The sequence below is a fragment of the Paramormyrops kingsleyae genome, chromosome 12, assembly GCF_048594095.1.
Source record: "Paramormyrops kingsleyae isolate MSU_618 chromosome 12, PKINGS_0.4, whole genome shotgun sequence".
In the NCBI taxonomy this organism is placed as follows: domain Eukaryota; kingdom Metazoa; phylum Chordata; class Actinopteri; order Osteoglossiformes; family Mormyridae; genus Paramormyrops; species Paramormyrops kingsleyae.
This window is the reverse complement of record NC_132808.1, coordinates 27,291,844-27,436,022: the sequence shown is the minus strand read 5'-3', so window position 1 is coordinate 27,436,022 and position 144,179 is coordinate 27,291,844. Positions and strand designations below refer to the sequence as shown.

At 47.7% G+C, this 144,179-nt stretch overlaps 4 protein-coding genes and 1 long non-coding RNA gene across 12 annotated transcripts; 4 read left to right on the top strand and 1 right to left on the bottom strand.

Annotated features, from left to right (window-relative positions):
- The first annotated feature begins 13,457 nt into the window (after positions 1 to 13,457).
- Positions 13,458 to 23,905, top strand: LOC111832936 (endothelin receptor type B-like). Its single transcript, XM_072697834.1, has 9 exons — positions 13,458 to 13,558; positions 14,213 to 14,692; positions 16,035 to 16,162; positions 18,340 to 18,538; positions 19,606 to 19,758; positions 20,465 to 20,598; positions 21,104 to 21,212; positions 21,757 to 21,892; positions 22,149 to 23,905. The coding sequence occupies exons 2-8, from the start codon at positions 14,252 to 14,254 to the stop codon at positions 21,889 to 21,891; spliced, it is 1,299 nt and encodes a 432-aa protein (XP_072553935.1). The 5' UTR covers positions 13,458 to 13,558; positions 14,213 to 14,251; the 3' UTR covers position 21,892; positions 22,149 to 23,905.
- A 1,356-nt stretch (positions 23,906 to 25,261) lies between these two features.
- On the top strand, positions 25,262 to 29,950 carry LOC111833338 (transmembrane protein 184C-like). The gene is made up of 10 exons (XM_023791522.2): positions 25,262 to 25,621; positions 25,806 to 25,936; positions 26,076 to 26,112; positions 26,228 to 26,433; positions 26,826 to 26,900; positions 27,467 to 27,560; positions 27,731 to 27,843; positions 27,943 to 28,042; positions 28,305 to 28,476; positions 28,652 to 29,950. Exons 1-10 carry the CDS (start codon positions 25,505 to 25,507, stop codon positions 28,933 to 28,935), a joined length of 1,329 nt encoding a protein of 442 aa, XP_023647290.1. The 5' UTR covers positions 25,262 to 25,504; the 3' UTR covers positions 28,936 to 29,950.
- Positions 29,951 to 31,498: 1,548 nt separating this feature from the next.
- Positions 31,499 to 59,136, top strand: LOC111833380 (rho GTPase-activating protein 10-like). 3 transcript variants are annotated; one of them, XM_072697831.1, is made up of 23 exons: positions 31,499 to 32,169; positions 38,237 to 38,332; positions 39,673 to 39,734; positions 40,767 to 40,838; positions 40,978 to 41,079; positions 41,552 to 41,656; positions 41,889 to 41,993; positions 42,383 to 42,512; positions 42,603 to 42,709; positions 42,848 to 42,942; positions 43,474 to 43,555; positions 43,726 to 43,765; positions 44,069 to 44,137; positions 44,449 to 44,523; positions 44,777 to 44,864; positions 45,596 to 45,654; positions 47,984 to 48,089; positions 48,341 to 48,500; positions 50,880 to 51,000; positions 51,863 to 51,977; positions 56,442 to 56,525; positions 57,459 to 57,538; positions 58,235 to 59,136. In XM_072697831.1, exons 1-23 carry the CDS (start codon positions 32,016 to 32,018, stop codon positions 58,321 to 58,323), a joined length of 2,196 nt encoding a protein of 731 aa, XP_072553932.1. In that variant the 5' UTR covers positions 31,499 to 32,015; the 3' UTR covers positions 58,324 to 59,136. The 3 variants fall into 3 exon arrangements, with proteins under 3 accessions (XP_072553932.1, XP_072553934.1, XP_072553933.1); XM_072697832.1 differs by lacking the exon at positions 56,442 to 56,525 and having other exon boundaries at positions 31,505 to 32,169; XM_072697833.1 differs by lacking the exons at positions 56,442 to 56,525; positions 57,459 to 57,538 and having other exon boundaries at positions 31,504 to 32,169.
- Positions 59,137 to 61,842: 2,706 nt separating this feature from the next.
- LOC111833165 (mineralocorticoid receptor-like) lies at positions 61,843 to 130,677 on the bottom strand. 5 transcript variants are annotated; one of them, XM_023791143.2, is made up of 9 exons: positions 130,541 to 130,677; positions 127,125 to 128,864; positions 79,318 to 79,448; positions 73,322 to 73,438; positions 71,633 to 71,938; positions 70,803 to 70,947; positions 68,462 to 68,592; positions 64,684 to 64,841; positions 61,843 to 64,300 (listed from the first exon to the last, which is right to left on the bottom strand). In XM_023791143.2, exons 1-9 carry the CDS (start codon positions 130,552 to 130,554, stop codon positions 64,145 to 64,147), a joined length of 2,898 nt encoding a protein of 965 aa, XP_023646911.1. In that variant the 5' UTR covers positions 130,555 to 130,677; the 3' UTR covers positions 61,843 to 64,144. The 5 variants fall into 5 exon arrangements, with proteins under 5 accessions (XP_023646911.1, XP_023646919.1, XP_023646927.1 ...); XM_023791151.2 differs by having other exon boundaries at positions 71,633 to 71,935; XM_023791159.2 differs by lacking the exon at positions 130,541 to 130,677 and adding an exon at positions 129,204 to 129,319.
- LOC111833191 (uncharacterized) lies at positions 129,752 to 139,751 on the top strand. 2 transcript variants are annotated; one of them, XR_011981840.1, is made up of 4 exons: positions 129,752 to 130,243; positions 130,632 to 133,138; positions 138,488 to 138,875; positions 139,360 to 139,751. It is a non-coding gene; the product is annotated as an uncharacterized lncRNA (long non-coding RNA). The 2 variants fall into 2 exon arrangements; XR_011981841.1 differs by having other exon boundaries at positions 130,632 to 132,143; positions 139,360 to 139,747.
- Positions 139,752 to 144,179: the final 4,428 nt, after the last annotated feature.

The following is a 144,179-nucleotide window of genomic DNA, read 5'->3' as shown; positions in this document are numbered from 1 at the left end:
ATGATGTTTGTTGCACGTTATTTGCAGTGAGTACTATATACAGTGTATACTCACTGTAAAGAGTACACACAGCAAACAGTGTACACTGTAAATAATATACACAGCATATACAGTGTATACTGCAAGCCCCCCCCCCCCCCCCCCAATTAACCAAAGAGACGTAACTTAAACCAGCGTCCTGACTTTGGTGTCCTTTTCTCACGCGCTTATTATCTGACAGTTTAATTAGCAACACAGAAATAAAAAGGATCATTAAAAAACGAAAAGGTTTCGGTCAGATTTCCAGTCTGCAATGTAATAAAGTAATTGCACAAATTTCACAGCGATAAACAGAAAAAAAGCCAAAGAGATTTAATAACATTTTAATGATAATTTTTTAATGATAAAATTCCATTCTCAACATTAAGTCACTGTTCAAATCAAACACAGCCACATGAGTAAAACATCAGACCTAGGAAAAATGTTTAAAAAGATCAGAGGGAACAAATAAACCCAAAATGGAAGTGAAGTAGCCGCACATAAACCACACGGTTCGTAAAAACTGAAGCGTTGGTCCGTCACGGAGCAGGGGCCCGTGCCAACTGCCGATTCCATCGTTTGGTCTCATTCTGCTTCAGCAGAAATGTAACAAAAGGGCGTAGATTTGTGTATGGACTACTGTACGAGGGCATGTCCCTACCGATACCTCGGGAGTACTCAGTGTGTTTGGTGGGGGGCTGATTCGGTCCGTACCAAGGCTTAAACCAAACCCAGCACTTTAAGTAACTCGTAAAATTGACCAGTTTAACATTTTTTTTTATCTATTTTTTTTTAGCAACTAGTAGTGGGTGGGCTGCTTGTCAAGAGTGTGTTTTAGAGATAAACCTGACTTAAAATTGCAGACGAGTCCGCATACCGACAGACACCGGAGGTTAATGTTAGCGGCAGTTTAATGTATGTTTTTTCTTTGATGTCATGACAATACCAAAACTCCCACGGCACCGTAGTCCTTTCCTCTTCTAGCGAAGACATTTTTCAAATATATGATCTTGTTTCACCTAAGAAAATGTTTGTTTTTGCCTTTAACTGGAATTGCAGTCCCTCCCGGAGAACAGCAGTTAAAATAAGAAATAATCAGTCACTTTTCTTTAGCATTTTATAATTAATACTTTGGTCTTTGTTTTATTTTTTTTAATGCGACGCTTTCGCGGGCGCCGGCCGCTTTACTGCACCGCCTGCATGACCGCAGATGCCTTCTCAGTGATACATGTGCTTACTTTGGACCTCGCTTTCCTATTGCACCACAGCTCCGAACGGGCAGTTTTTCCGGATCCATGCACTCCCCGGCCTCCCCCGCCGCATACGCTGCCTCCTAAGACGCGCTCCCGGCCGCCTCGTACCGTGGGAAAAAACGCGCTTTAATCTCTGCGCTAGCTTTAACGCGACTGTGACATTAACGCAAACAACTGATTTTTATATGAGGCAGAGTTCACAGACAAACAGCGTGTGATTAGCGTCGAATGCGCGGTGTATTGATACTTGTTATTGTTAATTGATGAAAATCATGAAAAAAATAGTCAACTCGATCAAAAATAGTCAATTCAACGTCTGACACGCTATCAAAAACAAGTACCCTGAATAACTGTTAAGGTAGCAAACTAATGCTTAAGTAGCATGCTAAAATCCATTAGTTGAGGCCCAAGTCCAAACTAAACAGGTCAGGGTGAAAGTCACAAGTGTTGTTTTTAAGCAGGAAAGGAGCCCATATTCCGGAGCCGCTTATCGGAACACTCCCGCCTGACTGCAAACAGAGATCTGCACAGGCACTAATGACACAAGCTGTGTCTGCTTTCATCTCTGTTTCTCTTTTCCTTCTTTCTCTGCATGCCAGGAACGAGTGAAACACAAGGGCAGCCCAGTGCCTCCTTAACCTCAGTGCAGATAGCTGGCAGAGTTACTGAAAGTGTGGTCAGCTCCCCTCAGGCAGGTTTGCCCTAAACGTACTCTTTGTTCCATCCATCCATCCATCCATCCATCCATCCATCTGTCCTAGTTAGAGTCACAGGTACTGTTCCTTATTGCAGTGGAAAAAGGTTTTTCTTACCAATCACTCGGAAGCAGGGGCATTGCAAGGTTTTCTGGGCCCCTGATAAAATGTCACTTTGAGCCCCCTTGAAAAATTCTGCTGAAAGGAAGGGGGGCCATCAGTCCGAGGCCGAGAAAAACATACCGCCCCCAACTGGGCCCCTGCCTCATGCCCCTGTGTTTGCTGGGATGCGATCCAGACTCACTGTGACCTGTGACTGGACGAGCAGTTATGGATTGTGGATGGATGGATACGCTGCATTGTTGAAATGAAGTCTGCGAGATTAACTGAAATAAACTCTGAGATGTTTGAACTGCTGGGAGTATCAGTGTTGCTCGTCTTGTGGTCAGGGCCTGTTATCCCCAGCTGAATGAAGAAATGTGATATAATGTGACTCAGCTCTGCCCCACAGGACCGCAGACGACGTCACTCATGTGGCGTAATTTCAGTCTGCTGACACATTCTGCCAAGAGGACTTCCTGAATTTGGTGCTCGTTTGCATGAGAAAACCGAAAAAATAAGGTCAGCACTGGGAACTGTGGGAAAACTTTCAGCCATAACTATGATTAAGTGACAGGCATTTGCCAGCATAATGGATGCGCTGATACTGCAGCCAGTCTCTCTGGAAGCTCCCTGTGTTACTTCTCCTCAGTTAAATATTTCAGGTTTACAGGTAATATGATTTTTCAAAACCCCAAAGATCTCAAGGAACTCCTGAAACACCCAGTATCTATATTGACTGAGTCTCTTTCACCTAGAAGTAGACTCTGATAAGATACGTATCTGTGTTTATGCACAATCAATATGTCCTTCCTGACCACATCTCTCTCAGTAGCAAAAAGTCTTTGCGATCACATCACGGTCCATTTAGCTGGGAGGCCGCTGGGAGCGGTGGTCACGCACGCTCTGCTCAGAGCAGAGTGAGCGTCAGTCTGAGAACCAAAGCAGAGCCAAAGCCTTTGCAGCTCATGCTGGGCTAGTGCAAGATCTCACTGCAGATACAGGGTCTGACGTCTGGTCACCAGGGAACCTGCCACCTGGCCAACCCACTTTCCATAAATGTACGGGAATCTCCGATTTAATAGTGCTGGAAATGATGAAGTAGCGCCAGGCCTTATGCTTTGAAAGATGACGGAGTCGTTCATGGTCTAACTATGGGTTCGTCAAAGGAATCCGCGTCGTAGCGACGGCAGCTCAGTGCAGCAGGACAAAAAGTGCGGGGTAGAATCTGCCAGCGTCTTGCATCAGGGAACAAGGAGCGGCATCGTACTGTCAGTGCTGCTGTAGAGCGCAGATACAATCACAATTTGCCGAAAGTACGTGCGGAACTGGGGAATACTGCCCTGTAAATCCGAGGGGCACCGCATTTAAGCGATAAAGACCAAGTTTCAAAGCGGCGTGTAAACAAAGTAGCAAAGGGCTGGGAAAAGCTCTCAGTTGTAGCTCCTTGGGAAGTATAACAGTGTCAGGCGGAGCAGCCAGCTTTAAGCTTAAAGTTTATTGTTTAAGGAGCTTTCACTGGAATATTTACACGCATATGCACATGTATTATGTATAATGATCTAAGTTTTTAAAATGTATGTTTTGTCTTTAAGTGTGACTCATCTCAGAAAATCAGATGAAATGTACGAGCCGCTTGTTGTTATATTGGAATTTTAATTTTTTTTCTAAATTTCCTTCATTTTTGTAAATTTTTTTGGAGCTCAAGTCATTTGTTTTTCTTAATTTTAGCTGAAGGGTTTCTCTTCCCAGAAGGACAAGAGAACAGTTTTATTAAATGGTTTGGTTAAAATTGCACACAGATCTTTTTCACTGATATATACACACAGAGTTCAAACACCAAAATCGAAGTCACTCTTTTCCGGGAGTCCTCATCTTCCTGCTATGATGTTTGTGTTGACATTAGATCCAGTGCAGCTTATTTTTTTACTTTAAAATCGTAGTTACAGGAATCATTTAAAAGCAAAGATTAAGCTCTGAACCTTTACTCCATATTCAGCACCCAGACTGAGCAGAGAATGAACAAGATAACATTTCTGGGATCTTCGCTGAGCCATGCAGCCAACCTGCTGACAAAGGCAAAAGACTGATATTAAAAAGAACTAGATGGAGAACCTGCAGTTAAAAAAACATAAAATTCAAATTTGCTTTAACATACTTTATAAAAGATTTCAAAACCTTTTAGGAGTTCTCTGTGTGGGATTTATTGGTGCTGCAGAGAATTACTCTTTCCAAATCAACAGCGCTAACATCACAGCACTAACATCACAGCACTAACATCACAGCACTAACATCACAGCGCCAGTTCCACTGACATAGGGTTTTAATTAGCGTTATAAAACACAGAGCACTTTCTTTATTGTTGTTTGCATGCACTCCATTTGATCACCGTTGGCTTAAAGCGATGCATCCGAAAGATTTACATCTGAGTGCTGGTAGATTGTGGAAAAACAGTTATCTAACCAAAAACTCTTAATTGGCTTCTTATACCAGAAGATTCAAAGAAACCTGGTACATTTTTAATTGAACTGAGGGATTTTTTTGCCTCGTTAATATTCTGTCAAATTAGCCTCTCTCTTTTTATTGCTGTTTTAATGCTGTTTTAAATAAGGCAATGAAATATAAGATATTTTGTGGTTTATGAATCACTGAATGTATTGCTTTTGTCACGGCATCATGGGTATTTCCACGGCACCGTGGACACGTGTGTGTGAGGATGGAGGAAACATCTGGTCCTAGGACCCTGAAGATCTAAGGTCCTGACCATAACTGTTCTCTCTAGTTGACCTCTTGGTGCATGATGACCCTGGAGACCAGCCCAGAAGGTCAGAGAGGACACCTCCAACGCTGGCATCACTGTGATTACTTAACTGAGGTTCCTGTTTGGACAAGAAATAAATCATTCGTAACATAACTTGTGTGTCTTGCATGAATTGTCTTGAAACTGAGAAGTTCATCATGTTTGATAACAGTCCTGCAGTTTGTTTAATATTGACTGTAATATTCAGACAAAGGTTTGTATGAAACCTTTGCAAATTAGGTCTTCCAATTCCCAGGCCCAGACTTATTACTGGGTCTTGTGTAGGCTACAAAACATGCATATTTTCTACATTGATTGTCTGTTTCTATGGGGATTTGCAACTCATATAAACAGGAAAGCTTCAAAAATGCAAAACTGGTGAGAAATTATTTGATTGTATATTTTTAGCTGAATGTAGGATAAATCAGGATACATTACTGTTACTAACTCACAGTAATACCTGCTAATTCTGACATAATTCTGCCTTTTTTCTAGGGAATATTGCGGGCATGTACCGTGGGGTTAGGTGTTTTTCTAGCTGTGGAAGTAAGCATCTTGAAAACATCCTCACTATCTTTCCAAGTGCCTTCACATAACAGAAGCATTAAACCAGAGATGGATGTCTATGGCCCAGCTGAGAGTGCTGATTGTGTGCGGCAGTTCCTCTGCACAACAGAATTGTTCCCAGATGGGCTTCACTCAATGGCCCTTGACTTAGTATGTTATTCCATGGAAGTAGGTTTTACCAACGGTAGGTTTTACGGGATCAGCAGTGGGTTTTACAACATCCTGGGGAACAGCGGAGGGTTTTATGGGATCCCAGGGATCAGTGGCAGGTTGTATGGGATCCCAGGGATCAGTGGCAGGTTGTATGGGATCCCAGGTATCAGCGGCGGGTTTAACAAGATCCTGGGGAGCAGTGGCTGGTTTTGTGGAATCCCAGGGATTAGTGACTGGTTTTACTGGATCCTGGGAGGCAGCGGCAGGTTTTGCCAGATCCTAGGGACCAGTGGCAGGTTTTATGGGTTCAAAGTGAGCAGCGGCAGATTTTACAAAATCCCAGGGATCAGCAGCAGGATTTACTGGATCCTGTGAAGCAGCAGCAGGTTTTGCCAGTCCCCAGGGACCAATGGCAGGTTATACAGGATCCTGGGGAGGAACAGAAAGTTTTACAGGATCCTGGGGAGCAGCTGCAAGTTTAACAGGATCCCAGGGAGCAACAGGTTCTACCAGGTCCTGGGGGACCAGCGGCAGGTTTTACCAGATTCCAGGGAGCAGCGGCAGGTTTTAGTTTTACAGGATCTCGGGGAGCAGCTGCAGGTTTTATGGGAAGTCTGACAGTCAGTCAGTGACTGTTTTCATTTCACCTTTTGGCAAATTTGCACGGTGAAATTCCGCTGAGATAGGAGCCAAAAGCTGTCAAACGGGTCGATGTCTTTTCATACTTTGAGTCGGGCTGAATTCTGTACAGGCCCTTGAGGTCCTGCAATACGCTGTGATATACTAGTAAACTGTACTTAGTTTTCTGTGTGACATATAAATTAAATTGACTTAATATAGGACTAGGTGGCACATAACAGCAATTCTAATCTATATGCTGGTCATTGATAAATAATAACACTGTTGCTGCTATTACAGAGTTATACTAGAACACTAGACAGGTGACATTTCAAAGAGGCTGTAATTGTTATTAAAGGCTGCAGCAGAGCAGTCACTCCTGTTTACAATGACTTTGTTTTTCTCAAATCTGTCAAAACCTGTATCAGGCCATGTGACTGAAGACTCTGCCCACCTGAACTCCTCCCACTTTCAGGGGCCTGTACGCCCAGACTAGCTCTGCTGGATGAGGACAGTCTGTACCGTGCTGCAGTGCCGGGCTGTCGTCTGCGATAACTGCATCCGGCACCCTCCACCCGCTACAGCTGATAACCGTACCACTCTCAACACCATAATACTGAATTTCCTGACCAGTCACACTGAGATACAGGCGGTCCCCCGGTTAGGCATGAGATCCATTCCCTACATCTGTCTTTGAGTCAAATTAGTACATAATGACAATAATAATGATAATAATACAGTAATAATAAAAGTAACTGCATACGGTAATATACCTCGAGCGACAAACTGCTGACAGTGTTTTCGCAAGCTTCACAAAATAATGTGTACGTACGCAAGTGCGTTATAACTATATTATATTTAATAGGCTTTACAGCAGTTCGTAGGTAAGTAGGACTTGTCCGTATGTCGCATGTTCTTAACTTTGTGACTCCCTGTATTTAACATCCTCTGTTATCATACCTTCTATTGAGCACAAAGGAGACTGACATTGAGTTGTCGCTTTGATGGATTCTTTAAATGCTTATGACTTCACACTGAGCCATTGTCGCATAGCTGAAATGCAATCGCATTGTAACTGAAATGAATGTGAGTGAAACAGCACCGTGTCGTCACAGCTCGGGCTGGGGGGGCTCCGCTTCCTGGCTCGGTGTCTGTGATCCGCAGTGGAGGCCCCCACTCGCTGTGACCCAGCACTGCAGAAGAGGTTATGGGACATGTAAAGTCGCAGAGTGATGAATGTGGTATTTTCAGAACGCCTGGCTCTGAATCCACAGATAGCGGCTGCGTGTGAGGTCTTCTACGTCCAGGAAACAAGAATCACACTATTAGCAGTTAAGCTCTGCATCCTCTCTGCCGTTTACAGGCTCCTCATGTTCCATCGGCAGCCTTTGTCCCATTTTACAGACATTAAACGATAAATCAAACAAACTACAAAGGATATAGACTGTAATGAACAAAATATAATTGGACAGATTAATTATATGTGCAGTGTGTTTTCCTGGCCTGCTGCTTCCCTGCTCTGAGAAAGTCACTTTGCCAGCTGTTAGTCAGGTCCTCATTTTACTAAGGGACAAGAGTCTCACCTAGGAAACATGTGGCATGTATGTATTTAGGGTTTGTGTGCGGTGGGAGGCGACAACTCAACAGACATGCTCCCGCACGTCCAGCAAATACGTTAGCTGGATATTTTGTACGATGGCTATTGTGTAAACATTACCGAATACTTTACATCATCCTGAGGACAAAACTGTCATTGGACACATCAAAGATTTCTGTCATGTTGGTGAGACGACTTCCGCACAGTAGGTCCATCCTTGCCAGCTGTTCTGTGCCTTCATTAGAGGCGCAGTGTGCTGTTATGACACTGGATGCATCGGGAAAATCTATCAGGACTCCATGCGTAGCATCTGAGGGATCAAAGCTCATGCTTCGTAGGGTTAAAACAGCTGTAAACAAACCAGGAGCAGAAGTGGCGTACTCGTGAAAACAGGAGCATGGCAAACGAGTTCCCCGGCTTCCCGGGCGACTGGAATCTGATCTGTGAATGCGGGAAATCCCTTAATACAATAAGCGCATAATTATACAGCAGTTAGGGCCCAGTCAGCGCTCCCGCTGGAGTCTTTGTCAGATGGGATTATTTTCCCTTTCAGACAAACGTTCTCTTTCCTGTCCTTGGCGTTTCAATGCTCTGCTCTAATGAAACCTTAATCGGCAGGAAAAAACACAATGATGTTTTTATTTTCTTTAAAAGACAGCATGTCAGCAGAGTCTGTTAGCATGAGGCTAGTGAGCTCTCAGACTCCTTTAAAACAGGGCGCTGCTTTTTATTGTAACCGCCTTACTGTTTAATGCATGGTATCATATGTCGACTGGGAGGGTAGAAACTCACCACAGAGAATTGCTTCAGTGCTTGGGATTCTCTCTAAATACACAGATGAGAAAAGGGAACCTGTTCATCTGGCTATTAAACTCTTCCTTATGAGTAGCTGGGTAATAAAGCCATTTAATGTCTCTGTGTTAATCGCTTCAAAGAGATATTGAAGCCTTGCTGGTTAATAGTAAAAATAGCGAGATCCCTCAGATTATGGGACAATGAAAGGGAGGAGATGGATGTAAAGAGTGCATGTTGGGAAAGTGTGCTGGAGACCAATAGTAATCTTTTTTTCAGTCAGAGGGTGGTTAAATTGGGAGTTACAGCTAAGGCTGGAATAGGATTAAGAACTGCCTCTCTTCTATTGCCCACAGAGGACAAGGCAGGAGGGAGCAGGATCCCCATGACAAATTTTGCTGGCCCACAACCCCATCGGCAAACTGATGGAGATGGTTGGCGTGTGGGACCCGTGGCTGATGGACATGGTTGCCGTGTGGCACCCGTGGCTGATGGACATGGTTGCCGTGTGGCACCCGTGGCTGATGGAGATGGTTGGCGTGTGGGACCCGTTTCTGATGGAGATGGTTGGCGTGTGGGACCCGTGGCTGATGGAGATGGTTGGCGTGTGGGACCCGTGGCTGATGGAGATGGTTGGCGTGTGGGACCCGTGGCTGATGGAGATGGTTGGCGTGTGGGACCCGTGACTGATGGAGATGGTTGGCGTGTGGGACCCGTGGCTGATGGAGATGGTTGGCGTGTGGGACCCGTGACTGATGGAGATGGTTGGCGTGTGGGACCCGTGGCTGATGGAGATGGTTGGCGTGTGGGACCCGTGGCTGATGGAGATGGTTGGCGTGTGGGACCCATGGCTGATGGAGATGGTTGGCGTGTGGGACCCGTGGCTGATGGAGATGGTTGGCGTGTGGGACCCGTGGCTGATGGAGATGGTTGGCGTGTGGGACTCGTGGCTGATGGAGATGGTTGGCGTGTGGGACCCGTGGCTGATGGAGATGGTTGGTGTGTGGGACCCATGGCTGCTAGCTAATCAAGCAGCCGTTCGGCACCACTGCTGCACTTACACCCTCACTTGGGCAGAGGAAGATGTACTGGTCCATGTTATCTCCCAGCCTCATGTGACACCCATGTGGTTCTGATCACCATGCCAAATTCACCTCAGTGCAAGTTTGCTCAAGTCCTCAGAAGGTCTCCACCTTTAATGTGTCACTAGAAAATGCATTTCCTATAAAGCACTGCAAGAAATGAGGCCGCTGCCAGATAGACCCATCTTAATAAAAGAAACATGAGAGACAGGCCAGTGAATGCGGGTTCACAGCTTTGTACATGATGCCTATTGCCAGCACAAAGTTCAGAGCACTGTAAATATGCAGAGCTGATGTGCAGCCAACTGTGCTTTGCCTGTAAACATGCACAATTCACCCACTATACCACATGAGTACCGTAGGGTACACTCACTTGCTAGGGCACCCTCACTCATTAGGGTACACACACTTGCTAGGGTACCCTCAGTCGCTAGGGCACCCTCACTCGTTAGGGTACACTCACTCGTTAGGGTACACTCACTCGTTAGGGTACACACACTTGCTAGGGTACCCTCACTCGTTAGGGTACATTCAGTCGCTAGGGCACCCTCACTCGTTAGGGTACACTCACTTGCTAGGGTACCCTCAGTCGTTAGGGCACCCTCATTCGTTAGGGTCCACTCACTCGTTAGGGTACACACACTTGCTAGGGTACCCTCACTCGTTAGGGTACATTCAGTCGCTAGGGCACCCTCACTCGTTAGGGTACACTCACTCGTTACGGTACACACACTTGCTAGGGTACCCTCACTCGTTAGGGTACACTCAGTCACTAGGCTACCCTCACTTGTTAGGGTACACTCACTCACTGGGGTACTCCCACTAGTTGGGGTACACTCACTCATTAGGGTACATTCACTTGCTAGGATACCCTCGCTCGTTGGGGTACTCTCACTCACTAGGGTACCCTCTCCCATTGGGGTACACTCACTCATTAGGGTACACTCACTCGTTACGGTACACACACTTGCTAGGGTACCCTCACTCGTTAGGGTACACTCAGTCACTAGGCTACCCTCACTGGTTAGGGTACACTCACTCACTGGGGTACTCCCACTAGTTGGAGTACACTCACTCATTAGGGTACATTCACTTGCTAGGATACCCTCGCTCGTTGGGGTACTCTCACTCACTAGGGTACCCTCACCCATTGGGGTACACTCACTCATTAGGGTACACTCACTCGCTAGGGTACTTTCACTCATTGGGGTACACATTGAAATTAATTTTAGTTAACATTTTATTCTTAATCACTGTATTTCACATTATTTTAGTGAAATAAAAGTCTAAACCATATTAAAAATACTGGCACTAGGAATTTCACATGTGACCCATATGTGACTGCACATGGAAGGCTAAAGCACACTGCTGACTCCATTCACAGTTAATAAGAAGAACTATCATGTAGGCCCTGAATTAACCAATCCCTCTGCCTTCTGTGATATTGCACAGAAGTGCTGCTTTTTCTGGTATGGGATTGAACTGGCATCTCCCTGCATATTTTCAGCAGTGGTCTTTATGGACTCTCCTCTCATTTCTTCACCATCATGGTCTGTTTGCCGGGTCATTTTTCCCAGAAAAGCAGATTTGCTTATGAAGTTTGACTGAACGCAAATATCACTGTGAACCTGTAAACAGGCAAACAATCAGGACATGTTTCTTCCTGAAGTCTCTCGTTCGCAGTCAGCGTACAAAAGCTCACGTTTCTCCGCCGTAATGAAGACAAAAGACCGCTCCCGTCATTCTCGTCGGAAGCCCCGGTTCAGGACTTGCCGTGGTCTCGCAGAGAACCAGCATGTCCCCAGAGTCCAAGGGGATGGCAGATGTCATCCGGGCGTGTGCGGGATTTGGCAGGATGCCGGCTCAAACTTCAGAGGGAATGCCATTAATTTGTGATGAGGACCGGCGACAGTGCAGGAACATGAAAGGGGGCACCGCGGAGCAGGTCAAGGGCTCACCGCTTACAAGCTTCATTATTAACGAACTCTAACGACCCCTTAAAAGGAAAACAAGGCACTTCTAGAGAAATGTACAGATCATGGACAGTTCCTCTTAATTACCCGATCCACACTTCAGCATTAGGGCCCTTTCATTGTAATTAAACATTTTCTTAATCACCTTCGTCAAATGCATCTTTCAGAAAAACAGTTTCACAAACGGGTGAAGTAGCTATACCTATCATGCACTTTTATTCAAAGCAATGCACAATTGAGAAAGCAGGGTCAATTGGGGTTAAGGGCATTTCTCAGGGGCCCAATAATGACATCATTCTGCTGACTTTGGGATTTGAACCAGCAACCTTCTGATCATAGGTAAAGTGCCATAACCCATTGGTCCATACCACACTCAGTTGCAGCTGGCCTAAGATAAAACTGTTTTATGTTGCTTGCTTTATATTTTAATTAATTCATGGGGGGTGGTGATGTCACTGGGCTCCACTGAAATCGCCAAAGTGACGATGGCCCCCCATGACCCAGTGTCCCTCTAGTGGCTGCCGCTTGGGTGAATCTTGGCCAGGAATCTCCCCCTTCGCTAACGCACACAGCTGCCCTCTTGCATTCCTGTACACAAGCTAAATGCTTTCTGGCCCCAAGCTGTGGACAGTGAGGGACAGAACCAACAAAGCCGTCTGTGTCTTTCAAAAACATGTAACAGGCCTTCAGGTAATGATCAATAAATAAAGCTGATTCATCCGTCCATTTGTTGTCCATAATCTTGCATGCAATGCAGATATCAATCCACATATCACTGGAGTACAGCAGGGGATATTTGGTCCCCACAATGTAATGCATACCTAGACCATATGCGCACACACACACACACACACACACTGAGCATGAGCAGGAACTTCAATTTGGTGCATCATCGTCATATCTAAGTCCCTGTACATTATACTCCCTTATTTACATCCGATTTCTGCACTTATTTCTGCACTTATATCATACTGCACAAACACCTATTAACACCATTTTCAGGTCGCTAGTCGTTTCATTAATATTATAGCCAATGTTTAACCACAATAAGCTATAAGAAAACACGCAGATCTTCATCATCACTTTCAGTGCTGCCCTTCCTGCGAAACCAGACACCAACCAGCCAGATCACTGACAAACAGCAAACTGCTCCTCTTGGCACACAGGTTAATGCCACACACACACACACACACGCACAGACACACACACACACACACACACACACACACATGCACACAGGGTAGACGAGGAACAATTGTTGTGTTTTTTACATTTTCATTTCTATAAACTGTAGAAAAAATACACAATGGAATTTATCCTTTCAAAGTAAAGGGAAGCAGTGGTGAGTTGAGGAATCGATGTTATGCGGGATGATTACTATATCACTTGCAATAAGTGACCCTGTTCAACAATTGTGCAAAACAGTGTAGTATTATAGTAAATAATACTTAACAATGCCCTCTGATTATGTGTGAGGGTTCGGGTTAGGGTAGGACACGACAGCTTGTGATAGTGTGGTATTGATTTGGTTCCATGACAGTAGTGCATAGAACTTTATTCAACGTATTCATAACTGCCAGTTAGCATCCATTTATTTAGGAAGATAGCCATGTTCAGGTGGGAGAGTGGGACAGGGAGAGATAGGGAATGAGTGAGGTAGAGAGAGAGACAGAGAGAGAGAGCGGGACAGGGAGAGAGAGAGCGGATGAGTGAGGTGGGGAGAGGGAGGGAGGGAGAGAGAGAGAGAGAGAGAGAGAGAGAGAGAGAGAGCGAGCGAGAGTAAGGCAGAAGAGGACAGAGGGGGGAAATCAAAGCGCCCCACAGCAGGCGAGCTAGCGGGTCATGTGATCGCAGCCAGGCGTCCCGGGCACGAGCCGACGGTTTCCACGAGAGACGCGACTTTCTGTGACGGTAGGTGCGCGTCTTTATTTATTTATGAAACGTTAACATATTATCACCTAATTGTCGCTAAACTAAGACCTTCACTGATCCGCTATATTCTACATGCACAACGTATCCCCTGATACATATCAGTTAAACAGAGAGAAGTATCCAAAATATTAATATACTTTTTAAGTCTCTTTTTTGCTTATTTATTCTGCCTTGAGTGCTGAAAGCAGACATTACGCTCTTTCAGTAGAAACTGTACCTTTACGTGTCCCGGTCCCAGTAATCAATGGGCTTTTAACGCATTTTCTGGAGATGCGATTTCCCCGTCTTGACACACCCGTCTGCGCCCGTTTCACTAATAAGTTATAACCCATATACAGTGTTTTTATGTCATTTTTGCTTTTGTTTAAACCTTTATTTATGAAATGTTATAGCCTACTCTCAGGGGGGAATAGCACAGAATACAGCATTTCTGCCTTCCATTGGTAAAGCAGTCAATGGTAAATCTCCTGAGCCCTGGATTTTGATTTAATCAAAAAGAATTGTTCGTCATTTAAAGTTTGTATTCTTCTGATGCTTCTTACTTCTCACTACAGACTAAGTATTGGACAGCACAGTAATTCTGCTGTCCCGTGATGGTGTAAATGACTGTGGTTTGTCTGCCTTGTCACCCAGACTGGCTGCTTGGAAGACCACCCTCAGCACTCAGCCAACATGGGACTTGCCAGACTCTGTGTACTTTTGGTCCTTTTTATGACGAGGGGAAGCTATCAGACAAACAGCACAGGTGACTCCGCAGACCGGGGCATCCCTGCCTCTTTGCCCTTACTGGGTCCCTACGGCACCGGCTCCCCCTGGCTGGGGGGCTTCCCCGATGCCCCCCGCAGGCTGGAGGACTCCAACGGCTCGGTGCGGACCTCACCGGGCCCCCCCCCTCCGTGCACCGCACCGACATCAATCAGCCACTGCTTCAAGTACATCAACACCATGTTCTCCTGCTTGGTGTTCGTGGTGGGCATCGTGGGCAATACCACCTTGCTGAGGATTATCTACCAGAACAAGTGCATGAGGAACGGACCCAATGCCCTGATCGCAAACCTGGCTCTGGGGGATCTCATCTACATCTCCATCAACATCCCCATCAACGTGTACAAGGTGAGAAGCCAATCTGCCCAGGGCCGCTGAGCGGCGTCAGGCCGGGACAGGCGGGCCTGCAGGCGTCCCCATTGCCCAGTAATTCCATGTGGGTTCAAGACCCGGTCAGTTGCTCTCTCGCGTTACTGCTCTCGGTGTGAGTTATGTTCAGCTGGTGTCTTTCCTACCCATTTCTATGTGAAGATGGATGAATGAAAATTGGCTCGTACGAGATATGTTGTTTTGCTGTTGAACCATGTAAGAATAACAGTTTGAGCTCTCGGGTTGTAGCCTTTCCCATGAAATTCTCCGCAGATTAAAATCAGAGCTGGGTGACATCCTAGAAGGGGTCATATATGCACATTTATCCAACACTTTTATCCAACGAGACTTACAGTAGGAGGAATTTATATACAACCCCAGGGATTTGAACCCATGACTTTCATATTATTAGCACTATGTTCTACTTCATGAGCTAGGAAGGCCAGACCAACGCAGAGCACACATGCAGAGGGGCAGCTTAGAGCACGTTCTATGAAAGCGTGACGTCTTTATACCATGGAAAGTGTGAGTCACAGGAGAAAAGCAGTACAGGCACAGAGAGAAACTGCACATGAATAGAGAGGTAGGAACTGACCCCATCACCCTGGAGGTGTGAGGCTATAGTGCTGCCCCTAATAATAATAATAATAATTATTATAATTATGATGATAATCGTGATGATGATAATTATGGCGATAGCAGAGAGTTGTTATAATGTGTTATAATGTGTAGCAGTGCAGCTCTTTGGCGCTGAAGATGCCAGCGCTATCTGCCTCGGTCTGTGCACCTCCTTTCCGGACAGAGACGTTCCGTAACCCGAGATGTCTTGGCGAGGGGCAGTAGTGCGCTAACCGCTAACCGCTAACCGCCAGCGCTCGTCCATAATCCCAGACCGGCCCTTATGGAGCGACAGCTGACTAGCGCTAGCTAAGATAGCGGCGGGGAATGCGCTGTGCGGGGCTCTCAGAGAGCAGTTCACCGCCTCGCCACCAGTCCCACCTTCGACTTCACTGCATTTATTTCTCCAAAGTTTAATTTTAACGCCTGCTCTCAAATTACGTAAGGCTCCAGGAAAGACGGCATCCCTCTCGGTCTGGGAAACTTTGGACAATTCCGCAGGAAGTTACTGAACGCTAAAACTTAAAGTTAAGTTTTGGGACATAATAGCAAGCAGTGTATTCATGCAGAAAAAGACCAGTCACAAACATCAAAGGATCATTTACACGGTGCTCACTAATATTACTGCTGAGTGTCACACATGGGATACTGGCAGGACACCATGTTTGCTTTGCGATTCTGACGCTGACGTCGGACCCTGCAGCTCCTGGCGATGAGGTGGCCCTTCAGCGAGCAGCCGTTCGGCCTCTTCCTCTGCAAGCTGGTCCCCTTCCTGCAGAAGGCGTCTGTGGGCATCACCGTGCTCAACCTCTGCGCCCTCAGCGTTGACAGGTAAGTCCCAGAGATCTCCGCTGTCCCCTCAGCAGGCAGGCCGACAGCCTGCATCCCGGGTTCGCGGACAGCAAGTAGCTGGTGTGTTTGTTAGGATTCCAGGGAAATGAGGCTGGTTACACCCAAAAGCAGCAAGCAGGAACGCTAATGAGGACACTACTGTACAGCAATGCATTACAATCTATTTATTTAACAAACGTGTTTATCCAAAGCGATGCTTATTTTGAGTAAACAGCATCAGTCAGAGAGCGATTGTGAATTAAGGGTCTTTCTCAAGAGCCCAGCAAGGAAATCACTCCGGCATCCCTGGGATTTGAACCAGCAACCATCTAATCTAATCACACACTGTCACTCAGGACCGCATCATACATTACAAAGTTACATATTAAAGATGGGATGCTTGACTCCTAAAGCACATATACAAACAAGAGGGGGAAAAAAATGACACTTTATTTAACACCAGACTGTTAAGTAACTTGCTTACCAGCAGTTCATGGGTTCCGGCTCCGCCTAGGCGTCCACAGCTAACCCCACGTTCATGTTTGCACATGTATCGCTAAGCTGATACACAGATAGCATAATTAGATGACATCATTCTTTCTGACTTGTGTTTTATTGAAGATCTGCATTAGTCATTATTGTGGCAGTCAAGGCCCCGGGCACATTTGGAGGCACAAAGGATCTTTTCAGGCTCAGGGGTAAAAAACGTGCCGCTGTCATCGCCCCCCGTGCCCCAGCCCGCGACCCCCCCGAAGGCACCATGGGTCACTGTGGGGGGTGGGTTCTGCAGAGACCCAGAAAATAAGGAGAAGCTCTGAATGCTGAAGAAAGCTTTAGGCTAAAGCCACATTTGGTCTCTGGCCTTTGCCCTGGTGTCATGGTGGGGGGGAGGTACCCCCGGATCGGGTTTACGGATGTGTCTTTAAGCAGAACAGCATGCTTGGTGGTGACTGGGACAAATGTTTCCAGGAAAGATTAATTAGTGCTTTCCTTAAAACTCAAGAGGAAACAGCAGGTGTGTCAGATGCATTCATTTAGCGCTACACTCACACTAGAGCTGTGCTGCCTGGCAGGAGCCAAGAAGAGCTGCTTCACTAACACTGGAGCTGTGCTGCCAGGCAGGAGCCAAGAAGAGCTGCTTCACTAACACTGGAGCTGTGCTGCCAGGCAGGAGCCAAGAAGAGCTGCTTCACTAACACTGGTCTCTCAGGCCCCGTTAAAATACTTACGAATAAAAGCGTGTAAGTGTCAACCAGGAAAGTACGTAAAGAGGAACTCGCTGATGAGTAGATTAACACTTCTATGCTTCTGTGAGAGTGTTATTGGAGCATTGTAATCGCTGCTCATTTTAATTTTTCTGACTCAGGGGTTATGCTGACTAGTTCAAACATTTTGTAAAAGACATGGTACCACCCTTTCATTCAGATTCATTCATCCAAAAACGATTCTGAACATAAGCCTTCATCATAACTTTGTTTCCTGTCTAATGGTGTGCTCGGCTACAGAGAAGGTATTGTGTGGATTAGTTATTAAATTGCTGCAATGATACATAAAACACCTCAATTTGCTTTATCTGTAGAGTAACAATGTAACTAACAGAATTTAAAAAATCAGCACCGTAAGAAAGGACTCTCTGTGTGATAATGCATTTTCCAAAGCTTCCTATTTAAATACTTTATTGGCAGGTTACACTCAGTTACTCTCAGGGTGGTGTTGGGGGGGGGGGGTTCTGGCCTGAAATCTGAGTGCAGAATTGGCCTAAACCTGAAGGAGGCACCAGTCTGCCCCGTCCCACAGATGATCCCGGTCCCACACGACTCAGGTTCTCCCCAGAAAGTCTGAAGGCGGGGGCGGATTACGGCCGGGAGCGTTTAGGCGGCACGCAGTCCCACGGGATGCAGCTCGACTTACGCTGCTGCCACTGTGAAGTTCAGAAGCTCATGAAGCTCCTGAACTGACCCTCTGAGGTCCTTCCAGAACATATGCAGACCATTAGCCAGCCCCATAGAAAGAGGCCCTCACCAGCTCCGTCGAAGATTAACAACAATCAAGTCTTGAAAATAAGCAACATGGTTCTGGGAGCTACCAACATTAGCATAGAGGGGTGCTGCTTATGTACAGGTTTTGCTGATGTAAATACTACAGTATATGTGTTTATGTCCCCTGGCCGGGTACAGGTTCAGGGCAGTAGTCTCCTGGAGCCGGGTCCAGGGGGTGGGGATCCCCCTGGTGACAGCCATCGAAATCGTCTCCATTTGGATCCTGTCCATCGTCCTGGCCGTCCCCGAAGCCGTCGTCTTCGACATGGTCAGCTTCAGCTACAAAAACGTCACCATGAGGACCTGCATGCTCAAGCCGCAGACCCCCTTCATGATGGTACGGCCTGGCGATGTAACGTTCCTGATACAAAACAGACACAGAGCTTTTCTTATGGATACAAAAGTCTACAACAAGCTAACTAACTAATTTTATGCTGTATGTTAGTGTAACATTGTGGAATTTATCAGTATGATAAATGATATTAATCACCATTTATTAGTATTTATTACTCATAGTTACAGTACCTAACAGTATTTATTACTCATAGTTACAGTGCCTATCAGTATGTATTACTCATAGTTACAGTGCCTAACTCTTCAGAGTGTGAGATTAAGTTGTGGATATTAAGGTATAGCTGCATTTATTGACATATATCAATTAGATTTTTTTGAAGAAAATTGAAAAAGTGTAACTTCCAAACAAAGGCTGCTTGGGTATGTATGAGGAATCACTGGGACTGTGAACATCTGAGAAACAGCATTCCCAAAAAAGGGGATTAATGCCCTTCCAGGGGCGTTAAAGGGCTGAAACTTTGGTCCACATGTAACTTCAAAAGATAAATAAATTCAAGCCACACATATCAATCAATACTTTTTTGGCTGGCAGGTCACATGAGTCAAAGAAGTTGTAAATTTACACTAGTAAGTGAATGAAATAAAGAAATACCAACCAATATATAACAATATGCGTTATGTGCATTAAAAGGCAGAATGGATAAATTAGCTGTCATTATTCATTTAAGGCTGATTACTTCATAATTATTTGTAAAGCTGTAAACAATGAGGAAGTGATGTATGTGTTTGGAGGGCGGTTTTGGCGCCGGCGAGTCACAGTGGGCACCGGCAGGCCAGCAGATGTTAACTGCCTGTGGGCAAAGTGCCATTTTCGGGCACCCAGCACATTTTAAATAGAGCCATATGTCCTCGGGCTCCCTTATCTGTAGGGTCGCCCAGAACCAGACTGACACTGCAGCCAGAATGTTGTCTCAGAGCAGCTGGTGGGTATCAGCTTCTCAGCTGTGGTTCCCATTGCTTCCTCGCACGGAGAGTGCGATGGCGGTACCCCGGTGCCGCATGCTTTCCTTAACGCCTCTTCCCCCCCATTGTGCCCCGCTCTCGCTCCAGTTCTACACCAACGTCAAGGACTGGTGGCTGTTTGGCTTTTACTTCTGCATGCCGCTGGCCTGCACCGCCGCCTTCTACTCGCTCATGACCTGCGAGATGCTGCATCGCCGTAACGGGGACCTCCGGATCGCCCTCACTGAGCATCTGAAGCAGGTGGGGCACTGTGGTCCACCCTAAGCCTAACCCTAAGCCTAACCCCTATTCTCAGAAAGCAGAAGGGATTTCTCACCGGACGCCTTCTGACTCAGCTCTCAGTCAGTCACTTAGCACAAGCGCAGACTCACTGATGACGGGGAACTCCTGGCTCCATTGAGAAGGTTCAGCACATTGTCATGCTTAAGCAATAATGTATCAGAGCACAAGCGTTGTTTTACTGCAAGTTTATTATGTCACTATGTCAGCCTGTGTCGATGTTCTGTCCAGTCATTAGCTGTATCTCTATTAAAACTTTGTGTACATTATAAGTGAAGGTTAAACTGAAAATAGGGTGTGTTTCCATTTCTGGCTGCCACGTGAGTAATACTTGCTATTTATAATCCTGTGAGACCGACATCCATGTCTTGTACTTCAGCATGACGCGTGCTTACCGTGGTTAGAACCTCTAGAAGGACTTGACATAATATCCAATACGTATCTACTAATTCACAAGTTTTGTTTCCATGGCAATTTTGCAAGGTACTTCTGAGTTTCCACAAAAGTACCTCAAGTGGGTTTTTTTTGACAGTGTTTGTTTTTTTTCTTTAAAGTTGAGTGTTTCCTTTAACGGTTTTTCAGTTTGCATCTTCAAAATGTTCAAAATCTAGGTCAAGAGAGACTCCGTTCTTGTCTGACTGCTGTCTCCCCCTCCTCATTGTTCCAGAGGAAAGAAGTGGCTAAAGCTGTCTTCTGTCTGGTGCTCATCTTTGCGCTCTGCTGGTTCCCTCTGCATCTCAGTCGGATACTCAAAAAGATGGTGTACACGCAGAATGACAGAGGAAGATGCGACCTCCTCAAGTAAGCCCCGCCCCCATCCTCCCTGGGTCTTAATGTCATGCAAGCCCCGCCCCCATCCTCCCTGGGTCTTAATGTCATGTAAGCCCCGCCCCCATCCCCCCTGGGTCTTAATGTCATGTAAGCCCCGCCCCCATCCCCCCTGGGTCTTAATGTCATGTAAGCCCCGCCCCCATCCTCCCTGGGTCTTAATGTCATGTAAGCCCCGCCCCCATCCTCCCTGGGTCTTGATGTCATGTAAGCCTCACCCACATCCTCCCTGGGTCTTAATGCACTTCGGGTTAGTGAGCGGTTATACCTGTTGTACGGGACAGATGAATTAATCATCTGACGCTTCCTGTAAATCTGGTATTAGTGAATAAAAAGTGGAAAATCACAGGACATACCTGTTAAAAGAATAGTTTTCTTTAATGCCAACTTAAACATTTGTCATCTCACACACATACCAATGACTACAGGGTGAGAATTTCCAAAGAATGCATGAACACAAGACTGACTTTTGCTTCAGGTTCCTGCTGGTGCTTGACTATTTGAGTAAAAATCTGGCAACTATCAACTCCTGCATAAACCCCATCATCCTGTATTTTGTGAGCAAGAAATTCAAGAACTGCTTCAAGGTAGGCTTGAATCTGGATTCCTTACAAGTGTTGGTTGTTCCCCTGTGCTTGTGTGACATTACAGTTCTTCCAAAGTGATTCTGATGTCACTCGCTCCGCAAGGTCATGTGATGTCCATCTGCAGAGAGATTACGGTGACGCAGCCCTGCCAGGGAGCCCTTAGTTCAGAGCTTAACACTCAGCGTCTTGCTGATTTGAAGCCACGGTTTTCCAAAGTCTGGAAATACTTATTATTGTTCTGGGAAACAGGAAATGAGTGTCAGTTTCTTACATGAAACCTGCCCTGTGCAGAGTGAGCGATCTCAGCCTCTCAGCCTGCCGTTAACCAGCTAAGGCCCCGCAGGACACACCACTCAGGCTTTGCTGAGGGGGGGTCATCCAGTCTGAGGCCGTCAGCTGTGGCGCTCTATGTATGTTAATATTCTCCTTTGCCCCCCATTCCCCTCCCACTCACTCCCTGTTCCTCCCTCTCCTGCTTCCTGCCCCTCCCTCTCTCATTGCCCTCCCCCTCCCCCCTTCCGGCCCCTCCCTCACCACCCCCCAGTCCTGCCTCTGCTGCTGCTGCCACCCAGGCTCACTGATGAACAGCATGATGCCCCTGAACGGCACCAGTGTGCAGTACAAGATGCCGGAGATCCACCATGCCGACCACAGCCTGCGTAAAGACAGTGACATCTGAGGTCACGCCCCCCCCCTCCACCAGCCAATCACGGACCTCCGTCTTTCCCGTCAGTGTGCCGTGTGCAAATAGGATGTTGGAAGTCCACCATGCCGACCACAGCCTGCGTAAAGACAGTAACATCTGAGGCCACGCCCCCTCCCCCTCCACCAGCCAATCTCGGACCTCCGTCTTTCCCATCAGTGTACCGTGTGCAAATAGGATGTTGGAGATCCACCACGCCGACCACAGCCTGCGTAAAGACAGTGACATCTGAGGCCACGCCCCCCTCTCCACCAGCCAATCACGGACCTCTGTCTTTCCCGTCAGTGTGCCGTGTGCAAAGAGTAAGCCATGGATTCATCACAGCCATACTTAAGCAGTATGGGGTCAGCGCATATCATACTGCAGGATTCCATTGCATTTCAGTGTGGCACAGCCGCATGGAAGACGGCAGCATCAGCATGCCTCACACACCTCTGGACCGAGTAAACTCGGCACTAAGGCACTGGCAGATTGACTCCCCTGGAGGACATGGGTGCTGTTACCCTGCCAGGAGGCCTGCACAGGAGGCCTGCCAGGAGGCCTGCACAGGAGGCCTGCCAGGAGGCCTGCACAGGACGTGGCTAAGTGCCAGGCCCGAAGGATTTCGATCCGGAAGCTTCTAATCACTTTACCGGTACCCCTGGTTGCTGTGGTCATGATAGCAGCACCGCCAAACATGCCAACTCTCTGCACTTCTCACCGGACATCAGCCAGGGTCAGAGGTCACTAAGTAGATGATTGTGAGAAAATGGGAAAAAGGCATTTTTTTAAATGTATGCAAATGCAAGGTACGTTCATGCACAAAAAGCCTCAGTTATTACATAGTGTGTGATGGGGACTGCTCCCTGAGTTCAGGGTCAGCGTGTGTAACACAATACTAGTGAGTTAAGCTGCAGTATTATCTTAGTTATACAATGTTAAATGCTGATATTTGGTGAAATTCATGCACCCATGAGTGTAATCCAGGAATGCCAAAAAACCCCCCGAAAATGTCATGTGAGTGGCTGCAGGTGAAAATCATTTAATTGATACAGAAAATATTTCCTGTTACCTTGCAATTGCCTTCCAGCCGAGAGACTTCTGCTTTTGCTGCAGGTCCGGGAGGTTTGAACCAGGCAGTACATAACTAACTGGTTAATCCGTTACGTAACACTTCACCACTGTATTATTTGTACTGTCTCAAGTTGCTAGAAAAATGAAGAAGACTCAAAATAATTTTTGGTGAACTTTACGTCCGTGTAGGATTGTCAATCTAAACGTCACTTCCCTTTAAAAGATCACATTTATCCCATAAAAACCACAAACACAAAATCAGTGGATTTGTAAACTAAAAATATCAATTACTGTATAATAGTTCAGGAGCGCATGTAGGCCTATTATAATTTGGAATAGTAAAAGGAGATGTACGTTTTGAATATGCCATTATATATATATTTTTCCTGTTGTCACTATTTAAACTTTTTTATTCTTGTTATTTACAGATACTTTAAGTATCACCAGTGAGATTGCATCCCTTCGTTCTTACACGCAGCTGTATTGCATTGAGGAATGCGTTATTACTGCAAATAATACCTGCTTTATGCGACGATGTGATCAGTGCGCGTATGTATATTCGCTAATATCAATGTTTATCCCGTAACGTCAACATTCACCCGTACGTGACGCTTCCGCAGCTTTACTGTGTTTTACAGCGTTTCCCGGCCGGATCGTAGGCGCTGCCTCGCTCATGCTTTCGCCCATTTCCGTCACTTTGTACTTTTATATTTGCTGAGCTGAGAGCTGCCTTTACTCAAGCTATATTGAACTTCGATCATTTCAGGTCGCAGTAATGTTTCTGTATTCTGTATGAGTGAAGTGGTTTATTAATATTTTTACCCTGACTGTGCATATAATTGCTGCCTTAATACACAATGTCCAACGTTTCATTCCGTGTGTAAACTGTATCTTTGATAAAAAAAAAAAGTATAATAAACAAACAAGTTTCTGTGTACATTGCCGTATGTATATAGTTATTTAAAGTACACTAAAACCTGAATTTCAAATGTATATTGTTCCGTGTTAACGTCAGTGACTCATTAGCCTACATTGCGTCAGAATCGCGGAGGGGAGTATTTCATATATAAACTTTTGAAGCAACATTGCTGTAACATTTATAATATTAGGATGGCACTATATGGAGTATTTCTGACTCCTGTTCAGTCCAGTGAATCTATTCAAACTCTCCTCCACGCGTATATCCCTCTTCTTCATAATGTAAAACTTAATGAACTCTTAATTGAACCATCCGGCATACCAATATTCCGAAAACACGACTTTTACGTTATCTCCAACTTCGCTGTTAAAACAAACATATTGGAAGTTATTGGTGTACCACCGTTTTATTTCCTTGGGCTGCGCACTTAAGAAGTCTGGTGTTGGAAATGGAAAGTTAATTAAGAAGCAACACATCACAGATGCTCTCAGTCATGCCTACAGCGTGGATGAAAGCAGTCCGCCCTCCCGCATGACTGCGAGTCAAAGCGGGCAGCAGCGGGGCGAGCGGGCCGCGTCTCTGCCGGACACGTGTGAGCGTTTCCCACACGCAGCGCTGATTCTCATCGCTATCAAATCTCTACCAGCTATAAAAGTGGGTGCTTTTTTCCGTCCCACGAATGTAAGTTTGATCAGTAGCGAGTCGCACAAAACACACTGGAAAATGTACTATATTGCTTGTAGTGGATACTATAAAATCTATTTTATCTTCTAAACTTTTAATGCGCGCGCTGCTTGCCTGTTTTATTATGAATGTCATTAGGTGCCGTCGTTGTTTCTTGAATATCTATCAGCCTATCGGCAGCTACATTATATTACATCACATTATTGCCATTAAACTTGTCATTTGAATTTAGTACTAAAGAGGCGAAAAATAGATTTATAATGACACCTAGTGGTGATACTGACATGTTTTTAAACATCTTATTAACGTAACTGCTGATCACACGTTTTTAGTTAACTCATTTGCTAGAATAAAACTTGTCCCATCACGAATTAAAATTGAGAAAGTAGCAAAATAGTATGAGACTGCATTGAAATACACAATGAATTAGACTCTATGAACATGGCAATGCTTTAAATACAGCATTGCACAATGAGTCATACACTGAAAAGAAAAAAAATCATAAAATAGCATCGTTTACTGTAATAAATATAGATAAGACGTGAATAATTTAGGTATAATCATACACATACACCCGTCCTCTTGGTTACGCGACACTGCAAAACATGTCCTTAAATTGGCAACAGAACTATCCAATAAGGGTGTCTCCGTTCGCGTCATCGGACTGGTCACCGTCCAATCGGAGCTCGGGAGGTGGGTGGTACCTCCGTGATTCAGCATGTCTGCTTGTACAGGAATAGCTGGGAATTAAGCCTCTGCCAGCATAACCCTGTTATCACGCCAGGGCCTTTTTAAAACGATGTCTCACCCCGTGTAATAAGGTGGGCTTTGTTTTCGGTTACCTGCCCGTCTGGCCGCCTAGGGAAGAGGCGGCTGTGTGTGATTGCGAGGCCGGCGTTGCAGTCAGGACGTCCCGAAGGGGCCCCGGCCGGCATGCCGTGCACCTGCAGGAACTGGAGGAGGTGGATCCGGCCGCTGGTGGTGTGCCTGTACGTGCTGCTGCTGCTGGTGGTGCTGCCCTTTTGCGTGTGGGAGCTGCAGGAATCCGGGGTGAGTCGGGCAGCCTTTGCCTTTGTGTGTTTGATTGCATGCATGTTTATTTTAATGGGACTGAATTTTACGCTCCGGTGTGTTTAACGCCATTGAGCGCCCGCCGTCCTTTAAATTGCGGGTTTTTTTGCACATCACCTCCAGCCTGTTTGGTGGTTTAAGATCCATTGTATTAACCCTTTAGGTTGGTACCCACAACAAAGCATGGTTTATCGCCGGGATATTTGTGTTCATGACCATTCCCATCTCGCTATGGGGCATACTGCAGCACCTCGTTCATTACACACAGCCCGAATTGCAAAAACCTATCATCAGGTGAGTAAATACGCCCTGTCAGTGCCCGTCGCAAAATATCGCATATGTATGTATATAGCGATATTTCTAGATCGTATTGTAGCCATAGAGGTATTTGTTTGCTTTTATTTTGTACTGTCATGCATTTCTGTCATTACAGAATCTTATGGATGGTGCCGATATACAGTTTGGACAGTGTAAGTACCAGCAAAAAATAAAATAAAATCGGAGTTACAGTAAATAGTAAAGCTGGCGGTGCTTAAGGGTGCATGTGCAGCGCTGCAGGTGAGATGCCTTCCCTTTCTCTCGCAGTGGATTGCCCTAAAGTACCCCAGCATCGCCATCTACGTGGACACGTGCAGGGAATGCTACGAAGCATACGTCATCTACAACTTCATGATCTTCCTGCTGAATTACTTGGCCAATCAGTACCCCAGCCTGGTGGTCATGATGGAGGTCCAGGAACAGCAGAGACACTTACCGCCGCTATGCTGCTGCCCGCCGTGGCCGATGGGGGAGTGAGTGCCGCCGGGAGATTAGCCTAAAGCTGCTGTTCCTGTAAACATCAGCTGGCGAGCCGTGCTTATACGGTTAGATGGTGGCGAGACCTTAAAACGATCGCATGTGTCACTTTCCGGGGACGTTGGCAGCAGTCTAGGTTTAAAATTCTGTGTTTACTACTGCACACTGAAACTTGAAGCACATGTGGAAATATTAAGGAGTCTTGAGCAAAAAATGAGCCGGAATAATAAGCTTCATGATGGCGTTTGTGTATCTTAGAGAAGGCGACCTGCCGTGCTGGTACTTGTTAGTCCTCCATGCCTTGATGAATGTTGAGAACAGCATGCGGTCATGAAGAAAAGACCCCGTTCTGGTATCTGAATGTGCCTGTTGCTCATCTTGTTCTTAGGGTTCTTCTGTTCAGGTGCAAGCTGGGCGTTCTTCAGTACACCGTGGTCAGACCCTTCACTACTGTCGTAGCTTTGTACGTATATCACCACCAGGGGGCGAAGTTTTCGGTCTCATATTTTGTGTGAATCTCAGTAGGAAGAACGCAAAGACCATACTTGTGGTCTTGGCAAGACCGGTCCTGCTAAGGTTCCTTCCAAGAACGAACTTAGGGTGCAATGGATCCTGGGATTAGTCTCATTTGGCAAGGATGCAACCGACGTGTCCTTGACGTTCAGAGCGGGGCAAGAATGACATCCAGGGATTTTTACTGTCCTCTGTACTTCCGTTCTTAGTACTGGAACTGGTCTTCGGCAATGGAAGATGGTTTAATTAAAAGGGGTACGAGAACACGAGTACGGTCAAGTACGCATACTGAGATTCACCCAAAGTTAAATGATATTAAATCCAGTTGTACTCAAGACTTTGAAAAGTTAATTCTTGCATCATTGACTTTGATTGTTAATTAGTCGGCTGTTAATGACCCAACAATGACGTGGCATACCTTTATGTAAGGTTCAGTATATTTACATGCATCATTCGTGGCATAAAATAAATGTCTTTTTAATGTTTTTACTCCCCCCCCCCCCCCCCCCCACAAAGGATCTGTCAGCTATGTGGTGTGTATGATGAGGGCAACTTCAGCTCCAGGAATGCCTGGACCTACCTGGTGATAGTCAACAACTTGTCCCAGCTGGTACATGCATTTAGAGGTTTTCATCACTTTTTCATTCTGTCAAGGCAAATCAATGTAACTGGTTGCTAACACACTTTACTTCAGAGTAGGTGACCCATTTCTGCCTTTCCCAGAATGCACCAGGGCTCGGCAGTGCCGTTTGACGTTGTGTCCGTCTTCCCTTCTCACAGTTTGCCATGTACTGCCTCGTGCTGTTCTACAAGGCCCTGCGAGATGAACTCAGTCCAATTCGTCCGGTGGGGAAGTTCTTGTGTGTCAAGCTGGTGGTGTTTGTGTCCTTTTGGTTAGTTGCCCTTTCCTGCACCTTTCTTTCCCTAACATTCAGATCCGGTGTTTTTTGACGCTGACATGGTTCTCCTTTCTCGGGTGTGGTCCCATCCAGGCAGGCCGTGTTTATTGCTTTTCTGGTGAAGGTGGGAGTCATTTCAGACTCTCATACCTGGGACTGGGACAGTGTGGAAGCTGTTGCCACGGGACTCCAGGTATGAGCTGGGAACCAATTCAAACTGGGGCATGTGTGGGTCACCCAGTTCAAATTTGGGTCGGCTGAGTGAGGTCACAGTTGGGCCCCTGAACAAGGCCCTTAACCCCTAGTTTCTTTAGGGACTGTCTGACCTTTTCTCAAAAAAGTGTCCGTTGCTTTTGAGAAAAACATCTGCTAAGTAAAATGTAAATGTCATTTACGGCTGTGTTCGTGCTGTGATTTGCCCTTGATAAGTTTTGCTGATATTGGGCCCCCTGTAGGACTTCATCATCTGCGTGGAGATGTTCCTGGCTGCCATTGCTCACCACTTCAGCTTCACGTATAAACCGTACATCCAGGAGGCTGAGGAGGGTTCCTGCTTCGACTCCTTCCTGGCCATGTGGGACGTGTCGGACATCAGAGCCGACATTTCGGAGCAAGTGCGTAACGTTGGTGAGTGTCGGGGGGGAGAGGAGCACTTCAGCTTGTTTCGATGTGTTTCAGGAAACAGTGTAAATTATCCCACTGGAAATATTCCCTAGATGAATCCTTAAACATGGAAAAGCGAATCATGACAAAGACTTTGGAACCATATGTTTTTTGCTGCCCCCCCCCCCCTCCATTGCAGGGAGAACGGTTCTTGGCCGACCCAGAAAGCTGTACTTTGGTGAAGAAGATCAAGACCAGAACGAGCACACGGGCCTGCTTTCGGGGGGCTCCCAGGAACCTGCCGTGGAGGCTGCCTCCATCCCCTCCTCCCCCAGGGGGCGCTACCAGGGCTTCGGCCGTACCGTGACGCCCCACTCCCTCTCAGCCCCGGCTGGGCTCAGCTCCGCTTCCTGGGATGAGGACACCAGTACCTCCGGTGTCCCCACGGACATTCTCAACACAAACAACAACACGGTCTCGTAATTGGGTCCCTCGTACCGCCCTTTGTAAACTCCAGCACCATAGGCCCATCTGAGGAATGCCCTTCTGAGAAGCCAGGCCTGTTCTAGATCCACATACTCCGTGGGTGGGAGGTGCGCATGCTGCTCTTACAGCTGATGGGGCAACCAGTACCTACTGTCAGAATGACCGTGTTTCCGTTTCTTGAATTTTTGATGTTCCTCCGTGGTCCATTGTCCTGTTTGAAGACCAGCACCTGGAGTTCTGGTGACCTTGCCTGCCATCCTCAGAGCTCAGCGGTCTGGTCTTCCGATTATTTATCTACATCTCGTGGTATTTATCAGCTGATGCCTTCAATGAGTTTTAAACCTGCGCACTCAAAGCCTTGGGAAACACTATTAACCGGTTGCTTTAGGGATCGACGCCAAGCAGTGATTTCTGAGCCGGGGAGGTGCGTCGAAGGGTGTCTGCTCACAGTAGCTCTTAAAGAAAAGCCGGTAACCTGAATCTCTATAGAAATCTTAAGCACATACCTGGAGTCAGGTATCTGCTAGGGGAATGAGTATATCGGCAGTATATATGCTCTAAGCCAGGGTGGAGGCAGACCAGTTATACGGAGAAGCAGCCATGGGTGTCTTCGGTTTGTTAATTGCCGTGCCTGCTTTGGGACAGGCTGCCATTGTGTGTCACCACTTCATATCCCAAAGTTGAAGGAGAAGCTGTCTCTGCAGGATAAGTTTAATGGTTGATGATGTTGCAATTTTTTCACCCGAGTGAAAAGGTGGGGGGATATTTGTGGTTGATTGTTACTCCATTTTTATGCTTTTTTTTATTATTATTACGAATATTCAGATATTCCTGAGGGCCTCTACCATGCTTGGTACACGGTTAGACATAAAACGGTGTGACAGGTGTTTTTTGTATGAAAATGAATGGCATGAAAGGGAGAGGGAAAAAACTTTCAATGGTATGCCAGAAAACAGCTTTATTTACTGCAGGTGGATAATACAATAGCAAACTATTAAAACCAGTTACCGTTTCTGCTTTTTTGCCAAATGTGTGTCCTTATACATTAATAAATTATAATAGCATTACAGTTGTATGGTATGCAATTTGGGTAAATTCGTCATATCTCGCGAAGCTTATTTTCGACTCGTGGCTTCGCTTTTTGGAGATCAAAAAGGCATCTCCTTACTTAAAAGATAATTTTTGTCCCGTCGTACCGTTTTAGGTGTTAACAAGGGTGGCCATTAATATGCAATGTCACATTCTACCGCTAGATGTCGGTGTTACACAGCCTGCACATCTAGGTTAAGACTGGGGAACTGCTGCATGGAGGATGACAGTCACTGCAAGTTTTGCATTGCTTTTCTCGGAAAACTAATTAACAATTGGCGGCACCTTGGCGCAGAGGCACTGTTTGCATGTTCTCCCCGTGTCAGTTCCCCCGGGTACTCCGGTTTCCCCCACAATCCAAAAACATGCTGAGGTTAATCGGAGGTACCAAATTGCCCGTAGGTGTGACTGTGTCAGTGTGCCCCGCGATGGGGTGGCGCCCCACCCTGCGCTGTTACCTGCCTTGCGCCCGTAGCCTCCGTGATTAGCTCCCCACCCCCGCGACCAAGCATAGGACAAGCGGTTACAGAAAATGGATGGGTGGACTTGGTGATCTTACATTATATCCCAATTATGATTTCCCTATAGCAGCCACATCTGCTCTAGATAACAAAATCTCTTGATCCAGAAAGTGGCGCTCCCAATGATCTTCCTGAAATCCCAATCGTTTGCACAATTATCAGTAAATTATTCAACTACCAGTGCACTCTTTCTTGAGGACCACCACCCCCGCCCAAAAGATTACTAGAATAATATTAAGTTCTATAAACGAAGTGGTGGCTCTGAGGCTAGGGAGCTGTGCCAGCAACTGGAAGGTCGCTGGTTCAAATCCCATGAATGCCTAGAGTGATTCTACTCTGTCGGACCCTTAATCTGCAGTTGCTTTGGAACTATAAGAAGGTCCTCCAATTTACAGGGGAAAAACTTGGGGGTTTGGTGGCAGGGTTTCTACTCCAGCCACTGCCGCATGGCTGCACTTCGGAGAACATGGCTGGTTCTCATCCCTGAGGTGGTTTGTCATGTGGTGGGTGTGGCAACGCGCTGTATCAGTGCATGATCCTGATCTCTCTCTATAAACATGAAACCTCCAACTTTGTTGTTGATCAGTTAGAGGCGTGAGTCCTACTCAAAACTGATATGTTCACATTTGCACCACCCAGTAAACGTTTAAAAATATTTTACAGCAATGCGTGTAATAAAAGATCAAAACAACACAGCAACACAAATATCTGGTGAGCTAATGAAATCAAGCGGTACTTCTTGAAGTACCCCGTTGCTGAGGTGAAGGGGAGTGCGAGCGGTTACCTAAAAATAGCGGGATCTACAGAGTAAAGTTTATTATGTATTTTATGATTACATAAATAGGCCGGTGCGCGTCGTGATGGGCTGACGTAAGTCTTTGTCACATATACAAGACGAGAGCTCCTTCTGCATGAATGCTATTGAGAAATATCCCAACAATGACTGTTTCACCAGAGTAGGGGAACAGCTCCCTAAAGTACAGTGTCCGATGCAGCAGACTCGAGCCATTTTAGAGCACCGCTTACCGATTACTAATTAATATATAACAAAGAACAATGACATAGTTACGAACACCCTCCCATTGCTGCCAGTACGTGTTAGGGGGAGTTAGGCGTTCGCGTGTGCGCAGGCGCAGTTCCCGGAGCGACTGCGGACGCGATACTGGAGCCAACCGGCCAAGGCGCAATGAGGCGTCCAGCCTCCAGCCCACCCCTCGGGGCAGAAAAGGACTTCAGTCTGGGACACTCCCACTGGAGCAGGTTATTGCGTGCTCTCACACAGGAATCATCACTATCTCTGTGCTTTTTTATTTTTAAAAAAAGGAAAAACATTTTTCAAGTTAAATTTTAAAATCAGAGTAAAGCACCAATAGTTAGTAACTCGTGGAATTAGCCTCGTCCTTTGGTTACCTGGTTCCGCGGTGATCGGCGCGGAGTGGATGCAGGTTTGACGCCCCCGGAGCGGCCATGGGTCTGTACCCCTTGGAGTTCAGCGAGTGCTCCCTGGACAGCCCGTCATTCAGAGAGCGCATCCGGGCGCACGAAGCGGAGCTGGACAAAACCAGCCGCTTCATAAAGGAGCTTCACAGGGAGGCCAAGAACCTCATCAGTGCCACCACACGTAAGATTTTCTTATTCCTTATTGCATAAATTATCACCGGCCAGAGTGACACATTTTACATTGACGCAGGTCTGCGCTGCGCAGGTAACGTGCTTATTTATGATATAACAAATGACGCTGTTAAAACTGCTGGCTGTGGAAAACCGAAAGTAATCCATATTCGGGCGCACCTACAGTTTATGCATTTATCGTTCCTGTGTTCAATAAAACCATTTCAAGGTGTGGAGTTCATTTTTATACATTTATGGCTGCTAAACATTAGTAGTCAGTCACTTCTGCATAACATTGCAGCACTTAATCCATCACCTGTTGGCGGCAGGTGTTTGTTTTGGTCGCTCACACGGGCTTGCATTTGAACTGGGTCCCCAGGGATGAAGTGTTAAGTAGGGGGATCTTAATCAGTGACATGCCGCCACATCCCCACTCCGAGGTACCGCGTCGCTGCCTCACTTATCGCCAAACTTACTTTCATTCTTAAGCCGACTGCGAGGAATGAAATGCGAATGGCTCAAGTGGATGTTTGTTCTGGACAATGCTCTCGGGAGCTGTTTAGTCATTTATACGGTTCTGTAGTGGTACACGGTAGTGCTATGGTCCATTCGTCTTCCGAATTAATCTCCATTTTAGGAGCCGGTGGCCCCCTACATGTCATGCAGGGTACAAGTATATCTTAGAAACTTCAACGTTTTAACATTTCACTGTGTGTCTTCATTATTGGGGAAAATATTGTATTTCCAAACGTTTTTCTCACATCTTAATGAATGGATCCTAGACATTTCTGATGAGACGCCAGCCTCTTGGGCAACATCATGGCTTCCTTACCCGCGCGGGTTCCCGCAGTGGTTCTGCCCGTCCTCCTTACCCGCGCGGGTCCCCGCTGTGGTTCTGCCCGTCCTCCTTACCCTCGCGGGTCCCCGCTGTGGTTCTGCCCATCCTTCCATGCCGGTATTTGACAGCTAAGCTCTGTATGATCTTTATTTTGCATTTCATGATAAGCATAGGAGCATCAATCTATTGATTTGTTTGCCTAATATCCAGTATGCACTCTGTGCTGTTTTATTAGCTGCTTCCAGCTGGTATCTGGTACAACTTGCTTTTGTCTCAAGAATTGCTTCAAGCTTTAATGAGTTGTGAGGTTAGTAAGCCCTTCTGCACGCCACTGCTTTACTGAGCTGTTATTTCCGTCCTCATGTCCTTCCTGTTCGCTTTAACGATTCTATCCATTCTTCTCTGTCCTCTCTCATTTACAGTGTGTTTTTGGGCCCCACCAATGCCTTTGACTGGGTGTTTCTCCTCTTCACACCATTCTCTGTAAATTCTAAACACCATAGTTTACAACATCCCAACAGAGAAGCACCATGTCTGGCCCCAACAATCTCATCACCTTTAACATTTCTTAGATCTCGCTTCCTGCCCTGAATTCAGTTGCTCTCACATGACTTGTCATGTGTTGGCAGTAGTGTTAGATGTGGAGGCTCTCGGGCTGTTTCAGCTCCTCTCATCAGTTTCGTCAAAGAAAAACAGCTCATAGGAGACGTCAAGATTTATTTTTCCAAAAAGTCTAGTGCTGATAGCTACTGATAGCTGCCGACGATACAAACGAACTCCAGTAAAGTCTGTTGGTTGTTGCGGTTTCTTTAATGTTTTATTTGCAGGGAAACCCCCCCTCCCCCCCCGTCCTTTATGTTTTTGTGTTGCTTTCCTCCCACAAAGACACCTGGAAGACTATTCTGGAGTTTCTTTGTTGCTTCGTTACTGTGTTATAGATCATGTTCCTGGCTGGGAATCTCAACACGGTGCCTTGAAAGTGCATAGGCCCTGCCCACATGTAGTGTAAATAATGACATACTGTTTTCATCCTGCACATGAAGATATGTTCTGTGTTCAGGATGTGGGGGAGGGGCCTCGGGAGCCAGTTTCCGGATCCCGGTGGAAGCGTGAGGTCCTGCTCTTAGAAAACAAAGGATATGTCCCTGATTGCCTTTGTTCTCTTCTGGAGATAAGACACACCTATACAGCAACTATCAGCGTTCTGGATCTTTCTGAACCTGGGACTTGGTTGGTACCAGGCTGAACTTAGAACCCAGACAGAGAAGCTCATTTCCCTCCCAGGCCTCACGACACACAAGCAAACCTTCAACACCGGAAAGGTGCCTGAAGGGTTCTTGGAGCCAGTCTCTGCACAGGCCCTTGCCTGTCTTCCTGATTAATGTGATTGTCCAGTGAGATGGGGGGCTTCTCCAAGCAACACTGAGCCAGACCGTCAGTAACGCTTTACTGCGCCTGAAAGGCCTGTGCCGTTTCTTCATCTTTATACGGAGTCTGTTGCACGAGGCCCCCGGGGCGCCCTCCCTACTGCCCTGCTGAAAGTCCGCTAAAATGGCCCACGGGGCGGCCTCCCTACTGCCCTGCTGAAAGTCCGCTAAAATGGCCCCCGGGGCGGCCACCCTACTGCCCTGCAGAAAGTCCGCTAAAATGGCCCCCGGGGCGGCCACCCTACTGCCCTGCTGAAAGTCTGCTAAAATGGCCCCCGGGGCGGCCTCCCTACTGCCCTGCTAAAAGTCCGCTAAAATGGCCCCCGGGGCGGCCACCCTACTGCCCTGCTGATAGTCCGCTAAAATGGCCCCCTGGGCGGCCACCCTACTGCCCTGCTAAAAGTCCGCTAAAATGGCCCCCGGGGCGGCCACCCTACTGCCCTGCTGAAAGTCCGCTAAAATGGCCCCCGGGGCGGCCACCCTACTGCCCTGCTAAAAGTCCGCTAAAATGGCCCCCGGGGCGGCCACCCTACTGCCCTGCTGAAAGTCCGCTAAAATGGCCCCCGGGGCGGCCTCCCTACTGCCCTGCTGAAAGTCTGCTAAAATGGCCCCCGGGGCGGCCACCCTACTGCCCTGCTGAAAGTCCGCTAAAATGGCCCCCGGGGCGGCCACCCTACTGCCCTGCTGAAAGTCCGCTAAAATGGCCCCCGGGGTGGCCACCCTATTGCCCTGCTGAAAGTCCGCTAAAATGGCCCCCGGGGCGGCCTCCCTACTGCCCTGCTGAAAGTCCGCTAAAACGGCCCCCGGGGCGGCCTCCCTACTGCCCTGCTGAAAGTCCGCTAAAACGGCCCCCGGGGCGGCCTCCCTATTGCCCTGCTGAAAGTCTGCTAAAATGGCAGCAAGATGCTGGTGTGGGTGCGGTGGTTTCTCCTTCCTGTTTTCACTGACTTTTATGTAGAAAGAGTTCCTGTGTGTAAGGCAGCCTTTCGAGTTGTGAGAATGGTGAGAAGTTCTATATATTGACCACAATATAGCATTAATCATGTACACACACATACAGAGCGAATGCCTGTACATGCGTACTCGGTGTGGAATGGGGGGCGCTGTGGAGCTGGTCAGGGATGTCCCGGTGAATTCCTTAGCCTGACCCAAGCCCTGCTGTACAGGAGTGACTCCTTATACTTTTTTTGTTATATACTGTGTTCCATAAACGGCATCAAAAGTCCAACGGATGTTATGACGTGTTACGGTGAATATTGCGTAGAGTTTGCAAAGAACAGTCGAACTGTGGGCCTTATCTTGTGCAATCAGACACTGTTGGGCCAGAGCTCTTATTGGTTGTAGATTCATGTTTTGGCCTGTATGACAGAGCTGTGCTTATTGATGGTATAGCGCCGTGCAGCTGTCATACTTTCATAATGCTGCATGTAAACAATCATTGTGATTTGGACCAGACTGGAAATAGCACAAAATTATCGCACAAATGTTTTTTAGCAAAAAAAAAAAAAAAACAGCACCATAAATTTGTATATCCCCTTGTGCCCAGGCTTATGTCTCATAACTTGAGGTGAATTTGCAATTATCTACACAAAATGTGGTTGTTTTATTGCTGTCCTACAAGAATGTTATTTTTAGGGGCGTCCCGGACATGTGAGATCGCTGTCCTGAGGTGTCTGTGCATGTGATTGGACCTGCCTTCTGTTATCTCCGTGTTGACCTGGATAAATGGCTGCGGGTGGGGGGGGGGGGGGGGACAGCTGTTTGTCTGCCGCGCTTCTCACTGGCTTCCCGCCTCTGCTTCACTTGCTTTCAGTGCAGCTCTGAAATGACGCGCCCTCCTACTTAAAAAACAGAAGTCGTGTTCCTGCTCACACATTGCACTCTCCTGCAGAGATAACCAGCATTTTGTGGTTCGTAAACATCAGTTGCTTTTTCCCCCACTGTTGGGGGGGGGGCAGTAGAAGGAGGGGTGTGGTGACCCACTTGGCAGCACACTTGTCTGATGCCCGCAGGGTTATGGGTTCGCATCCCTGCCTTGCACTGGTTTCCCCTCATAGCCCAAAGACATACAGTTCAGATAAGCCAGTTTCTTGGAGTCCCCGCTGGGGTGAATGGGGGACCTGTGGTGATCTGGCATTTACCTCCAGGGGGCGCCGTCCCTCGTGATCAATTCTTGGAGAGGTGCTGCACTCACTGACTCTGAACTTGATATGTGCAGCTAGAGGGAGGATGCATGGATGGATGGATGATTTACATTCAGTTCAGTTCACTGTATACATCATAGGATTGTTTGGGCATGCCCAGATATAATAACATAATTATAGATTTAATTATAGGCATATTTGGGTGTTAAGTCATTATGGTTTAACTTACATTATTATTGTTTTTCTTAATGTTAACGTGCATAAGTAGCTAATTGTCCGTTTGTGATGTAGATGGAGTAAACCTTTAGTTGTCTTGTTGACTTAAGCACCTTTTAGGTGTGTTCAGTACAGACGGTCATGACTGATCAGGTAAGAAGGCAAGGGGGAAATTTCCCTTCTGTTGGCGTCAGGGGATGCATTCAGCGGGTATAACGCCCAGTCAGACCCGTCTGTACCTGTCTGAGTTTGAGACCAGTGTCCCTGTGCAATAACGGGACCACCTCATGTTCTCCATCTGAAGTCATCCAGCCGTCCCAGTGCGACTCCCCCCTCGGGTCTGTGTGGGAACTGCGGCTTGAGCCTCATTGCGCCTTTCAGCGAGGAGTCGGCACTGGTGGGACGGATGCCATGTGGAGACTGAATCCTTTACTGTAGATGGCACCATGTGGCGCTCTCATCCACCCATCTGTCCATCCACCCATCTGTCCATCCACCCATCAGTACAACCCTCCATCCATGTTACAGTGCATCATGTAATTATGCCACATTATGTAATAACTTGACAAAGTGTCAATGAAGACATACATCTTGGCTATTACATAAAGCACAGTATTACATTTTTATTATTTGAAAAGTGCAACTCCTGCATTTTGTAATAGCTACTACAAAATGTAATAATTTATTACAAAACGCTGAGGAATGTATTGCATATTGTATTCAAGCTATTGAAAAACGCGGCAGATTATTATATGATGCAGATGCTATTACATAATGAAGTGAAAATTTAATGTTTTGTCAAGTTATTATATAATGTGGCATAATTACACAATGCATCATTACATAATACAGCATGATGATCCATCTTCTGGCCTCGTATCCGCTGCTGCGTCATGGACAGTGTCTTCAGGGCCTTTTACGCAACAGTCCAATTAAGCAGTATCCAAATATGATGATTACCCAGAAACGATAACATGTTGAATTGTTACCAAATTGCTGTCCAAATTACCGAATTATTATGATTACCAAATTGTTACCGAATTGTTACCAAATTGTCCGTAGGGCCCAGACTCCCCTGGCACCTGCGGTGGGTTGGCACCCTGTCCTGAGTTATCTTGCACTGCTGCTTCCGGGATGGGCTCCGGCGACCCAGCATAGGACATGTGGGTACAGAAGATGGATGGATGGATGGATGGATGATTCTTCCAGGAAGTGGAATGATTTTCACATCTTGGTTGCTATAAAAGACAGACAAGCGTATATATGTGGGCCAAGCTTGGCGTCCAGCCCCCCTGGAGCAATCAAAGGGCTCAGCAGTGATGGGATTTCCCATGGCTTTGAACTCACAACCATCTGATTACTGACACAGATCCCAAACCTGCTGAGCCCCATTTCATACCTGAAGTTTGACTGAGCCTTACAGGTTGTGCCCCATCTGTTCCTGCTTTGCAGAGTTGGGTGTGGCCCAGAGGCGCTTTGCAGAATGTCTCGGCATGTTCCAGTTCGAGTACGTCGGAGACGCCAAGACGGACGACGAGAAATGCATCGGTACTGTACCTGCTCTTATCCCCCGCTGTCTGTCGTCTGTGCCGCTCTCATCCCGCTGCTGTCTGTCGTCTGTGCCGCTCTCATCACGCTGCTGTCTGTCATCTGTGCCGCTCTCATCCCGCTGCTGTCTGTCGTCTGTGCCAACTGTACCCGCTGTCATCCCGCTGCTGTCTGTCATCTGTGCCGCTATCATCCCGCTGCTGTCTGTCGTCTGTGCCGCTCTCATCCCGCTGCTGTCTGTCGTCTGTGCCGCTCTCATCCCGCTGCTGTCTGTCGTCTGTGCCGCTCTCATCCCGCTGCTGTCTGTCGTCTGTGCCGCTCTCATCCCGCTGCTGTCTGTCGTCTGTGCCAACTGTACCCGCTCTCATCCCGCTGCTGTCTGTCATCTGTGCCGCTCTCATCCCGCTGCTGTCTGTCGTCTGTGCCAACTGTACCCGCTCTCATCCCGCTGCTGTCTGTCATCTGTGCCGCTCTCATCCCGCTGCTGTCTGTCATCTGTGCCGCTCTCATCCCGCTGCTGTCTGTCGTCTGTGCCAACTGTACCCGCTGTCATCCCGCTGCTGTCTGTCGTCTGTGCCGCTCTCATCCCGCTGCTGTCTGTCGTCTGTGCCGCTCTCATCCCGCTGCTGTCTGTCGTCTGTGCCGCTCTCATCCCGCTGCTGTCTGTCGTCTGTGCCGCTCTCATCCCGCTGCTGTCTGTCGTCTGTGCCAACTGTACCCGCTCTCATCCCGCTGCTGTCTGTCATCTGTGCCGCTCTCATCCCGCTGCTGTCTGTCGTCTGTGCCAACTGTACCCGCTCTCATCCCGCTGCTGTCTGTCATCTGTGCCGCTCTCATCCCGCTGCTGTCTGTCGTCTGTGCCAACTGTACCCGCTGTCATCCCGCTGCTGTCTGTCATCTGTGCCGCTATCATCCCGCTGCTGTCTGTCGTCTGTGCCGCTCTCATCCCGCTGCTGTCTGTCGTCTGTGCCGCTCTCATCCCGCTGCCGTCTGTCGTCTGTGCCGCTCTCATCCCGCTGCTGTCTGTCGTCTGTGCCGCTCTCATCCCGCTGCCGTCTGTCGTCTGTGCCGCTCTCATCCCGCTGCTGTCTGTCGTCTGTGCCGCTCTCATCCCGCTGCCGTCTGTCGTCTGTGCCGCTCTCATCCCGCTGCCGTCTGTCGTCTGTGCCGCTCTCATCCCGCTGCTGTCTGTCGTCTGTGCCGCTCTCATCCCGCTGCTGTCTGTCGTCTGTGCCGCTCTCATCCCGCTGCTGTCTGTCGTCTGTGCCGCTCTCATCCCGCTGCTGTCTGTCGTCTGTGCCGACTGTTCCAGTTCTTTGTTATTCTGTCTTTCATTCCAGACGAGTCTTTGCAGGAGTTTTCCTCTTTCCTAAAGAACTTGGAAGACCAGCGGGACCTGATGGTGAGAGTCGCTTGATCTCGATCAGAACAAAGTGTTTAAATTTGCTCTGTTTTCCTTGGTGTTGTGTCGCTACCTAGTAGAAGTATGGTTTGTGTTGTATAGGTCATGTTCTAGTGGCAGATTGATTATAAATATATGTAAATCAGTGAATCTGAAGAAACTGAAATATTTGGTATAACTTTAATCTCGCTATGGAATGGCTAATGGCTCCTGAGTTTGTGTTGATGGTAGCATTTAGCGTTTTTCTGTATGTGTTCGGTGTGTGTTTGTAACAGGGTGTTTCGGTGTTTGTCAGTTTCTGTCTGCGTGATGCTTGGCAGAAAACGGGGCGGCAGCATCAGATCTCGGGTGCTAAATGCAAGCCAGTAATTATTAATTCTAATATCACAGCACAAAAGCCACTGTATTCCAGTGGCTCTGCTCTCCTGTCTGTTTCACTGTTTGCTTGGCAGCCTGCGTCCGATAAACTGGTTTCCTCTGAAGTGGCGTCGTGTCCTTTTTCCATGCTGCAGTGGGTTGGCCCTGACGCCTAGTTTGGCTAGGGCTTGGCTGCAACCTCAGAAGAGGCGTGAATTCATGTTGCCACATCATGAATAGTAAATTCTGCATTTTTTAATAACTGGGGTGGCATTTCCAGTGCTGCAGTGTCCCATAATCCCCCATGCTGCCCCCCCAGCTACACTTACATGGCAGTCTCACCCATCCGCCCGTAAAGATGAGCTATCGTGTCTGTTTTTGGTATGGCAGGGTACGGTCTGTGGTAAACGGGGCAGCGGTTTCCCTGTTAAGGTTGTGGGGAGGATGCACAGGGGTGGGGGGTGTCGTCAGGGCCTGCGGCTGGAACATTACAATGTCAGGCATGAGAGCGGGTGCCTCATTTACGTCTTGTTAGCTTATTGTTCCAGTGACCTCACACAGGAAGTCTGTTTTTTCACATAGGAACTTAACTTCAGATTATTTTCAGTTTTAATGTTTTCTCATTGTTTGTTTACCTTCTGGGTCATTTTAACATGCCCCCCCCCCCCTCCTCAGATGCAGAACATCACAGAGACTCTCCTGAATCCCCTGGAACGATTTCGTAAGGAGCAGCTGGGCTCAGCCAAGGTACGGCGATGCTGACCCACATGCAGTGTCTTGCCACTGGATCTCAGTGACGCCCCACATGCAGTGTCTTCCCACTGGATCTCAGTGACGCTTTCCCCAAACGCTGACCCCTTCTCCCACCTGATCTGCCCTTTTTAAGGAAGGAAAAAAGAAGTATGAGAAGGAAACGGAAAGGTACTACAGCTCCCTGGAGAAGCTTTTAACTGTGTCAGCGAAGAAGAAAGACCAGCATCTGCAGGAGGTGCTGTTCCTCACAGTGTCCTTCTTCCCAGTCCTAGTCTTGTGGGGGAAACGGTTTGCCTGAAAGTTATTGTTTTACTTAGTGATTAGTTTTGCATTTTCTTTGGCCACGCACCATGTTGCCTGTCCTGAAAGGGTAGCGTGAGGAAGTGGTTATTGAGGTGGTTGTTTGTGAAAACTGCTTTCCGGTTCTGACACTGCGATACAGTCCCAGAGACACAGTGTGGAGGTCCCACTGGGGTGTGTTTTGGGGGCATTCCTGGGGTCGTCCATGGCTACGCATCATACAGAAACTCGGGGACACTCTCAAGTTGTTAGTGTGAACTCCACAATGTCAAGACAGTTTTCACATTCACTTTCCTGATTGACTTGAGCTCAAAAATACTATCTGGAAGGAAGCTGATGGTCTGAGGCCAAAGGGCAGTTTTGTCATGACTAGAAAGATGTGCCCCCTCCCCCCCTTCCCCCCCCAGGCGGACCTGCAGGTGCTGAGGCAGCGGTTCCAGGAGGAGTCTCTGGAGTACATCTGCAAGCTGCAGGAGATACAGGAGAGGAAGAAGTACGAGTGTGTGGAGCCGGTGAGTCTGGGGGTAGTCAGAGTGGTGAGGTGTAGGGGGTAGGGCCATGCAGAGGGTGTCCTGGGGGGGGAGGGAGTAGGGGGTAGGGCCCCTGCCGTGTAGGGGGTGTCCTGTGGGGGGGGGAGGGAGTAGGGGGTAGGGCCCCCGCCGTGGAGGGGGTGTACGGTATGTAGGACCCCGACACAGAGGGTGTCCTCTCAGGACCATATTCCCCTTGTCTCCTCTCCTGCAGATGCTGGCCTTCTTCCAGACCGTCTTTACCTTCTACCACCAGGGATATGAACTGGCGAAGGACTTCGACCATTACAAGCGGCAGCTGCAGATTAATATTCAGAACGTAGGCAGTGTGCTGTTTAGGAGCTGTGTGTGTGTGTGTGTGTGTGTGTGTGTGTGTGTGTGTGTGTGTGTGTGTGTGTGTGTGTGTGTGTGTCCTTGTTGGTGTTAGGGTTATGCTCATAGAAAAGAATGGAGAGTCCCCACAGATATAGATACCTAATCTGTGTTTGTGTGTCTCTGTCTCTCTCTCTCAACATATGTCTTTTTTTCCAGATATGCTTTAGATGGCTTTGTACCTACTGTGTCTGTCTGTCCCCGACTGACACTCACCTATCTGTTGGTGGTTTTGTGTCACTCGTCACCTTCCAGTGTGTTTTAATGAATTTGATGCCCGGTAAGATGATGTTCGCGTCCCCGCGTGTCACCGCCTGTCCTGCTTGTGTCCCCTAGACGAGGAGCCGTTTCGAGGGCACCCGGTCCGAGGTGGAGGAGCTCATGAAGAAGTTCAAAGGAGCCCCAAGGGAGCACCGACAGATCAGCCCCATCAGCGTCGAGGGCTACCTCTACGTGCAGGAGAAACGTGGGTGCCAGTCCCTAAGCCGGGGGGGGGGGGGGGGTAATGCCAGCGAGGGGCCGCGATCTGACAGCAAGGACCTGTTTGTGTCCCCAGGGCCTCCGCCCTTTGGGTCCAGCTGGGTGAAGCGTTACTGCACCTACATCAAGGAGCAGAAGGTGTTGCACATGGTGACGTTCGAGCACCGGTCGGGAGGCAAGATCGTGAGTGACCTGGCCAGGCCCCCGCCTCACAATCAGCAGCTTACCGCGTCGCTGGGATCCTTCCGGAACAGCAGTAGCTGCTTCCCCACACTGTGACGTAACATGAACCAAGGCCGCGTCTCTGCTTTCTGTCTCCAGGGTGAGACGGACTCCGTCACCTTAAAGTCGTGCTCGTGGAAAACTGCGGACGCACTGGACCGGAGGTTCTGCTTCGACATTGAGATCTCTGACCGGTGAGCTGCTTTTCTTCGTTTACTTTCTTCTGGCATCTTCTGTTTACATTCGGCTGCTCCAACCCCAGAGGGATTCAGCTTGAGTGCCTCATTTTTGGGCTCTTGCTTCATCTGTGTCCTTAACCACTTAAAATCATTTAACCATTTAAAATCTTTCTTTTAAAAAGTGTTTGAAGGTGAATAAAAATTAATCAAAATTTTGGTATATCATGTCTGAAAGTCTGTCTTCAGATTAGCGTCACTTCCAGCACATCCTCAGCTCACCTGTGCAGAGATAGTCGTGATTTAATTTTCACTGGCTTATATGTCAGAGGGGCTGCAGTTGCAAGTCTGCCGGGCAAAACGGCGCCAAACAGCTGTAAACGCAGGGGGCTGATATCCTTTGCCGAATGAATGTGGCACTTCTGCCGGTACTGAGATCCCAGCTTCACCTGCCACCAGCCTGACTCCTCAGTGCGGGGCAAAACTCAGGTATCCGTCATGGGGGTCTTTTGTCCCCAAGCACTAATGCCCTGTGGCACTTTGTCTCAGACCCAGCCAGGTCCTCATCGTCCAGGCCCTGTCGGAGGAGGACCGGAAGTTCTGGATGCAGGCCATGGGTGGGACGGAGCCCGTAAGCTGCCCCCTCGAATCTCAGGGTCATGCAGAGTGAGGCCCTTAAGCCCTGACTGCTCGAGGGACTGTCGATCCTGCCTTGCATTAAAACACCTGCTGAACAAAGACATTGTAATTGTATTGCTGTTACGCAATCAGTGTAATTTAATTCACATTTTATTCTTTTAGGTTTGTTACCTAAAGAAGTTTTATTCAAAAGAGAGAGGCAGTAAGTAAACACTTTTTTTTCCCTTGAAAGTCTGAGGGATTTAAAAAGAAAGGTTAATGTAAAATGAAGTTTATCTCCCTTAGATGTATAATTCTCACTAACTTAACAACTAGGCCTGCTGTTTGCTGCTGTAATGTGTGCAGGTTGTTTTAAGCCTCTGTGAAAATGAGCTTTGGGGTGTTTCATGGGTAACAGATCAAAATGGCTGAAGGGCCCGATTCTTGTGACTGAGTAATGTCTGGTTTTTGAAAATACATCTGTGCAGTTTTGTCTGAAATACAAATTGTGTGTGTATTTTTGTAGTTGATGCACAGTTGGACCAAGTGGGATTTACCTTTGTAAAGAACTCCATCAGTGCTGTGGAAAAAAGAGGTAATTCAGAAACTGACAGCTGTGAAAGATTTAAGCTCTTGTTGTAGCTAATGTGATAAGTGAGTATATTCATGCATTTTTGAGAATGGAACGGAGGTTACGTTTAATAAAGCAATTTCAAAAAATGGTGTGATTCTTGTATTAGAAACAGAGTTCTTTGGGTGGCGGTAATTGTCACTGTGCAATGCTGAAAGTTCAGCACCAGGGGGCAACGGTGTCTTTTGATTTTGGAGTAAAAAAACTACTACTGGAATAAAGTGCTCGCCAGTGAGTGTTTTCCATAGTTGTTGTTGTGTGTTTTATTTTTTAAGGCATCAAAGACCTCGGACTTTACAGAGTTGAAGGCGTCGTGTCTAAGAGTCAGAAGCTCCTGAACATGCTGATCAGTAAGACTGACCTACAGCTTATTGTACCTCTAACTGTATGGTTTAATTTGGAGATTCTTCATGAAAGAAGTCGACAGTTACCCATAAAAGCACTGTATAGTATAGTGTATAGTATAGTGTGTAGTATAGTGTGTAGTATAGTGCTGTAATATGCCTTAATTGTCATTTATCTTACGTTGTAGTGACTTTATGTCCTTAAGCCAGCTGTCTGTTTTGGTCCCTGCTGATCGAGGCGGTTACCTGTTACCCGCAGATGGGAAAGGCGACGATGAGCTGAATCTGAGCACGTCTGATGAATGGGATCTCAGGACCATAACCAGTGCTTTAAAACTCTACCTCAGGTAAACTGGCCTGACGCACGCAGGTTCCAGGGGAATGAATGAATTGTCGATTTGTCAGTTTGACAGTCTGCCAGACGGCAGGCGGAGTTCCCGGCACGCCGTGCCGAATTCGTGATGAGCAGGTACTTAGCGGGACCTGTGAATAGGAAATGCCCCCCAGAACAAACTCATTATTTAGCATTTTCTTTTTTTTTTTTTTTTGTTCTTTTGTTAAATGGCGAGGTTCTCCTAATACCAGTATTTTAATATGTCAAAAAGTTCAGCTCTTCAGAGCCCCTATAGTTATTCATCAGGGGTACACCCTGGACGGGATGCCGGTCCGTCACAGGGCACGGGGCCGGGGGACACCCTGGACGGGATGCCAGTCCGTCACAGGGCACGGGGCTGGGGTACACCCTGGACGGGATGCCGGTCCGTCACAGGGCACGGGGCTGGGGTACACCCTGGACGGGATGCCGGTCCGTCACAGGGCACGGGGCCGGGGTACACCCTGGATGGGATGCCGGTCCGTCACAGGGCACGGGGCCGGGGGACACCCTGGACGGGATGCCGGTCCGTCACAGGGCACACAGACTGATGCACTTGCGCAATATTTCACAGTAGTAGCTGTACTCAGTCCAATGCAGGACACCCGTATACGGCAGGTCCCCTCAAAAGGTTCAGTATTTTTGCTGTCACTGGACCTGTAAGATGTCCTTCAGTTTACCCTTGTGCTCTCTTACACCATGAAGGAGTCTTCCTGAACCTCTGATGACCTACAGCCTGTACAAGGACTTCATCAACCTCGCCAGTGAGTGGCCGTCTTTTCATCTGGCAGCCTTACAGCATGCTAACTGCACTCTTATTTGCATTTTTCCGGGTCAGGAATTCAGTGAGTTGCCTTGGATTGATATGGTCCTGGCTGTGTAGCCAATGACGGGGCTGCTCGTGGTTCATGACCCGCCCACTGGCCTCTTTCCTTTTTCTCGTTGGCATTTGGACTGTAAATGACCCACTAGATGTTTTATTTTTTGCATTTCAACATGTGACCGAGCCTGGTGTACTGATTGGGCAGCAGCGTGCCCCAAGTGATAAAATCGTATGAGTACAGTTATGGATTTCACTTTATGTATTTTTCTTTTTCTTTTTTGTTTATATACATATTATTATTATTTATAAAGGCACTCTTTGCTTTTTGCCTCTCAGATGGATTTAATTTCAGTAATTGGAGGAGAAATCTCTTCGGATATTTTAGAATTGTTGTTTTTTCCAGAATTGTGTTGGGCCGAGCCGCCGCCTTGGATCATGCTCAGGATTTGGCCTGGGGGTGGGGGTTGGTTTAAATAAATGTCTATTTTAAGCTCCGTTCGTGCTTCTCAAGACCGGAGCAGAAATGGCCCTTTTTTATAAGTCTTCCCAAAAGCTGGTTTGTAGACGTCCTGAAGACCAGTGCCTGTGTTTGAGTGCTGTAGTGTCGATTGTAGACGTCCTGAAGACCAGTGCCAGTGTTTGAGTGCTGTAGTGTCAATTGTAGACGTCCTGAAGACCAGTGTCTGTGTTTGAGTGCTGTAGTGTTCAGCTGCTCATTTCTGTTGAAAAACCGGCCACTTTTCCCGGGAGAGCTGCTGAATGGCCATGTTTACCGCCATGTTTCGGCATGTTAACTTAACTTTACTGTTTCAAAAATCCTTATCTGAAGGTGTGGTACCTTCTGATTGGAAGCATGCCAACATAACGCCCATTTTCAAAAAAGGGGATAGAAGTAATTTGTCAAACTATAGGCCAATCAATCTAACTTGTATAACTGGTAAAGTTATGGAGGCTATAATCAAAGAGAAAATGGTAGATTACCTGGACTCAAATAACATTTTGAGGGATAGCCAGCATGGATTTAGGAGAGGTAGATCCTCTTTTAACAAATCTGTTGGAGTTTTTTGAGGAAGCTACTCAGGAAGTTGATGATAAGAAGGCCTATGATGTCATCTACTTAGATTTCCAAAAGGCTTTTGATGTTGTCCCCCACAAGAGGCTCTCACTTAAACTCAAAGCGACAGGTATTTTAGGAACTGTAGCGACCTGGATTGATAACTGGTTAACGGATAGGAAGCAACGAGTAGTTATAAGAGGCACAATGTCACAGTGGGCCTGCGTTCATAGTGGAGAACCGCAGGGTTCAATTTTAGGACCACTATTGTTCCTAATTTACATAAATGATATAGACACCAATATATACAGTAAACTGGTTAAATTTGCAGATGACACCAAGGTGGGTGGTGTAGCAGATACTGAACTAGTGGCTCAGCAGCTACAGCGGGATCTTGATTTAATTAGTGACTGGGCCGACACCTGGCAGATGAAATTTAACATAGACAAATGTAAGGTACTCCATGTAGGGAGCAGAAATATAAAGTACAGGTATTTTATGGGACCTACTGAAATAAAGGTAGCTGATTATGAGAAAGACCTTGGTGTGTATGTTGATGCTTCCATGTCTCATTCTCGCCATTGTGGGGAAGCAATAAAAAAGGCCAATAGGATGTTGGGGTATATCTCCAGGTGTGTGGAGTTTAAGTCAAGGGAGGTAATGCTAAGATTATACAATTCCTTGGTGAGACCTCACCTAGAATATTGTGTGCAGGTTTGGTCACCATATCTTAAAAAGGACATTGCGGCCTTAGAAAAGGTGCAGCGTAGGGCCACAAGAATGATTCCTGGTCTTAGAGGAATGTCATACGAGGAAAGGTTATATAAGCTAAATCTGTTCAGCCTCAAGCAAAGGAGACTGAGGGGGGACATGATCCAGGTCTATAAGATTCTAACAGGTTTGGATGCTGTTCAACCAAATAGTTACTTCAGCATTAGTTCAAATACAAGAACTCGTGGCCATAGGTGGAAATTAGCGGGAGAACATTTCAAACTGGATTTAAGGAAGTACTTCTTTACACAGCGTGTAGTCAGAGTATGGAATAGTCTTCCTGATAACGTAGTGCAAGCTGAATCCTTGGGTTCCTTTAAATCAGAGCTAGATAAAATTTTAACAACTCTGAGCTATTAGTTAAGTTCTCCCCAAGCGAGCTCGATGGGCCGAATGGCCTCCTCTCGTTTGTATAGTTCTTATGTTCTTATGTTCTCCCATGCAGAGAGCGCCAGCCCAGGGTCTCGAGCGCACGCTGTCCTCGGCTTGGTACACCGGCTGCCCCAAGAGAACCAGGAGATGCTGGGGATGCTCATCAGACACCTTGCCAAGTAAGCGACCCAATGGCGCCCCCTGCTGCCCGCTCCCCTTCTCAACACACATATTTGTCCAAACCCCACCTGGAAGTCCGCTGTCATTTTAACAATTACTGTTTTAACAAGGGCTATTCTAAAAATGTCCGCATGATCCGAATTTTAATATAAGCAAGCTAGAATCTTCCCTGGGGCTGAGAAGACCTCAGGGAATGCTGAAGAAACATCCTCGGTGTTGAAGATTCCTGATTCGCCGGCTCTCTCTGCAGCGTGGCGGCAAACTGCAAGGAGAACCAGATGACGGTGGCCAACCTGGGCGTGGTGTTTGGGCCCACGCTTATGAAGCCCGAGGAAGAGACGGTGGCCGCCATCATGGAGCTGAAGTTCCAGAACATCGTTGTGGAGATCCTCATCGAGCACCATGTGAAGGCAGGTGTCGTCCATGGAGGAGGGCAGCGTATCTGACATTCCTTGATTTAAGTGAGAAGGAGGATCTGTTTGAGGGGAAGAATGTGGATTTATATTATGTCCAACAGAGGGCATCCTTGAGGCTTTCGCATGTCAAATTTACATACCTTGGGGACTTTTACAGTATTTTTTTTTTTTTACCTGACTATGGTTAATGAAAAATGCACCTCATGGGAAACTTAATTCTTTGGGTAAAATGTCAAGGTTGCTTTCTGCACTGAGAAACTCAAAAATTATGGTAAATTGTGACATAAACCCAGGAAGCCAGTGCAGCTGTTTTCCTGAGGGTTGTTCATTGACTGTTGGTTTAATACTCAGATATAAGTTTTGACAGAAGTCCAGGCTCCCAAATGACAGGGGCTGTCTAAGTGACCTTCTGTCTGCTGTCTTCCTGCTGGCTCTCGCTGTCATTGCTGTCCCACACCGCTCATGTCGCTGGCCCGTCTGTATCAGTGTGAAGGTCATACAGCTGCATGCTGTCGACCTGCAGGATTCTGCCTCTGCTGTGCTCGTTTTCCTTCTCTTTGCTTAGAGGCCCCTCACAGTCTCTTCTCTGTGCTAAAAGCACGCTGTCGTTCCCCCGTCACAGTCTCTCCTCTGTGCCAAAAGCACGCTGTCGTTTGACCGTCACAGTCTCTCCTCTGTGCTAAAACCACGCTGTCGTTTGCCCGTCACAGTCTCTCCTCTGTGCCAAAAGCACGCTGTCGTTCGCCCATCACAGTCTCTCCTCTGTGCTAAAAGCATGATGTCGTTTGCCCGTCAGTCTCTCTTCTGTGCTAAAAGCACGCTGTCGTTTGCCCGTCAGTCTCTCCTCTACGCTAAAAGCACACTCTTGTTCCCCTGTTGGTCTCTCCTCTGTGCCAAAAGCACGCTGTCGTTCGCCCATCACAGTCTCTCCTCTGTGCTAAAAGCATGATGTCGTTTGCCCGTCAGTCTCTCCTCTGTGCTAAAAGCATGATGTCGTTTGCCCGTCAGTCTCTCTTCTGTGCTAAAAGCACGCTGTCGTTTGCCCGTCACAGTCTCTCCTCTGTGCCAAAAGCACGCTGTCGTTCGCCCATCACAGTCTCTCCTCTGTGCTAAAAGCATGATGTCGTTTGCCCGTCAGTCTCTCTTCTGTGCTAAAAGCACGCTGTCGTTTGCCCGTCACAGTCTCTCCTCTGTGCCAAAAGCACGCTGTCGTTCGCCCATCACAGTCTCTCCTCTGTGCTAAAAGCATGATGTCGTTTGCCCGTCAGTCTCTCTTCTGTGCTAAAAGCACGCTGTCGTTTGCCTGTCACAGTCTCTCCTCTACGCTAAAAGCACACTCTTGTTCCCCTGTTGGTCTCTCCTCTGTGCCAAAAGCACGCTGTCGTTCGCCCATCACAGTCTCTCCTCTGTGCTAAAAGCATGCTGTCGTTTGCCCGTCACAGTCTCTCCTCTGTGCCAAAAGCACGCTGTCGTTGGCCCATCACAGTCTCTCCTCTGTGCTAAAAGCACGCTGTCGTTTGCCTGTCACAGTCTCTCCTCTGTGCCAAAAGCACGCTGTCGTTTGCCCGTCACAGTCTCTCCTCTGTGCTAAAAGCACGCTGTCGTTTGCCCGTCACAGTCTCTCCTCTGTGCCAAAAGCACGCTGTCGTTGGCCCATCACAGTCTCTCCTCTGTGCTAAAAGCACGCTGTCGTTTGCCTGTCACAGTCTCTCCTCTGTGCCAAAAGCACGCTGTCGTTTGCCCGTCACAGTCTCTCCTCTGTGCTAAAAGCACGCTGTCGTTTGCCCGTCACAGTCTCTCCTCTATGCTAAAAGCACGCTGTTATTTGCTCGTCAACAGGCAGCGGTTGTGTTAAATAGCTGAGCGGTTTTTGAGAATTCGGTGAAGTTCCTTTCCTTAACAGGTAAGAATGTTGATGGCTTTTAAATGAGAAGAAAAAAAACGCTTTGAAAAATCAAAAACAGATGTAGAAAGGCAAGGATTCCAGCACCGTTCAGGTTACGTTTTCATTTTCATACTGGTATCTCTTGCCGTTAACAGCTGCTTAATAAATTGCTTAACGTACCTCCCCCATGCGGTGAGCCCCACTTTAAACGTTTGCCTATATGCTTGCTGGAGGTATCTAAACATTCCTCATCTGGACACACTGTAACCTGTTTCCCCAGGTTGTGTGATTAATGTATTTGCTGAATGTCAATGCCTAGACGTTTGCCGTGTTTTCAGAGAGCATTAATTTCTGCTCTCTGGCTCTGTCCCAGCGGAAAATCGCTTGGCACAGCAGTGGCCCTGAATATCCTCCAAGGTAAATCTGCCCCAAGGTAAATGGCTGCTGCTGGCTGAACGCCCCCCCCCCCTTTGATGCTGTGACCGCAGATCTTTGGCTGCCCCCCTGAGGTACAGTCTTTTGGAGCTTCCACCCAGCAGTCCAGCAGACGGGACGACCACGGCGGGCCGGGGGCACCATCCGACCCACAGGAAGCTGATGTCGAGGCAGGTAAGGACTGTCTCCCTTTCCAGCTTCAGAGAAACGCCGAACATCACACACGAGCACCTTGGATCTTTGGGAGTACTGGGGTTTTAGCCTAGGAAATATGGAAGGAGATCAGGACGATTGCCATGTCCCAGAAGTTGTCAGGAATGTCATTTCCAGAGTACGGGGTGGGGTGAGACCTTCTCCTGTCACATCATTGCTAGCAAATGTCACAGCTCGTTAAAATCTGGGCTTTTTTGCGCTCTTGACCCAAGACCATGAATTAAATCCCAGCCTGGTAACCCATTAGCTACCCTGGTGTCCCATAAAGATGCTGAGGTCACACAGGCTGTAAGTGTCCCTCACCAATTCTGCAAAGATCATGTCAGCTTAAAAACACAACTGCTGTGACTGGAGAGCTGCTGGCTTTGGCCAGTATGAAGCAAAGGAGATGGAAGTGTGTACAGCTCAGGTAGAGCACACTCATTCCACCACGAGTGTGTGTTTTACTTCCCTTTTAGTGACTAATTTTCATGGAAAGTTTGAGCCTATCCTGTATCCTCCCCAAGTACCGGCCGTATTCCCGGTACCAGCTCCCCCACACCCAGCTGTCATTTTGCAGCTGAACCTTCTACACATCCACTGTTGACGCCTGAGCAAAGCAGGCGGCCGTGAGACTCTTCTGCCGTATTGTTCTTCCTTTGATTAGGTGTCTGGACATGGGATAGTCTACTGTGCAGCAGCCATGGCTGCACACCGCTTTCGTTTGGGAGGCCGATATTTCAGGGGCTACTTGCGAATTATATCCGCAGTCGTTTCAGACGCAGCATTCCGACTTGGGCTGGATGTTAATCTTAGTTTTTTTTCCCCCTGCATCCCTTGATAGCTGCGAGCACAAACTCAACTCCAGATGAAATGTCTTCAGCTACCAGGGAGTCCAGCTCTCCTCCTCCGGCAGAAGAGAGTGGGCAGCCTGCAGGCCACGTGGAGGGGCCTCCCAGGTAGGCTTGCGTCTGCCATCTGTGTCACTGCGGTGCCTGTCTGCCTGGTCCTGAATACCGCCCCCTGGTGGTCATCTATTCTAACACCCTTGTTTGAAGTCCAGTTCACCCGTTGCCTGTGACCCGCCTCACTGTCCCCAAATCCCCCTGCTTTGGCAGCCCTCTTTACTTTTGGTTTGGCTGTCGGCTAACATGTCCATCATCTGAGGTCAGGCTCACCCTGTAGGGTGTGTACAGTATATATCTGCTGTGGCTGTTTCTGATCCCAATGGACCATGCAGCCTGAGCCCTGGTCTCAGTGTACAATGTCAGGGGCGGCTTTGTGGTTTCTGCCCCAAACCATCCCCCCCCCGGCCCCCCTCACATGTTTCAAGAACTAAATAAATAGCTAGCAAGTAACTTGAGAATGTCATCGTTAGCTAGCTGGTTGACAGAACATGCTAATTCAGCACCTCATGTGCAAGGAGGCAATTTATTCAATATTTAGTGTAGTGAATGTTTGTGGCCAACAGGGGGCGTGTGGTTTGAGCGACCGCTGCGTTAATGGCTGTCTCTCCCGGTGTGGAGAGCATAGCTGAAAAGCACAGAGCGTCAGCCCGCTGCTTTCCCGTGCTGTCACCCATCTCCAGCTTCTGCTAATGGGGGGGGGGGGGGTTCTCGGAGTAGCGTCTCAGCGCTGCGGAGTTACATGGGCTTCTAAATGTCAAAGTCTGACTTTTTCCCAGAAACTCCTGTTAGCCATGTTGCGGTGCAGTAGGACGTTGCTGAGGAGCTTCACAGCTGTATGGGGTACTCAATTTACAGTGTTAGCGGGTTCACAGCTGTACAGAGTACTTGCTTTTCAGTGTTAGCGGGTTCACAGCTGTATTAGCGGGTTCACAGCTGTACAGAGTACTCGCTTTACAGCGTTAGCGGGTTCACAGCTGTACAGAGTACTTGCTTTACAGCGTTAGCGGGTTCACAGCTGTACAGAGTACTCGCTTTACAGCGTTAGCGGGTTCACAGCTGTACAGAGTACTTGCTTCACAGCGTTAGCGGGTTCACAGCTGTACAGAGTACTCGCTTTACAGCGTTAGCGGGTTCACAGCTATACAGAGTACTCGCTTTACAGTGTTAGCGGGTTCACAGCTGTACAGAGTACTCGCTTTACAGCGTTAGCGGGTTCACAGCAGCTGGACAGTGACTTGTCCAAGAGACTTTAGCAGTTAATTTCTCCTCCTTGTACGGAGTCCTGCACGACAAATGAGAGGATTGTAATTCTGCTCTAGGTGATGTTTTTAGCGGCGGTCTCAGTTGGAGGTGATGTGTGTTTAAGGTGTGGTTTTGTAGGAGGCTGGGAGGCCTGGCAGGTTACGCAGGGGTGCAGTTGCGGCATGGATACTCTGACAGATTCTTGGGGCAGCTTTTCACAGGGGCCCTTCAATGCATAACTTTGGGCAGGGGCCCCATGGTGACATTTTCTCAGGGGTCCAAGAATTTCTAGCCACGCCCCTTTCTGTAGGGGGGTAAGGGGATGCATTAAGCACGGGGAGCGACTGTTTCCCAGAGGGATCGCAGTACGTGTCCTTGTCTGCACAGGTGCAGGTATCTGTCTGCGCGGGTGCAGGTATCTGTCTGCGCGGGTGCAGGTATCTGTCTGCGCGGGTGCAGGTATCTGTCTGCGCGGGTGCAGGTGCGCCTGAGCCTGCAGGTCAGCCCTTTTCCATGGCTGGGCCCTGCCCAGTGCGTTCAGAGAGGGCCGCGTCATCTTGCTTCCGTGCGTTTCCTTCCTGACGACCCTAAATATATTTCACACCCTCGTCCGCTACTTTTCATGAAGGGAAGAGGAACTGGGGGGGTGGCTCCGTCCGAAGCTCCCGTCTGACGTTTGCCGCGCACTTCGGTTCCAGCATTCAGAGCGCTACCTGCTCCAAGCGCGCCCCTGCCCCCCACCCCACTAGAAACGTGGACCTGGTTCAGGATCTGAGCTCATTTCCGGGCCACCCAGGGTCCTGGCAGTAAGCCCACCCCACTGCGGCGTGGAAAACATCATCCGGAGCCAGGACGCCGCTCGCGGTCTTCCTCCATGTGGAAGGGCCGCCTTCACAGGGCCGTTCTGGGGGAATTCTTCCTCTTCATGCGAGACACTGAGCCCTCGCCCTCACGCAGCACGCCGTGTTTATGTTTAACACCGAAATCACACATAATGCGTAAGTGTACTATTGTGAAGGGGCAGAGCTTCTAAAAGGTAAATAAATCCTGCTGCCCCCAGCACTCATGTTTACAGAAATGTCCAATATTAATTTTTATATCAAAACAGAAGCAGTGATGTTGCGTGATTAAATTTCACGTTTTTAAACGGCTATGGCTGTAATTCCAGCACCGGGATACTGAAGCATTTAAGTGGCCTTTGGTTGGGGGGGGGGGGGGGTGGTGCTCAGGTGTAAAAGCCAGCTTGCAGCTCCTCTCCTCCCCCCCCCCCCCCCCCCCCTTGCCGACGGCCTGAAGGAGCTGCAGTGGGGAGGGGGGCTTTATTAGCCTGGGGGCGCTCAGGACCCCCACGCGGGACGTCCGGCTCTTCAGCCAGTCACTGGCACGGTAGCAAAACCCCCACAGCCATGTTGGTACATCCTGAAAAAGTTCTGTGGGTCTGCAGTAGCTCACATACCACTGGTAAGGGGCCGGGGGGGCGGTGACCTGGGGGTGTTTGGAGGCTGCCTGGGGCATAGGGCCTCAAATCAATATTGCAACTAATTGAACATTTTAACCGCGATTACGATTAATTATTTTTTTTTTTGGTTGTTTTTTTGCTCTCGTATTTCATTGACAAAGTTTGTACTGTAAATAACTGTTGAGTGAACAGCTGGGATATATTTCTGATGACAGACTGTACGTCATATTTATGATTTTAGAGTAACTGAAGGAAACACAGACGAACCATTTATGGTTATTTGTTGAACATTTCGAACAGCGGAAATCAAAGCACAAATCACTTGAAATGAAAACGTTTTATGAAAGGTCACGTTTTAGTTTTAATGTAAAAAGCCCCATAAAAGAGTAGAAAACAAATAGTTTGCATTTCGTGCAAACAAACCATTTATAGTAACCATGTCTGTCTGGGTGAAATTGATCACTATAAGCGGACGACCATTATAACTTTTTTTTTTTTTCTTCATGTTTCAGGCAGATCACCATCTAATCAACATGTATATTCCTTACATGAATATGTTAATAAGTCAGCATCGCTATTTAATTTTGGTTTTCAAAATACAGTTTCAAACGCTTTACAAATGAAATTATAATACAAAATAAATTACTGATCTATATATAGTTCAGATATGCCAAGCCAGAGGCACACAGGTTACCACAAGGCAAAGTAGGCACGTAAAGAATTTTTATTTTTTCCATTATGTTATGTATAAAAAGACCCAAAATGAACACTGTAAGTGGATTACTTGATTACTATAACCAAATTATTTAAACAGTATTTGTACAGGAATGATTCTGTCCCAGACTTTTTGATCCATATAAGTGGCTGATCACTATAACCATGATCACTATAACCACCGTAGTGTTGAAACTGATTGGTATTACCTTTGGTAGCTGAAACCAGTGTCGTCTTCACTAAAGCCACAATGTGTCCAAACGATGTACACGGCATCGTGTCCATCGTGTACAAGCTGCTGGAATCGCTCAGTCGGCTCGGTGTTTGAGTTCTCCTCCATGCTGCTTCCACGTAATGGATTTTTTTAAAGTATTAACAGAATTAAAAAAAAAAAACGGAAGTAACTGACATGGGCAAGGTTACTCGATTTGAAGTTCTGTCGGTTTTCATAAATTTTCGCTCAATCCAGCCCTAGTACAGAGGGACATGTGAACATGGTGTGGTGCTGGCATGCGATTGGCTTGTTTGCAGGACATGAGCACGCGATACCTGGGGGAGCCGCTAATGGCCTTGCCGCTGGACTTAGGCACTCCCTCCCAGCCCGTAAGTACCGTCAGCGCCGTCTGTAGGAAGGCCTGGAATCCGTGATTATGGTGGGAGGGAGGGAGCTCATCTGCAAGGTGGTGCCCCTGTCACCAGGGGGCGCTGGCAGGCTCCGCTTTACAGCAAAAGCACTTCAGCCTCATGCCTGACCCTGGATGTCATTCTTGCCCCGCCCTAAATATTAAGGATGCACTGATTGCATCCTCACCAAATGAGCCCAATCCCATGATTCATTGCGCCCCAAGTTCATTCTTGGGAAGCAAGTTAGCAAGACCGGTCTTGCCAAGAGTAATCTTGCAGTGTAGGATCTTTGTGTTCTTGGTACTGAGAAACACCCACTGCCTTCGGAGGGTGACGTGCCATGCAGTGCACTTTGATGCCTGGCCTCTATGTCCCGCCTACCACGGATGGCGTCTTCGCTTGAGTGTCTGTCCACATCGTCATGTTGGCACCGGGGGGACAAACTGAGAGCGTGCTGGTGTGCTCCCCGTTCCCAGGCCCTACTCGTCCATGGTGATGTGGATCAACTCCGAGCCCCTCCCCCCCCCAGCCGCCGATCAGGGTGACGAGCATGTGGAAAGGTAAACACGGCCCCCTCGCTTGCCTGCCCACGCACGCAGCTGCGCGTTGTACAGGGACCAGACAGAATGACCTGTGTCAGCCGCAGAGTGTGCTCAGAGTCAATAGTCCGTTCGTTAAGTGAAGAACGATAAATAATTTAATTGACTTTCATTAACGAATTATGGAGACAAACATGTCAGTTGCAATTTGTGCTAGTGCTGTTTGGAGGGAGGAAGAATGGCTCCGTGCGTGTGTGCGAGCGAGCGACCGAGCGAGAGAGATTTCCCCCATCTTGTTTGAGGACAGTGATGGTGGTGATGATGATGATGATGACGATGATGATGTTTCCATAGCAGCCCTAACTTGTCATAATTATTCCATCCTTCCACATCTCTTTTGATCCGGCGATTTCTCTGTATCACGATGGGTTTCAGTCCAAACAAAAAGGTGCGTGCGCAGGTTCCTGTTCCCTGGGCGGCCACACTCTCAGGTTCCTGTTCCCTGGGCCGCCACACTCTCAGGTTCCTGTTCCCTGGGCCGCCACACTCTCAGGTTCCTGTTCCCTGGGCCGCCACACTCTCAGGTTCCTGTTCCCTGGGCCGCCACACTCTCAGGTTCCTGTTCCCTGGGCGGCCACACTCTCAGGTTCCTGTTCCCTGGGCCGCCACACTCTCAGGTCCCTGTTCCCTGGGCCGCCACACTCTCAGGGTCCTTCCGATTCCCGCAGAAACCCCAGGCCCGAGTTCAGGGCCGCCCCACCCGGCCACTCGGCGGGCGGCAGAGGAAAATATTTGCCTAGAAATTAACCAAGAAACACAGAGTATGTCTGGATGCCGTGAAAACCGGCAAACCCTCCGGCGGCTGCCGGCTGGGGGCAAGTGCCACAGGAGTGGGGGACGATATTTCCCCGATCTGCCGCCAGCTGACTGCCACCGCTGTCCTGTCGCACTCAGGGCGGCCCGGGCGGTGTTCTCGTGCGAAGCAGGACACGCTTCTGAGCTCTCCTTCCAGATTGGCGCGATATTCCACCGCGGTAAGTGTTATCGGTGCCGCCGGTCGCTCGCTCAGAACCATGGGGAAATTGGATTTGTGGCTGGGCTAGGAAATCTCATCTGTGATCGCGGAGTGGGAGTGAATCGCGCTGTGGATTTAATTTCCAGTCCATGGAAGAGAATTTTGCACTGGTGTCACATTGCACTGAGGGGAAATGAGGTCGTTGTCCATTCGTTTGCTGGGAGCCACTGGTGCTGGTGCCCCCTGTGAGCTTTGAGTGACTTTGACGGGAGGGGGAGTGTACTGGCCTTGGGAAAATTAAACCTCAATATGAGTAATAAAACTAATGCACTACTGTACTAAGGGGGCTCAGTGGGTTAAGACTGTGTGCCTGTACTCAGAAGGTCGCTGGTCCAAATCCCGGACTCGGTGAGTGAGGCCCTTAGCCCCCAATTGTTCCAGGGACTGGCTGACCATGCGTTCTCTCTCGTACCTCGCGTTGGAGAAGAGCGTCTACTAGAGAAATGTATATGTGAAAAAACTGCCAAGCGTATGTGAGAGAGGCAGGACCACCCAAGGTGGCCCATCTCTCTTTGGGGCGCAGCCTGTTATCCCTCAGGCGTAAGGCCCACACTCAGAGAAGTCAGCTGCACCCCCTTTTCAGGGAGCCACCCCTGCTGGGGCCCACCTCACCCCCCCTGCTCACCCCCCGCCCCCCCCCCCCCTCATTTTACAGTGACTGACTCGAAGGAGCCCGGCTGGCTGGAGGGTGAGCTGGACGGCAAGAGAGGCCTCATACCAAAGAACTACGTGGTGATGCTATAAACCCAAAACAGTCAGACGGTATCCATGACAACGCATCTCCCCGGCGACCCACGGCGAGTTTGGGGCACACCTTCAACCCAGAACCTGCCAAAGATGATCATTGTAAATCTGAATCTCAAAAGGGAAAATGTGCAAGGTGTGATTTAAAGGATAAGGCTGACAAAAAGTTGAATGTATTTTAAATTTTTAGATTTTGTCTCATTTCTGTTTTAATAATATGCATGTATTGTGATATCTGTGTGGTGTTAATGTACACAGAGACAGGTATTTATATGATGAATAACCTGCAGAGTAGCTCTATAAAACGTATAAAGTGACCTATTAAAAACAAGCTTTTTAACTGACTGCCCGTGGGAAGGAAGGACAATCACTGAGCTGATCAGCTGACCTTGACTCTCTTCTGTGTTTTGGTGACATCATCTTTAGATGTTTGTCACCGTCTGTGCTGTACTGCACCATGTGCTGTGAATGTTTTCATAGCCCATTGCGGAAGCTAAATAGCCACTGTACATAAAACAGAAGGTCCTTGTAGGGTTTGTTAAACCATTGATAGATGATATCACACTGGAGTCACTGGCTTCCATTGCCCGTCTGCAGTGGTGTATTTGTATGCATTAGTTCTGAGTGATTAAAAGGCAGTCGGGCGTTTTGTTTTAGCTCCGATGATGCTTCCAGAATCTCTGGAAGTACCTTTATAACGTCCATCTCTGGCCTGTGCAACCTGCTCCTCTCTGCATTTAATGTTCTCATTTTAAAATGCAGCCAATATGCGGATTCTTCTTTCTTTTGTCAAATAAAACATTTATGATCGCAGCCTGGAACAAGACTGTCTCTTAATTAGCATGACTGAGACGTGTTGACGGGGGTCATGGGGGTAAGTCCTGCACTTTTGGACGGCTTTACCTTTGCAGTGCTGCACCTGGCTTTCTGATATTATGTGTATAATATATATTCAGAGCTTGTTGCCTTCTGGAAGGTTCTCGCATCAGGCGCAGAGGTTTGGGTGACTGTCAGGCTGCGCTCGTGACGCTTTTCATCTTGCATGTCAGTTTGGCTCCTTCCTCCCACTCCTCTACCTCCACGAGCCTCAGTAATATCCACCACCACCCATGAGCGCTTAGAGCCCAATTTAATGGAAGTGGTTCTTCCTCCTGGACACGGTTCTGCTCCTTTTGATTAGTCTGCCTACATTTATCTATGCAACACTCCAATCAAGAGCAAAAATTTGCACGTTATACAAAATATATGGCCTTTTGGATTTCACCTGAAAACAACCAAAGCCTGTTGACTTCTGTGGAAGATTGGGTGGTGACCGGACCAGAAGCCTGTTCCTTCACGATGCCCCGCATTTCGGAACCAGGACCCTGTTCCCTCACGATGCCCCGCATTTCGGAACCAGGACCCTGTTCCCTCACGATGCCCCGCATTTCGGAACCAGGACCCTGTTCCCTCACGATGCCCCACATTTCAAGGTAACGTCCACAATCACACCGCTGAACTCCCCTGTTTTCATCAACATCATGTCTAATTAAAAAAGGAAACTCAATGTGTCCTTTAAAAAATATTCTCAATTCCAGATGGGGTGGCAGAGGACTGGCCAGGAGATGGGGCTGATCCAGCCAGCGGGGAGGGGGAACGCTGCGTGCAGCCTGCACACTGGGCACGTTTGCAAGCGGCCGGGAGTCGTAACGAGGTTAACTGTGAATCTCTGGCAGTGTGTCTTCATTTCATTGTTCTAAATCGATCACTGAGTCTCCGAATCTCCCTCACCGTTGTTCCCTCTTACCTTCCTTCCATCTGTGCTCCTTTTTTCCCTTGGAAATTTTTCTCTCCTTCCTTTGTGTCATTCCTTCTCCCTTCTCTTTACCTTTGTCCTCTTCTCCACATTCATGGGAAATGTTACACCCCCACGTGCTTCTCATCATATGTGACTCAGTCAGATCTGGCATTGACTTTTACTTGTGTTCTTTTGTGTGGTGTTTTGAACGGTGTTTTGTTTCATTGCATTTTTCTGGCTCAGTAAGTAACCATAGCAAAACAGATCCCCCCATAATTCACGACATATCACAAAAACTCATCTATCGTGGCATTCACTGTGAAACGCTGGGGGTTTCAGTTGATTGAAATGAATAAACAAACGTGGTGTAATATATGGTAGGGTTATTATTATTATATGCCAAACTATTTTTCCATTTTTAACATGAATTACCAATGAGATCTGGAAAAAAAACACATTTCTTTGAATTTGTTTTATTTAAAACTTTATTTATCGTATTTTTATTATTTTCAAGGTAGTACTGGTTCTGTGGTTAATATTCAGAGCTAATTGTGGAAAAAAAGTCTTTGGGTAATGTTTTCTTGTGCCTTTTTGATTTGCACCGTACACCCTTTTCACGAGCGGACGCAGGCCACTTCCGTGCTTTAACTCCGCCCGATTGTCTGCACTCTTACTGGGGGGGAAACTCTGCCGCTTTTCGGTTCGCGTTTCGCAGTGATTAAACCAGTACAGAAATGCCTGGGATATAAATCCCGTGACAGGCATGCACCTACTGGCCCTAAACTGCTGCAGGATGCAGGAGAGGATGGGGGGGGGGGCGAGAGGGGGGGTACCAGCCGGGCGAGCAGCGGCGTGTCCCGCGTGCTGCTCCAACCCCCCAAAACACTTTCCTGATCCCAAGTGCGCCTTTTAATGGCTACAAAAACAGTCATCAACAATTAATTATTAAATCTGTTCATCTAAAATTAGTTCCGTACTGTGGCCTTGACTGTCGGTCATTAATTGCTTTTCTCCTTGCTCGTCTCGGCTTTCAGCGGATTAGCCGTCCACGTCTGCATGAATGAGGGATTGTTTTTTGTTTTTTTTTTTTTGTTTTTTTTTTAAACACCAGTAATATTAAACGTAATAAACTGGCCCTGCGTTAATCCCGCGGTCATTTAAGGACACGGTATCAAGCGTCTAAACACAATGCTTCGCTCCAGAGGGAGAGGCGAAACCAGATAGGGAGCCGCTGACGGAGTGGGAATTAGGTGGCGGAAGCTGGTGAGTATTTCATATTAAGGTGTGTGTGTGTGTGTGTGTGTGTGTGTGTGTATGTATGTATGTATGTATGTATGTATGTATGTGTGTGTGTGTGTGTGTGTGTGTGTGTGTGTGTGTGTGTGTGTGTGTGTGTGTATGTATGTATGTATGTATATATGTATGTATATATATATATATATATATATATATATATATATATATATATATATATATATATATATATATATATACACACACACACACACACACACACACACACACACACACACACACACACACACACACACACACACACATATTTAATGAAAGCATCCGGACCGCCCGGTGATACTCAGGGCTGTGACTTCATTAGTGTCCCTTTCGAGGTGGCTTTGTGGCGATGGGACAGCCTGCACGCATCTGCATCTGACACTAAATCAAAAGATGATTTCAAAGCATGGAGAGAAGAACTATGTCCCAAAAAACACAGAATTAATCCCTTATTCTACTCAAGCTGTTTTAATAATCGTATTCAAAACCAATGCAGAGTGTAAAAAAATAACGTAAAGAAATGACACATCAGTAAAATAACATTTCAGTTTGGCGATCTCTGAAACTAACAAACATGTGTCTGTCACAAAAAAAGGAGGGAAAAGGTCAGTTGCTTGGAGTTATTACTGAAAAGTGAGGAACATTTTAGCAGATTGATTCAAGTAAACGAGCGAAAAACCGTAGCCACCATATTGCTTAAGTGAACTTATAAACAAGCACCTAAAAGAAGCTTAGCAACCTATTTGTCACATTTTCAGGTTCACGTCTCCTTTCCGGCTGAGCTTCAGACACGACGAGGACGCTGCAGAAGCAGGAGGCGCAGAAAAAAAAATCTGAAGTAGAAACGTGTTACTCATCCGCAGATCGGCTCCAAATATTTACAACAGGATGAAAATCATATAAGATAAAGGCACCACGCTTCCTTTGTAAATACACTGTAAACATCTCCTCAGTAAGCATGCATAAACATTTTACTTTACAAAAAATATATTTTAAAAAAATGGACTTACATGTTTTCCGACAAAATATAATTCTTCCAAAAAATACTTTCTTGTCCTTCCTACAGCCCATTATCACATAGTATCATACATCCTTATAGCTTATCTCAGAATCCTCAATTTATAAACAGCAACATATAGGGCAGCAAAGAGAGCAGGAATCGTTGGTGGGTAAACTACATGCTCGCTCTTCATTTTTATCATATTAATATCATCCTTGTGTAGTTTTCTGCCCTCCTTCCATTGCAGGTCAAGTGCAAGACCATATTATAAAATCTTTGCAGGTCCAATGTAAGAAGATATTATATATATACACACATTTTCTTTTAACTAAGAAAAGTTAAAGAATACTAATGCCCGATAATTTGTGTGTGAAGCAGGCGACAGAGGTTCCAATATGAGGGATGACAACTGAAAAGGCAGATCACTATCGACTCTCCCGATTCTCCTCCCAAATTAAAGACTCCTTGCAGTCTTACCGATCGCTGCTTCTCAGCTCTCATATCGTCAGCTGGGATACAGACTACTAGCATTAATGCAGATGTTACCCTACTTCGGGGAGTATTAATTTAAGCTCTGATGACGGTTTGGTTTGGTTGGAGGGGATGAAATTTACAGGCTTTTGTCAAGTACAAATCTTCATTCGTTGGGCATTTTTGAAGGACAATTTATAAGTTCATTTTCAGGTCCCAGGTGTAATTTAAGTTTCTGCCAATCTTCAGTTTTTTGTTGTCCATTATGAGGATTTCTTTTCAGCCTACGTGTTTAGATATATTTTTAATGCTGTACTGACTACAATTACCTTGTTACAAATTATCGCCGATCTGAGCAGACTAAAACATAGGCCTACTTATAAGAATGTGAAATCTGTATTCTGGTTCCTGGAATTTCGGGGGTTTGCACAGAGTGCCAGTTTTAACTATAGACCCTGGGAGATGGGTTAAAAAAAATCCGGGGAATGTTATTGTCGGCCCACCGCACATAGAAAGGAGAGGTGAGGTAACTCACATTAATTCAATATGAAAAGAACTTTTAGGCCGGTACGGAAACTCGCATATGTCTTTGAAGCCAGAAACCACATAAAAGCCCCCCAACCTGTGACCATTTCACCTCTCGCCTACGGTCATCAGGATGTGCCGTTCAAACGTGACGTCATCCTCTTTTCTTCCTCCTCCTCCGCTCCGTGCCGCTGAGGTCATATGTACGCATTAAATGCCTGACTTGTGTTTAGTCTTTCTTCAAAGCTGAATCGCATCTCTTTAAATTTACAGCATGGTTTCGTTGGTTAAGCCCTTAAATTACGTCACATTTATACCTGCATTTGCCCTTATAGATGTCCTAAATTTCCTCAGGGATGTCTATAGGGTGTAAGTGTGTGTGTGTGTGTGTGTGATGGCTGCTTTAAAACAAAACGGTCTCTGCTGAAATTGTCATTAGATACAGTTATTGGCATCCTGCATCCTCAACCAGGCATGATTAAAGGACTTGCGAGTTAAGGTTCCAGTGACTGAGAGTGTTATACAGAGGCGGGACCAATGGCTTTATATCCACTCAAGCAGTGGTCTTTGGGGGGGGGGGGGGGGTAGACGTTCAGTCCTTTTCAGTGTCGTCCACCGCTATTCTCCTCCTGGCTGGTCCAGCTGACCAGAGCCGGTGGTAGGCCGAGCTCCCGGCTCTGTGGCATCGGACGGGGCTGACCGGCTCAGGCTAATTTAAGGCAGCTCCTCCTCTTCTGCAGGGTTTCCCTCCGGAGTCACTTTTTGTGAAAGTAGAGTGTGTGGGTCAGACCTGATTCTACCTTTGGTATCTGGTCACTAATGATCTCCACCAGCATCTCAGGAAATTCCACCTTCAGCGCCTGGGACTCCCGGAAGGTGTAGAAGCAGAAGTCCAGAAGATTCCCCACCAGCTGGAGAAATGAACAGATTGCAGCCTTTTGTGATTACATTTGCACTGCCGAATTCCAGAACTCCCTCATCTGTGCCCATATCCCCTTCCTGACTTCCAGCGAATAACAAGCCCCAATCGCAGCACCTGTTTGGCTTGTTATCGTAAGCGGCACTTGTGACAGTATAACTGAACCGTTCCTGTAAATTGCCACGTGTTCTCCCAGCCCTCTAAGGGTCATCTAAGGGTCGGGTTGAGTCGGGTAACCATCAGTAGGTCTGCTCAGAGACCCAGCTCCCTCCTTCCTGGGACCCATGTTAGGATTTTGCCGCGTGAGCAGCACATCAAACCACCCAGCTTCCCGCTGTCCCAGTACGTGTTGGGAGCACCCTGCTGTGTACTCACGTCATGCATGGCATCCAGGAGCCTGGTGAGCTGGTAGAAGCGTGGCCACGTCTGGCCCGAGGGCCCCGTGCTCTTGGCTATGGATCTCCGCAGCTCCTTGATGTAGTTCATCCGCATCTCCTCGAAAGCCGCCTGGTTCTTCAGGCCATCTTTAGGAACTGTCGGGTCAGAGGAGCATGCGAGGTCACAGGCAGCTCATCACACACTCGACGCCGCCTAGGAACCTCCACTGGGTATCAGTGTTTATACCACACGGTCTATAGGTCTTTGAAGACGCTCAAGTAATGGTCACTGTGCACTGCCTATAACCACGTCAAGGGATTGAATGTGCACTTTACGGACAAAAGTATTGGGACACCCCTAGTAATTACAGGATTTGGTCGCATAAGCCACAGCCATTGCTGACTTGCAGGTGTACAGTATAATTAAGCACACAGTCATGCAACCTACAGCATCAGACAATGGCAGCAGAATGGGGGGGTCATACAGAAGAGGTTAGTCAGCCCAGCACTGTCACTGGACACCTTTCCAGCAAGTCGGATCCCCACATGTCTGTCCTGCTAGAGCTGCCCTGGTCAGCAGCGAGTGAAGTGATTGTGAAGCGGAAAGATCTGCCAGCAAGTTCAGCTGTTCAGCTTCAAAGTGGGGGCCACACAAGCTCACAGAGGGGGACCTGATCACCCAACATCAATACCCAACCTGAATGGCAGCAGATCCCACCTGCAATGTTCCAGCATCTAATGTGAAGCCTCCCCAGAGGAGTACAGGCCGTCATAGCAAATAAGGGTTAGCCGGCTTCATGCTAATACCCTGTGATTCAGAGTGAGACGCTGGACAGGCTGGTGGTAACATACTTTTGCCCTTATAGTGTATTTTAAAATATTTATAAAAATCATTTTCATTACACCATAACATACAAAATACAATCATCTCAAAAGCAAGTCTGTTGTATTGTAGGGACAGGGTTTTGACATTGAGGATGCTTATAGGCCTGTCGCCCGTCGCCCTGTCGCCTGTCGCCTATCGGCCTGTCGCCCTGTCCGCCTGTCGCCCTCACCTTAACACATGCTGTTAACACTGGGCTGGTTTCTGGTCGGTGCCACTTTACAATAAGGCTCCTCATATAAAGGGTTTATGAATGGTTTATAATCTAGTTTAATAATTAGGTTGTAACACTTTATAAATTATTAATAGACAGTTTTAAACAAGTTACAACACAGTTTTCTTTTTATTAATGAGTTACTACCATTTACAAGTAGCAAAAGGGGGCCCTTATTGTAAAGTGGATCCAGGAAGTCATTTACAGTTTGATGAAGAGAAGGGGATTCGAGAAACCAGCGGCAGGGTTTGGCTCAGACGGGCCGCATCACAAAGGTGACGGTGGATGGGGACACTCGTCGATACCTGGGCCTTCTAGTCCACAAGCATCATTTACAAATGACAAAGCTAAAAATACATTTACAAAGATGGCATTTCATAAGAGCCGGCCTGACAAAACCCCGGAAGGGTTTTAGATTACAGAAGTGGGAGAGGTAGCTGGCTGGGTAGAGGACGGCTCACACACCCAGCACAGATCACCGATTCCCAGCAGTGGCTCTCAGCCTTAGCCACCAGTTTGTGGGCAAGCATGTGGAGATAAACAAGGTGGCTGGTATCAAATGGAAGGATGTTTTCTGGTCTGGGAACCTACACTGCCAGGTCACAAGATTCCTTCAGCGCTTAAGTTGAAATCTGAGCTGTCACTGGATGACTCAGCCCACGGTCCCCTAAGCCAGGACCAATGGGTGTCCGTCCTATCCTTAACAGACCATCATGAACCAATCAGCTGAAATGCTGAATAGCAAACATGAAATGGGGAAAGAGAGAAAACATTTTAAAATCAGATTTAGACAATATAAATTAGAAGTTCAGGCAGCGAATAATGAAGCTGTTCTGTTTAACGACTGCAGGTCTGTCTAACCGGAAAGTCAAGCCCAGAATCTCAAACAGCCAGCGGGCTTAACTGACACTCCGGCAAAGCCCAACAAACTTCAACACGAAGCAGAAAATGACGGATGCGGGAACACCGGCCCCAGATGCCAAACGGCATTCCCGGGATTCCTCCTGGACCCTCCGGTTGTCATTAGGCTGCTTAGGAGGATCTCGACATGATGTCCCCCCCCCACATACTCTCTGACCCACACGGTGTCCACCAGTTATGCCAGAGTAATGCTGTCCTGTCCAATGTCTGTTTCATTGCAGTAGCAGCACTAATTAGGCAGTTTACTCAGTGGAAATGCTTATTAACCATTTACACCCTCCTGCTCAGCTTCACCACTGCGCGATTCTTCATATGCTGTTTTTTGTGATTCGAGTCCATGCCATTCGGCCTGAAAGTGGTGCTGAATGGGAAGGTGATCTCGGCTGCTCTGATCCAGTCAGAAAAGCGCTGGTCTATGGCCCCAGCTCCGATTACAGCTCCCCTCTGGTGTCGACAGACCACATGTCCACCACACCCACAGCTGGCGGAATAACTCAGGACAAGGGCTCATCACCCAGGAAGGCCAAGGGCAGCCTGCATTTACGGCGTCACTGCTTCGCTACAATATGACAAATCTAACAGCAGCCTTGAGGAGGTCGCACCTGAGTCCCCTGGCATCAGTGCTGTTGTATTCCTCAGCAGTAAACCCTGGGACATTAAATACTCAACTAACGATGAGAATAAACACAGTAAAAAAAAATACTATGAAATGAAACTCTCAATAGAAAACACAACCAAGAGGATTATGGGTATTATGTGTGAGCTTTAATGGGCTAAAAGATCTAAAGGTGCCACAAGATTTAAGAACAACAGAAGTAAAAACTAAGAGCTTAACAGGCTAATTCTCTGTTCCTGCATCGCCATGGAAACAGCTTTCAGTCAATAAAAGCAGCATGTCGTTATTACATCAGTAGGCCGATCTAGCATTTCTGGTCGTTCGGCTTCAGCCTCAAATCTTGTGCAATTAACAGTCAATTATGAAAGTTTATGTTTCGGATACCTGCAGATTTTATATATTATGCTGTTCTACATAAATCCTCCAAGTTAGCATACACTTAGCATTTATCGCTTAGCATGTCGCTAATTGCCTGTGAATGGCAGTAGCCCTGTGTAGTAGTCCTGAAAAGACTCCGACACGTAAGGGATAAATAAAACCTGAGAGCTTAAACGCAGACAGCTGAACACGGGGATTCGTTAAAGTACGGCCATTTTCACAATATCAAGTTTCAGGTGAAACTGGCATTTTTCTTTGTTGACTGTCCAGCAGATACAGCTGAAGGTTCTCTGCCGAGATCGTCATGACATTCCTTTCTCCTGCCAGGCTGCCCTGAGCAGAAGGAATGCTCCTTCCATATTCAGGCTCACGTTTGAAGGAAATCGAGGAACGCAGGCACTTCTGGACGACGGCCCAGAGCCCGACTTAGCGAGCACTGCAGGACCCCTTAAAGTCTAACCCCACGCCTCCTCCTCACGCGAAAAGCGTGCGCCACACCTCTGAGGCAGTCAGGGCCGGTTTGATTTCGAGTCCTAATGTTCATGTAAGCACTCAGCATGGTGCAAACAGAGCACTCGGCGAATTAAGATAAGGTCAGGAACCAGGAAGTACCTGTTCATAACATCGTCTCCCATACCGAAGTCTTTGTATGCATGCATGTGACTCAGATCAGATTATATGCCGTGTGGGGTAGAAACGTGGAAGCTGGTACAGGGAGGGCCAGTCCAACAGTGTGACCCCCCTCCCCTCGATAGCGCCCTCACCTGTGCTGAGAAGCAGCAGAACCTTCATGGCTAGGAACTCCTCGTGGGTCAGCTGCAGCCGCACGAACTCCTGGCTGACCTGCCTCATGCCCACGCAGAGGTCGTACATGGCTGACTGCTGCATGCGCTCCCTGGTGGTGGGGGAGGGAAGGACATAGGCGGTCAGGACACATCACCCGGGACCATTGGAGGACACCACACTGCACACGGAACGCAAGCGGCAGGGTGATCTATCAACATCACCTGTCTGCTGTCTGTGCATTAATGGGTATAAGATGTCCTGAAATCTCCCTGCAGAACGACATTCACACATCACCAGATCTCACCTCAGTGCAACATGCATTCACGCTCACAGCAGAGAAATTAACAAGGACGACGTAACACGACAGGATGGCATCCTCCCCAGGAAACAGCGAGGGGGCGGAGCCAGCCCTGAGAGGATGGGAGATGCACTCCACATATGTCACACGGTAATGGGAATCTGGATCCTCTCATGCACGAGTTAGCGAAACGGCTAAAACATCTCCTGGTCCGCTAAACCCATTACATCCGAATCCTAAGGGGGGGGGGAGGCTGTCTCTGTGAAACTCCGCATGTCTGCTGTGCTCTTAGTCTTTCAGCTGTTCAAAATTATTTAAGGGAACATTCAATCCTGAGTATATTATGGTCATTTAGAATAAGCAAAACAACTGGTTATTGCGAATGCTAAATAGGTGTGAATTCTGCAGCTATTGCCAGCAGACTGGCTGGTTACCAGCCTTGATTAGGGATCCGTCTGACTAACAGGCAGCAAAACACATGACTGAGAGACAGATCACACCAGATCATGGCTGATCATCTGCATGTTGGGGATCCCTGCCATTGCTGCAGCAAGATGGCTGCCTTTCTGCACAGACACAGAGTGGACCGGCACCTTGGACAGGCCCCCAACTCCATCAGCCTCTGCCTTCACTTCCAAACGCTCACCTCTCCCGACAAACAAGCTCCTGGTTGCTATGGGAGATCCGCTGAATAATTACTACAGAATCACCTCTTCAGCCAATGGGAGCCACAGAGGCATGGGTGGAAGCAGCACGGACACCAGGCTGAGAGCAACGGAACACTGGCAGACCAGACACAGATGAAGAGACGGCAGGCTGAATTCTAAGACCATTCCTACAAGCGTCTTCAAAGATGTCTTTGGTTTATGCTTTAAAATGTTCTTTTCGTTTGTAATAATATTAGCTTTTTGTCGCTACTGGTGTGACATCATAAAAGGAGCTAAGAAACTGCACGTAAGTGTGGTCCGACCCATGGCTTAGGGTTTCCCTTTGGGAAGCTGGAATCGGGTCAGAGTCCATGTGAGTCACATGGGGACAGTAATGTCACCACCAAAGTAACACATCCTTAGCTGCCTGCCTTTATGACCGCTGTGCCGAAAGGAACAGGCTGTAACGATTTGAGTCCTTGGCAAGATCCAATCTTAAGTTAAACTCCGACACGAGGGGACGGGTGTACTGTTTGGTGACATCAGCTTTAGGTCATTCTGAAAGTGACCTGCAGGGGTCAGTGCAATTTTGCTCGTGCAGTTAACAGTCACTTATGAAAGGGTTTGGATGCTGTTCAACCGAATAGTTACTTCAGCATTAGTTCAAATACAAGAACTCGTGGCCATAGGTGGAAATTAGCGGGAGAACATTTCAAACTGGATTTAAGGAAGCACTTCTTTACACAGCGTGTAGTCAGAGTATGGAATAGTCTTCCTGATAACATAGTGCAAGCTGAATCCTTGGGTTCCTTTAAATCAGAGCTAGATAAGATTTTAACAACTCTGAACTATTAGTTAAGTTCTCCCCAAGCGAGCTCGATGGGCCGAATGGCCTCCTCTCGTTTGTATAGTTCTTATGTTCTTATGAAAGCTTACGTTTTATTCGTTCTACAGTGTTCATCCCGACTGACACACTCAAATTCCTGCATGGTGGTACTGACTCGCAGATCCCTGAATGTACTGGCATGGCAAGCTTTTGTTAGTGGAATGTGTTGAGTACTAGGGTGAATTTTTCCATCTACTGTATTTCCTTGCTACACCTGTTAAATGACATCATCAGCATGGCTGCCATAAGACGTGTGGCATCCTGCAGTGTGTGCCCTGCAGTGTGTGCCCTGCAGTGTGTGTCCTGCAGTGTGTGCCCTGCAGTGTGTGTCCTGCTCTGTAAGCACTCTCTGGGCGATCTCCACACTCCCTCGTGTAGATGCCGACTGTTACACTCAGTCAACCTGTATCTCTGTCTTCTGTGGGCGGCCTGAGCGGAGCGGACAAGGTCAGACGTGGTGGGGGAGGCGCGCTTGGCGTCTCACTCACTCGTTGAAAACCAAATCGGGCGCGAAGTACAGCATCTGTCCGTTGGTATGTTTGTAGGACCTCCAGCTGAGGGCAAAGGAGGAGAGGCACATCCAGGAGTACTGGATGAGTGTGATCTGATCCTCGATGGGCAGACTCCTGAAGCCTGCAAGAGCACAGGAGGAACCCACTGAGGATACGGTGAAGGAGAGCGACCAGGCAGCATGATAAATAGTCCGGACAAGACAATGCCGTGATTAAGGACTTCCTACCATCCAGCAGAAGGGTCTAATGCCTAGAGGCCTGTGCCACCATTACACAGCGTCTACTGATCGAGAACAGTCACACTCTGATGTGAAGTAACCAGGGGGGGTTCCACGAAGCCAGATTTCTCAGTTAGCTGGGCTAACTTAAGCTAGATATCATGATCGTCCAGTAGGAGTTTAAGTAAGGAGCATTCCTATTGGACAATCGTGACTCCTAGCTTAAGTTAACCCATCAAATTGAGGAATCTGACTTTGCGGAACACCCCCCATTGTCAATTACACATCCTACACAAAGGGATCTAGGGCACCCCATAGGTGGCGGCATCAGCAACTGATACTGTTACTATTCTATGCTTCCATCCATCCACCTTCTAATCACGTATCTTTCTCGGCACAGCAGGTCACAGCAGGATCTGGAGCTTAGTCCTTACTCAAGTTGTTATAAACTAATATCATAGACAAATATTGTTATATACAGGCATCAAGCTAATGAACTAATACACTAATAAACTAATGTTTAGGAGAGTGCTCTTCTAATGTATGATTTGAAGAACGTGGTACAGCCCATGCTGACGGGAGTCTGACCTGGAAGCACTTTGGCCCACTTGACCACCCGGATCATCTGCTTCCCGGCCAGCTGGTTGAGGCTGGACAGCAGGTGGTCGGTGGTGTCCGGCTGCGTGTTGTCGTAGCCTGCGTACACCACCTCCGGCTCGATGAGCTCTAGCACGCTGCAGATGGAGGGCGACAGGTGGGCCGTCACCCCCGGTGAGAGTGGCACCAGGGCGGCGCCGCTGAGCTCCGTCTCCGGCTCCAGGCCCTCCTTGGGATCCTGCGACGGGGGGTCACTGCCCCCTTTCAGCTTCCCCAGCTTCTTGGACTTCCTGGCTGCTGGCAGGGCAGCATAAACCGAACAATCACTCAGAGCAACACAATTATTCCCTCGTCCCAAAATTAGGATGACTAGTCAGGAAAGAAAAAATGAGATTCTAAACTCTCTCCCAGCTGCACTGAGATCAGGATGGAAGCTGGACAAGCATGAAGTACCACCATCAACCTGGTTTCCCTGGAGACCAATGCAGTCTTGTGTCTGGCACATATTAAAATACCAAAGTATCTTACCTACCCAACTGAGAGCTGTGGTGTGTGATTTATTTCTGAATTTAAAACATGGTTATGCATTAAACAATAACAGACTGGTAAACTTTGGGGAAATAATATTAATCAGAAATTACTGGGCTTTTTCATTTAATCTCCTCTGGGTAACGCTACTGGGATGGATGTGAGGTAATTTTTTACCTACTTTTTAAAGCCTAAATTCACATCAGCCGTATAAAATGACCTGCTGGTTGACTGTTAGAATCGGGGGCTAATTATTCACTTTATTGGCACATGTTAAGTACCTCAGACTAAAACAGATTTCAGCCGATTCAGTCAGTCAGTCAATAAGTCAGTCAATCAATAAGTCAGTCAGTCAATAAGTCAGTCAGTCAGTCAGTAAGATAGTCAGTCAGTCAAACTTTGATGCTGTGACTTTTCCCTGATAGTACTGAAGACGGATCTTGGATCACTGACGGAATTACAAAGAGGCAAAGTAAATTACAAGCTAGACGTAGGTTTCGGTGCTAAAAATGAACTCTGACTGAATCGTAGATGGTTTATCCCCATCACCTTGCCTTGGCTCTGTTAGCCTTCCCCATCTCGTCTCTGTCACCCTACCATGTCTTTCGCGCCCTGCTTTGCCTCGCCTCCACTGCCCTGCCGTGTCACCCTGCCCCTCCCTGTCACCCTGCCCCTCCCTGTCACCCTGCCCCGTCTCAGTCGTCCTGTCTCATCTCCTTTCTGTCATCTTGCCTTATCTCTGTTGCTCCGCCTCATCAATATCACCCTGCCTCGGCTCTGTCACCCTGCCTCATCTCTGTCATTTTCTTTCGCCTCCATTACCCTGCCTCCAGTCATTTCCATTGCCCTGCTCTGTCTGTATCACCCTACCTTGTCTCACCACATTCAGCCTGCCTCATCTCTGTCACCCTGCCTCATCTCTCCTCTGCCACCCTGCCCCGTCTCAGCTCTGATTGGCCTGCTTCCTATACTTCTGTAAGCATGTGGAGTGTTCATTGTGCTGATATAGATCACTTGACCAGGCTGTCAGGCTGGCAGTGAGCTGTACTCAAAAGTAAAAACACTGCATGTCATATGGGGCCTGGTAAAGACTGGCGGTGGCTTGTTTGCATGACATACTGGTCGTGACGAGGACACCGCGACGTTACTGACCTCCCAGATTCATTCCTGCCTGCAGACACTTTCTGACGCGGCATGCCGGGCAGTTCTTGCGCCGGATCTTGTCGATGATGCAGTCGTTTCGCCCGGCACATAGGTAATTGTGCTGACCTGCAGGGGGCAGCATAAGTGAAGTGATTAGGAGGTCAAGCTTACAACATTGAGAAACCACACTAAAATCCACTCTGCATATTTAAAAGTGTGACATAAAATCAAGTGGTACTTTTGTTAGTGATTATTTTGTTAAAAATGAAAACTGCCTGGTAAAAACATCTTACAATTAATTGATTTTCTAATGACACAGGTCATGTGATGATTTGAAAATACACACGTGAACATGGGAAGATTCTGAGAATGATACTGAAAAGATGACACTGTCCCCCACCCCCGCTCCTGAGCAACAGTCATTAGGCCTGTGCCAAGCTGCAGGGGGGGCCGCCGCCTGATTCCATCTTAGGTGACGATGGAAGCGTTTCTGTGAACCTACAGGTGCATCAAGCCATAAGGCAGCCCGCTAACGTACACCATGCAGGTCTGCTAAGGCAGCCCGCTAACGTACACCATGCAGGTCTGCTAAGGCAGCCCGCTAACGTACACCATGCAGGTCTGCTAAGGCAGCCCGCTAACGTACACCATGCAGGTCTGCTAAGGCAGCCCGCTAACGTAGACCATGCAGGTCTGCTAAGGCAGCCCGCTAACGTCCACCATCCAGGTCTGCTAAGGCAGCTCGCTAACGTAGACCATGCAGGTCTGCTAAGGCAGTTCGCTAATGTCCACCATGCAGGTCTGCTAAGGCAGCCCGCTAACATAGACCATGCAGGTCTGCTAAGGCAGCCCGCTAACGTACACCATGCAGGTCTGCTAAGGCAGCCCGCTAACGTACACCATGCAGGTCTGCTAAGGCAGCCCGCTAACGTACACCATGCAGGTCTGCTAAGGCAGCCCGCTAACGTACACCATGCAGGTCTGCTAAGGCAGCCCGCTAACGTACACCATCCAGGTCTGCTAAGGCAGCTCGCTAACGTAGACCATGCAGGTCTGCTAAGGCAGCTCATTAACGTACACCATGCAGGTCTGCTAAGGCAGCTCGCTAACATAGACCATGCAGGTCTGCTAAGGCAGCTCGCTAACGTCCACCATGCAGGTCTGCTAAGGCAGCTCGCTAACATAGACCATGCAGGTCTGCTAAGGCAGCTCGCTAACGTCCACCATCCAGGTCTGCTAAGGCAGCTCATTAACGTACACCATGCAGGTCTGCTAAGGCAGCTCGCTAACATAGACCATGCAGGTCTGCTAAGGCAGCTCGCTAACGTCCACCATGCAGGTCTGCTAAGGCAGCTCGCTAACGTAGACCATGCAGGTCTGCTAAGGCAGCCCGCTAACGTACACCATGCAGGTCTGCTAAGGCAGCTCGCTAACGTAGACCATGCAGGTCTGCTAAGGCAGCTCATTAACGTACACCATGCAGGTCTGCTAAGGCAGCCCGCTAACGTACACCATGCAGGTCTGCTAAGGCAGCCCGCTAACGTACACCATGCAGGTCTGCTAAGGCAGCCCGCTAACGTACACCATGCAGGTTAGCTGTAACTCTGGGAGCCTGACAATGCTGTGATCTTCATTATGAACAATTCACTCTGTTCTGCAAAGTGATTAACTTATTTTTATATTTAAAATGCATTGAATTTACATTCATATTAATAGGTTTAGCGTTACAAGCTTTGCTAAGGCAGCCCGCTAATGTACACTATGCAGGTTTGCTAAGGCAGCCCGCTAATGTACACTATGCAGGTTTGCTAAGGCGGTCCACTAATAGACGCTATGCAGATTGGCTAAGGAGGCCCACTAATGTACGTTAATGAGCTGCCTTAGCAGACCTGCATGGTCTACGTTAGATTGGCTAAGGCGGCCTGCTATTGTATACTATGCAGGTTTGCTAAGGAGGCCCACTAATGTACACTATGCGGATTGGCTAAGGAGGCCCACTAATGTACACTATGCGGATTGGCTTAGGCGGCCTGCTAATGTACGCTATGCGGATTGGCTAAGGTGGCCCGCTAATGTACGCTATGCAGATTAGCTAAGTTGGCCTGCTAATGTACGCTATGCAGGTTTGCTAAGGAGGCCCACTAATGTACACTATGCGGATTGGCTTAGGCGGCCTGCTAATGTACGCTATGCGGATTGGCTAAGGTGGCCCGCTAATGTACAGTACTTGGGCTTGGTAAGGCAGCTCACTAATGTACACTATGCAGGTTTGCTAAGGAGGCCCCGTAATGTACGCTACATGAGTTGGCTAAGGCAGCCTGCTAACGTATGCTATGCCAGATAGCTAAGGCAGCCCACTAATGTACAGCACTGTAAATGATCTCATGCAGATCCCAGCAGACAGGGCCTAGAAACAACGGAAGCAGATTTACTGCGTCCCGCCTACCGTGTTTGTCTGGGAGCCAGGAGCCAAATCTCTACACAAGGAGGCACGGCAGCTGTAATCCGAGCCACTATTTTTGGCATGGTCACATGACTATTACATAAGCGTTTTCTTCTTGCTCTGAAAAACAGTCGATGGAGACGCGGAAAACATGCTCACATAAGTCACCTCAGATCTGTTAAGGTTTGAAGTAAGGTACTGACATCTTACTTCAAACTGGTGCCTCTTCTCTTTATAACTCCATGTCAGAATCAGAGGAAAACCTCTTGGAGGTGTCTGCTATTTGTGGAAAATGCTTACGGGTTTCCTCATTGTCCTGTGACCGTGGGATGTACATGTGATTCACTCTGAGCCTTTGATCTCCTTTAGCCAGCCCAGACGTCCAGCTGTAAACTGAGTGTGTTTTTGCTATCTTTTCCTCCCCGGGCTCATCAGGAAGAGAGAAAGCATGATGGAAACACGGAAACAGGAGAGCAGAGAGATGGAAGAGCAGAGAGACCAGTTAGGTAGGGGAGCCAATGCACTCATTCCGAGAAACTGGGAGAAATCAGAAACCTGAACAAATTAGATGCATGTCAGCAACAGTTCAGTGTGTGAAGTGTATGTACCCCCAGGCACTGGGCCAGAAAACAGATGCGTGTCAAAGAGAGCTCAGTCAGAGGCGTTTGGGTTGTAGGTACCCACCGGGCACCCAGCCCAAAAACAGGTATGCGTCAGCGAGAACTCGGTCAGAGGCCAACCCCGGGCTCTGTTGCAGCACCAGTGTCTGACGTCACCTGCTTCAGTGTAACGCTGGTACCGATGTCGCCGGGAACATGTTTCAAAGTCATCAGCAGCCAAAGGGACCGTGAGAATCCACTCAGACCTATCTGGGGATTGGCACACCGAGCTGAATCATGACAACGTGCATGATGCCAGCGTGCAAAACGGAGACTAAACAGCAACGGGAACATCACAGGCCACGCCGACTGTCTCATTTGGTTATACACAAGAACACAAACCCTGATTTTCTTTATGACATTTTGCATTGATGACAAAGAACAAAGTTATCAAGTGGTGGGTGGAAAAGATGGCTGATAACACTTACATAATGGGAAGGAAGATATACCCTAGGTCATGGGAGGCCAAAGGAAAAAAAAAACCAGGCAACTAGGCCTGATTGGCTGGGTGCTGACCAATGACAGCGAGACCAAAATGGAGTCAGATGAACCTTCATGCCTTTATGACTTTATCTTAATGACTGATTATAACCTGCCCCCTGACGACCCTGTCCCAAATAAGTGTCTGGAAGATGGATGGCCTAACCTCTACAGCAGCTGCAAGAGAGCACCCCCTGTGGACATTCCCCGCCATAACCCTAGCCACCACCTATCTGATCCAAAGATCTTAACAGCTGCTGTCAGGATCAGAGGCGCTGCTAATGCCTGCTTGTGTTCTGGATCTCTGTGCTGACTCATCTCTGTGAAAAGCAGAGTTCTCCCTCCCTCCCTCCCTCTCTCCCTCTCTCCCTCCCTCCCTCCCTCTCACAGCTGCTGCACTGAGGTTACATGAGGTAACCTGCCCGCAGCACAAATCACTGTTACTGTACGACCTGCTGAATATAAATAGGATCCTGAGGGAGGTGCCGTGCTGCTCGCTTCCCGCTGGCAGGGGCTGGGAAAGTGTAAATCCGAGTGGGAACGCCGCTCAGGCCAAAGGCACACTCAGTGAGAGCTAAACGGCGGGAGAGTGGGACCACTCCATCATGCGTGTCAGATCCTACACAAATGCCCACCTACTCTACCAAGGACCATCAGGCAGATGCTTTAAATGCATTCTTAATGAACAAATTAGATACATTAGACTGTACATAGCTTTCTTATTACAGTACGGAATGCCATTTACTTTAGCGTGTGGTAGCAGTGTTGACCACATGCACCGTCTTTCGTTTTACCCTCTTCAAACACCCATGTCTCCCCATTTACTTAAGAAAGTTACACCTTAACAAGCACCTGGTTCCACTTACATCTCATTAGGACCTCCCTGGAGAAGGAATCAAATGGGATTTTCACGGGAGGTACACGCTCCTCTGGCAAACATCAACACGCTGGCCAGCAGTGACACACTTCTCTGTAACACACTGGCAAGCACTGAGACTGTCCTCTGTGACACACTGGCAAGCAGTGACAAACACTGCGTAACAGATTGGCAAGCAGAGTCACACTCTGTAACACTGGCGAGCAGTGACACACTCCTGCTTAACACACTAGTGAGCAGGGATACTCTCCTCTGTGACACAATGGTGAGCAGTAACACAATCCTCTGTAACAAACTGGCCAGCAGTGATACACTTCTGTGGAACACACTGGCACTGGACTGGTTGAATTTTTCAAAGACATCCTAGGCAATGTTCATTAGAAAAACACCTTATGTAGGCCGACTCAGGGTACACCTGTGAGTCCAAACACAAATTAGGCCTGTTAGTATTATCATCATTATAATATAAATTATTATGTGACATTAACTGATCTTTTATGACACAGTTAACTCTCTGGCTAAGTTAAAGTAATTGAAAACATCATTTGAATTTACTTTGAATATGAGTCCTGAAGAAAGATCGTCAGCTTTATCATACAATGGGAATAACACAAGAGTCACCCTGGTGAGATGCAGCTCCTTCTGTTTATCTGCTTTGCTTTGGCTTTGAAGAGCAGCACTGCCCCTCTCGCCTTGGCCAATCAGACAGGGCTTATTTACTTCCACCCCCCCACCCCCCCATCCCCTCCCCCGCCCCCCATCAGACCTGCTACCCAGTAATCCTGTTCATTTTGTGGATCAATCACGTTTTGGATTCTTTTGAAGACACTAAATAAAACTCCTCTGCAGAACCAAGTGAACAAACAAGCTGCTTCTGGTTCGATGGCCTAACCCAGGGCTGTTCAATTCGTGGTCCTCGAGGTCCGAGCACTGCTGATTTTCCAGCCTTCCTCTACCTGTGAGCCAGGTGTGAAGCCTCTTTGGCCAATCCGATCAGTAATTATTAAACTAACTAGCTGGGAGAACTGAAAACAAGGCCTGGATTTGGGATGAAGGGCCAGATTTGCAGAGCCCTGGTCTAATGTAATACTAAAATAGGCACAGTACATCACAAAAATAAGGTACTCACTATATTCACCCCCATATATACGGTAGCAAGCTTGGGGGTCACAGTGCAGGGTCAGGCAGCATGAAGCGGCCCTGGAACAAGCGAGGGGTAAGGGCCTCGTTCAAGGGCCCAATGGCCGCATCAGTCTGCCTTGATTTCAACTGGCGACCTTCCAATCAAAGGCACAGTCCTAACCCGCTAAGCCACATATATACCCCTCTATTCTATTCTATTCTATTCTATTCTATTTTAGTAAATTCTATTCGGTTCTTACTTATGTCATTTCTAACCTGCTCATTGGCTAAGGACTAGCCGAGGCTCCTCCTATTTTTTTTTAGTTCACAAATACTGTTTAGTCTGATCTGGTTAGATCATAGGCAGGGTTTGTAAGAGGCGGTGCATGCAGGGTAATGGCGAAGCGAAACAGGGGTGACTTACCCTCGACGGCTCTCTTGAAGAAGACCTTGCAGCTGCCACAGGTGATGACCCCATAATGGCAGCCGGAGGCCTCATCCCCGCAGACCAGGCACACTTTGGCCGTAGTGCCGGACGATGAAGTTCTCAGGGGGCTGGGGGCACAGCAGAGGGAGTTTCAGCATTCAGACCTCGAACACGGATCACAGTAAATACACGGTAAATACTAACATTTGCCTCCCGCTGCCGAAACAGGCACCATATCTGTTCACCATGACTCACTAAAGAGCTCACAGCACATATCACCAGGTTAAAAATGCACGTTGTTATGCTCACTTTGATGTTTTTGTAAATTACAGCCCCGGCACTCGTCTCCACAGGCAGGGAGGCAGTGAGTTTAAATCCAATACCAAAGGTCATAGAGCAAAGTGGAATGTTTCTGTATGTGTGTATGTGTGTATGTGTGTGTGTGTGTGTGTGGGGGGGGGGGGGGCAGAAGGCTGAGGCAGGTGTGGGACAATAGCTGAGGTAATAACTGAGACGGGTATGGGGTAATGACTGAGGCAGGTGTGGGCAATAACTGAGGCAGGTGCGGAGCAATAACTGAGGTAGGTGTGGGACAATAACTGAGACAGGTGCATGACAATAACTGAGACAGGTGTGGGCAATAACTGAGGCAGGTGTGAGACAATAACAGACAGGTGTGGGGCAATAACTGAGGCAGGTGCGGGGCAATAACTGAGGCAGGTGTAGGGTAATAGCTGAGGTAATAACTGAGGCAGAAGTGGGGTAACTGAGGCAGGCGCATGGGAATAACTGAGACAGGTGCATGGCAATAAATGAGACAGGTGTGGGGCAGTAACTGAGGCAGGCGCATGGGAATAACTGAGACAGGTGCATGGCAATAAATGAGACAGGTGTGGGGCAGTAACTGAGGCAGGCGCATGGGAATAACTGAGACAGGTGCATGGCAATAAATGAGACAGGTGTGGGGCAATAACTGAGGCAGGTGTGGGGCAGTAACTGAGGCAGGTGTGGGACAATAACTGAGACAGGTGCATGACAATAACTGAGACAGGTGTGGGCAATAACTGAGGCAGGTGTGGGACAATAACAGACAGGTGTGGGGCAATAACTGAGGAAGGTGTGGGACAATAACTGAGGTAGGTGCATGGCAATAAATGAGACAGGTGCGGGGCAATAACTGAGGTAGGTGTGGGGTAATAGCTGAGAATGGTGGGGGCAATAACTGAGGCAGGTGTGGGGCAATAACTGAGAGGTGTGGGGCAATAACTGAGGCAGGTCTAGGGTAATAGCTGAGGTAATAGCTGAGGCAGGAGTGGGGTAATAACTTGGGCATTGTCACATACAGACTGTCTTCCTCTCGTTATTTGCTGGTTACACTCTCATTACACACCTGGAGTGTAACCAGCAAACAGGATGTGTTAACCTGAACCAGAAATGACTAGCATCCCATGTGTGGATGGGCACCAGAATCCACCTATGCTTCAGAAGACCTGCTGAAGACCTACTGATTAACATGTGAACTGCCTTTGTGCCACAGCGCAGACACTCGAATGGATATATCACTGAACAAAGCGAGGCCTTTTGGCACCCCCACAGTAAGGATATAAAACAGAATGAGTTTGTTCCCCACACGCGGAATATCAAAATTACGAAATAAATCATGTTCTTTACTAAATCAGCAGAAATAGTCTCCGTGGACCTGGTATGTCTGCTGAAATGTGTGTTATAAGCCCAAAGAGCAACCTTCAAAGCATCCCCCATGGCATTAATTGTACTTGACGCGGGTCTGAACCGGCTGCATTTACTCAGTGTGGTAATTCCTTGTGACAGCCAGCAGAGGCGCTGTTTGTTCTTCTGAAACAGACATGTGTCCAGGCCGCCATTTAGCCCAAAGCCCTCCCCAGCACCCACTCCTAAAGACACATCTCCTGTTGTGCAGGTGACAGTGCCGTGTCCCCAGCGGTCACCAGCTTACGTCATCAGGCAACATTTCACTGCTGACAGTCACCTTCCTACGACAGGCCTCCACTCCCCTTGAACCTGACTGACTTTTCTCTATCAATAAGCTTTACTGTCGTTAAATGAGATAAAGCCCCCCCCCCCCAATCCCCACAAATCCTTGCAAGAAACCAGCGACAGGATTATGACAATATTATTTACAATATTATTAGCTGTGCAGAGATACTGGGACTGACCCTCCCAACCTGGAAACCACCCCGACGTTAAACCCTCCAGAACTCCAGACTTGGAACAAAGACAGACTTCACAGATTTACTGTAGATTAAATTCAAGACTCTACCATAAAACAGAAGCTTTTTGGTATTAAATTACACTCACTGAAAATCACGGAAGTCTAAACTTTTCTAATTTATTCTCTCATACTGCTTCCTTCAGTTGGATTCATTTATTATTGTTTATCTCTTCCAGAAAGATGTAAACCAAACAATTTAATCCCGAAAAGTTTAAAATATTTCTGTTGACCTTTACACTTGTTTTACACCTAATTAGCTTCTCAGTGTTAAAACACGACATCCATGGCGACCACCAACACTCAACAGAAGTCTCACGCAAAAATGTTATGCTTCCTGTGTTAAGGTTTATCGATTTTTGCAAACATTCACTGAATGATTATGGTTACCATAGTAACCTGCCTGCAGTGTTTATTTATTTATTTATTTTAAAAGCCCAGCGACAGTAAGCAGGAATGAAAGATGTTTGTTTGGGATTTGAACTGCTCACACACATACAGCACCCTAACCCACTGAGCCACACACCAAACAATTAGTTATTAGACTTAATTTTACATTTAATTACACTTACATTTAGGTTACCTTTTAAGATTCTAGGTTTAAGTTCAATGCTAACATATTCCAAGTTTCTAATGGTAGTGGCAGTGAGCTCTTGCATGGCAGAGCTGCCAAGAGACATATATCCCACAATGCAATGCAACAGAAGGGGCCGGTTCAGGATCGCTGTGTGCACGAACCAGGGTTGCCAACTCTCACGCATCTGGAGTGGCACTCATTCTTCCAGATTCTCATGTCACGCAAAAAGTCTTATGGCAAATATATATTATGTCATTATAAACCCAAAATTAGCTACACCAAAAGTGTTGGTGCTAGTCTGCAAACCCTACAGACTATTTAGAAGGTGATAAAACTCTTACATACATGAAAATGTATGTGCATGTTTGTGCAGACTCGAATTGACAATCTCACGTCAGCCAGTTGACCCTGGCAACCCTGAGGTACTGCTATCTTCAGGCACATCTACAGACAAATGCAGGCTGGCGTGGGCGTCTGCTGCTGGAGCGGCAGTGGGGGCAGTGGGGGCAGTGGGGGCAGTGGGGGCAGTGGGGGCATGGCCCACATGCTGACAAACACATCGCCCTCTGCTCTCACACCTTGGCAGTGTGACGGCTGCTGGTGACAGATGGGCAGAGGCCTGGCCTGCAGGACAGCGTGTTTGCACCTTCAGAATCAAAATTCAAACTGCCGTCTGTTTGTGTTAAAGCAGTAAATGGTCAGGCACTCCAACTGCTGCTGCCCAGCTAAAGTGAAGCGCTGCTTCAGTCAAAAGGCCTCGTAGACTGCCGTTTGTGAGCATAAGCACTGCTTCAGTGAAAAGGCCGCGCAGACCGGCATCTGTGAGCATAAGCACTGCTCCTCAAGCTCCTGCTTCAGTCAGTACCTGAGGATGCATCCAGACCTGTAATCAGAGGTCTACACCTTCATCAAAGACCATCTGCTAAACAGACCACTGTATCCTCCCATCTGTTATCAGCTTAAAGGGGCAGAGTCCCAAAAGACACAGACACATATATATATGTGTTTTTCTTTCACATAAGAACATCATTTGAAGTTTATTATAATACGTGAATGCAAATGACCATACTGAAAATGCAAATATACCTTTAAAAACAGTATAAAACAAGTCCATAATCAATCTAATGGAGAATATCTGTATTCCTACAATAGACACTCAGCAGCAGAGAGCTATTTAAGGGGTTCGTGGGAAATGGATGACTCGGTTAAAATAGAAAGCTTACTGTAAGGGCATTTGTTAAGCTGCAGAAATATTTTACAGAAATTGTGGCAGATGTCCGAGGTCAGATATTTAACTAAAATTCACACTTTGAATCTTATGTACATGACACTGAAATCAGCATAAAACCAACAAGTAGGAGACATACGGGAGACAGAAGTGTTAGAAACACAGACCCAAAAACTATAAAGGCAGAATTAGAAACTATTATTGTTGTCGTAGGCTGCTGTGGGTGGACAAGAAATCCTTAACGTGTAGAAAGAAGAAATTCCAGCACAACGGCCTGTTCAAACAGAAACCAGCACAGGTACCGGTACAATCAGCAATCAGCATAGGTACCTGTACAATCAGCAAACAGCAGAGATACATGTACACTCAGAAAACAGCACAGGTACCTGTACAATCAGCAATCAGCATAGGTACCTGTACAATCAGCAAACAGCAGAGGTACATGTACACTCAGAAAACAGCACAGGTACCTGTACAATCAGCAAACAGTACAGGTACTTGTACACTCAGAAAACAGCACAGGTACATGTACAATCAGTAAACAGCACAGGTACCTGTACAATCAGCAAACAGTACAGGTACCTGTACAATCAGAAAACAGCACAGGTATATTCTGTAAACAGTGCAGCGTCAGGGTCAGCTCCCTTTGTCCCAGTCTGTGTCCTTTTCCCCGTTTGGCCAGCAGGTGTCACTGGTCATCCCGTCCCTCCTGTTTTCAGTCTGTTGTGCTTTCCTCTGCTCCCTGTTGGCCACATGGCTCAATGCATTGTGCATGCGGCTGCCTGTGATTCTCTCTGTCTTGTGTTTGAATCCCGCCGCCTCTGTTTTTGTAGATTTTGTTCCCTTGTGTTTCAATTGTATCAGTTTTCTAGTCCCTGTGTTTTCATTTGTATTCGCTTTTGGTTGTGTTTTCACCTGTCAGTTTTCCCCATTGTTAGATTCTGTTTTCCTAGTTTGAGTTTCATGTTTTAGTTTATTAGCTTCACCTGTTGCCTGCCCTTGTGTGTTTCCCTGATTGCTCATTGTCCTGCACCCTCCCTGACTGGTTAATTGTCTGCCTCACTCCTGCTTGCCATTACCCCATTCAGTTTTTGTATTTAAGTTCCTGTCTGAGTTTAGTCCCGAGTAGTTCGTTGATTTTGTTTGTGATATTTGGATGTTAATGTAGTTTTGAACGTGCTGTTAGTAGCCTGCCTGTCTTGACCCTTTTGTATATTTAGTCTTTGTTTTTCCCCTTTTGTTTTTGACCTTTCGTGGTCCTTTTGGTTTTTGCAGTGTTCTTAGTGTTTTCTGTTTTGTTAAATAAACCCCTGTCTGGTGAGCCGCAAGTGGGCCGTCCACCATGTCTGCCACGTCCTCGCTCCAGACCCGCCCGAATTTGTAACATGCAGGGTAAATTATTAAAATGGACCAACAGGGGCATGGCAGAGATGTGAAGAAAAGTTTAATTGGCTGTGCCAACAATTAAGGTCCTGAGTAATAATCCTCTACTTAATAAGGATGATTATGATCAAAGAGAGTCAGGTTTACCTGCCTTGCCTTGTTCAGAATCCCAAGGTTCACATGCAAAACACCTGTGGTGTATTTTCAAGAAATGCTGATAAAGCTCCACAGCACTTAATCTGCGAACATCACTGGAGACTGGCAGGTATTTAAAAGGCTCATGCAGAAGCTGGGCTGTCTCCCGTGGCAGAACATCTGGTGCCAAGCCAGAACTGGAGTATGGAGCAGGTGAGGAGGCCTCCAGGTCTGCTTTGGAAACTCCAATGCAGACAATGTGTTGGCTGTGAGCTTGTAGACAGGAGCAGATCCAATGCCACTGACAGCAAAGGCCGCCTCCAAAACATCAATGAGGAAATACTGACACACTGCAGCCAGAGCTGCCCTGAGCTCACAGGAACGCTGGTGTTCACCAGGAAGTCACTGACAGCCTTGACTGCTCTCGTCTGCGAACTATATTTAGGTCACCGGTAGATTTTTACTGGAAAGCTGCTGCACATCCTAACAATTACGGGTGAAAATAAAGACACTTCCCACAAAAATGAGCCCCACAGGGGAACGAACTAAAGAAAGTGAATTTTTATTCGAGAACAATCACTGGCAAGGTGTGCTCTGCATCCTGGGTACTTGTCAGCGTATGACTTGGTATCTGGATAGAGTCATAGTCAGAGTGTTTTTTAAAAGTGAAAAGTGGGCCCAAAGTGCGAGTTAGCGGTCTATACTGCGCACACACATGGCGTTCATGTGAATTCTACTCCAAGACCCATAGAAGTGAAGCTGTTTTTTTTTTATTCAGCAGATGCTCTTTTATGGAGTCTTACTGAGAAAGAAGGGTCAGACAATCCCTGGAGCCATTGTGGGGTTAGGGCCTTGCTGAAGGGCCCAGCAGCAAAATCACTCTGCTGATGCTAAGGCTTGAACGTGCGGAACCAGATACTACACAGGCTTCACATTGCTGTTTAAATACAGGCCAGATAGAGGGTGCTGGGGGAAGGGAGCATCCTGATTCTCATGATGAGCATTAAAAACACGCCGCTTGGGAATGACGCATCAACAGCACACTAGGAGGATGTGTTTCTGCAACGACTTTCCTGGGCTTTTAATAATAGGATGAGAAGACTATAAAGGGGGTGGGGGGGCAGGCATAGTGTGAGAGCTGAGCAGAGCTCCTCCTCACCCCTACCCACAGCCAGGATTAACATTGTCAGGATCAGTGCCTTCATTCCGGCTGACCTTAATCGACATACGACATTGTACCTGGGAGTAGCGACCCCACCGCTGCGACAAGAGCTACGGTACAGCTAATGTGCTAACGAGAGCTACAGAACAGCTAATGTGATAACGAGAACCACAGCACAGCTAACGAGAGCAAAGGCACAGCTAATGTGCTAACGAGAGTTACAGCACAGCTAATGTGCTAACGAGAGCAAAGGCATAACTAATGTGCTAACGACAGCAAAAGCATAGCTAATGTGCTAACGATAGCAAAGGCATAGCTAATGTGCTAACGACAGCAAAGGCATAGCTAATGTGCTAACGACAGCAAAAGCATAGCTAATGTGCTAACGATAGCAAAGGCATAGCTAATGTGCTAACGACAGCAAAGGCATAGCTAATGTGCTAACGAGAGCTATAGCACAGCTAATGTGATAATGAGAACTACAGCACAGCGAATGTGCTAACGAGAGCTACAGCACAGGTAATGTGCTAACGAGAGCAAAAGTATAGCTAATGTGCTAACGAGAGCTAAGGCATAGCTAATGTGCTAACGAGAGCTAAGGCATAGCTAATGTGCCTATAAGAACTAATGTGGGATTCTCAGAGCAGCATCAAAATGCCCATTCTGAACATACAGCCCCCATTCGATATGCTATAAAGGTTTACAGAGGATATTGAAGATATCATAAGCCATGCAGGGGTGGTGTGTGGCGCAGTGGCTTGGAACACTGTGCCTCTGACTGGAAGATCACCATTTGAAATCCCAGACTGGGCAGAATGTTTTCATTATCAGGCCCCTGAGCAAGGCCCTTAATCTCCGATCCCTCCCCAGGACTGTCTGACCCTGCATTTGCGGAAATAAAAATCATGTATATGGCTTTGGATAAACAAAATGGAAATATACTGACAGCCTTATCACGTACATACAGAAAACAATCCGCTGCTCAGCCAACTGCATGCTACCCAGTCACCCTTCCTTATCTCTCAGCACTGTTTTCAGAAAGCGCAGTAAAAAAGACACAATAAAAAAGCAGATGGAGCACTGGAATGACTCATGCTTCCTAGCAGCAAGCGCAAAATAAGAGAATAATGTCTGAGAGGAAGGGGCTGGCAGTAAACAGCCATCAGCCCAGAGCTACTGGGCTGGCGGAGTCCATGACACGTTCATTCAGGATGGCCAGGGGAAGCTGGGCTGCGCTCGACTTTCCCGCAGAGCTGTGCCCTCACACACGGCACGTAAAAACACGTCATAGGTACCACTGACACGGGCCCGATTATCCGCACCATTTATAAACACGTTATAACACTATCAGTGAGTGGGGCAGCCCCAAACCGCCATGGACAGGAGCTAATAGTACCACCTACTCCAGGGGGTCTCCGATCCCCCTCTGAGCACCGGGGGGTGGGTGGGGAAGGTGACCCCCAGCCGGCTCCTGAATAAACACCAACCCGCTCCGTAGATCTGAAAGTCTTCAGACACGTTAGAGGAAACTTCGCTTAAGTTACATTGTTATTAGCATCCTCTTACCCAAAAAAAGCAATTCAGTCATAAACGCAATTTAACAAAACATGATTTAAACTGTGTGACAGTCCAGAGTATAAAAAGCAAACGTCTACAAAAATCAGCATTTTATTTTACCGTCAAATGTAGACGCAGCGTTTTACAGTTTGGGGGGGAAAAGTGCATAAACCCCTCCCTGAGCACTATAATAATGCATGGATTCATACGGCAGGGAATTGTGACGCTGCTTATTATTAATGGAGACTAATTTATTTTATGCTTAATGTGACGTTCACCATTCTCCACCCACTTGAATCCCTTCGCTGGATACGTATTAGTGCTTTCTCAGTACATCTCACACGTTTTCTGTTGCCAGCTTGCAGACAGTGAGACTCAGTGTGATTCAGGATTGCAGCCGGGATTCGGGTCTCCGGGATTCGGGTCTCCGGCCCGGGACGCTGATTACATTGTGGCCCCGCCACAAACACACACGCACAGGTTTGTAATTATATCTTTGTGGGGACTCTCCATTCATTTCTATGGGGAAAACTCTAGTCCCAACATGACGACCGTAACACCTACCCAGCCCTTAACCATAAGTAACCATATGAGACTTCTGGCATTTTTAGTTTTTTAATTGCATTCATAAATCTTTGAGGGGAACAGGAAAATAGTCCCCACATCGTATGGGAGACATTTGGTCCCAACATTGTAATATAAACCTAACACACACACACACATAAGAGAAAAGCGGTCAGGGGGAGGAGGAACCACCAAGCCTGGGCAAACCTTCCAGCAGGACCCTGTTCCGTGTGCTGGAGGTAGTTCTGTGCTGCACATCAGATCAGATCCTTCCAGAGTTTCACCGCTTGTCAGGCGGTTTATTTAATCCCTAGTAAAGAAGTTTGATTTATGATTGTTGGGTTCGTATTCTCATCAAAAAGTTAAGCAGCTTTGCTTTCTTCCAATGCATAGATGTGTTACTGTGAATCATTTGCTGGATGAAAAAATGGGAACAATAAAGTGAACATAAATAGCCTGGAAATGCGACACACACATCTAGAGCAAATTATGACATTTTGTAAATATAACGTCTACTGTGTCATTTTCTTTGACTAAAATAACATTATTAGTATTTTAGTGCTTTCAAAACATATACATCATTTTCACAGCAAAACAAAATGTACATAAGTATCTAAAAAAAATAGGGTTTGTGAGTGATTTAAGTAAGAAGGTGAAATGAAATGGTCAGACACAGAGGATGTATTTGTAGGTGTTGTTGCATTTACCCAGCTGAAAAATCACAGTTAGTAATGAGTGCCATTATGATGTTTTTGGGGCGTGGGGGGGGGGGATAAATGGTTCAGCGATGAAAAGTTACGGATGGATGACTCGAAAAAAACATACAGATGACAAGTTCCTTTAACATCATTTATCTAAAACTGTAACCTACTGTAACCCCCACACCATGTCATGTAAATTAACCATAAAAACCTCTATGCAGTGTCTGTTTTCACTGCACTATTGCACATCTACTATCTACAGTTAGTTAATCTTCTGTACACCGTGATGAAACAGTGCACTAGTTGCACACGGCAGATAACGCGTCTTGAAACTTGAATATGTTGCCCTTTGGAAGGGGAGTTTGCTTAAATACGGAACATTTAAGGCTCCCCCTGCCCCACTGATAGGACGTATGACAGGTGTATGAATTATGTGTTGAATAGATTAAAATGCACCCATATTTACTGTGTGCAGTGAAGTTAGGAGGAACGTCATCGGCTGAAACCGCAACCAAAGGAAGTGGTGTGGGCGGGGGGGGGGGGGGCTGGAAGTGGAGCACAGTGCCTCTTAGGGGTAGCCTGGTGGCACGCACTGGAGGGCCCCTGCAGCCCGGTAGTTACACAGTGGTCGCTGGTGCACTGTGGAAGCCCCTGTTGTGCAGCACTCCTCCACCATCAGACTCGTACTTATTCCCTCCACACACAGGGCGTAACCATGGCACCGGTGGGGGGCGGGGCTCATTCACCTAAGGCTTAAAGGGCAGTGTGGAGCGTAGGCTTACAGGACACCCCTCCCGTCCAGAGGCGTCCTTTCTGCTGACCTTTGCTTGATTTTGTTCTGAATGTATCTGTGGATTAGAGGCCATATGGCTGTCGGATGAGCGAGGCCCCACCTGTCAGATGGCACACGACACGCGCCCTTGCCAGCAAAAGGCACACTTCAAGCTGAATACTTATGCCCATGCAGATTAACGATGCCCATGCGGAATAATGACATCCACGCAGGATTCTGATGCCCATACAGGATACTGATACTCATACAGGATACTGATACCCACGCGGGATACTGATGCCCACGTGGGATACTGATGCCCTTACGGGATACTGACGCCCATACGGGATACTGATGCCCACGTGGGATATTGATGCCCATATACGATATTGATGGTCATGCAGGATACTGATGCCCTTACGGGATACTGATGCCCATACAGGAAATTGATGCCCCTACGGGATACTCATGCCCATGTGGGATATTGATGCCCATACGGGATATTGATGCCCATGTGGGATACTGATGCCCTTACGGGATACTGATGCCCATGTGGGATATTGATGCCCATACGGGATATTGATGCCCGTGTGGGATACTGATGCCCTTACGGGATACTGATGCCCATGTGGGATATTGATGCCCATACGGGATACTGATGCCCTTACGGGATACTGATGCCCATGTGGGATATTGATGCCCATGTGGGATACTGATGCCCTTACGGGATACTGATGCCCATGTGGGATATTGATGCCCATGTGGGATACTGATGCCCTTACGGGATACTGATGCCCATGTGGGATATTGATGCCCATGTGGGATACTGATGCCCTTACGGGATACTGATGCCCATGTGGGATATTGATGCCCATGTGGGATACTGATGCCCTTACGGGATACTGATGCCCATGTGGGATATTGATGCCCATACGGGATACTGATGCCCATACGGGATATTGATGCCCATACAGGATACTGATGCCCTTACGGGATACTGATGCCCATACGGGATACTGATGCCCATACGGGATACTGATGCCCATACGGGATACTGATGCCCATACGGGATACTGATGCCCTTACGGGATACTGATGCCCATACGGGATACTGATGCCCTTACAGGATACTGATGCCCACGTGGGATACTGATGCCCTTACGGGATACTGACGCCCATACGGGATACTGATGCCCACGTGGGATATTGATGCCCATACGGGATACTGACGCCCACGTGGGATATTGATGCCCATATACGATATTGATGGTCATGCAGGATACTGATGCCCCTACGGGATACTCATGCCCATGTGGGATATTGATGCCCATGTGGGATACTGATGCCCTTACGGGATATTGATGCCCATGTGGGATACTGATGCCCTTACGGGATACTGATGCCCATGTGGGATATTGATGCCCATACGGGATATTGATGCCCGTGTGGGATACTGATGCCCTTACGGGATACTGATGCCCATGTGGGATATTGATGCCCATGTGGGATACTGATGCCCTTACGGGATACTGATGCCCATGTGGGATATTGATGCCCATGTGGGATACTGATGCCCTTACGGGATACTGATGCCCATGTGGGATATTGATGCCCATGTGGGATACTGATGCCCTTACGGGATACTGATGCCCATGTGGGATATTGATGCCCATGTGGGATACTGATGCCCTTACGGGATACTGATGCCCATGTGGGATATTGATGCCCATACGGGATACTGATGCCCATACGGGATACTGATGCCCATACAGGATACTGATGCCCTTACGGGATACTGACGCCCATGTGGGATACTGATGCCCATGTGGGATACTGATGCCCATGTGGGATATTGATGCCCATACGGGATATTGATGCCCATACGGGATACTGATGCCCTTACGGGATACTGATGCCCATGTGGGATATTGATGCCCATGTGGGATACTGATGCCCTTACGGGATACTGATGCCCATGTGGGATATTGATGCCCATGTGGGATACTGATGCCCTTACGGGATACTGATGCCCATGTGGGATATTGATGCCCATGTGGGATACTGATGCCCTTACGGGATACTGATGCCCATGTGGGATATTGATGCCCATACGGGATACTGATGCCCATACGGGATACTGATGCCCATACAGGATACTGATGCCCTTACGGGATACTGACGCCCATGTGGGATACTGATGCCCATGTGGGATACTGATGCCCATGTGGGATATTGATGCCCATACGGGATATTGATGCCCATACGGGATACTGATGCCCATACGGGATACTGATGCCCATACAGGATACTGATGCCCTTACGGGATACTGACGCCCATGTGGGATACTGATGCCCATGTGGGATACTGATGCCCATGTGGGATATTGATGCCCATACGGGATACTGACGCCCACGTGGGATATTGATGCCCATATACGATATTGATGGTCATGCAGGATACTGATGCCCCTACGGGATACTCATGCCCATGTGGGATATTGATGCCCATGTGGGATACTGATGCCCTTACGGGATATTGATGCCCATGTGGGATACTGATGCCCTTACGGGATACTGATGCCCATGTGGGATATTGATGCCCATACGGGATATTGATGCCCGTGTGGGATACTGATGCCCTTACGGGATACTGATGCCCATGTGGGATATTGATGCCCATGTGGGATACTGATGCCCTTACGGGATACTGATGCCCATGTGGGATATTGATGCCCATGTGGGATACTGATGCCCTTACGGGATACTGATGCCCATGTGGGATATTGATGCCCATGTGGGATACTGATGCCCTTACGGGATACTGATGCCCATGTGGGATATTGATGCCCATGTGGGATACTGATGCCCTTACGGGATACTGATGCCCATGTGGGATATTGATGCCCATACGGGATACTGATGCCCATACGGGATACTGATGCCCATACAGGATACTGATGCCCTTACGGGATACTGATGCCCATACGGGATACTGATGCCCATACGGGATACTGATGCCCATACAGGATACTGACGCCCATGTGGGATACTGATGCCCATGTGGGATACTGATGCCCATGTGGGATATTGATGCCCATACGGGATACTGATGCCCATGTGGGATACTGATGCCCATGTGGGATATTGATGCCCGTGTGGGATACTGATGCCCTTACGGGATACTGATGCCCATGTGGGATACTGATGCCCATGTGGGATATTGATGCCCATACGGGATACTGACGCCCATGTGGGATACTGATGCCCATGTGGGATATTGATGCCCGTGTGGGATACTGATGCCCTTACGGGATACTGATGCCCATGTGGGATATTGATGCCCATACGGGATACTGATGCCCTTACGGGATACTGATGCCCATGTGGGATATTGATGCCCATACGGGATATTGATGCCCATGTGGGATATTGATGCCCATGTGGGATATTGATGCCCATGTGGGATACTGATGCCCTTACGGGATACTGATGCCCATGTGGGATATTGATGCCCATGTGGGATACTGATGCCCATGTGGGATATTGATGCCCATGTGGGATATTGATGCCCATGTGGGATACTGATGCCCATGTGGGATATTGATGCCCATGTGGGATATTGATGCCCATGTGGGATATTGATGCCCATGTGGGATATTGATGCCCATGTGGGATATTGATGCCCATGTGGGATACTGATGCCCTTACAGGATACTGATGCCCACGTGGGATACTGATGCCCTTACGGGATACTGACGCCCATACGGGATACTGATGCCCACGTGGGATATTGATGCCCATACGGGATACTGACGCCCACGTGGGATATTGATGCCCATATACGATATTGATGGTCATGCAGGATACTGATGCCCCTACGGGATACTCATGCCCATGTGGGATATTGATGCCCATGTGGGATACTGATGCCCTTACGGGATATTGATGCCCATGTGGGATACTGATGCCCTTACGGGATACTGATGCCCATGTGGGATATTGATGCCCATACGGGATATTGATGCCCGTGTGGGATACTGATGCCCTTACGGGATACTGATGCCCATGTGGGATATTGATGCCCATGTGGGATACTGATGCCCTTACGGGATACTGATGCCCATGTGGGATATTGATGCCCATGTGGGATACTGATGCCCTTACGGGATACTGATGCCCATGTGGGATATTGATGCCCATGTGGGATACTGATGCCCTTACGGGATACTGATGCCCATGTGGGATATTGATGCCCATGTGGGATACTGATGCCCTTACGGGATACTGATGCCCATGTGGGATATTGATGCCCATACGGGATACTGATGCCCATACGGGATACTGATGCCCATACAGGATACTGATGCCCTTACGGGATACTGACGCCCATGTGGGATACTGATGCCCATGTGGGATACTGATGCCCATGTGGGATATTGATGCCCATACGGGATATTGATGCCCATACGGGATACTGATGCCCTTACGGGATACTGATGCCCATGTGGGATATTGATGCCCATGTGGGATACTGATGCCCTTACGGGATACTGATGCCCATGTGGGATATTGATGCCCATGTGGGATACTGATGCCCTTACGGGATACTGATGCCCATGTGGGATATTGATGCCCATGTGGGATACTGATGCCCTTACGGGATACTGATGCCCATGTGGGATATTGATGCCCATACGGGATACTGATGCCCATACGGGATACTGATGCCCATACAGGATACTGATGCCCTTACGGGATACTGACGCCCATGTGGGATACTGATGCCCATGTGGGATACTGATGCCCATGTGGGATATTGATGCCCATACGGGATATTGATGCCCATACGGGATACTGATGCCCATACGGGATACTGATGCCCATACAGGATACTGATGCCCTTACGGGATACTGACGCCCATGTGGGATACTGATGCCCATGTGGGATACTGATGCCCATGTGGGATATTGATGCCCATACGGGATACTGACGCCCACGTGGGATATTGATGCCCATATACGATATTGATGGTCATGCAGGATACTGATGCCCCTACGGGATACTCATGCCCATGTGGGATATTGATGCCCATGTGGGATACTGATGCCCTTACGGGATATTGATGCCCATGTGGGATACTGATGCCCTTACGGGATACTGATGCCCATGTGGGATATTGATGCCCATACGGGATATTGATGCCCGTGTGGGATACTGATGCCCTTACGGGATACTGATGCCCATGTGGGATATTGATGCCCATGTGGGATACTGATGCCCTTACGGGATACTGATGCCCATGTGGGATATTGATGCCCATGTGGGATACTGATGCCCTTACGGGATACTGATGCCCATGTGGGATATTGATGCCCATGTGGGATACTGATGCCCTTACGGGATACTGATGCCCATGTGGGATATTGATGCCCATGTGGGATACTGATGCCCTTACGGGATACTGATGCCCATGTGGGATATTGATGCCCATACGGGATACTGATGCCCATACGGGATACTGATGCCCATACAGGATACTGATGCCCTTACGGGATACTGATGCCCATACGGGATACTGATGCCCATACGGGATACTGATGCCCATACAGGATACTGACGCCCATGTGGGATACTGATGCCCATGTGGGATACTGATGCCCATGTGGGATATTGATGCCCATACGGGATACTGATGCCCATGTGGGATACTGATGCCCATGTGGGATATTGATGCCCGTGTGGGATACTGATGCCCTTACGGGATACTGATGCCCATGTGGGATACTGATGCCCATGTGGGATATTGATGCCCATACGGGATACTGACGCCCATGTGGGATACTGATGCCCATGTGGGATATTGATGCCCGTGTGGGATACTGATGCCCTTACGGGATACTGATGCCCATGTGGGATATTGATGCCCATACGGGATACTGATGCCCTTACGGGATACTGATGCCCATGTGGGATATTGATGCCCATACGGGATATTGATGCCCATGTGGGATATTGATGCCCATGTGGGATATTGATGCCCATGTGGGATACTGATGCCCTTACGGGATACTGATGCCCATGTGGGATATTGATGCCCATGTGGGATATTGATGCCCATGTGGGATATTGATGCCCATGTGGGATATTGATGCCCATGTGGGATACTGATGCCCATACAGGATACTGATGCCCTTACGGGATACTGATGCCCATACGGGATACTGATGCCCATACGGGATACTGATGCCCATACAGGATACTGACGCCCATGTGGGATACTGATGCCCATGTGGGATACTGATGCCCATGTGGGATATTGATGCCCATACGGGATACTGATGCCCATGTGGGATACTGATGCCCATGTGGGATATTGATGCCCGTGTGGGATACTGATGCCCTTACGGGATACTGATGCCCATGTGGGATACTGATGCCCATGTGGGATATTGATGCCCATACGGGATACTGACGCCCATGTGGGATACTGATGCCCATGTGGGATATTGATGCCCGTGTGGGATACTGATGCCCTTACGGGATACTGATGCCCATGTGGGATATTGATGCCCATACGGGATACTGATGCCCTTACGGGATACTGATGCCCATGTGGGATATTGATGCCCATGTGGGATACTGATGCCCATGTGGGATATTGATGCCCATGTGGGATATTGATGCCCATGTGGGATACTGATGCCCTTACGGGATACTGATGCCCATGTGGGATATTGATGCCCATGTGGGATACTGATGCCCTTACGGGATACTGATGCCCATGTGGGATATTGATGCCCATACGGGATACTGATGCCCTTACGGGATACTGATGCCCATGTGGGATATTGATGCCCATGTGGGATACTGATGCCCATGTGGGATATTGATGCCCATGTGGGATATTGATGCCCATGTGGGATACTGATGCCCATGTGGGATATTGATGCCCATGTGGGATATTGATGCCCATGTGGGATATTGATGCCCATGTGGGATATTGATGCCCATGTGGGATATTGATGCCCATGTGGGATACTGATGCCCATGTGGGATACTGATGCCCATGTGGGATATTGATGCCCATGTGGGATACTGATGCCCATGTGGGATATTGATGCCCATGTGGGATACTGATGCCCTTACGGGATACTGATGCCCTTACGGGATACTGATGCCCATGTGGGATATTGATGCCCATGTGGGATACTGATGCCCATGTGGGATATTGATGCCCATGTGGGATACTGATGCCCTTACGGGATACTGATGCCCATGTGGGATATTGATGCCCATGTGGGATATTGATGCCCATACGGGATACTGATGCCCATACGGGATATTGATGCCCATACAGGATACTGATGCCCTTACGGGATACTGATGCCCTTACGGGATACTGATGCCCATGTGGGATATTGATGCCCATACAGGATACTGATGCCCTTACGGGATACTGATGCCCATGTGGGATATTGATGCCCATACAGGATACTGATGCCCTTACGGGATACTGATGCCCATGTGGGATATTGATGCCCATACAGGATACTGATGCCCTTACGGGATACTGATGCCCATGTGGGATATTGATGCCCATACAGGATACTGATGCCCTTACGGGATACTGATGCCCTTACGGGATACTGATGCCCATGTGGGATATTGATGCCCATGTGGGATACTGATGCCCTTACGGGATACTGATGCCCATACGGGATACTGATGCCCATACAGGATACTGATGCCCTTACGGGATACTGACGCCCATGTGGGATACTGATGCCCATACGGGATACTGATGCCCATGTGGGATACTGATGCCCATGTGGGATATTGATGCCCATACGGGATATTGATGCCCTTACGGGATACTGATGCCCTTACGGGATACTGACGCCCATGTGGGATACTGATGCCCATGTGGGATATTGATGCCCATGTGGGATACTGATGCCCTTACGGGATACTGACGCCCATGTGGGATACTGATGCCCATGTGGGATACTGATGCCCTTACGGGATACTGATGCCCATGTGGGATATTGATGCCCATGTGGGATACTGATGCCCTTACGGGATACTGATGCCCATGTGGGATATTGATGCCCATGTGGGATACTGATGCCCTTACGGGATACTGACGCCCATGTGGGATACTGATGCCCATGTGGGATATTGATGCCCATGTGGGATACTGATGCCCTTACGGGATACTGACGCCCATGTGGGATACTGATGCCCATGTGGGATATTGATGCCCATGTGGGATACTGATGCCCTTACGGGATACTGACGCCCATGTGGGATACTGATGCCCATGTGGGATATTGATGCCCATGTGGGATATTGATGCCCATGTGGGATACTGATGCCCTTACGGGATACTGACGCCCTTACGGGATACTGACGCCCTTACGGGATACTGACGCCCTTACGGGATACTGACGCCCTTACAGGATACTGATGCCCATGTGGGATATTGATGCCCATGTGGGATACTGACGCCCTTACGGGATACTGACGCCCTTACGGGATACTGACGCCCTTACGGGATACTGATGCCCTTACGGGATACTGATGCCCTTACGGGATACTGATGCCCTTACAGGATACTGATGCCCATGTGGGATATTGATGCCCATGTGGGATACTGATGCCCATACAGGATACTGACGCCCTTACGGGATACTGATGCCCATGTGGGATATTGATGCCCATACGGGATATTGATGCCCATGTGGGATACTGACGCCCTTACAGGATACTGATGCCCATGTGGGATATTGATGCCCATACGGGATATTGATGCCCATACGGGATATTGATGCCCATGTGGGATACTGATGCCCTTACGGGATACTGATGCCCTTACAGGATACTGATGCCCATGTGGGATATTGATGCCCATGTGGGATACTGATGCCCATACGGGATACTGATGCCCTTACAGGATACTGACGCCCATACGGGATATTGATGCCCATACAGGATACTGATGCCCATGTGGGATATTGATGCCCATGTGGGATACTGATGCCCACGTGGGATATTGATGCCCATATACGATATTGATGGTCATGCAGGATACTGATGCCCATACAGGAAATTGATGCCCCTACGGGATACTCATGCCCATGTGGGATACTGATGCCCATGTGGGATATTGATGCCCATACGGGATATTGATGCCCATGTGGGATACTGACGCCCTTACAGGATACTGATGCCCATGTGGGATATTGATGCCCATACGGGATATTGATGCCCATACGGGATATTGATGCCCATGTGGGATACTGATGCCCTTACGGGATACTGATGCCCATACGGGATACTGACGCCCTTACAGGATACTGATGCCCATGTGGGATATTGATGCCCATGTGGGATACTGATGCCCTTACAGGATACTGATGCCCATGTGGGATATTGATGCCCATACGGGATATTGATGCCCATGTGGGATACTGATGCCCTTACAGGATACTGATGCCCATGTGGGATATTGATGCCCATACGGGATATTGATGCCCATACGGGATATTGATGCCCATACGGGATACTGATGCCCATACGGGATACTGATGCCCATACGGGATATTGATGCCCATACGGGATATTGATGCCCATACGGGATACTGACGCCCATGTGGGATACTGATGCCCTTACAGGATACTGATGCCCATGTGGGATATTGATGCCCATACGGGATATTGATGCCCATGTGGGATACTGATGCCCATACGGGATACTGATGCCCATACGGGATACTGACGCCCTTACAGGATACTGACGCCCATACGGGATATTGATGCCCATACGGGATATTGATGCCCATACGGGATACTGATGCCCATACGGGATATTGATGCCCATACGGGATATTGATGCCCATACGGGATACTGATGCCCATACGGGATACTGATGCCCATACGGGATACTGACGCCCATACGGGATATTGATGCCCATACGGGATATTGATGCCCATACGGGATAATGATGCCCATACGGGATACTGACGCCCATACGGGATATTGATGCCCATACGGGATACTGATGCCCATACGGGATACTGATGCCCATACGGGATACTGACGCCCATACGGGATACTGACGCCCATACGGGATACTGACGCCCATGTGGGATACTGATGCCCTTACAGGATACTGATGCCCATGTGGGATATTGATGCCCTTACGGGATACTGATGCCCATACGGGATACTGATGCCCATACGGGATACTGATGCCCTTACGGGATACTGACGCCCTTACGGGATACTGACGCCCTTACGGGATACTGACGCCCTTACGGGATACTGATGCCCATACGGGATACTGACGCCCATGTGGGATACTGATGCCCTTACAGGATACTGATGCCCATGTGGGATATTGATGCCCTTACGGGATACTGACGCCCTTACGGGATACTGACGCCCTTACAGGATACTGACGCCCTTACGGGATACTGATGCCCATACGGGATACTGATGCCCATGTGGGATACTGATGCCCTTACAGGATACTGATGCCCATGTGGGATATTGATGCCCTTACGGGATACTGATGCCCTTACGGGATACTGACGCCCTTACGGGATACTGACGCCCTTACAGGATACTGACGCCCTTACGGGATACTGATGCCCATACGGGATACTGACGCCCATGTGGGATACTGATGCCCTTACAGGATACTGATGCCCATGTGGGATACTGATGCCCATACGGGATACTGATGCCCTTACAGGATACTGACGCCCATACGGGATACTGACGCCCATACGGGATACTGACGCCCATGTGGGATACTGATGCCCTTACAGGATACTGATGCCCATGTGGGATATTGATGCCCTTACGGGATATTGATGCCCATACGGGATATTGATGCCCATGTGGGATACTGATGCCCTTACGGGATACTGATGCCCATACGGGATACTGACGCCCTTACAGGATACTGACGCCCTTACGGGATACTGATGCCCATGTGGGATATTGATGCCCATACGGGATATTGATGCCCATGTGGGATACTGACGCCCTTACAGGATACTGATGCCCATGTGGGATATTGATGCCCATACGGGATATTGATGCCCATACGGGATATTGATGCCCATGTGGGATACTGATGCCCTTACGGGATACTGATGCCCATACGGGATACTGATGCCCATACGGGATACTGACGCCCTTACGGGATACTGACGCCCATACGGGATATTGATGCCCATACGGGATACTGATGCCCATACGGGATACTGACGCCCATACGGGATACTGACGCCCATACGGGATATTGATGCCCATACGGGATATTGACGCCCATACGGGATATTGATGCCCATACGGGATATTGACGCCCATACGGGATACTGATGCCCATACGGGATACTGATGCCCATACGGGATACTGACGCCCTTACAGGATACTGACGCCCATACGGGATATTGATGCCCATACGGGATACTGATGCCCATACGGGATACTGACGCCCATACGGGATATTGATGCCCATACGGGATACTGATGCCCATACGGGATACTGACGCCCTTACAGGATACTGACGCCCATACGGGATATTGATGCCCATACGGGATACTGATGCCCATACGGGATACTGACGCCCTTACGGGATATTGATGCCCATACGGGATACTGATGCCCATACGGGATACTGATGCCCTTACGGGATACTGATGCCCATACGGGATACTGATGCCCATACGGGATACTGATGCCCATACGGGATACTGATGCCCTTACAGGATACTGATGCCCATACGGGATACTGATGCCCATACGGGATACTGACGCCCTTACAGGATACTGACGCCCATACGGGATATTGATGCCCATACGGGATACTGATGCCCATACGGGATACTGACGCCCATACGGGATATTGATGCCCATACGGGATACTGATGCCCATACGGGATACTGACGCCCTTACAGGATACTGACGCCCATACGGGATATTGATGCCCATACGGGATACTGATGCCCATACGGGATACTGACGCCCTTACAGGATACTGACGCCCATACGGGATATTGATGCCCATACGGGATACTGATGCCCATACGGGATACTGACGCCCTTACAGGATACTGACGCCCATACGGGATATTGATGCCCATACGGGATACTGATGCCCTTACGGGATACTGATGCCCATACGGGATACTGACGCCCATGTGGGATACTGATGCCCATACAGGATACTGATACTCATACAGGATACTGATACCCACGCGGGATACTGATGCCCATACAGGATACTGATACTCATACAGGATACTGATACCCACGCGGGATACTGATGCCCATGTGGGATACTGATGCCCATGTGGGATATTGATGCCCATGTGGGATACTGATGCCCATACGGGATACTGACGCCCTTACAGGATACTGACGCCCTTACAGGATACTGACGCCCTTACGGGATACTGATGCCCTTACGGGATACTGATGCCCATGTGGGATATTGATGCCCATGTGGGATACTGATGCCCATACGGGATACTGACGCCCTTACAGGATACTGACGCCCATACGGGATATTGATGCCCATACGGGATACTGATGCCCTTACGGGATACTGACGCCCATGTGGGATATTGATGCCCATATACGATATTGATGGTCATGCAGGATACTGATGCCCATACAGGAAATTGATGCCCCTACGGGATACTCATGCCCATGTGGGATACTGATGCCCTTACGGGATACTGATGCCCATGTGGGATATTGATGCCCATACGGGATATTGATGCCCATGTGGGATACTGATGCCCTTACGGGATACTGATGCCCATGTGGGATATTGATGCCCATACGGGATATTGATGCCCATGTGGGATACTGATGCCCATACGGGATACTGACGCCCTTACAGGATACTGATGCCCATGTGGGATATTGATGCCCATGTGGGATACTGATGCCCTTACGGGATACTGATGCCCTTACAGGATACTGATGCCCATGTGGGATATTGATGCCCATGTGGGATACTGATGCCCATGTGGGATACTGATGCCCATACGGGATACTGACGCCCTTACAGGATACTGACGCCCTTACGGGATACTGATGCCCTTACGGGATACTGATGCCCTTACGGGATACTGACGCCCTTACGGGATACTGATGCCCTTACGGGATACTGACGCCCTTACGGGATACTGACGCCCTTACGGGATACTGACGCCCTTACAGGATACTGATGCCCTTACGGGATACTGATGCCCTTACGGGATATTGATGCCCTTACGGGATACTGATGCCCTTACAGGATACTGACGCCCTTACGGGATACTGACGCCCTTACGGGATACTGACGCCCTTACAGGATACTGACGCCCTTACGGGATACTGATGCCCTTACGGGATACTGACGCCCTTACGGGATACTGACGCCCTTACGGGATACTGACGCCCTTACAGGATACTGACGCCCTTACGGGATACTGATGCCCTTACGGGATACTGACGCCCTTACGGGATACTGACGCCCTTACGGGATACTGATGCCCTTACGGGATACTGATGCCCATGTGGGATATTGATGCCCATACAGGATACTGACGCCCTTACAGGATACTGACGCCCTTACGGGATACTGATGCCCTTACGGGATACTGATGCCCTTACGGGATACTGATGCCCATGTGGGATATTGATGCCCATACAGGATACTGATGCCCATGTGGGATATTGATGCCCATGTGGGATACTGATGCCCTTACGGGATACTGATGCCCACGTGGGATATTGATGCCCATATACGATATTGATGGTCATGCAGGATACTGATGCCCATACAGGAAATTGATGCCCCTACGGGATACTCATGCCCATGTGGGATACTGATGCCCTTACGGGATACTGATGCCCATGTGGGATATTGATGCCCATACGGGATATTGATGCCCATGTGGGATACTGATGCCCTTACGGGATACTGATGCCCATACGGGATACTGATGCCCATACGGGATACTGACGCCCACGTGGGATATTGATGCCCATGTGGGATATTGATGCCCATGTGGGATACTGACGCCCTTACAGGATACTGATGCCCATGTGGGATATTGATGCCCATACAGGATACTGATGCCCATGTGGGATATTGATGCCCATGTGGGATACTGATGCCCTTACAGGATACTGATGCCCATGTGGGATATTGATGCCCATGTGGGATACTGATGCCCTTACGGGATACTGACGCCCTTACGGGATACTGACGCCCTTACGGGATACTGACGCCCTTACAGGATACTGACGCCCTTACGGGATACTGATGCCCTTACGGGATACTGACGCCCTTACGGGATACTGACGCCCTTACGGGATACTGATGCCCTTACGGGATACTGATGCCCATGTGGGATATTGATGCCCATACAGGATACTGACGCCCTTACAGGATACTGACGCCCTTACGGGATACTGATGCCCTTACGGGATACTGATGCCCATGTGGGATATTGATGCCCATACAGGATACTGACGCCCTTACAGGATACTGACGCCCTTACGGGATACTGATGCCCTTACGGGATACTGATGCCCATGTGGGATATTGATGCCCATACAGGATACTGACGCCCTTACAGGATACTGACGCCCTTACGGGATACTGATGCCCTTACGGGATACTGATGCCCATGTGGGATATTGATGCCCATACAGGATACTGATGCCCATGTGGGATATTGATGCCCATGTGGGATACTGATGCCCTTACGGGATACTGATGCCCACGTGGGATATTGATGCCCATATACGATATTGATGGTCATGCAGGATACTGATGCCCATACAGGAAATTGATGCCCCTACGGGATACTCATGCCCATGTGGGATACTGATGCCCTTACGGGATACTGATGCCCATGTGGGATATTGATGCCCATACGGGATATTGATGCCCATGTGGGATACTGATGCCCTTACGGGATACTGATGCCCATACGGGATACTGATGCCCATACGGGATACTGACGCCCACGTGGGATATTGATGCCCATGTGGGATATTGATGCCCATGTGGGATACTGATGCCCATACGGGATACTGACGCCCTTACAGGATACTGATGCCCATGTGGGATATTGATGCCCATACAGGATACTGATGCCCATGTGGGATATTGATGCCCATGTGGGATACTGATGCCCTTACAGGATACTGATGCCCATGTGGGATATTGATGCCCATACAGGATACTGATGCCCATGTGGGATATTGATGCCCATACAGGATACTGATGCCCATGTGGGATATTGATGCCCATGTGGGATACTGATGCCCTTACAGGATACTGATGCCCATGTGGGATATTGATGCCCATACAGGATACTGATGCCCATGTGGGATATTGATGCCCATGTGGGATACTGATGCCCTTACGGGATACTGACGCCCATGTGGGATACTGATGCCCATGTGGGATATTGATGCCCATGTGGGATACTGATGCCCATACGGGATACTGATGCCCTTACGGGATACTGATGCCCTTACGGGATACTGACGCCCATACGGGATATTGATGCCCTTACGGGATACTGACGCCCATGTGGGATATTGATGCCCATACGGGATACTGACGCCCATACGGGATACTGATGCCCATGTGGGATACTGATGCCCATACGGGATACTGACGCCCTTACGGGATACTGATGCCCATGTGGGATACTGATGCCCATACGGGATACTGACGCCCTTACAGGATACTGACGCCCTTACGGGATACTGATGCCCATGTGGGATACTGATGCCCTTACGGGATACTGATGCCCATGTGGGATACTGATGCCCATACGGGATACTGACGCCCTTACAGGATACTGACGCCCTTACGGGATACTGATGCCCATGTGGGATACTGATGCCCTTACGGGATACTGATGCCCATGTGGGATACTGATGCCCATACGGGATACTGACGCCCATGTGGGATACTGATGCCCTTACGGGATACTGACGCCCTTACAGGATACTGACGCCCTTACGGGATACTGATGCCCATGTGGGATACTGATGCCCTTACGGGATACTGACGCCCATGTGGGATACTGATGCCCTTACGGGATACTGATGCCCTTACGGGATACTGATGCCCATGTGGGATATTGATGCCCTTACGGGATACTGATGCCCTTACGGGATACTGACGCCCATGTGGGATACTGATGCCCTTACAGGATACTGATGCCCTTACAGGATACTGATGCCCTTACAGGATACTGACGCCCATGTGGGATACTGATGCCCTTACGGGATACTGATGCCCTTACGGGATACTGATGCCCATGTGGGATATTGATGCCCTTACGGGATACTGATGCCCTTACGGGATACTGACGCCCATGTGGGATACTGATGCCCTTACGGGATACTGATGCCCTTACGGGATACTGATGCCCATGTGGGATATTGATGCCCTTACGGGATACTGATGCCCTTACGGGATACTGACGCCCTTACAGGATACTGACGCCCTTACGGGATACTGATGCCCATGTGGGATACTGACGCCCTTACAGGATACTGACGCCCTTACGGGATACTGACGCCCTTACAGGATACTGACGCCCTTACGGGATACTGATGCCCATGTGGGATACTGATGCCCTTACGGGATACTGATGCCCATACGGGATACTGATGCCCATGTGGGATACTGATGCCCTTACAGGATACTGACGCCCTTACGGGATACTGATGCCCATGTGGGATACTGATGCCCTTACAGGATACTGATGCCCTTACGGGATACTGATGCCCTTACGGGATACTGATGCCCATACGGGATACTGACGCCCTTACAGGATACTGACGCCCTTACGGGATACTGACGCCCTTACAGGATACTGACGCCCTTACGGGATACTGATGCCCATGTGGGATACTGATGCCCTTACGGGATACTGATGCCCTTACGGGATATTGATGCCCTTACGGGATACTGATGCCCATACAGGATACTGACGCCCTTACGGGATACTGATGCCCATACGGGATACTGACGCCCTTACGGGATACTGATGCCCATACGGGATACTGACGCCCTTACAGGATACTGACGCCCTTACGGGATACTGACGCCCTTACAGGATACTGACGCCCTTACGGGATACTGATGCCCATGTGGGATACTGATGCCCTTACGGGATACTGATGCCCTTACGGGATACTGATGCCCTTACGGGATACTGATGCCCTTACGGGATACTGACGCCCATGTGGGATACTGATGCCCTTACGGGATACTGATGCCCTTACGGGATACTGATGCCCTTACGGGATACTGACGCCCATGTGGGATACTGATGCCCTTACAGGATACTGATGCCCTTACGGGATACTGACGCCCATGTGGGATACTGATGCCCTTACAGGATACTGATGCCCTTACGGGATACTGACGCCCTTACAGGATACTGATGCCCTTACGGGATACTGACGCCCTTACGGGATACTGATGCCCTTACAGGATACTGATGCCCTTACAGGATACTGACGCCCTTACGGGATACTGATGCCCTTACGGGATACTGATGCCCTTACGGGATACTGATGCCCTTACGGGATACTGACGCCCATACGGGAGATACTGATGCCCTTACGGGATACTGATGCCCTTACGGGATACTGACGCCCATGTGGGATACTGATGCCCTTACGGGATACTGATGCCCATACGGGATACTGATGCCCATGTGGGATACTGATGCCCTTACGGGATACTGATGCCCATGTGGGATATTGATGCCCTTACGGGATACTGATGCCCTTACGGGATACTGACGCCCATACGGGAGATACTGATGCCCTTACGGGATACTGATGCCCTTACGGGATACTGACGCCCATGTGGGATACTGATGCCCTTACGGGATACTGATGCCCATACGGGATACTGATGCCCATGTGGGATACTGATGCCCTTACGGGATACTGATGCCCATGTGGGATATTGATGCCCATACGGGATACTGATGCCCATGTGGGATACTGATGCCCTTACGGGATACTGACGCCCTTACAGGATACTGATGCCCTTACGGGATACTGACGCCCATACGGGATATTGATGCCCATGTGGGATACTGATGCCCTTACGGGATACTGATGCCCATGTGGGATATTGATGCCCTTACGGGATACTGATGCCCTTACGGGATACTGATGCCCTTACGGGATATTGATGCCCATGTGGGATATTGATGCCCTTACGGGATACTGATGCCCATACGGGAGATACTGATGCCCACGCTTACCGCATTAAAATGATAAAAATCACCAGCAGAAACCACGGATTTCATCCCGCGGCAAGTCTGATTAGGGCTGAACCCCCCTCTGCTTTAATAAAGTAAGAGCGCGTGCCCAGCCTGACCCTGAGGAGAAGCTGAACGCCAACACGCTTGGCATAGCCTGCCTCTGCTCTCCTCGGGAATCTTCCGGTTTTCACAGGAATAATACTGCTGCGGCTCATTTCTTCTGTTTGCTTGAAAGACACAAAAGATTTTTTACGGCAGGGAAAGTTGGCTGCTTCCAAACACATGTTCAAAGTTCAAGAGAGTTCGCAGCCTTTTTCGAAGACAGGCAACTGAAAAGGCACGTTTAACTTGTTAAACATCACACCATAACTGACATGTTAAGGTGGAAATAATGATCAAATGAAACAGGAAGCAACCAGAAAAATATTTAGCAGATTTGCAAAAAAATGACCTAAATCTGAATGCATCGTTAGCAGACGGTATCCAAAAAGGAGGCGTAAACAACACGTACACAAGCAGGCAAACTGCTGTCCAAGGTGATTCCTGCAAATCTGCAGTCAGTTCTGTTTATCTAAGAAAACAACAGACTTGTCTTTTCTCTCTCTCTCAAGCCAATATCAACAAAAACACCATCTTCAGTTTCAGCGCTAAGGTCTGGAATGAAATAGTATGAAGAGCCTTTCTGTGTATGCATATACAGTAACCCCTTTACATTCGTGGACTTGAGATTCATGGTTTCAGTTTTCGCGAATTGGTTCTGAACAATTAAACAGGAATATTTTTGGAGTATGCCAAAAGATCACAGAAACTTGCAGATACTAAAAATGATTTGTATCACATAGAATCATATATAAAAAAATCGTAATATTTAGTATATGAGTATATGATATATTATTAATGGTGGGGCGGGGCGGGCATGGTGCGGGGCGGGGCGGAGGCGGGGCTACGGGGCGGGCGCGGCTGCGCGGTGGGCGCGGCGTGGAAATGCCCCGGTGCCTGTCTGCGGTTTCCACAGGAAGTGGCAGCGCAGTCACGGTTTCATCCTGTCGCCGTCAGCAGACGAAAGGCCGGAAAGAAGACGGCTCAGCGCGTCAGCCAGCCAACTCTGATCACACAGCAGCCATGAACGCTCCTGAACGCCTTTCTAAAGACATACACTTTTATTACACAGCCAGGGTCTGCGTTTGCCCTATGCTCAGTCCTCAGAGGCATTAGGAAAGACAGCAAGTAGGCCTGCACATATCGGGAATCAGGCATGATGGGCGCTCACCCATTCACACTAAAGGGCTTCCATACACACTAAAGGGCTTCCATACACACTAAAGGGCCTCCATTCACATGAAAGGGCCTCCATACACACTACAGGGCCTCCATAAACATGAAAGGACCTCCATACATGCCAAAAGGCCTCCATACACATTAAAGGGCCTCCACACACACTAACGGGCCTCCATACACACTAAAGGGCTTCCTTATACACTAAAGGGCCTCCATACACACTAAAGGGCCTCCATACACACTAACGGGCCTCCATTCACACTAAAGGGCCTCCATACACACTAACGGGCCTCCATAAACATGAAAGGGCCTCCATACACACTAAAGGGCCTCCATACACGCCAAAAGGCCTCCATACACATAGTACACTTAACACGTTTAACATCGTATGACACCCAAACACATAATGCTAAATCCTCTGTATGCATTAACATAATACAACACTCCCTCCTACTCATTAACATAACACAACACTCCCTCATGCTTATTAACATAACACAACACTCCCTCGTGCTCAGTAACGTAACACTCCCTCCAGCTCATTAACATAACACAACACTCCCCCATGCTCATTAACATAACACAACAATCCCTTGTGCATAGGTTAATAAATGGATGTGACAGGTAACACACTTGATAATCATGTTACTTGATATACTCCATAATATACCAGCTGTTCTAGCAATGCCCACCTCTGGGCCACACACCAGGTTTGGTATTTACAGTCAAATAAATGTCAATCTACAGAGCGCAGCAAAATACAACAGAAATCCATTCAGAGGACAACCCAAAATCATTATTCTAACTGCATTTGTTAATGAATTCATGATTACAATACTATAAATGTATCCTTTAGACAGCAGTGAGAATGCTATGTATTCTGGCTAAAAATATCCTTAATCTACTGTAGGCTTGGAAACAGCTAATCTAACTGCGACCTGTGATGAGGTGATAAACATGTTTACCAAAGGCTGCTGCTGCCTTCAGCCTCCAAACCGGTCTGAGCGTGTCAGACGTGACTAAAGGTGAATGTGGTTGCTGGGGGCTGTGATCTGGCAAAGGAAGGGCAGACACTGTACCCCAGCCATCCCACCATTCACACTCATGATTCATATCCCCAAAAAGTTGCTACAGTCTGTGCTGTCAGCAGAAACCCTGTATCATAGGCCGAAATGTGTCACACCCCTAATCAGCTCCCCCACAGGCTGGCAGCCACACTGCAAAGCCATTCTGCACTCCAGTGCAGTACAACAGGCACCTGGGACTTCCTGTCTGGACAGGAAACAGGATGGCAGGTAGGTACCAGGACTGGTGTGAAGATGGGTTTGACAGAAGTAGCAAAAAGAAGTGAAAGACTCCTTTGTGGGGAGAAGAGATGCACAAAAGCCAGAATATTTAGGGTTAAGGTTTGGGTTAGGCTTAGGGTTAGGCTTAGGGTTAGAGCGATGGCTCGTAACAGGGACATGACAGGGGCTGAGCTGAGCATCAGGGTCTGGGCACGTAAAACAGACCATGGGGTACCAAGGATCAGATGGGGAGCGGGAAGGAAAATAAACAGAACCCCGATGGCCACCTGAGCAGATCATGAGCGGAATATGGCAACTTATACAGAAATTTCAACACACTGCCAGACTTGTACAGACCTAGTAATACATGCCAGGGAGCTTTAAAAATCACCACATGAACATCTGCATTTAGATATGATTCACAATAAATGCAGACAATCGCTACATCATTCTTTTCTATTACCGCTGCAGTTCCAGGGCACTCAGGAATAAATTACATCCCACGCAAAGTGACGGCTTAGGGAAGCGGCCGGCAAGGGGACCCCAGTGTGCGGAAATGATGACAGCATGATGTTTGGGCAGCACGACCGAAAAAGCGAGTACGGTGACAGTTAGCAGGATCCTTGAGGCGACCGCCCAAATTCCAGATCTGGAAGTTTACTCTACTAACACTGACTACAGCACTACAGTATTACAACACAAAGACCATAAAACCACAGGCTGACAGGCAGGTGTGGCCGAATCACGAGCTCATTCTGAAAGACTTCCTGTGTTTGTGTGTCTCACAATCCCACGTGCTTTTAAACATGCAGTCGTGATGCCCTGAAAGCCCCCATAATCCCGTCTCATCCACAAACGTGCCAGGATGACTGTGCCACCCGTGGGGCAAAAATACCATCACCAATAGTAATCAAATGATCAGGGAAGCCTGCAAGGGACTTTCGCTCACATGTTTTTTTCCTTCAGAAACTTGGTAAATTATACTCTTAAAAGCCAGATTTGTTGAAGAACAAGAGATCTGTAAGCTTCATGTCAGCGTCACACTAAAAAGCCATACTATAGTAATATTAAATACATATATTTTAAGATCCAAGAACCTGCTGGTGAATGAAAAAAAAACACTAAGACAGCAGAGAACTGAAAACTCTTGAATGGCAATTTGCTGTAAATTACACGTACAGTCAGACTCTGCCCAAGGACCCTGCCTGAGGACCCTGCCTGAGGACTCTGCCCAAGGACCTTGCCTGAGGACTCTGCCTGAGGACCCTGTCTGAGGACTTTGTCTGAAAATTCTGCCTGAGGACTCTGTCCAGGGATTCTGCCTGAGGATTCTGCCGGAAGACTCTGCCTGAGGACCCTGCCTGAGGACTCTGCCCAGGGACCTTGCCTGAGGACTCTGCCCGAGGACCCTGCCTGAAGACACTGCCTGAAGACCCTGCCGGAAGACTCTGCCTGAGGACCTTACCTGAGGATCTTGCCTGAGGACCCTGTCCAGGGATCCTGCCTGAGGACTGTGCCTGAGGACCCTGTCTGAGGACTTTGTCTGAAAATTCTGCCTGAGGACTCTGTCCAGGGATTCTGCCTGTGGACCCTGCCGGAAGACACTGCCTGAGGATTCTGCCAGAAGACTCTGCCTGAGGACCCTGCACGAAGACACTGCCTGAGTATTCTGCCGGAAGACTCTGCCTGAGGACCCTGCCTGAGGACTCTGCCTGAGGACCCTGCATGAAGACACTGCCTGAGGATTCTGCCGGAAGACTCTGCCTGAGGACCCTGCCTGAAAATTCTGCCTGAGGACCCTGTCCAGGGATCCTGCCTGAGGACTGTGCCTGAGGACCCTGCCTGAGGACTGTGCCTGAGGACCCTGCCTGAGGACTGTGCCTGAGGACCCTGCCTGAGGACTGTGCCTGAGGACTGTGCCTGAGGACTTACTTAATGGTGATTTCTCAAAGCAGCAGTAGAAATCCCTTTAAGAGCCAATCATCTGTCTTGCTAAAGTGACCCCTGGATCCTCATAAAGGAGGACCCCTGCAGACGTCTAGACTGCTTTCCATTCCCGCAGCTGGTATCTGAGATGCGATCGAAGTGAGCACATGTGACAACGCCGTTCCTCTGCAGAGCACAGCGCGACATCAAAGCAGCAGTGAGGTTATTTCCGTCACCACGGTGACCAGTACTATCAGTTTAACCTTTTCGGCATGCTGGTAAACAAGCTGAACCACTGCAGCCCAGCCTGCTATAAGAAGAAGCTGTGGAAAGGCTCGAGGTTACCACTGAACCTGTCTCAACCCAGATAATGCTGCAAGTCAATGGGCTCCACTCGCCAATGTAGCTGTATGAGAGCGAGACACGAGAAACCAGACATGCATCAACTCATAATAATTAGGGCAAAGCTTGCAATGTTTTTCCACAGAGGAGATATGAGCCATGCTGTGGGCAGTGCCAGGCAGTCGGGTACCTTACCATACGCCGGCTGGCAGCCGGGAGCTCAGCATTTTCTCAGCAGTGTTTGCTGGCCAAGCGGGTGCCAAACAAAACAAAACAGCCCCAAGGCTTGTTGATCCCAGGCCAACAGCACACGAAAACCTACACGCCTGTTTATGACGCCACAGATATTTTTCGCTGCCTTGACAGGAAAGTATGCACTGTTTGTGCAATGGCACACAGTAACAATGTTTACCACCATCGAAAGCAATTTCCCTCTTGGGATCAATAAGGTTTTTTCTGATTTTGATGCAGATCCTGAAACCACACACTCGCATGGGGTTCCTGAGGTCTGGGAGCTCCCTGTTGGCCACAAATTCCACAAAAGTCACTACACCAAGGGGTCCCAAAATTGCTTTTTGAGTACGGTCCCAAGAACAACAAATGACACTGGACAATTATTTTATGCAAAGAGAAATTATCTTTAAAGTAGGTCATTTGGGCATGTTTTCAAACACAGAGTTTGGAGTGGAGAGAGAAGCAGGCAATCAGACTGCAGGAGTGGATGCTAACCTGGATGTTAACCAGAATGCTAGCCTGAATGCTAACGCGGATGCTAAGCCAAATGCTAACCCGGATGTTAACCAGAATGCTAACATGGAGCCTAAGCAAAATGCTAAAGCTGACGTTAAGTCAAATGCTATTTGGTTTGCTAACCCGGATGCTAACATGGATGCTAACCAAAATGCTAACACTGATGCTAACCCAAATGCTATTAGAGTTGCTAACCCGGATGCTAACTTGGATGCTAACCAAAATGCTAACACTGATGCTAACCCAAATGCTACTAGGGTTGCTAACCCAAATGCTACCACAAACACTAACCTGGATGCTAACACGGGTGGCCTGGGGCATGTTCTCTGGCACTCCCTCCCTCTTTCCTTCCCGTCTGCTAGAACTGGGTCAGCATGGTGTTCATGTCGTCCCGGCCCACGCTACAGTTCTGACTCATGGCTAGCCTCCACATACTCACTGTGTCGAGGGAAGTCAATCTGGACCACCGTAACTGTACACCTCCTCCGCTGCCACAGACACCGAAAGAAGGTCAAGCATGGGCTGTAAGCGGGACAGTGGCTGAAAGCAGGTCGCAAAGAGAGATCGTGAAGAAGTGTCAACGCATCAAAAAGATGCGGTACACGTGCTTCCGATGCAATTCATTTTTCTGCTATTAACTGACATCCCAAGATAAACAGACACGTTCACCAATTCCAGTGCTTAGAAATGACAGACCTGAGGTTACGGAGTCCACCTCTGCCCATCTGCCTCTCCCCACCCTGCCAACATGCTGAGAGACATCTCCGAAAAACCCAAATTCAGTTATAATATGAAACAAACAGCTGGCAGACATTTCAGGGCAAACAGCAGCTGCTTTTCAGTACAGAGTTAAAGAGGTGAGCCGAAGAATTTGATAGTCAGATGACAAAATAACGAGAATCTCCTCAGACCTCAGTGAAGGCCACAGCCAAGCTGACGGTTTGGGATGCATGAAGCTCCAGCAGATATACAGTGGACACGCCAGAGCGCATTAACATGACTCAGCTCCTGCATATACACAGCTGGTGGCAAAACCACGACAAATACGACGTCAAACCAGACAGGCTTTAACTTACATCTGCCAATAGTGACTCACAGATGACATGCTGTTATATATCAATTACTGGCTTCTTTGAAGTTTTAACTGTGCTATTTTGTTCTGAATAATGTCAACAACTTAAAAAGTGACATTTCATGGATAATGAAAAGGAAAAATGCTATGATCGATGATAGAGATGTTTCAATTGGCACCCTTAGTATTCTGCCTTTAAAGTCTGTGAATTTGGCATTTTCATTTGTTGTTCCTCATGTTTACTGCAGCAAAACTCTTCACCAAATATAGATTTCGTCATCTTAATTACTAAAAGGCACATTTTCTGCTTGGTTTCCTGGCATGTGGGTGGGAGGCTGCACATTACAGATGAACATTTCCCCAACATGTAGATGCCTCTTGGCACCAGAACCTGATTTACTGGTGCACGGAAAGTATCAGGATATAAGAAAGTTGTTTCAAAAGGAAGAGCACATTGAACGAGAGAAGTCCTGCAGTGTTAAGCTAGAGGAGAAAAACACCAAGAATTTGAAGTATCTATGTGAAACTGAATGGTGATGAATGGACCGTCTTTTGGTGAAATCCCTACTTAAAAATGAGTTGCAGAACTCAGTTCTGTACCTAATTAGCTCATGAATCTTGTGAAATGCAGTTGTTCTGTGCACTATAGCAAGGTTTCTCAACCCAGTCCTCGGGGACCACCAGACGGTCCACGTTTTTGCTCTCTCCCAATTGGCAGGGAATTGGGAGAGAGCAAAAACATGGACCGTCTGGTGGTCCCCGAGGACCGGGTTGAGAAACCCTGCACTATAGCAATAGCATGGACGCCCTGCTGTTCGCATGAATCAGTGTTACTCTGATTTTAGCCATTCTGCTCTCCAGTTGTTCCCCCGAACTGCAGATGGATAGTCCCCCCCACCCCCCCCAGACCCAGCAGAAGGCAAGTGGCTGAGTGTCTCTCCAATTCGCACCCCTGCTAGCCCACACACCTTCCCCCTGCCTTTCATGTCACGTAGACTCAAGACGTAAAGCAACACCAGCTGGAGAAACACCATAAGCAACTGGATATCCGCCCGATCTGACCTGCAGGGGGTGCTCATGGGGCAGCCAACCAAAGCAATGGAGGGAAAAAGGTCCTTGATTTCAATGCGGTCTAATCCAGAACTGGGGACCATGTCAACATAGTGACTCCCACAGCAGGGCGCCCTCTCCCTCCATGATCCTGATTCTACTGCGTTTCTCAGTTTCCCATCAGAACCTCGTGGTCCGGTGGAGCAGACATGGCTAGCTGTGTGAGGTGGTTCTGGGCTCCTTGTTTCCTCTAACTCCTGTTCTGCCAGTGATACTTAGTTTTTTTCCTGCTCTGACTTGCAGGCTTTACTCACTATCGTCTACGTCAATATGGCTGAACAGGTTTAGGGGACATGTGATAAAGCCGTAGCTGCAGTTATGTCACAGCATCAGAAGGGTTCTGATTGGCTCCGGGGCCTGACGACGGTCGTCTCTCTGGTGGTTTCACTCTGTCTGAATGAGCATGTTACCACAATCCCCGGTGACCCCTTTTAGCTACCATTAGTTACCCCAGATTAGCCTTAGCGGAGAGCTAATCCATCAGACGACAATGGCACCTAATGACACCTGGTGTGCAAAAGCATGTTGAATCTTCATTGACTGACGACAGGTCACTCTGCGAGCCCCATTAAGCACCTCTATAAATACCCACTATCTGTGGCCGTTTCTCAGCCGCGCAGGCAACGAGCGACACTCGGAGGAGGAGGAGGACTGCAAGCACATGGAAAATGACGGTAATCTGCAGAGCATCACAGACCGCTTTGGTGCACCTCATCTTCCAGCACAAGATGCTCCAGCATGCAGTGGAATCCTAGGAAATGCATTTCAACCCATGGCACTCGTGCAGAGCACCGAGTTAATTAAATAACAGTTCATACTGAGTCTGCTTAAAGTCCGAAATCCTGGCAGGTGAGAAACACAAGAGTCATTGGACACTTGCTGCTTTAGCCCGGATAAGTCGAGACATTCATGAGAGGAGAGACCGGTTGAAATGTTATGAAATCCTGGTTTGCACTGGGAACTAAAGCATAGCGGGTCTAGTGCTGCGAGTAGCAACTGGGAGCTGGAAACTGGAGTACAAATTAAAGACTTATTTTCTGCCGTTAGTATGTCAGTCACACGATATAAACATCTCTTTCAGGTAAATCGCTTTTGGGAATCGGTTCCTATCAAAACCCAGCCAGACTGCTTCGGTGATCCACCTCCATGTTTGAATACACCCTCTGATGCTTCGGCCGTCTGGAGAAGCTGTGGAGGGCACCTACCATGCGTGTGGAATTGAGGCTTTAGCGCTGGCGTAGCTGGCCTGCCTCCTGCCTGTTATTTGCAGAGTAAACATGACCGCATGCCCTTGCTGCAATCACCTTAACTGTTAACTGGAAGATACAGGCAGCAGCTAAAATTCCGACATGCCGCATGCTCTCTAAGAAATGACCCTGTCACACGCTGGTCAGTCCAGCGCAACAGAGACTTCTTTGAAGTGAACAATGTATGTGTCTGTGTCCTCTACTGAACTCTGGAGATACCTGGTTCAAAAAGCAGATTACTAAATGTTTGTGTATTGCATAAAAAAATAAATGCACCGTTTTGGCCGCGTTTATCCACAAATTGTGCCTACAGCTGGCTAGAGTGCTGACTCCAGCTTGCCGAATCTCGAGACCCATCACAGAGCCCCGCAGCTCACGCAGGATGTCTTAGGGTTAATCTGGAATACCAGGAACACTGCAGATACATGCAGACTGCAGGAATCACGACTGCCTGACAGGTGACCAAACACAGAGGCTGCATTCCACATGCAACATTTACTGTAAATGTCCATGTAGGTTTGTGCGAAGGAGTTTTTCATCCAATATGGCACTAACTTTAGGCTCCCATTTTGTGTTTAGTTCCTCTTGAAACATAATTTAAAATAGCTAAATGAAACCAATGCACGTGACAGCAAAGCACAGATGCTAATGACCTCTGAATCACACAAATATGTATTATAAAGAATTTAAAGTGTACAGACACACTTGACCAACAAAGTGCTTGTGGCCCTAAGGCAGAGTGGGCTAATTGTTTTGAGCACGGCATCCACTGAGTTTGATCGTCTGCTACTGAGAAAACGGCTCCCAAGAACCGCCAGTGGAAAAGCAGGACCGGGCAAACACCCATGACTGGAACATGAAGAAGGCATGAAAATCAGAAGGCAAAATCACAACTAACATCAGGCCTTACGTGGAATCCTGACGGGGGGGGGATGCATTTCCTCTGTGGCCAAGAAAGACAAAAAAAAAACAGGAGTGGAAGTGAAGTAGTAGTAGTGAGAAAAGCCGGAAAACAAGGCGGGGAGCCGTCCTGCTAAAGGGCCTCTGTGCAGAAGCGTCTCTGAGCAGCGCTGTGGCATCTGACTGCTGTCTTCAGACCTTAAGCAAGCGAGACACAGTCACTAACCCAACTACCCATCAACCACAGGGGGGCGCTGTGCAGTTCAGTGGGTGAGGACCAGAAGGTCCCCAGATCAAATCCCAGGGATGGCAGAGTGATGTCACCTCCGGGCCCCTAAGCGAGGCCCTTAACCCCAGTGGATCCAGGGACTGTCTGACCCTGTTTTCTCAAAAAATGAGAATTGGATTAAAGCATTTACTTAATAAAATGTAACAAAGGACTATTTTTTTTCTTTTTATTCAAATCAATGCACCAGCTAAACAAACAATGATTTGCACTGCAGCCCTTCCACTAAAACCACAATGCAACAGTTACGAACCCAGTGAGATATTTTAAGAGAAACGGTTTTGTACTTGTAACGAATGCAATTCCAAAAAATATTGCTGATTTTCACTTCCTTCAGTACAGCAATTCTCTGTTTCCAGTCCAACCATCATGGCAAATTCCACATCATTTTGGCTAATGCGATTTCACCCCAGTAGAAATGCCACAGTAACTTAGTAGTTTTTCGTTACAAATACTACAGCCCTACGGGGTAAAAAATAAAACCGCTGATGTCACTGCACGCTAATTAACATACTCAGACGCACAGAGAGGCCGTCCATAATAAAACTGCCTCACTTATTATAACTGACTTACTCACTGCATCACCAAGACAACTAGGGCCCCAGATGTGAGACACTGGAGATAAAAATGAAACTGGTGCAGCTTCGCTATGGATCAGATTTTGGACTCATATGAAAACAACAGTTTGTGCTGTGTAGCCCCCCCCCCCCCCCGCCGCCAGTAATTAATTTGAGATTCATGCCTATTACGTATATATGGGTATAAGGGTGTATATATGCGCATATATTTTTTGTGGATGTATGTCATGTACCAGGCCTTCCAAAGAGAATCAATAAACACTTGAATGCAAAAAAAAAGAAACTGCCTAACCTGTTAAATTAAAGAGTGTTTTCAGCGCCCAGTGCGCTATATATCCCTTATTGATGGATATTTTTCTAACATATCAACATGCTTAGAGACTGACAAACAGCAGTCTGCAGGCCAAGAGTACATTCCAGCACGGCTCTGGGTGCTGAAAAAGGCACGGTACGGCTGAGTGGCCACGCCGTGGAACAGCTTGCCTGGCTCGCTGCGCTGTTTCCCATCTCCACGTGCAGCAGCAGCTCTCCCGCTCCCTCACAGGAAGTGCATCTAAATATAGGCAGCGATCTGGCAGCGGGCCGGTCCCGCGTGGATGCGGCGTCGCCGGGAATTACTCCGGTGATTGCTACGGCCGAAACGGCTCTGAGGCCCTTTCGCAGCGGATGTGACACACTTACACCAAGCGGTTCAGACAGATGCAGGGGTTTTCGAATATAAACACACATTGAAATGGCCCCTCGCTCCACCTCATCGACCCCAAGCTGCAGTGGCTGAGGTGGATGCAGACATACGATTGAGAGACGTGTGGGAGACGAGGAAATCGGTCTGCGATTAATCATTCAAAAAAAAAAACAATTGTTCACATTCATCAGCGTAATCTGTTGAGAAGAGATAAAATATACATTTTTAGTGTTATTAATAATAGATTTACTGCACATATTTTGCAATTTATTGATTAATAGGTATGTTTCTCACTTTGTTACCCATGATTACCATACAGTAAGTGACCTAACATAGTCCTTCTCCAGAATAACCTCACTCCTCGAGGTGAAAAGCTTCTCCACGTTTATCACAACAAAGGCAAAAATGCAGGGGGGGGGCTTCAGTATATGGAAAGAGCGACCTGTGAGGAGGCTCTGGACAGGAGAGCGAGGCTGCTGCCTCCCACACGTGCCTGGGCACCGTAACACGGGCTGCCTGGCTGAGGGCCACATGTACAGTAAGCAGCTCTGTCAACAGGAAACACGGGTCCCGGCGCCGAGCTCAGGGCCGAGGACCTCGGGCCGCTTCCAGGTGGCGTCTACGCTCCGCCCCCGGCCTTATTTAAATAACAGCCCTCCCCCCATCGGTCCTGCGGTCCCAGCTCTCGGATCCGTGTCATCCACACGTGACGTGTCCAGATGGGCAGGATCGCTGCCAGCGAGCTGCAGGAGGTCTGGACATCGTCAGCCTGCGGGAAACAGCCTGCAGACTCGAGGACGGGGGCGACGGCGAAGGAGGAGATACGTGAGGCGAACAGGGAGAGGAACGGGATCTGGGATGGGGGGGGAGGGGGCGTGTTTTCATGAATGGATCCAGCATTATACAGTGGTACCTCAGAACTCGAACTTAATGCATTCAGAACTCCGGATCGAATCCTAAAAAGTTTGAGTTCTGATCGAATTTTCCCCATAAGAAATAATGGAAGACCAATTAATTGGATCCCGGCCCCAAAAAATTACACCTTAATATGTTTTTTTTAGCATTTAAACACAAAATGAATCGGATAAAACAAGAAGAGCATATACTGTACTAAACACATCTAAGCACATTTATCAAAACAGTAATTTGTCCAATCTATCCAAACAATGTGTCCTGCCCCGATTGTCCGCTCCTTCCGTGTGCCACGCCCCCTCGTTAACCCTGTGTGGAATCCCCGTGTGATCAGCTGTTTCTGGTTGTTGTCATTAGTCCTCTGTATTTCGTCCGCGTTTCAGTTTGTTTCCCCAGTCCGGTCATTGTATTGTCCGTCTGCGTTTTGCCTGCCTTACCTGTAATTAAACCCCGTATTCCCCGATACCCTGACGTCTGCACCTTTGTCTCCGTTCCGTCCCCGCTCGGCACGACAATATTATTATAATTAAATGTATTAATGGTTTATTATTAATATTAAAATAATTAATAAGAAATCTTTATTTTTAAATGTATTTTATTACATAATAATAATTATGTAATAATTGTCTATCATTGTCTAAATGTATTTTTACTGTCTAAATATATGTATTCAGCTAGTGTAAACATGCACGATGCTATCACAGCAAATGCGAGGCTGAGACGTAAACATTACCCTTTGTTTCCCCTGACAGACTTGCCGCGTGACTCATTTCCCCGCGCATACAAGTTATCTTAGGTCGGCGTTCACGGTTTGACTTCTGAGATTCAGATCGAGCTCTAGGTAAATTTTTTTCGAACTGGTTAGTTTGACTTTTAAGAAATTCGATTTCTAACTGAACTGAGGTACCACTGTATATTCACATAGTGTGTGCCTGTAAGAGATGCTGGATCACAGTTATTTTACTAGGCTGTCCGAGATAAAGGTAAAGCATTTAGGAATACAAAAATGTACACCTTTTTAATGAAGCATACAGCACCTTCAGGAAGCGCATTCAGCCTTAGTGGGACTGAAAGGTGGGCCAACAAGCACAGCGGTGGGATGTTTTGCATAAATTCTTGAGGAAACCATCCAAAGTAGGTAAGAGGACATGATTTATAACAAGATTTCTCAACCCAGTCCTCGGGGACCACCAGACGGTCCACATTTTTGCTCTCTCCCAATTGGCAGGGAATTGGGAGAGAGCAAAAACATGGACCGTCTGGTGGTCCCCGAGGACCGGGTTGAGAAACCCTGATTTATAACACAAAGCAGTCAAACAAAATCTACTTCTGAGATTTGGGCAACAGTCTAAATGCTCCCCAGCAGAGCTCATTTCACATATTCAGGGGATGCCTGTTACACTTCGGGGACCTAGAGACAAGAGGCAGCAAGCGGCCTCTGGATCTGTCCAACCAGAAGCCAGAAGTGTGTTTCTGATGCTAACTGCTAATCTCCTGCAGGGTTATCTCCTCGCTCACTGTCTGTTTATACATTGTGGTTAAAATGGCCAAGCTGTAGCTGAGAGCATTCTGGTTTTGCCCCGGCAGGCCTCCAGGCTGACTCCCATGAGGCATAGGGGGCCCAGAGTGCCCAAGTAGGTCTCCAGGCTGACTCCCATGAGGCACAGAGGGCCCAGAGTGCCCCAGTAGGTCTCCAGGCTTACTCCCATGAAGTGCAGAAGGCCAGAGCGCTCTAGCAGGTCTCCAGGCTGACTCCCATAAGGCGCAAAAGGCCCAGAGTGCCTTGGCAGGCCTCCAGGCTGACTCCCATGAGGCACAGAGGGCCCAGAGGGCCCCAGTAGGTCTCCAGGCTGACTCCCATGAGGCGCAAAAGGCCCAGAGTGCCTTGGCAGGCCTCCAGGCTGACTCCCATGAGGCATAGAAGGCGCAGAGTGCACCTGCAAGCCTCTGGGCCAACTGCCGTGACTACTATGAAACCCAGAGGGCCCTGACAGGTGTCCGGGCTGACTAGCACAACTACCGCAAGGCACAGAGGGCCCAGATTACCCTGGCAGGCCTGTGGGCCAACTCCCACAAGACACAGAAGACCCAGATGCCAAATCCCGCAAGGCACAGAAGACCCAGAGCGCCCTGTCAGGTCTCCAGCACCTCCTCATACGGCAGGCTGACTCTTGCAAGGTGCAGAAAGCCTAAAGCGCCCCAGCAAGCCTCCAAGCCAACTTCCATGAGGTACAGAAAGCCCAGAGTGGCCTCCAGCAACTCCCGATTGGGCAGGCCGACTCCCGCGAGGTGCTGAAGATCCAGAGCTCCCTGTCAAACCTCCAGCACCTCCCGATAGGGCAGGCCCACTCCCGCGAGGTGCAGAAGATCCAGAGCTCCCTGTCAAACCTCCAGCACCTCCCGATAGGGCAGGCCCACTCCCGCGAGGTGCAGAAGATCCAGAGCTCCCTGTCAAACCTCCAGCACCTCCCGATAGGGCAGGCCCACTCCCGCGAGGTGCAGAAGACCCAGAGCTCCCTGTCAAACCTCCAGCACCTCCCAATAGGGCAGGCCCACTCCCGCGAGGTGCAGAAGGCCCGGAGCGCTGCTCCAGGTTAAGCTATTTGGTGTTTTCTTCCCTCAGTAATTATAGTTCATCACCAGAGCAACGGGCCTGGAGCCAGCGCTTGTAACTGAGAATATGTACGAATCCGGCGCACGGTCCAGCCGCATGACTCAGCAGCCGGACCTACAGGTGCCACACGGAACCCCCCCCCCCCACCTTCATCCGACACACCCACCCACCAACCTTAACGACATCAGCTGATCATGTGCTAATTATATCCATGTTCCAGGACGGGGTTGTGTTGAGCCCAGAAGGCAATGTGTGGATGCTAATTCACCTAGCAGTATGGTTTCAGACCTCAGGAGGAAACCGGTATGGAGAGAGCAAACACCACACACACACATGCAGAGACAGAGACACAGAGCAGGGCTGAGACCTGAACCCCCAACCCTGGGGGTGTGAAGCAACAGTGCTACCCACTGAGCCACTGTGCCATGTGCTAATTATAATGCTATGAAAATCTGTTCGTGGCCTATTATAACCTACGTGTAACAGAATATGAGTTACATATCAGCCCACAAGCCAGATTTTAAATATAAAATCAAGGTTTATCAGACAATTCATATATATATGGGTCACTTTATCAGCTATTGTATCTGCGTACGGGTACGAGGCAGCGGGCTTGAAGCACAGCATGAATATTTCAGTAATATACATAAATGTACAACTTGATTTATTTATGGTGCTGCTCCATTATTCAGGCCTCTTCAGAGTAACGCGCCGCCAACTCGGGGCGTTCAGCGCGGCCGCTGCAGAGTAACCGGCAGCCCTAACGCGCCGCCAGCTCGGGGCGTTCGGCGCGGCCGCTCCAGAGTAACGGGCAGCCCTAACGCGCCGCCAGCTCGGGGCGTTCGGCGCGGCCGCTCCAGAGTAACGGGCAGCCCTAACGCGCCGCCAGCTCGGGGCGTTCGGCGCGGCCGCTCCAGAGTAACGGGCAGCCCTAACGCGCCGCCAGCTCGGGGCGTTCGGCGCGGCCGCTGCAGAGTAACGGGCAGCCCTAACGCGCCGCCAGCTCGGGGCGTTCGGCGCGGCCGCTGCAGAGTAACGGGCAGCCCTAACGCGCCGCCAGCTCGGGGCGTTCGGCGCGGCCGCTGCAGAGTAACGGGCAGCCCTAACGCGCCGCCAGCTCGGGGCGTTCGGCGCGGCCGCTGCAGAGTAACGGGCAGCCCTAACGCGCCGCCAGCTCGGGGCGTTCAGCGCGGCCGCTGCAGAGTAACCGGCAGCCCTAACGCGCCACCAGCTCGGGACGTTCAGCGTAGCCATTCCTGCCTTTGCAAGAATTTGCTACCGTAGCAGAAATTTTCAGTTTTATCTGTCGGTTTTTGCTACTTTGCCAGAATATTCTACCCATAATTTTTAAGATTTATGATATCAAAATAACTATCTTGTACTTTAAATGGGCGTGGCAGTTTTCTACAACTAATTTTTTCGACACCAGAAACTGCTACCTATAGTTTTCCGTGGGGTAGTAGTTATATATATATATGAATATGTGTGTGTGTGGATAAACGTAATACCAGAATGTAATGTCAAACAAGTTTAGTTCCAGGTAAAACAAACAGAAATTATGCTAGGTGTTATGGAAATTTAATATTTTAATTTACCACAATTTAAAGTAGTCTCAAAAAAGAAAACAAATACACATGCACCATAGAGTTTAATGGTAAAATCTGGTCCCATATTTATGGAGTTTGAACTCCGTCAGAGTACAGACAATATATTAACACCTCAATTGCTTGTAATAAACACAAATATCAACAAAATATAAATAACGTTTACGATAAACCACGTTAACATGCAAACATTTTCAGACATTGTAGGCGCGTGATGTAATGTTGATTTACGCATGTGCTGCAGTGCCTGGAAGCAACTTTTGTCAGGCTGAAAAGGCAGAGCACTTGATAAAGGGATGGAAAGCAATTTAACCAGTATGTCAAATAAACACATTCATTTGCTTGCATTCAGATTTCAAATATTATTAATGTTAGTAAAAGAACCATGATGAAAATCATGCAACAAATTAACAACTAAACACTAAAAAGTTCCAGAAGGGTCCATGTCGATCTGAGAATGATCAGGGAAACGGTTTTGGCACACAAAGGGTCCAAAGGACAGCACTGAGCCCAAATTAATGAGAGTGCAACACGTAGGAGGCTGCTAATAGCCCACAGCATTGTTACCTGATCCAGCATCCCGCTTATCTGAACAGATAAGCACGTCATGACGCCAGTGCATAGATAAAACAGCAAAAAAATACAATAAACAGAATTTTTTTCTCAAATCGATGATGTCTCTTCTTGAGGCTGCAGAATTAGACTGATACATGTGAATCAACATTAAAGTTGTAAGTGGACTCATATGCCCCTAAAACAAAACACCAAGTTATGCACTGATTCTGCTAAAGGATTATATTCTTATACACGTTAACAATTCCGCTATAGAATTACACTTGTGCCAAAACTGAAACAAAAAGGAAGTTAATCTTTCCAGTCCCGCTTCCTGGTTCACGCTGCCAAACCTTGGAAATGCAGCCAAAGCCTTTTTTTCATTCAGAGACGCTATTTAGTGCCTGAACACTTGATTCGAGACAGTCTTCCCTCATTCCGCAGGCATGTCCCTGCCCAGTAGTGATGAGAAGTTCGGTTCAATCAACAGAACCGATTCCACCAAAATGTACATTTAAAGGAATCTAACGTTCGATTCAAAGAATCGGGTGATGGGGTTGGTAGCACATGCTGCTGCACTATCTTAGATAACTTTTATTGAAACTGCATGTTTATTAAAAATCTTATTTTATTAAAATATACAGACACACAGCATACAGAAAACAACAAACGCTGTTGACAAGACCTATTGGGGTCAGCACATTAACTAACCGAAACTCTTAACTCTCAAGCAACCTTCCGACACGAGTTTTCGGTCTCATGAGATTTGCTGAGAAATCTGTTGAACCGAACTCGCCAAAATGCCAAACTACCCAGAGTCACAGTGAATCGGCGAATGTGTTGAACCCGCTAATGTGTTGATTGCCGAGTCAGGAGTCAGTAAGCCGCAGCCACCATGCGGCCGGGCACGGACACGGTACAAACACAAACGATTACGGTATGCGGAGGGGCACTGAATGCAACACGGCCACAGAGAGTCTAAGGAAAGCAAATGTATGTGCAGTTTTGCTGTGTCAATGTGTCAAATATGTTCAGATTTTTAGATTCTAAGACCTGTACCTGTAAAACGCATGGATCAACGAAAAGTTTGATTCTTTTAAATTTGAGAACCGGTTCGACCAATTCACTGAAAAGAACTGATTCAAATGAACGATTCGTTCACGAATCAGACATCACCACTGTCCGAGTTCAAAAGAAGGCACAGCAGAGAGTTTCTGCTTCCTACTTGTTTGTTGTGTGTGCTCATTCCACTAAACAAAGAAACAGTCCAGACCTTCTGTCTGCTACTTCACCGGTTCAGCCATTCCCAGGAAAGAAGGAAACAGGATCACAATGTTCATTTGCGTTTATGTTCTGCCATGGTTACATTTCCATGGTCTACAAGAAGGGTTTTCCACCTTACTAACGGGAGACCCCCAAATGAAAATAGACCACAACTAGGGCCCTACCACTAATGCTTTTAATAATTCTCTCTTCCAGGGGGAGGGGGTTTCCCCATCGAATATTTTTCGTGCCGAACTTGAGTGTAAACCGGATCATAATATCGGCATTTCGATACGCCGTGTGGACCCCTAGTCGAAATCCCCTGGACACTTTGCAACACGCTGACAAAAAACACCATCTGTGCAAGTCACATGATGCTAGAGCAGCTTTTACTAAAATGTCGGGACACTGAAGAGGCCTTAAGGGTCCTTCTTACAGCATGTTTATTTGATATCTGAAAAATGATAATGTTGGCATCTGCAAATCATTTATAGCTGAGCAAGAGCTGCTCAGTTAAGTTATATGATATTTTACATTCATATTACACTCATTGACTCATCTCTCTATATTCACACGTGTGCATATAAGTAAATAGATGTACAGTACATACTTACTCATTTATCCATTAGTCAACCTCTGCACATAATTAGCCATGCATCTCCACAGGACCAGCGGTCCATCAGTGAGCGCCAGAACGAACCAAGGCAGAGCCTCGGAAATCTGCATGCACAAATCACACTTACCTCGACACGTCTGTGATGCACTGCTGCCCCAGGAAAATCTCTCCTCGGGACGACAGTGAGTCCTGGGCCATGATGGAACGAGATTTCCAGCTCTCCATCAACGCGGCAACAGGGGAAATGAGATTCAGCAGGGGACTTGTCTGGTCCCCCGCGTCGTGTCCAGGAAACGACATTGTTCCTTGCGCTCCGATCTGGTAATGAAATGAATGTCCACCTGAATTAACACCAACGACGGCCGACGTCTGTGAGTCGCTATTCCCCGGGAGGTAGCTGTCGTCCTTAGACTCCTGTTTAATTCCCTTGGGCAACATGTCGTTAGAAAACACTTCAGCTTCATAGTCGCTGTTGAGCGAGGGAACAGGTGGTCCTAATATTCCAGAAAGGCTATATGCATCAATATTATCCCTCAACGACAAATAAGTGGTATCTGAGGCCGGGAAACCACCTGAAGAATGCTGATGCCCATTGTAGTTAGGGGTCACAGGGGCGTCTCTGTTCAGTTCAGTCTTTATTTGCATGGGAAAAGGCGGGCTAGCCATGTTTATTGTGTTGCCCCTCTGACACATTGCCCTTGAGTCAGTGTTCGGCTCATTCTTTATATACTTCACCATACCTAGCTGATCCAGGGCAACACTGTATTGTTCTCCATCAACCGGTTCCACTTTTGGGAAATCAAAACCTTTGAAGTCTTGGTCTGTCCTTCCCGGGCTGTGAATGTCAGTCCGTATTAGAGGGCACCCGCTGGCAGAGCCCGCAATGGAGAACCCTGCAGAGATGGGAGGGCTTGAGACAGCTGCGGTACCGATGCTTTTCGGACTCGAGATCGAGGTCTGCATATTGCTACTGCCACCAATAGGGCTCGAAACAGAAGATCTCATGCTTTGCGGACTGGAAAGAGGCGACCTCATTAGACTAGCAGGACTTCCAAGGGGGGATCCCATATTTATCGTACTAGCAGGGCTGCCAGATGTGGAAATTCTCTGCCGATTAATGAGGGCAAGACTGGGTGTTGACGAGGCTTGGTGTACGGGACTACTGAGAGCCGAGGCAGAATTTGCTGAAGTAGTACAGCTAGCATTTGAAGACACTAAGCTGTTATTGGTAGGACTAGAAATGGAACTGTTAAAGGTTTGTGGGCTACCACCGAGAGTTGAGGCCAAAGCCTCGTCGGAGGAACAGTCAACTACAGTCAGCATGCTACAGGGATGCGATGCAGAGGGGTAGGATGTGGAACATAACAAATCTGTGGCTTTCAGCTTTGGGCTCCCCTGGCATCCTGCTGGGCTTTGACGGTTGCTGGAAAACAGCTTCCCTGCACCATCGACCCCACCCCCCTGCAGACCCTGCTGGCTAAAGCCATAGTCTAGCTCCCTTGCCACATCCATATACAAGCCCATAGAGTCTGCTACAGTCCTGGAAAGTTCTTTAGCATCCATCTCCAGCTTCACACTGCTGGACGTGCTGTCTGACTGTGGGAAAGCACAGTGCTGCTGATCCAGACAGAGAGAGGACAGGTCCCTCTTTTCCTCCTCGTTCTCCATGTAGCCAGCTGCTAGTGAGCTGGGAGCAGGACTGATGTTCACCACATCCATAAGTAAAGCACCACTGGTCCCGTTCTCCTCCTGCATGGCGCAGCAGTACTCAGCTGCATTAGACCTCCGATCCCATCTGTTTGCGCTGTCGGCTCCTTCAAAGAATCCTTGGTATCTTTTGGTCTCCATGGCTAGATCAGTGATACACCTAACCAAAGACAGAGACTGCAATTGTTAAAAGAAACCAAAACCCCGGACTCTTAACAGCCCGCTATATTAAACAACACCACAGACTTCTCAAGACTGTAGAGATGTACAATTTATATCTTCTTTACATGATAAAAAAAGATTATATACTCTCTAATAGAAGTGACGGAGAAATGCGGGAATTCTAAGCAGAAATTAATAACAAATCTACACCAAAGCCGTGAGGCAAAAGTGGCCCCTGACTGATTAGCAATTATACTGACTATGTATGAGATCATCAGGAGTGTGAAAACAATGCCATTTTCCACTTAGACTCGGTTTCTGGAAAAAAAAAACTCACATCTTTGGTTAGTTTTTGTTTTAGTTAACTCAGGCTGTGCGATCGCCGGTCATTTTACATTAATAAATGCGCAACACTTGCTTTCGCTCTCATTATGTAAAACCTTGCCTAAAACGGCGCTGTAGCCTTAAAACTCATCACGTGTTTTTGTACCGTTCCTTCCCAGCCACGCCTTTAGTGCACAACCATTGGACAAGAGATGAATCTTGCCTGAAGCAAACAGTCATTCCAGACACGGATTGGTTGTAGCAATCTGTCAATCAGCCGCCTTTAGAGCCACAACATTGCTGCGACATTGCCTAGAAAATTCTTATATTTTTAAGGCGACACGGGACAGAAGAATTAAGTTTTTTAAAACCATTGTACCACAAAAAGCACGCTCGACTTGACACAAAGCTATCATTTGTATTAGGAGATATCTTCTTATAAGTATTTTAATAATCATATTACACACTTGAATTTTATAATTAGTATAGGTTATTTTAAGTAAGAGCGTAGCGTCTATATATAATTGACGTGGACATTCGCGTAATTTGGCTCACTTGCATTTTAAAATCACAATCTCTTTTACAATCTACACAGAGAAACAGCAGCTATATGAGAATAAATATGTTAAACGATCGCAAACTTTCCGTCTCTTTTCGGAACCTATGCTTATGCCCCAGGTTAACAAAAATGAATTTAACTCGAACAGAAATGCTCGCTTTCCACAAGTGTAACATGAAAACAAGTGAGATAATTAGTGACCAGTGTGATTAAATCAGTGTCGGTGAACTATAAGTGTATTTACTGTATTTCCAGACATAAGTCGAAGACAAGCATTTTTAGGCGTCGATTGCAGTCAGGAGGGAAACAGAAAACTAAGTTGCTGGACATCGTAACACTGAATACACTTCGTATGACTTAGCCCACTGGAAATTTAGGACTACTGACCTAAAACGGAAGGCTACGTTGTTTTAATTTCAGACGCGCAGATGGGAGAGCACGACATCAGCGTTAAATGAAGCCACGACGTTTTTTATGAATATGAACAAGAAAAGGTGCGTCGAAAACATAAAAGGATTAAAAATACAAAACAAGTGTTTGTGTTTCCCTTTTTTCAACGTTGTAATTTAAACTCTTATCATCCCTGAGAACGCAAAATATTGATAACGATGGTTTATATGAAATGGCAACAATTTCTCATTTCCCTAGGTTACGCCGTTTCTACTCAAAGTAAAATAATAAAAGAAAGTCTGCATTTCAGCCTGCAAGCAACTCAAACCCCCTTTAGTCACAGTTTAAAGTAAAAAAAAAAAAAAAACTGTTAACCTTAGTTTAGTATTTTGCATCCTTACCTTAATAACGACATCCAACTTTGTCAGGTATCTGTCTTGCTGGGAAAGCGATAAGCCAGGAATAAGTGATTTTAATTCTCTTCTCTTGCAGTTCTGCCAGCGCTGTCTAGCCTCACCATGCATACACTGGTCTGAGTTGTGACAGCTCGGAGCGCACAGTCGGCTGGACACCTAGCAAAGCACGCCGACCTACCGCCACGAATGACCCCAAACACCAGAGCGACTTCCTCGGCTGTCTTCCATTTCGCCCTAATGCGAATGACTGTCGGTGCCTTTGAAAATCCCCGAAGGGAAAGTCGCCTAAACGGCGGAGGAGTGAGCCGACTCGCCCGGCGACGTCATGCCGCGCACACGGATCCTCCTACTGCGACGGGAGCTCTACAAACTCGGGGAAATGAAGTCGGTGAGCCGAGGCTCCGGAGACGCGCCGCAGGGTCCTCCGGATGGGACACGGCTTAACCCCCTGGGCTGCATGCAGTAAAAGGGGGGAAAGCGCAGCAAACTCAGGGACAGGAAAGCCCGACTGGCCGGAAAGCGCGGTGCCCTTTAAAGTGACACAGGAGGACGCTGTCACCAGATACTGTCAAGTCTGGAGCAGAGAGCGATCAGCCCACGCTCAGTTCATTTACAATAAAAGTGCGCAACTTCAACGGTTAAACTCTAAAGTGCTTAGCTGCTTTGCCATGTTGGATTTAACCCAACATGTTTGGATACTTCGAACTGCATTCGCAGCTGCTTTGTTTGTAATTTTGTTTTGCTCGTGCATGTGTTTCACGGGGCTGTAAACGTATTAATTGATAGTGCGAACACTTAGGCTAACTGCTAATGCTATAGGCACCTATAACTATAAGGTGTAATTATGTTTATCTTTCATTATCGGTGGCGGCTTCTGCGCTGTCCTTATGTGACTCTGAAATATTGGGCACCGACTGAACCCGTCGCTTGTCTTTAGGAAAACTGGTATAGGTAATGCGATTTAGATAACCAAAGGACCGGTTCTAATCGGCTCTATAATAAAAAAGCGACTGAACTAGTAATACGGGAAGGTTTGCATATTAAACAAAAGATAAGTGCCATTTGTTCCATGAGGGTTGTTGCACTAGATATGGGAGTCGTCATTTATGTTTTAAGTTACAGTAATATGTCCTTTATGATTTTGATATAACTGCGTATAAACAAACAAACGTACGTTTTCCTCTGTACTTTGGCTTCACTCATTCATTACGAATCGTGCGGCGGTCTTATACTGATCCTGGCAAACGAAATCGCTGTGTAGTTTGCGAGTTTATTCACGTTTGATGCTTTCATACCCAGCGAATATTACCTTTATATTAGATGTTTTTATGTCGTGTGAACCGAAACGACCGTGTAACTGTACCTCTGAAGTCCCATGACACAAATGCCGCGTCTATTTTGACATTCCCAGATGTTTTAGTGAACTACAGAAGCGCATGGCGGTGGGGTTAGTGCGGCCACACCCTCGGCTTTCTGCGCGGCATCACTTTGACTTAAGTTAAGCTCCATCGGCGAAGTCAGTCACCTTTCAGCTAAAGGAGGAAGTCGGTGATAAATATTCGTGACGCTGATTTTCGATGGAGGAGGGGTAACCTAAACTTAATTGCATCATTGATATTTTATAGTTACGAACTACTCTTATTTGCAACACGTCTTGTTTAGACCAGTATTATACAGTCAATTTATTTTTACAAATTGAAGGGACGTATGAGGACGTGAGCAATAGACGTGCTGATGCCTGGATCTCCAAGCGTAAAGCTTTTCTTAAGCACATAAATAATGCCACGCACGTTATGTTCAAAATGAATTTCTCACAGAACATAAAAATTAAAAGTAGCATGCATGTAACGTTTTCGACATCTGCACAATTTTACTGGCTAACTTGATTGTACAAAAAACAAACAATTTTACCAAAAAAATGTAATTATGTAATTACTGTTAGGCTCATTTTGTAGCTGGCTCGTGATGACAGAGCAATTTTAATGTCGGTTAACTTTATCATCATTTCATACATACACGTACGCGAGGAGCCCTGGATGAACTGGGAATGCGTGCATTGGGGAAGCGGCATCTGAATTTGCTTGACTGCGGTGAAGTGTCCTGTTCTGAAAACACCGCCATAGCAGCCTAGCAGCGTTCTGCATTTTGTTTTCAGGGTGTTGTTGTTGGGAGAATCGGAAAGTTTATTTTGGGGATCAACTTGAGTTGAAAATAGGTTTTTCCCATGGGCGTCGTTAGGTCCGATCACTCGACAATATAGCCCCGTGTATTTTATGCCAATCTTCCTTCAAAAGAAAAGGCCCAGGTTAACTTGACTTAGCCCTTGATCTTTTCAGTATCAAGAAACGCCCCTGGTATACATGTACCATATTTTGAGAGGGAAGACTCACACGTCTGTCAGATTACTCATGTGTAAAGATTACTCCTGTGAAGCAAGTGGGTCATGGGCGAGAACATGAAAACAGTTCATGCAGTTCATGCAAAACAGGAAGCGTAGCTGCTGCAGCTTCCCCGCGTCTACGATGAAGGGCACAGAATGAAGCGCATCCTTACATTGCAGCCGACACACATACAGATTAAAGTGTGAGTCAAACGCATTTTCTCAGTTCCCTTTACTTGCACAGGAATGTAAAAGTCTTTTAGTTTGTGACGTCGGTTTGGAAGATTTCTAGGTAATATCATTGTGTTTTATGATTTTGTTTTCCGAAAACCGTTAAATTGGCTTTGTTGTAGGCCTACTTTAAACAAACAAACAAGCAAAAAACAAATTACTTCGATGTATATCCTAATAAACTATATGGACATCTCGGCCACTGTATTTCTGTGAAAATGTAGCCCGGGGTTTTGATTTCATTAATAGAGATTAAAAATCCGTTTTTGATTGACCATTCTGTTCTCCTAGGCCGCCTTAGGAGTTGCTTGGTAACTGCAGGAGTAGGTGATGAAATCTGTCCACAGTCAGAGCTGCGACGTGTTGCCGGGTTAATATGGTGCATAGTAATTTAAATTTAAGCTTGCGTGCATTTGCATGGATTGCATGCGTTAATCGCTTATTACATTTTTTTAATAAGATATTTTCCCCGGTGTGAGTCATAACCAATTCAGCAGCATAGATGCCTGTCCAGAAATGTTGTCTTACGAACCTGTAGCCTTGTCCGGGTTTTATTGCTATAGGGCCAGCCATCTGCAGGTTTTGACTGATGCCATCAAGCATCGTCAACCAGACCGCGGACGGACCGTCAAGCCGCCTCTGCAGGACTTCCCAGCCACTTGCCATTATTCCTTCACCAGAGCTATGGTCATTTCGCTCCGTGAACATGGCCTCTCTGAGCCTCCACTACTTCATTCCAGCCCCGATTCATTCTTATTCAAAATACATTTTTGTAAAATTACTCCAGAGACAAAAGACCTTTTTATGTCATTCACCAAATATTTTAAAGTTTACATAATCCGCGACCAGCTGTTACAGAGTGCAGTATTATCCGGCTGAAATTATAAGGCCTCTTAAGTCGTGCCCCCTGCTCCTCCTGCTGTGTAATTGTGCTCTCGGCCGACACACAGAAACCGTCGGAGTATAATGGTAGGATAACATGATATCGCTTCCTTTTTCACCTCCTGTGTGAACGTTGCGGCGCTATGTGCTCACAAGTACATTCCCACGCTTTTGCTCAGGCGGATTTCTTTTTTTCTTTTTCTTTTTAAATTTAAAACAGATTTACTGAAATGTCAATGAATACCATCGGAAAATTAAGGAATTATATAATAATATATATTATTATATAATAATTATTATTATTATATTCATTATTATTATTATTATTATTATTATTAGCAACAGCAGTAGTGGTGGTATCTTTTATTATGTGGTACTTCATTTCTCTAGTATCTTTCATCGTGTGAAGACAGACGGTCCTTATGTGCCGCCTTGGGTCAGACTAAGCGCTGACTCCCAGCAGAGGGGTCGTTAGCCTGTCCGAGGCACGGCAGGTGTTCAGTGACTGGAGAAATAAGCAAAGCTTCAGGCCAACATGCCGGTTTAAGTGTATAAATATTAGTTTTTGGTGGGGTTGATGTTATCAGAGCAGAAAGCCGCGGAGTTCTGGTGGTCGTGGAATTCATGTTGTACTTCAAAGTATGTGATTAATAGAGAAACGTAATTTGTTTCCATCCAACAGCCAGGAGTGTAAAAATATCCTTATCTGAATTAATTTCCACTATTATATGATTTAAAGGGGGTGTGTTCTCTCGTCTCGCGTGCCTTCTATTTTTTCTGAAATGATTTACTCCCCTTAAGAATGATCAGCCCGACATTCCGTGCAGTGAAGACGGCAAATGATTAGGCGGCTTGATTTTCCCGGTAAATTAAATAATACAATCGATTATATTTTGTTCACTTAAATGTGGCCGTGGAATATACCCACCATCGTACCTCTTGCACACGGATCTAACTAATGAACACTGATGAACATTCTTGTTTCTAAAATAACATTAAAATTCACTTTGGATAAAAGGAGATTAACAGGCTTCGCCACCCCCGACCGAACTTTAAATAACTGAACTTCAGCAATTCTAAAAGATGTTTAGCTGCGGCGATTACCCAATAACACAAATTATGGGGTATACCAGTAACACGCGTAAGGCTGACCCTCAAAAAAAGAAAAAAAAAAAAGCTGTATAAATTTTCCTCTCAGCACTTTGGTGTCCAGCCTGGAGGATTTCTTTTTAAGGATGGTTGGCATCAGAATTTACAGACATTAAATGACAGATTAACTTGTTCATGGGTTAATCATGCCCTTTACTGATCTTTCCTTAGAGATTTTTTATGGTAAAATGGTAGCAGTAATTCATAAATGTATTACCTCTGTGATGCATATTCATTATTTATGTTCCACTTATTTGCTTAGAGCAGCCCCTTCAATAATCATATGGAATGGTTGAGGTGTCTTGAGAAATATTTTAAACACTGTTAATGCTGATTATTCTGCACACTATGAGCCGTTAGGTTTATTATATGTTTTGGGGGGTATTTTATGTTTATTCATTTTTAGCTGTGCACAGATTATAGATATTTTGCAAAAAGATGAAGTGGTTGGGACATTGAAACACATTACAGTATATGCTTTAAAACACATTACTAAGCAAACTGAGATTGGTGCGGGGGGGTTGGGGAATAAATGCCCCTCCAACCAGTGGCAATGAAATGTTTTTCAGTTTGACTGATTTGTTGCAAACTCCTCCTTGGTCCTCAGCCACCGCAGCCCCCCCCACCCCCCCCCCCCCCCAGATGCCTCAGTGAGTTCTCCACGTCGGCACTGATTTCCCCGTGGCGATGCAGCCCCAGTCCAGCCTGCTCTCTCACTTCCCCCTGGCTCGGGTTTACGGGATACAAAGAGAGATCTGTACGTCACATAAACGCTGGCCAGCTGCTGAATATAATCTACTATTCCCTTTATCTCTCTTATGCTAATACCCCTGTCGCTCACTTTGGGTGTCGGAAAAAAAAAAGGATTTTGTTTTCATTTGAAATGTTAACCTGCAGCTCAACATGGTCATCGGTACAGTTTAGGAGATAATAGGCATTTTATGTTTGCGAGTAAAAATTCAAGGCTAATAGTATTATTTTAATATACACACACATTACATGTTGTTAGCTGCATGCAACATTGTGTAATGTAGATACCGCACTTCTAGGCTGGAGTATGTGTGCGTAATGAAATCCTGAAACACGAACACTGGAAACTGGTATTTAAATTAGAGTATATTCATGGCACTTTGGCTCTCAGGCACAGCACAGAGGTCTGTCTTTGTAGTCCCGCCTACCCCCCCCCCCCCCCAATGCCTTCATTTTCACATGTAGGCACAGATATGAAAACAGATCATTGTGATAGCAGACACACCCATACGTACGTGTGTGTGCATGCACACACTCACACACACACATGCACCCGCACACACACACACACAGATGCAGCTGATGTGCCCCGATCCCCATGTCCTGAGTTGAACTCCTTTTGTGTGAAGCACAGTCAGACAAGAGGGTCGGTTAGCCTGTGATGTAATCCCGAGGTACAGACTGGCATTTGCCACATCTTGTGGGGGAGGTGCTGCTCGGCACGGCCCAGCACAGCCCCTGGCACAGCCCCCGGCACAGCCCCTGGCACAGCCCCCGGCACAGAGGCGCCAGCTCTCTTCGTCCGGTTCGCACACAGACTCTTCGCCATTTTCATTATTCCTCGCATTAGCACAACTGAGCTAATCATCTGCTCCTGTTCTCCATCGTAATGGCACGGTTCGGAGCGCCGCTGCACGTGTGGCCACAATGGAGCAGCGAGCATGGCAGTGGCTGGCGGGATCCCGCAGACGGGATGGAGGGGTTTACGCTAACCGTGCCGCGGAGGGGTGACGAAAGCAGGGAGAATGAGGCAGAGAACAGGCCGGCCGCGGCCGACAGAGGAAGGAGACGCGGCAGGAGCACATGAGGTCCATCAGGAGGCATGGGGGAGGCGCATATCCAACCGAGGCATGGTCTCTCGCGGGCCGGCCTCTTGCCATCAGACCCTCCCCATGTTACTCTGTATCCTGGCCCCTGCTCAGGGCAGAGAATGGATATTTTTAAATGTGAGACTCACAAGGTTCTGCTGCCTCGCTCGTCCGGGTTGTGGTCCTCAGAAAACAGGTTTTAAGTGGGAAGGGAAATCGATGGTTCAGAAATGGGGGCATCGACCGATTTGTGCCATTAACGGTTAACCGTGGGTGGAGCCTAGGGTACAAAATGGCTCCAACGGCCAAACACGGTCATTATGTAAAAAATAGACCACCCTGTTCGCCGCATCCGAAAGGTGTCACAGTGTAAGTCATCATTCGAAAGCTACTACGTTAGGAAATATTTCAGAGCTACTGATTCAAAATTTCTGCACGAGCCCTGGAGTTGATTCCTGGGGCTGCAGATGGTCTCTTTGTTCCTACAGGACTTTCCACTGATCAGTGTTGTTAGTGGACTTCATTAAACACATTCTCTCTTGGGGGGGGGGGGGGGGGGTCACTGGTGCCCGCTTCGCTGGAACATTAAGTTCTTGTTCATGATCCAGTGTGTCAATATGTTCACATCGGAGGTCAAAGGCCCACCACTGCATTTACATTCCAAATGAGATAAGTTGCTTTATTTGTCGAGAACTGATACCTTGGTGTTCTTTGGTTTTTTGCTTCTTGCTCCCCAATAAGACGCATACAGGTGAGAGATACACTTGGGGTGGGAGTGCAGCCATTTGTCCAAAGCACCTGCAGTAGTTTTGGGGGCTGAATACCTCATGGTTATACTGCCTGGAATAGGCTTCAGTAACAAGAATCCGGTTACGTAAAACTGAGCAGGTTAAGTGCAAGCAATGTGCTCACAGTCCTACAAACGCTGTAGGTTTCGTGTCAAGTCTGGCTAAAATGTTTAAAGCCATCCAGGAACAAGCATGCATTTTGGTGCATTTGTAATTGAATCTCCATCCCTGGTAACTATGCTGAGCACTGCTATCTCGTTTCGGGCATAAACTTGGTCACATGGGGGTGATGTGAGTTATGAGTATGGATCATGGCGCCCGGAACCATTCGCTTTCATTTCCAGCCTCCATATTTAATTATCAGCCTTATTGAAGTGATACATCAGAGACTTTTGTCGCTGCATATAAACCGATCGACTCTCGAAGACGTGGCTCTGAAGTGTCTTTTTTTCCACGCCATCATTATGTAACTATGAGAGTTCAAGCTTTGTCGACGCCAACGCAGTTTTACATGTTCCTGTTGTGAACGTTGACATGGGCTGGGCCCGCTTTCCTTCACATGGAGCCGGCAAGGTTCATAGATGTCTCCTGTAGTTGGCCGTGATGAAAGTTGTTTGGTATCTGGTGACGAGGTTTTCCCCTTTTCCCTTTAACCGGCAAACAGAGCTCCGCTGGGAGACGCCTGGGTCCTGCAGGTCATTGAAGCTGAAAACAGGCTGCTGATGGGAGGCTGCACGAAGAAATGCCTCTCCATCCTAAAGACTCTGCGGGATCTGCACCTGTACAAATACCACATGAAGACGCTTGTCTTGTACGAGTGCGCAAAGCACCTGCGTGAGACCGACTGGGCTCAACGGTCACAGATCATCTCTGAAATTTAATGGTGTCAATGCTCTTTCTCCAGCTGTACAATCCCAAGTTTGCTTGGAAGTTGTAGTTCACTACAGTACCAGGTTTACCTGGGAGTTGTAGTTCACTACAGGTCCCAGTTTGCCTGGGAGTTGTAGTTCACTACAGAGCCCCCCTCACTTCTTCCTGTGCTGTATATAATGGTGCGTTCGATTATTTCTCTCCAAGTCGGAACTCGGATGAAAACGTCACGATACGTCACGAAAAACATCACTTCCCGTCGGAAACACGCCCCTTTTATGACGTTGAAGTCGGATAAGATTTTGTTGCCCGAGTTGCCCTTGTGACGTAATTTCAACATGGCGACTTGGTTTGTTTGTAGTTTATTTACTGTTCGAAAAAAGAATATCGCTATGAATGTACTAAAATATTTTATAAAGCTTTTAATGTGGTTTGACTAGTTCGTGTTTCTTGTTTGTCTCTCGGAAAAATCTAAATTTCTCCATTTTCTTCATTTGTAAAACTCCAAATCTGCTAAAATATAAAGCAACAATACACAGCAACGTGTTCATGGAGGCAGCCATGTTTGTTCCGAGATGTGGGTAGCTCGAACGGGAGATTGTCGGACGTGATGTCACTCAACTCGGAATTTCCGAGTTCCGAGAGAAAAACGAACGCACCATAAAGCCATGGTTCCTCCCCCTTGTGCTGTTGCTGCTACATTGCAAGACTCTGTGCCTAAGTAGTTTTCATCCAAGTTTAGAGCATCTCGGGAATTTTTGGTAAATGTTTGGCTCCTCTGCAGGTTTCAACTCGTCGGCTACACAACATCACACACATGAAAGCCAAGAACTGAGACTGCAAATCAGAGCTATCTTGGAGCTAAAGTTCATCCTGAAACTTGCCGAACTCAAATGTGCTTGGGGGTCATTTCAGATGAAGAATGCCTGCTGTCTTGGGTTTGGTATAATTCAATAAATTCAGGAACATTTTGCCAAAAGAACAAATGCAAAAGTGTTGCCAGTTCAGATTAAATTAAACTTACTTTCTTTAGAGACCAAACCTTGAAGAAATCAATTACTCTTTTTTTTTTTTAATTTCATGAGCCACTGATGAACCCTCAAGAACTGCTGTTATAAATTAAATCTGTTCCTTTTGCTTCACCAGAAGTTATCTTTTGTTTTGTTTTTTGCAGTAATATTCGCATGGATGATTTCTTCATTTTCTCTGCTCTTTTTTACGCATCAGCGTGTAAACACAGGTTTTGTTTGTTACTCAGTCAAATCCCTGATTGTGTTTTACACATTTATGTCGTGGTTTGTCTTGAATCACAGCGGGTCCCGCTGTCTCACCCACTGAGCTCCCTTCGGGGTCACAAACGGTTAAAGTGCCACGCTAGATGATCTGAATGTGGATGACTGTTATTTCAGGCAGAGTGATGGACAGCTCTTGGGGAAAAAAATGTTTTAGCCTTTCATTGAGTTTGTTATTCAGGCACATCAGCTGATGAGTGTCTATGACTTATACGTTATCACATTTAATTGTAATCCCAGGATCAGGATTTAGAACCTGCAGTTTGGTGTAGCACGGGGGACAGAGGTGATTTTCTAGCTTTTCCTGCATCTTCCAGATGTGAATAGGAGGACATAGTAGTGGTAAGAAACATTTGGGACTGCAACCATCACATGAGCTTCTATTAGAGAAGATACCTGGGAATCACAAGGTGAAAAGGACTGGAAGGCAATAGGGGCAGATTCTGAAAGAGACACTGCGTCACTGAGTAGGCAGCTCAGAGCCGCAAAAAGGAGGCTCAAAGCATGAACGTCATGAACAAGATACTGCCTACTCTAGCAGACTGGAGCTACAGACTGACCAACGGTGTGGACAGAGACACCACACATGTAGAACAAAGAGGCTGCATTTTAGAGCAGAGTATTCAGAGGCGCTCAGGGGATACCACCACCAAGGGTTATGGAAAGGACAGGAAATCATCCATGCCTCATGTTTTTTACAGCAGTCATCCTGAAAGTGATAAAATAAATAAGGAAACCCCCTGCCAGTCAGCCCCCACTGTCATTTCCGTTTGTGATTAAATTAGCAGTATATAAGTACACATGCATTCTGAGGAATGTGCTCCCCAGGAGAGGAAGTACAGCTGACATAACCTACCACCTCATGTCAGATATCCCACTAATTCCCTACAGAAAAGAACAGGACAGGATCCTCGATTGATAAATTAGACACAGTGGCAAAGGAATGTCGCAAAGAAATCGCCTGTAATATGCGGTGTCCCTAGGTGGGGACCAGGACCATCACCTGAGGATGTGCAGGACAGGACAGCTGAGCTGCTGTGGACGTCCTACCTCATTCGGACGGGTACATCACACGTATCGCTCTCCAAATAAAACTGCATGGCATGGGGAAGGCATCCATTACAGAGCTGGATTAAGCGGATGGGCAAAGACAGAGGTCTGGCACAGAGAGTGCCATTCCTGAGATACTCCTGAAAATGAACCAAAACTCAAGGCCCTTTATCACGCAGAATCTCTTAAATATGACTCCAACTTAAAAATGGGAAACGTTAACCGTAATCCATTTCAGATTGTACCAAATAAACAGCCACAGATGACAACCGTGCAGAAAGTCAGACTTTCAGCTTATGTTTATATAGTGCCTTTCGCCCCAAGGTGCTTTACATGCGTGCGTTGCGATACATTATAACTCCAATAAGACAGCTTCAGCATGTAAAACGTGATAGAAATGGTTATTTCTCCATTTTCAGTATTTGACACAGTTTATTGCACTAAATATCATTACATTCACAAGACGGACCTTCAGCTGTGCTGAAAGGTTTGTTATGTAACTACACCACTGTTGGATGGTATCGCCATGGGTAAGACTTTGCTCCTTATGTCGACGCCTTGGAGAGGTTCCAGCTGCCCCGGACGCTGTATGGATTAACACAGAGCCATGTTGTGGTACAGCGTTCTTCACAAAGGCTCCTATGATTTGGGATCGTGGCGTATTGGGAAGCCGTTGGATTTCTTCACCTCTAACTCGGCGTTCAGTTTGGTAACGTTTTCTCAAGCATCCACACCTAGGGTGCAGAGCCCAGGCAAACTCCCATTCCCCTAAACCAGGAGTCACCAACATGGTGCCCGCGGGATGCCAGGATGCCCCCAAGGATCACATGAGTCGCCCGCGGACCCGTTCTAAAAATAACTCACCAGTGAGCAGCGTCTAAAATTTTATCCTGTTGCTATTCTTCTTTAATCACATTTGCATTTATATAGATTTGAAAAGGACAATACCTAAAAGAAGCATTTAAAACATGTTTATTATACATGAAGTTTAGATAAGTTTAGGAGGACGTTTCAAACGCTCGCAGATATCTGGAGCCTTGGAGCCTGTCCCAGCAGCAGGGGGCATAAGGTCAGCGCCGCCAAACACCCCCCTCCCCCGTGTGGCGTCCACACTGTCACAGGCATAAAGCAAACAGTGTATTTTGCTGCTGAAGGAGAGACCCGGAGCCCAGGCAGGATTTAGGGCACTGACACCTTCACTTAGCTGCCATTGCACCCTCGTTGGACCGATTATCATTTATACAGTGCCCCCTAAAGGCAGACAAAAGAACTTCTCATCTAGATGTAAAGTGAGACCATCAATAATCCTAGATGTCCTTAACTGAATGAATCATGGCTTGCTATCTCACGTGGAAATTAATTTAATTCTAATCACCTGAAAAGACTGAATAGACCAGCATTATCAGTGTATGTACTGTAAAGAGAACCTTGAAAGATTAAGATATGAAGAGTAGAAGCTTTACTCAAAATCACTGTAGGGCGCTTTGTAGGCCAGAGTGCCAGGTATCTATCTCCTGGCGAGAAAGGGCTTACAACTTCTCGCTGAAGGTCCACCAGGAAGGAGAGACTCATAGTTAATGAGCACATTCAGCTGGTTTGCCACTCACCTGCCCCAGGGGTCTGTTAGTATGGCAGGACTGTGTGGGTACGTGTGCTCAACCCAAAGGCTCCAACCTCATCTTTACAATCAGTAAAAAACAGCATGTTGCTGTGACAAACACTGATAAAGAGGAGGAGAATATGGCTGCTTGCTGGTATATTAAATCATCCTTTAGAGTGAAAGAGAAGCAACACCAAAAGTGACTCCAACCAGCTGTCATCTTTCCAGGCAAGGTCTGCGTAGGTCTCAGCCGGCCTCAGCGATTCACTGAGAGGTCTGCGTAGGCTTCAACCAGCCTTAGTGTTCACCAAGATGTCTATGTAGGCCTCAGCTGGCCTCAGTGCTCACCGAAAGGTCTGTGTAGGCCTGAGCCAGACTAAGTGCTCACAGAGAGGCCTGCATAGGCCTCAGTCAGTCTTAGTGCTACCAAGATGTCTGTGTAGGCCTCAGCCGGCCTTAGTGCTCACCGAAAGGTCTGTGTAGGCCTCAGCCAGCCTTGGTGCTCACCAAGAGGTCTGTGTAGGCCTCAGCCAGCCTTGGTACTCACCCAAACGTCTGTGTAGGCCTCAACCAGCCTCAATGCTTCACCAAGAGGTCTGCATAGGCCTCAGCCAGCCTCAGCTCTTCACTGAGAGATCTGCGTAGGCCTCAACTGGCTTTAGTGCTCACCCAAACGTTAAAACCTTGCGCCTTAATCATCTCATACCTCAGCATGGTCAATGCAGCTCGTCGTCATCATGAAAATTGATTGTAAAGTCACTCCAATCCAGCGCTAGATGGATCTGGGTAAAAATAATCTGCATCTCTCAGGAGCATTTTAGGGGGAGTGTGGAGTCTGCAGGAAGCTTCCCCAGCTCCTTGTGACTGTTGTTGTCACTGGCTGTGACAGGCCAGCACAGCATAGGTCAGTGTTGGGGTCACGGCCCGTGGAACAAGGTCATCACAACCCCCCCCCCCCCCATGTCCTTATGCCTGCACTTTAATATTGCTTATATAAATAAAACGATTTTTAAGGAATATTTCTTGTTATTGACAGTGGAACGACTTTCAGATTTGGCCATGTAATTGTTTTTAGATGGTTTAATCTGACTCAATTATTAATAATGTGCATTTTAAACATAAATGTGTGAATTCGTCACATAACTGACGTCCTTCAGTGGTATATTATGGGATGGTGGTGTTTACAAAGCAACAAGTCCTACACAGTCTGCATTAATCTGACAGCCATCAAAGCGCATGGCAAACACCCACATGTGTTTGTGGTTGGGTGTCTAATTTGTCAGTCTATAATTTTCCTCTCACACTTCTAACCTTTATCTCTCTCTCGGTTGAAACCCTGAGGTCGGAAAATTTACATTGAATTTTATATTCTAGATAAAATATAGACTAAACCTGTGTAGAGCTGTGTGAATGTTATATTAAGCGAAACAGGCAGAGTCCGGGCCTCGGTGATGCAGCCCAGTGAATGATGCCCATTTGCACACAGCTACAGAGCTTTCATGTCCAATCAGGCGAGCTAATGGACCTCAAGATCACAAGAAGTG

Coding starts and splice junctions, on each gene's coding strand:
- LOC111832936 (XM_072697834.1), top strand. CDS start 14,252: ATGGGACTTGCCAGACTCTGTGTACTTTTGGTCCTTTTTATGACGAGG. Junction 18,539..19,605: donor CGCAGACCCCCTTCATGATG/GTACGGCCTGGC, acceptor CTCTCGCTCCAG/TTCTACACCAACGTCAAGGA. Junction 19,759..20,464: donor TCACTGAGCATCTGAAGCAG/GTGGGGCACTGT, acceptor TCATTGTTCCAG/AGGAAAGAAGTGGCTAAAGC.
- LOC111833338 (XM_023791522.2), top strand. CDS start 25,505: ATGCCGTGCACCTGCAGGAACTGGAGGAGGTGGATCCGGCCGCTGGTG. Junction 26,434..26,825: donor CCGCCGTGGCCGATGGGGGA/GTGAGTGCCGCC, acceptor TCTTGTTCTTAG/GGTTCTTCTGTTCAGGTGCA. Junction 26,901..27,466: donor TTCACTACTGTCGTAGCTTT/GTACGTATATCA, acceptor CCCCCCACAAAG/GATCTGTCAGCTATGTGGTG.
- LOC111833380 (XM_072697831.1), top strand. CDS start 32,016: ATGGGTCTGTACCCCTTGGAGTTCAGCGAGTGCTCCCTGGACAGCCCG. Junction 41,657..41,888: donor AGTACGAGTGTGTGGAGCCG/GTGAGTCTGGGG, acceptor CCTCTCCTGCAG/ATGCTGGCCTTCTTCCAGAC. Junction 48,501..50,879: donor TCATCGAGCACCATGTGAAG/GCAGGTGTCGTC, acceptor CTGTGACCGCAG/ATCTTTGGCTGCCCCCCTGA.
- LOC111833165 (XM_023791143.2), bottom strand. Junction 73,439..79,317: donor CTTCAAGAGAGCCGTCGAGG/GTAAGTCACCCC, acceptor TGCCCCCTGCAG/GTCAGCACAATTACCTATGT. Junction 68,593..70,802: donor CCCGATTTGGTTTTCAACGA/GTGAGTGAGACG, acceptor CCCCACCACCAG/GGAGCGCATGCAGCAGTCAG.